The 125,780-nt window shown below is 39.6% G+C and overlaps 5 protein-coding genes and 1 long non-coding RNA gene across 10 annotated transcripts; 3 read left to right on the top strand and 3 right to left on the bottom strand.

Moving 5' to 3' along the window:
* The first annotated feature begins 49,260 nt into the window (after positions 1–49,260).
* Positions 49,261–58,654, top strand: rgmb (repulsive guidance molecule BMP co-receptor b). The gene is made up of 3 exons (XM_023297892.3): positions 49,261–49,755; positions 53,781–54,328; positions 56,237–58,654. The coding sequence occupies exons 1-3, from the start codon at positions 49,638–49,640 to the stop codon at positions 56,987–56,989; spliced, it is 1,419 nt and encodes a 472-aa protein (XP_023153660.2). The 5' UTR covers positions 49,261–49,637; the 3' UTR covers positions 56,990–58,654.
* LOC118469508 (uncharacterized) lies at positions 58,605–60,816 on the bottom strand. 3 transcript variants are annotated; one of them, XM_035942758.2, is made up of 5 exons: positions 60,651–60,811; positions 59,711–60,123; positions 59,592–59,633; positions 59,403–59,508; positions 58,605–59,237 (listed from the first exon to the last, which is right to left on the bottom strand). In XM_035942758.2, coding segments are annotated over exons 1-5 (570 nt in total). In that variant the 5' UTR covers positions 60,659–60,811; the 3' UTR covers positions 58,605–59,236. The 3 variants fall into 3 exon arrangements, with proteins under 3 accessions (XP_035798651.1, XP_035798649.1, XP_035798650.1); XM_035942756.2 differs by having other exon boundaries at positions 59,711–60,022; positions 60,651–60,809; XM_035942757.2 differs by lacking the exon at positions 59,592–59,633 and having other exon boundaries at positions 59,711–60,022; positions 60,651–60,816.
* Positions 60,817–60,935: 119 nt separating this feature from the next.
* On the top strand, positions 60,936–69,212 carry erap2 (endoplasmic reticulum aminopeptidase 2). 3 transcript variants are annotated; one of them, XM_023297890.3, is made up of 22 exons: positions 60,937–61,087; positions 61,419–61,514; positions 62,230–62,584; positions 62,698–62,884; positions 62,958–63,127; positions 63,237–63,375; positions 63,460–63,594; positions 63,704–63,824; positions 63,927–64,081; positions 64,173–64,286; positions 64,372–64,503; positions 64,755–64,886; positions 65,802–65,870; positions 65,981–66,156; positions 66,355–66,434; positions 66,531–66,714; positions 66,867–67,023; positions 67,121–67,305; positions 67,444–67,605; positions 67,767–67,907; positions 68,224–68,305; positions 68,768–69,212. In XM_023297890.3, the coding sequence occupies exons 3-22, from the start codon at positions 62,415–62,417 to the stop codon at positions 68,912–68,914; spliced, it is 2,838 nt and encodes a 945-aa protein (XP_023153658.2). In that variant the 5' UTR covers positions 60,937–61,087; positions 61,419–61,514; positions 62,230–62,414; the 3' UTR covers positions 68,915–69,212. The 3 variants fall into 3 exon arrangements, with proteins under 3 accessions (XP_023153654.2, XP_023153658.2, XP_054867146.1); XM_023297886.3 differs by having other exon boundaries at positions 60,936–61,087; positions 63,704–64,081; XM_055011171.1 differs by having other exon boundaries at positions 60,980–61,087; positions 61,435–61,514; positions 63,704–64,081.
* Positions 69,213–69,754: 542 nt separating this feature from the next.
* On the top strand, positions 69,755–85,409 carry lnpep (leucyl/cystinyl aminopeptidase). The gene is made up of 22 exons (XM_023297891.3): positions 69,755–70,204; positions 72,522–72,616; positions 73,190–73,392; positions 74,297–74,408; positions 74,592–74,849; positions 74,951–75,141; positions 75,345–75,483; positions 76,259–76,393; positions 76,553–76,673; positions 76,799–76,950; positions 77,037–77,150; positions 77,257–77,388; positions 77,565–77,699; positions 79,270–79,430; positions 79,513–79,601; positions 79,696–79,879; positions 80,009–80,165; positions 80,570–80,754; positions 81,424–81,585; positions 82,442–82,582; positions 82,701–82,782; positions 82,935–85,409. The coding sequence occupies exons 1-22, from the start codon at positions 70,177–70,179 to the stop codon at positions 83,064–83,066; spliced, it is 3,108 nt and encodes a 1,035-aa protein (XP_023153659.2). The 5' UTR covers positions 69,755–70,176; the 3' UTR covers positions 83,067–85,409.
* Positions 85,410–106,099: 20,690 nt separating this feature from the next.
* Positions 106,100–109,678, bottom strand: LOC129349176 (uncharacterized). The gene is made up of 3 exons (XR_008602075.1): positions 109,562–109,678; positions 108,563–108,663; positions 106,100–106,815 (listed from the first exon to the last, which is right to left on the bottom strand). It is a non-coding gene; the product is annotated as an uncharacterized LOC129349176 (long non-coding RNA).
* A 3,035-nt stretch (positions 109,679–112,713) lies between these two features.
* On the bottom strand, positions 112,714–117,496 carry slc14a2 (solute carrier family 14 member 2). The gene is made up of 10 exons (XM_023295903.3): positions 117,377–117,496; positions 116,180–116,251; positions 115,899–116,082; positions 115,187–115,376; positions 114,857–114,985; positions 114,385–114,577; positions 114,025–114,172; positions 113,628–113,762; positions 113,475–113,524; positions 112,714–113,382 (listed from the first exon to the last, which is right to left on the bottom strand). Exons 1-10 carry the CDS (start codon positions 117,398–117,400, stop codon positions 112,960–112,962), a joined length of 1,548 nt encoding a protein of 515 aa, XP_023151671.2. The 5' UTR covers positions 117,401–117,496; the 3' UTR covers positions 112,714–112,959.
* Between the last annotated feature and the right edge of the window lie 8,284 nt (positions 117,497–125,780).

Genomic DNA, 125,780 nt, shown 5'->3' with positions numbered 1-125,780 from the left:
AGGACTCTGTAAATATTCATGACAGTCAACCTCTCTCTGATTAGATGGCGAGGTGAAAGAAGATGCCAGTGTGGTGAGACATCGAGCACATAGATTAAAGGGTGGTTTACAAACCAGAAACCTGGAAATCATTCTAAACTAACCCTGAAAGAAACTCTGACTGTATCCATTGTTTTATTTTAGGGTGTTTTATATGGATCAGTGTAACGTATATTATCTCAACCTGAGATTACATCTATAAAGTAAAGGGTTGGCTCAGCCAATTCAAAAAACAGACAAACAAAAACAAAAAGTCTAAGAAACATATTTTCAGTTTGCATCTTGAAGCGTCAGTCCTTGTATTTCACTTTTATTGACCATGTTGCAGAGTCTCATCTTTGTCTGTTTCCCATTACAGTGGAGGAGACTATCATTATCATCTAGTAACCTGTAATCATCTCTAAAACTATGTTTTTAAGTAGTTTTGCTTAAAACTGACTGTGAGATATTCAGAGTACCTGTTTTTTAAAAAAATAATATATATATATTTTTTCAAAGTTGGGAGCATGTGCACCACAAAAAAGAGGGAAAATAATGCCTCTAATGTTCAGATACCAGTAAGTAAGAAAATATAGGTGAAGTGGTCTATATTAGCTTGATTCATCAAGTCTAAGCTCTTGTTTGCATTTTTTGAAATACAAATTGAATGGGCAGATGTCTCATCACCTCTTTCTTTGCTCTCTTTGTGAATAGTTGCCAAGGAGACATATGTACAGAGGCTTTTTGGAAGAGATCCTGACAGCTAAATAGACAACTGAAGCCTCCTGCATCCATCATTGTCAATTACATTTGGATGTTATGAGGTGTTCTGGTAAAATTGCCAGACACATGTTGAGAATGCTACTCCCCTCATATCATAAATAAACTGTAGGGACTTTTCTTCCAGGTATTTAGGGTATACGCTTCTCTCCTCTTCAGTCTAGCTTCTGAGTCTTTCATTGTAGAGACAGAGAGATTTCTGTGTTTGTGGTTTCTATTTAATATTAATTAACTGCAGAAACACTATCAAAATATTTTATATGATGATAGAAAAACAATAAATAAATGTTCAGGCAACATGAATGATAGAGTCTTTGTCTTGTTTTTGTTGTGTACCAGCGAACACAGAGGGAGACAAAAGGGGAGACAGAGCTGCTGATGACAGGGTCGGGAAATGTGGAGACAAAGATGACATGATGACAACAATGATGTCAGTTTAAATTATAATAACACAGACACTGACAGTAGCGCTAACTGATGATAATGACAAACAGCAACTGCAATGAAGGATAATGACTCTGAAGTCAGTATTTATGTTTTCAGAGTAGAAACCATCAGTAAGAAAGGATCAGCGTGATCAGTAATTCTCATCACTATCTGACTCTCTGTCACTTCAAGGCCATAGAGTAAAATAATCTGGATGTTTCAGAGAAGCTCTTCATCAGCGAACCTTTGCTCCCACGATGTTTCTCATGATAATGTTGTCTGTGTTTCTTGCTCTTGTTTCACATGCAGCAAATACACTCGTTTGTGTATTTGTGTATATATATATATATATATATATATATATATATATATATATATATATATATATATATATGTGTGTGTGTGTGTGTGTGTGTGTGTGTGTGTGTGTGTGTGTTATTACTTCTGAAATGCTCTTGTTTGATTGTATGTGCTGGTGACACATTATTAGATGTCAACAACATGGAATGTGGAGATGATGTTTTAATATTTCTCAAAATATATTTCACTGCATTCATGATCAAGGTTCCACCTGCAATCTGGAATAATATGCAGAATATTTTAAATATTTTATCCTTAGATCAACACAGGCTTTTAATTACGCCGCCAAGGAGGCAGTTACACACAACCTGAGACAACTGGAGCAGTCTGCTCATGAGGAGTGGACCAGAATATCTGCTGAGAGGTGCAGAAGTCTCACTGACAGTTACAGAAATGGTTTGATTGCAGTGATTTCCTCAAAAGGTTGTGCAACGAATTATTAAGTTAAGGGTACCATCATTTTTGTCCAGGCCTGTTTCATGAGTTTATTTTTTAAAATAATTCTGCTGAACCACGGTTCAAAAGCAATGTCTGATTTTCATTGGTTAATTTTCCTAGAATTTATATTTATTATTACGTTTGTCAGATTCAAATTATTTCTGGGACCATTGTGGGTTTTTCTTTCATTAAGCGAGGGGTACCAACAATTTTGTCTATGTGTGTATGTGACAATCACCGTTGGTCTGTCTGTCTGTCTGTCTGTCTGTCTGTCTGTCTGTCCGTCTGTCTGTCTGTCTGTTAGCAACATTATCCAAACACAGATGAACAGATTTGGATGAAATTTTCAGGGGAGGTCAGAAATGACACAAGGATCAATTGATTAGATTTTGGCAGTGATGCGGCTTATAGTCGGGATCCACAATTTTTTAAAAGATTTTAGCTGCCAGAAATGATGCAAGAAATGAGCAGCCTTGGCAGAGTACTGCCCTCTCTGAGTGCATTCCCAGTTTCATTTTATTTTGCTTCTATCTGCTGTTATATTAATTGATTTGTCTATTTTTAAAATATAAAACCTATAATTAATCTTTTAATTATTCTACTAACCTTTCTTTTCAATCTTTAGTTGACACTTATGTTGTTGAATATATTTATGCTGTTGTTCAACATTCTTATTTGTGCAAATACATCTTTTTTGTTTGTTGCTCTGCTACATTGTAAATGAGGCTTCCATGCCTCAAGGTATTCTGAGTTTAAATAACAGTTGAATTAATTCTATTTTCCATCCTGCTCTCCAGAAGTTAAACAGTTTTACAGAGAAAGCTACATGGCATGGAGATTAATATCAATAAAGTCAATTGGATTAAAATCTGACTTTATTCAGAAGTTAATCTAACTCACAAGTATTAACAATCTATTTTATTTTATCCTTTTCTATCCAACAACACAAATCACTTTATTGTATTGTTCCTGTATTCAACAAAAACATCATTAAAACTTTCACAGTGTTGGCTGGAAAACTGTGTGAACCTCTGGGCGAGTGACAGCAACAAAATCTAACTGGATCCAGGAGTTAACAAGTCTGGACTCAGGAGTCTAATCAATGCGACAAGATTGGAGGTGCAGCTTAGAGCCACTTTAACCTATAAGAAAACATTTTGAGTTTGCTATTAAAAAGAAGCATCTGCTGTTGTGAACCATACTTTTCAAAAAATCTATTGCAGAAAGCTGGAGAAGGTTACAAAGTAATTTCTCAGACTTTAGATATTGATCAGTCTGCTGCAAGACGAACTCTGTATCTGTGGGCAGCTAGAATCACCCCAAAAGCACTACACTGAGCGCTCAGAGAGGTAAACAGAAGAAGTCCTGAGTAACACTTAAGGCCTTAAAGGAATCACTGGTGCTGGTGAACATCTGTGCTCGTCAGTCTACCATTGAGAAGTGTTGAACGTATATGGCAGGACACCACAGAGGGAAACATAAACAACACTGTGCACTGGAAGTTGGCCACAGAGAGCCTGGACACTCTACAACACTGCTGAGAAACTAAAATTTATCTAAAATTAAAGATCAATAATTGTACTGCTTAAAAACAAAACATGCTTGAGATGCAATAATTGCAGAAAAGCAGCAATTCTCCATATTTATGCTAGATGGCACTGTGACACAAGTAGACTACTGAAGAAGCTCTCTTTTGTTTAATACACTATAGTTGTTTCTGGTGTGTTTTTGAGACATGAATAAACATATAGTGCTTGTAATGGTTTCAGCCTTTTAAATAAAGGAGATTAAGAGTCATTCTCCTATTGACCCTCATACATGATGGTGAAATAAATATCTTTAAAATAAATAAATGAGCAATTCAGTGAACCATCCCTGGACCCTATGCTGTTAAAAATATAGCAATATATGGTAAGATGAACAGTTATGAAATATCTGCACACTTTATTGTGCAGATTCTTAACAGTCATAAAATGTATTCTTTGTTTTGACTTCAATTTCTGTATCGGTTTCACCCATACACTTCTTTACCTATTCATCTTATCTTTATCGTTCTTCCATTTTCTCTCTCATTTCATGTTACAATCAAATAGGAACACGTGATCACCCTCTGATTTGACTGAATACCAGCACAGTCCATCAGAGATGATTTATAATATGCTAGATTATGATACCATCCCCATAACTCAGTTTCTGATTGGAATTCTCTTAATACTCCGCTGCTACTATAGATCGAGATAGAAATTTGATTAATTGATCTGACAGGCAGAATATGTTTTTTACTGATAAAACTTGCGATCTGGTCCTCTGCCTCTCAGCAAGTCTTGAGGCAGAGCGTCTTGTTAAGCAGCGTATGACAGACAGACACAGTCGTTTGGTTCGCTGAGTCTGGCCAGTTAACACAGAAGCTCAGACCAGAGCGGTTAGTGGAGCTAGACTGGGTGTATAGAGGGAGACTGTGACCCCGCCTGTGTGTGGAATTATCTGGAACGTGGCGAAGCAGCCAACTCCTGCAAGCGTGTGCACAAACACACACACTCAAACAGTGAGATAGTGTCTTCGTTCCAGATGTGTCGGGGGAACTTTCTACCATACTTCAACACAAAGCTGCTCTCTTTTCAATCTTCTCCCATCGTTTTCTCCCTCATCTCCTTTTTTCCCCCCTTCATCCTGCCCTTAGTTGTATAGAATTTAATACATCTCAGTGAGAAGTGGCCAAAATCATCCTGAGACAGATTCACCTCCACCCCATGTGAGCGCTCATATGTGCCTGCTGGTCTTCAGATGTATTGTTTAAAATGTGATGACCCAATCCATGTTCTGTGTTTAGAGGGCTGAATATAGTCTATGGACCTGCGGTGCATTAGGATCCTTTGATTAGAAATTAATGAACCCCTCGTTAGCGTAGGATGAAAGCCAGAGCTGGATAGGTCAAAGTGATGAAAGGGCCACTGCAGAACTCACTGAAGTGAAGGGATCTCTACATTCAGCCCTTCCCCCATGATGAAGTAAGAAATTACTTCCGATGTTTTAATAATGCATGAGAGCTTAAAGGTGTTAGCATATCTGGCATCTCACATATATGATCTATATATTTTATAGATTTAAGGATAATCATGTACAGGCAGGCAACAAAGAAAGCTCAGCTAATTTCTGAGCATTATTGCAAAGGTAATGTGATCAAATAGTTTACTTTTGCATGTATTTGAACATGTGGATGCATCTTTGCGGAAAGACGGAGCAGTATTTTCACAAGTCCTGTGTATTTAAAGGGTTGTTTGTGTTTGTGCTGTCTGCAGGTGTTTGAATTTCCCTTGCCGTGTTTCTACAGAGTAAACAGCGAATCATGGAGGACTTGCTCCCGTCAGCCCACGGAGGGTGTCTGCTCCACAAACAGACATGAACAGATTTGAGGGTAACACACACACACACACACACACACACACCACACACACACACACACACACACACACACACACACACACACACTCCTAAGCACACACTCATGCAGTATGAGGCTGTTAAATTGCTTTCCTGTTGTTTTCTAGTTCGGAGCTGTAGGGAGAGAATGCTAAATTGAGGCAGGAATTGGAGAAGCTTAGGTAAGTCTCCAGCAACAAGCGTGGGCTTTGTTCCTGGGTTATCATCGCTGTGCCTTTAGCCAGCTGCAGTGTGTTTGGAAACATCAAATTTGATTAGATTAGGAGAGAGGAGAGGAGATCTTTTTTCTCGGCCTGCTCTCCTGCCAGTCTCCTAAACAATAATCTGCTCTCAGGTGCCGGCACAAGCAGCTAGTAAATGAGGGGCCTAAGGAGAAATATGAGGAGGGGAAGGGTAACCTGCTCCTAGACAGTGATATACACAAGCATAGACACACATGAGAAAGGACATTTGCCTCTGGACCTTTATAGGGTCTATTTCTAAACCTTGAGCTCTGTAAACATTTTACAGTTGGGCTGTGCAGAAAACCTTCATTACCTCCATACACAGTCAAACGATGAATGGAATTCATTTTAAATCTTACACATTTGAACTTTCATTCTTAAAATAAGCATTTTGTGTATTGTTAGTTCTTCACAAGCAGTATCTGACATAAAACACAGCCTTTGTGTGACAGAGTGAACCCTTAAACACTTATCATGCTTTATTTATTGAGTGTATTTGCAGGTTTTGGGAATGTGTTTGTCTGTGTGTATATATACAGTGACATTCTTTCAACTGTTTCTCAGTGTGAGCTGGCTTGACTGGTTAAATTGTGCTCCACTCTCAGGTAGTAAAGTTTCCTCTGCACACGAATAATGAGGTAGTGGGAGGACAGGTTTGCATAGAGATAAAGGCCAGGTGTCAGTACATTCTTTACACAGTGCAGCCGCACCCAGAGTTATTCATTAAGGCTTCTGTTTTTATTGACACAGTTTCTGATTGTGAATGTAATTAATTGCTGTCTAATCACATCAATCCCTATAATATAAGGTCTGTGAGGATCTCTGTTTGCTTTGCCAACAAGCCAGACATCCCTTTTAAGCTACAGTAACACATGCTGGCGAGTGTACATTTGTTTACATTTTCAGCAAAATATCTAACATGTTGGACTCCATCCAGGTTTGCCCCCCTTGTCTCTGCATTTTTTATTTTGTTATTCATGGACAGAATTTCAAGGCAAGGGTGATGAGGATGTTTGATTTGGGAACCTCAGAGTCGCACCCTTACTTTTTGCAGATGACATAGCTCTGTTGGCTTCATAAATTTGTATCGTTTAAGGTGGCATCAGAGCAGTTTGCAGTCGAGTGTGCACCTCCAAGTCTGAGGCTATAGTTTGCTGCCGGAAACTCTTGGATTGCTCTCTCTGGCTTCTGGGAGTGAGTTTTGCTCCAAGTGAAGAAGTGCCTTGGGATCTTGTTCAGGAGTGATGGGAAAATGGAGCGTGAGATGGGCAGATGGGTTGGTGCAGCATCAGTAGCAATGTTTCCATTGCAGCAGGCCGTCATGGGGAAAAGGGAGCTGAACTGGAAGGTGAAGCTCTTGATTTATCAGTCAATCTTCGTTTTGTCTATGGTCATGAGCTCTGGATGGTGACTGAAAGAATGAGATTGTGGATACAATTTGCCAGAATAACTTTTCTCAGTAGGGTGGCTGGGCTTAGAGATACCCAAGGAGAGACATCTGAGCAGCTCAAAGTAGAGTTGCTGCTCCATCACATCAAGAGAAGCTAGCTAAAGTGATTTGACCATCGTTCAACTGGGAGAAGACCCCACGAAAGACCCAGAACATGGTGGCTGGATTACATATCTCATCTGGCCTGGGAACACTTTGGGATCTCCCAGGAGGAACTAGAAAGTGATGCTAGGGGGAGGGACATCTGCTTAGCCGGCTGCTACCACGAAATGATGAAGGAAGTGGAAAAAATAGATGGATGACACATGCTCATTCCCGCCAAAAACTGTTAATCATAGTTTTTATTTCACTGATTTTACAATGTCATCAAATATAATTCAGAGTGAGTTTTATTGGGAGTTACATGCTATGACATATCTTGGCCAAGGCTCCCGGGCAACCAGCGGAAACTCTAAAAAGTAATTGGACTCAACCAAGAAATAGTCACAGTATATAACTCCCTTTATAACCACAAACTGACTATGTGAATGAAATATAAAGTGTTAATCAGTACAATTATTTTTAACCTCTTGACAGAGCTAGCTTAGTCTTCTTTGCAGGTTTGGTGCTAAGCTAAGCTAACTATCTCCTAGAAAATGGGGAGATATGTGAGGGGTTTCAATCATCTCATCTAACTCTTGACAAGAAAGTGTCAACAATTTCTATAAGGTTGTCCATGTGGTGATAAAGATTAAAAATGGATGCGGTGAACAGTGTGCCTCAACAAAAATCAAGACAAATCCGTGTCTCTTTGTGTGTCTACATGACTGTGGATGTGTGTGTTTCTGAGCGTACCGGCACATGTATGTGTGTATGTGTAAGTATGAGTGATGCAACATAAGCCCTTGCCAGATAATAACATGCCACAGTGATAGAGAATGCTGCTAACTAACAGCACTTTTGAGATGATCTTCTCCATCACAAACACACACACACCTCCTTTGCTTGTCAGACTCTTGTAATGGGATCACTGAGGGATTGTTCCAGCATCAGTCACAGTGTAGGTGCAACTATACACTCACACACAAAGGTGCAGCCATATCACATCGAGGCTGAACACGGCTGTGTATCACTTGAACAGGAGAGAGCTGCTATTTATGTCAGAGGTTGCCGTTGTTCAGGCCATCAGATAGCAGCTGCATCTTGTCGGTGTGCACACGTGTGTCTGTGTGTGTTGGAAGGTGTGCGCATCTGACTGTATCTGTGTCGTGTTTAATAGCATTAGCTCCCGCAAGCGTGAAATGAGACCGTCTCCCACTATCTGTCTTTAAGAGCAGGCCTGAGAGAGCTGCGGCTGAAGTGAACTGATGGATCGTGCAGGCAGATGAGTCTGTTAGCTTTAATTGAGGCTGTGCTAGTCGAGAGTCATTTCACAGTGAACCACAAAATATCACTACATTTTGTACCTTCTATATTCATTCTGCTTGCACATTATTTTTCAAGAGAAAGTGTGGGATAACAAATTTTTGATAGTTTGCTACTTCTCCCAGCTCATTTCAAAATCTCTAGGCCCCTGGTTTAGTTTTTGGGAAGTCAGCTAATCAATTGCATGTCGGCTTAGTTCGTTGTATTTTTTTCTATCGCAGCAAGCATAGATCAATATGTATACAAGTTCAGATTTGCTGGCAAGGAAAGAATTTTGTTTGAAATTGTTTTGCGCTGGTAAGACATGTAAACCCAAGCTTGTTATGCTCACACAAATCCACAGAAAAGCTGAGAGAATCTTCTGGATATCCTGACAGCAGTCTTGGCTCCCGATCAATGCGATTACAACATAAAACCCTGAACATGTTGTCTAAGCCTCGCCTGCAGGTCAGCGGGCACAATAACCATAATAGCTGCCAGCGAGAGCAGAAATCAAACTCATCACTAAAAACAATCCCCAAAAGAGACTCTTTTTGTTTTCTTGCCTACTTGTTTTAAATCTCACTTGTTGCGTACAAATCTGTCTTTCAGTTCTGCATGAGCTGCTGCCCTGAGACAAGTGAAATAACACACACACACACACACACACGCACACAAGCAGATACTGAGCATCACAGTAATCATGGCGCAAGGGATGCTGGGTAATTTGGTTAAAGATGTCAGGAACGTAAATCACCTCCAATCAGTCCTGCTCTCTCATTGGTCAATCCTCCCACCTCCAGAAGAACACTACTGGCCACTCTTCTGTCTTCGTAGGTCTCAACTGTTCAGCTGTTGCTCACAGTGAGACTGACTTTCTCCAGGCTGCTGAACGAAAATCCAGACAGAAATAACTTGATTTGATTGAGATGTTTCATGTGAGAAGAGACTGATTAAGATGCAGCCAAGCTGCAGGGACAAAGTTTGCTTTTCTAGAAGGAAGAATTTAACACTTTGAGAAATATTCAAGTTCTTTCTGATGCTGATATAAATAATTGATACCACTCTCTCACGTAGCATTTAGCTTAGCATACTGTGAAGACACATGGGGAAATATCTAATGTGTTTTTGTGTAAAGGCGACAACATCAGCCAACTAGCAACTCAGCAATTAAGTGATTTGTTTCTGTTTTTTCCATCCAAAACTAACAACATGAAGTGGCCCTTGTCATCACTATGACGCTGATGATCAACTCGCAGGCACAAGCATGTCTTGGCAAAACACAGCAACTTCCAACCTGACATGTTTAAACTTCTGCTAATCGGTCCTGGGAAGGTGAGAAACTGTGGTTATGCCTCATTTATATATCAAGTTTGACGGTTTGTTCCTGGCCTTGGAATCAGTGATCTCATCTCAAGATAATTTTAGTCACTTGTCTTAGAGTTTACAGCAGGAGATTTATCCGGTCAGTTATAATACAACAACACAGACTTAAAGACTTTCTCTGGTCAAAATGTCCATATGGTGTGTTTTTATATGCCAAAAGAAACATTGTGAGTAAAATAAGCCATCGTCACCATGGCTAAACATTTCCACCTTAAAACTATACTAACATTAATCCAATGTTGGAACTTGCCATTGTGTAGTGCAGAAAACTTTTACAGTGTTTAAGGTAAGCTGGTGTGCTCAAGCTGCAGCAAGTGGTGGAGGGGATGGTAGAGAGAGAGTCAGCGACTTCACATAAGCACAGTCTCAAGGAGGCAAAAGTGTTGAGTTATATCTTAGCCAATCTGGGGCAGAAATGTTAAACTATTTTGTATAGTTGTCCTCTTCTTACAAAGTGGCTGACTCCTTGTCTGCCGAGCAGTTTAGATGAAACAGTTGACAGCAAAGCATAGATGAGCAGTCAAGTGTACAGATCACAATAAATCCTGCTTAAGTGTTTCAACATCACCGTGCATGTTAGCTGTGTCTTCGTGAGTGTTTGCTCTCCTTAAATAGCCACTGAGGTACTTCTGTTGTAAGAACAATTCCAACAGAGCTTTGAGTTTACTTACTGTGATCTGCATCTTCTAAAACTGTACATGAAACAGGACAATATTCCACAAAAATCAAAGCAAAACAAAGCTTGCAAAACAAAAACTGGGACCTGCTGAGGAACATAGTAAAATGTAAAATTGCCTCAGGAGCTGATCGACCTTGACTTCCTTAAATCCTTCTGTTATGTGAACAAGGACGCTGCACCTGGTGATCAGAGGAGTAAACAACACACATTTATACAGGTAACAAAGAATAGCTCCTAAACTGTGGTTTAATTGTGTCACTTTTGCTCCTGCAAGATGTCAGTTTGTGCTAAATTTCAAATACATTTCCACACTCACATTCTGAACAACAGTATTTCATCTGCAAAGCAGCTTTACTTAGAATGCAAAGATTGTGTGAAATATTGAAAATAATTCTACTCTATGCCCGATGCTTTTGAAAAAAAATGCAAGTGCTGGAAAAGTTTCAGCCCCTTGACTGCGGTTGTACTGGAATGTGTGGTTCTGTCTCGGCTCTGGTGGGAGAAGTCACCTACACACACACACATGGAGACACTTCAGATGTTTGGGGCTTTGATTTTCTGCAGTCTGCACTACAGGGTAGACAGCTAGGGATCTTCAAACAATGCCTGGATAACACTCTGACACCCTCACTGCATATCTAGTGCTAATGATTACTTGTTGGGCACAACACACACACACTCACACGCACACAAAGAGACACACACAGGAATGAGCTCAGACTTAATGATTCTGTGAACGTTGCATATCTCAGAGCCTTTTTCCATTTGGTCTTTCTCCCCTCAGGCAAGGACCTTCATCACACCACCAACCATTGATTGGGACGATACACAGCATTAATAAATGAAATGAGTGCGTGTAGCTGATAGACAGAGAGAAAAAAGACACACTCGCACAGGTAGAAATATATTGGACGTTCCTGAGTCTGTCGAAAATTATGATGTGAACGTCAAACTGTGACAGTGAGTGTTTGCTTTCCTGGACGGGGCCAGTGGAGGTGATGGACAGTGAAAGGAGCATACAAATGAACAGCCACCCACGGGGAAAATCATCCCACCTTGGATGTTTACTGCACAGGGACCGCACTGTGTGAGACTGCGGTTCTCAGTAAATATTCCTGGTATGTGTGTATGCAGTGGCTCCTGGGCAGGGGATGCTATGTGCAAAGCTAGAAATGCAGTGAAAGAAGAGGGGCTGTGTGTGTGTGTGTGTGTGTGTGTGTGTGTGTGTGTGTGTGTGTGTGTGTGCGCCCTGTCCAGGTGGATGTATTCTAGGTCAGGCTGTTTGTCAGAGCTGAGACCAGATCGATGTGGCCCTAATCTAAGGACGTATGATGTGATTGATCACCTCATATTCGGAGGGCCTGCACACAGACCTCCATGGTGTGATGGACACAAACACACACATGTATGCGCACACAGACCCACATCACTATGGTCAGTTCATCCAAGCAAAAGAATTGATTGGGATGAAATGAAATAAGAGTAGATTGGTTTTGCCGGCACAAGGCTGGACAGTCTATCCAAGAGACTCAGAAAGATGATGGGAGCAGAAAATGTTCATTGATACCATCTTTCTTGCGTGCGATGTCAATGTGTGTGTGTGTGTATTTTTTCGGAAATTGGTTTTCCCTCGCAGCATTAGCTGTGCTATTTTTTTTGGTCTGTGTTGCCCTCCCCAACGTCTGCGTGTGTGCTAATGTAAATGTGAGAGTGCATGATGTTGACAAGATGTTTGTTTTTGCGGAATATTGACAGATGAGAAAATGGTTCCGTCTGAGCGGCTGGAGGAGTGTGTTAAATGAGCACAGCTACTTGCCCCCACAGCGTGGCAGGATCTTTGCATAATTTTCCATGCTTGAAATGTCAATGTCACCTGTAGGCTATGTTATAGTGAATCTGCTGGTAAGTAAATAAAATGAGATAGTGATGCATGCCTCTAATTGTGGGTATTTTTGTGACTTACCAGATTTTCAGAGTGAGGATGTCTGTGTGCTTGTTCATTTACTCTGTCAGGTTGTGCTTTTACTCACTTGGGCTTCAGCTTCTCCTCATTGACATGCACAGTGTCAGGAACCTCATTTGAACTGCTGGTAATGGGCTCTGCTGTGTATTTACCTGCTGGGCTGCACTGCCCTGACTCTTCTGAGAATTAAAGTATTGTTTGAAAATTCACCATACCTTCTGCTATTCTCATTTTCACTGTGGACTTGAAGTAAATACAAACTTTAATTGTCAACATGTTGACTGTCTACTTTTAAATAAAACAAGCTGTAGTTTTATGGAGATTTTGCTCACTGAGGTGATTCTGCAACAGTTCTACAACCTGGAGTCTGCTGCTTGCATGATTTCAGAATAAGCACTTCAAGCATAGTTTGACATTTTGAGAAGTATGTTTTAATGTGTTCTTGCTATGAGTTTGATAAAATTCCTTTTTTTTAAAAAACTGTAAATATGAAGCCATAGCCAGTAACGGATTAGCTTAGCTTAGCATAGAGATTGGAAACAAGGGGAAACAACTCGTCTAACTCTGTCCATTAGTATTAAAAAATGCCTTCAGCTGTGGTGGAAGGTCCTTTACTTTAGTTAAAAGGACCAAATACACTGATTTTAAAGTACTTGAATACAAGTAAATGTCCTGCAAGTAAAATACATCATATGTATTTTTACTTTGGTAGGACCAAAGTAAAGTACATATGATTTATTATTATATGACATCTTCAGATTATTAATACTGAAATATGAGTGTCAGCAGTATGTTACTGTTGCAGCTGCTGCAGATGAAGTTTGAACTGCTTCATATATCTACACTACTATATATATATAGATATATAGATATATATAGATATATATATAGATAGATAGATAGATAGACAGACAGACAGACAGACAGACAGACAGACAGACAGACAGACAGACAGACAGACAGACAGACAGACAGATAGATAGATAGACAGACAGACAGATAGTCTTCTTGTATGTCAGAACTGAAAAGTTCAATATGTTCTAAGTTTTTTCTCTAACCTTTGAATCTTTGATCATTTGAACAAATATGGAAATGAAACCATGTTCTTGGCTTACAGAGAAAAATCATTGTTTGATGGAACAACTAATAGATTTCTGAAATTTGAAATTTGACCACTTTTTGTAAGGTGTCCGAAGCCAGAAAAGTTGGACCACACTGGTATTTTAGAGCTTGTTATATTATATTTTGTGTAAAATCTTAACATTTAAATTAAAAATAGTGACTAATTAAATGTGACATAAACTGTGAAATAAATGTAATGGAGTGGAAAGTACAATATTTTCCTCGAACATATAGTGAAGTGGAAAGTATAAAGTAGCACAAAACAGAGATATTCATACAAAGTACCTCAAAATTGTACTTTCGTATTTGAGTGAATGTATTTTTCACCACTCCCTGCGAGCTCCTCTGAACTTTGTTAATTAATGCAGTATATCTTGTTTGGTTAATAAATAAACAACAGAACTGTTGCTACAATAATGCTATGTGCTGAACTCTTCCCATCACTGTGAGGTTGCTAGACAACCAGCAGTGACTCAAATAAATAGTTGTGGATTTAACAAACAAGATATAACGTGTCGCTGTGTGAACTTTAGAGCTGCTGGTAAGCAGATTTAAGCCAGGTTAATGGTTTCCCTTTGTTACCATTATGTCTGCTAAGCTAAACTAACTTGCTAATGAATTTAGCCTCATATTGGAGAGACACATGGAAATCTTTGCACCTGACTCTTGGCAAGAGAGTGAAAAAGCACATTTCCTAAAAAGTCCAACTACTCCTTTCTGTTAATTAGCTTTAAAAGAGCTCAGCTTTGTTTTATGTGTGATGTTTTAAGGTGAAAATAGAGTAAAGCTTCACCTTGCCCAGGGTATTATCTCTACAAAACAGCTACACACTTGGATGTGTGTTTGGGCCGGATGGAGAGCATCACCACCTCCAGCATGTTGTGGGTCCAACTCCAAAGTCTGGCAAATGGGATTTTTTAAAAAATTCTTTTCAAAAGGGATTTTTTTTCATTCCAAGGCTAAAATCAATGCCTGACACATTTCAGCTAGTCTTTTCTGTGACTATTATTTAAATATATGCCGGACCTCAGACTCAGCATCACGACAACCTGAACCCAGCTCAGCTTCAGGTCCAGCCTCTGAAGTGGACGTGAGTGAGTGTCTCTTGGCCTGCATCCTGCCTGCCCTGTAGCTTTACAGATCAGCCTCACAGGACGACACTCACCACAGGCAAGCATACAACTGAACACAGATAAGGCCAGTTTGCTGGATTTATCACAGCCAGTTTCACTTGCCAAATGTATGAACCACTCCCTGTCTGTCCCCCTTTGTCTCTGTCCATCTCTTCCCTCTTCTCTCCCTTTGGACCTGCCTCCATGGCCACATATTGTCCTTTTATCTGACTCCCATTTCTCCTCATCCCATCAGTCACTCTGCCTCTATTGCACCATGGGAGCAGGAGGATGTCCCTTCATGTTGTGCCCAGGTTTGCCTCTCTGAAGTGTGTGTGTCTGAGCGCTTGTATGAGGGCATGAAAGAGACAGAGGGAGCAAAACATCATTACAGACCAGGTGTCCTTCCATCTGTGCTGATCACAGTTAACTTTTTCCTCACTTTCTCTTTTTGCCACATACATTCTGTCCTCACACATTTACAGAAAAGACATTTCCTACAGGGCAGCGTGACATTACCAACCGAAAATGAGAAAATGCAAAAAAATAAGTGGAAGGGACAGAGTGGGGAGCAGAGCGATAAGGGACAAAAGAAAGAGCAAGGCAAATAGAATGATGTGGTGAGAAAATAGCCAGTATTTATAGGGAGTGAGAAGAGAGGTTTCATGTGGCAGAAACAAGTTTTTTTATATTAATAAATGTGGAGTAAGGGAAAGGTGGAGAATAAAAATGAGGCAGAGACATTGGTGAGGTCACCACTGCTGATCTATATGCAATTTTATGCACTGATGTGTGTGTGTGTGTACATCTCTGGAGAACCAGGGGAGCCCAAAGTTCAGGCTCACCATTAAAACATGTCTTAAGGATGCAGGAGGCAGCTGAGCCTCTCCCAGGGGAGATCAACTCACTGCCTGGATGAATGGACTGATTCTATGCATGTTTACATGGATGCATGCATGGACAACTAGTCAGATGGTCAGAAGGATGCTCAGGTGGACAGACAGGTGTGAAGGTAGAGAAATACCTGTATGTGGATAAAAACAGGCACTTTGAATGATTTTATGCCTCAGAAATATACCAGAAATGTAAGAATTATTATTAGCTGTCAGAATGGCTGTCATTCACAATGCTCTGGTTTTCGTGTCAGTGATTATTATAGTAGTAGTAAAAGCGCAGTTGTATGTAAATGCATAAATAATAATAATATACTCGCAGGTTACCCATTATTTATTTAATAAAAAACACAGTCAAAGAAAAATTGGTGCTTCTGCTGACAGAATCGCTCGTCGTATCTTCTATTTCAACAACCTGTCTAAGGGCAGCAGCTCCAAACAGCATGATGCTCAGCTTGACTCCAGTGTAAATTTGGTGCACGATCAGTCTCCTGCTGCTGCTTGAATGTAGGAAGTAAAAGAAAACAAGACTGTAGCGAACAAAGGAGTATCAACTGGATGTTTTAGAAAAAATACATTCTGTAGCGATTTTGTAAACTATATCAGCTATTTACACTTGTAAGTTGGGAAAAGTGTTTTGGCAACCTTTTTGTACTGTGCAACTGAAGAAAAATAAAGGGGAGATCGCATACCATAATCCTATGGTGAAATAACACATACATACATGTAAAAGGGATTTACTTGTGCCATGTCTTTCACTTCATTCTATTACTTGAAGTAAAGAGAACTTGGGAAATTATTTCTTCCCATAGAGCATCCTGCTGCCACTTCTTCCCCAGATAAATGACACACACACTCAGCTGTCCAAATGATGTAGAAGAAAACATGATTCATCGGACCACACCACCTTCTTCTACTGCTGCACTGTAGGTGTTTTTGATGGTGGACAGGGATCTGCACAGCCCCAAACACAGCAAACTGTGATGTATTGTGTGTTTTGAAGCTTTTTAACATGGCCAGAATGCTGCACTAGTTCTTATAACGTGGAAATGGTTCAAGTTCACTGGTTGTCCTTCCTTGGAGCACTTTTGGTCAAAACTAACTACTGCATACCAGGAAGACTCATAAAACCTTTTGGATGCTCTTGTCCAGTCATCATAATTTCACCCTTTTTAGAGTCACAAAGCTCCTCATACTGCCCATTTTTCCTGCTTGAAACACATCATCTTCAACAACTAACTGCTCATTTTGTGCCTAATATACCCCACCACTTGATAGATGCCAGTGTTATGAGATAATCAATGTTGTTCTCCCATCTGCTTGTGGTTTTATTGTTGTGGCTCACCGGCGCAAACATATTCTACAATTTGTTCCTTCTTCCAGTATGTTCATCCAGCACTGCAGGAACACTCTCGGTAAAGTAGAAAACAAACCTGCCTTTCTCAGCTCTGTTATGTTACCATGGACTTTACCCCACAGGTATTCAATATTTACAAAAAAAATTGTATTATAATTTGTTCTCTCTAAAATGCCCAGTTACTCCCTCGTTCCCTAAAGCCCAATTCTCGCAGCTAAATTGCGCTGTAAATTATGGACCTAAAATTAACATTTAGAACATTTATAGATCCTAAGAATGAGAGTTTCATTCCCCCAGGGCTGGGAATGAGGTTTAAATATTGCATCTCAACCATCCTTTATTGCTTATGTATATTGGATCAGTTACATCATTACATCTAGTCTCTCTGTTTTCCTGCAGGACTGAACTAGTTACATACATATGAAGGTTCTTCTTGGTTGCTCGAACAGACAGTCGCATGAGCAAGACCATCACTCTCACACTCCCACACACATCACAGCGCTCTTCTTCAGCTGTTGCCATAATGATGTCATTTGTAATGAGATATTGACATTATTCGCTGCCCTCCTCTTATTTGACTACCATTCAAAAGTGTGGGGTCACTTAGAAATGTCCTTATTTTTGAAAGAAAAGCAGCTTTTTTCAATGAAGATAACATTCAATTAAATGAATCAGAAATACAGTCTAGATATTGTTAATGTGGTAAATGACTATTCTAGCTGGAAACGTCTGATTTTTAATGGAACATCTACATAGGGGTACAGAGGAACATTTCCAGCAACCATCACTCCTGTGCCCTAATGGTACTTTGCGTTAGCTGATGGTGTTGAAAGGCTAATTGATGATTAGAAAACCCTTGTGCAATTATGTTGGCACAGAGATAAAAGTGCCAGTTTTCATAGAAAACATAAAATTGTCTGGGTGAACCCAAACTTTTAACGGTACTATGTGCATATGTGTATTGTCAGATATTCCTCTGATTTACTGCTGTTGTCTGCTGAGGAGCTTGAATGCTTCGTGTCAGTGATCAAAATCAACCAGTCAGAGACACTGTTGAGGCCACAGCTACATCTCAAGTGTAAAAACAAAAGATGAAATTCACAACTTGACGTTTTGTGTAGCAGTTTGTTGAAGATGTCTGATAAATGGTTCTATCAGTGGTATGCGTGTTTTAAATGCAGGTGTGGTTATACTTGGCTGCTGTGAGCACGACTTCCAACTGACAATGGAACAGAAGGGCAGCATTTCAGAGCCGCTAAGGGACATTTAGTTGGTGTAAAAAACAGCGCTAATCCACTCAGAAGCACTATGATGACATAAAGGCTGCACATACACATGTGTCATCCACACAACCATGTTCAGAATGACACACTTTCCTCCAACAATGGCCCAGGCTCTTGACCCACTTTTTTTTTTTTGCCTGTAAGTGCACCAGTACAAATGCTGTTCCTGTAACTGTAGAGCATCATGGTGTTCCACGTGCAGCTTTCCTCAGAATCACATCAAGACTCACAGCAACTCCAGGTCATCCAGAGGCCAGCCAGTCAGGGGGGGCCTGCAGAAAAGTCCTCACCAGACGCCCCTGGCAGAACCAAGCAACATAACAGTGTATCATCTTAATCAGATGGACATCTGCAATGAGAGAATCACATGCATCTGTACTACGTCTGTGGTTTTATGAATGGTGTAAATATCTGTTATGTTGGCCCTAATTACTAACACGGCACCTTATTTGGTCTGAATTATCACACTCAGGGGAGCAATAGGGGAAATAAAAATAAAATCTCGCTGTCTCTCTGTCTTTCTCCGTCGCAGGTGATTTGAGGAAATAAGCAGCACTCAGAGGCCATGAGCTCTGGAGTCAGGCGTCTTGATGTATCCACTCATCCATGCATGTGTGTGTGGCTGTGTGTGTATGACTGAATGCGTAATTCTGTGTGATGTACTGTAGCAGGCACCTGCTGGTGCACTTTTATGGGATTGACCTCGCAGACACACTCTCACTGTGCTTCAGACTACAGGTTTAATGCGCTCGGTTAGTTGGTGGTAGTGAGATGGAAAATAGTCCTTGCAGCCTGGAGCGGAGCAGTTTGTTTCATTTGTACAATTGCACAAACAGGTTTCTAGCTCATTGTTACAGACGCCAGTTGTTCTATTTCAGTGATGTAAAAGGCAATTTGCTTAAACTGCGTTTTATTATTAGGGTTTCTTGAAAGGACACTGCTCAGATTCAGCTGTGTTCTATAATATTATCAGACTCATGATTGACAGGAAAGGAAAAGGTATCAGAACTAATGCAGCAGAACCTGAGGTATTGACTTTTTTATTCAATGCATTTATCTTTCTTGTCAAGGCCTGTTGTCTGTGTTACCCACAAAGTAATCTGACCTCTGATAGTTCGGTTTTGGATTCATCTGTGTTGTTCTAAAGGCTAATGTGCTGTACACTGGCATCAAGCAGAGATGAAGACGGGCTGCAAAGATCCGTTATTCTGTAAACGTCTTTCTAACTTTAGATGCCCCAAATTTTGTCACCTGTGTATCTTGTCAACTCAAATGCAATAACTTTGTTTATAGCTCCCCTATTAGTCTGTATGTCCTGTTCTCATTCGACCTGAGCAACAACCCTTCTGGCAATATTGCCCTAATCTTATTGCTATCGGTCCTTTGGTTTTGGAATTAGACCACTGAAATGACAACCAAAACGCTAAGCCTCAGGCTATTTTTTTAAAGCTAGAATACGAAATGTGTTCTTGGGGCATTTTTTTTGTTATATTTGCTAAAAGTCTCTTTACATTCCAACAACAATCGATGAATTAAGTGCTCTGATAATACATTTAAAAAATAATTTAAATCTGCAAGTGTAATCTGACAGGAATTATGTTTCCCTCAAAATGTAACTGAAAATGCGGTTTTGTTGTGTTGGAATACGAATTTTTTTGAGACAGGTTTGACTAAAACATGCTATGTGATCACACCCATTTGTAAATGTGTTTGTTCCAGGTTGTTTTTTGTACTCTTTCAAAATTTTGTTTAGTTTGGGTGTTTCTATAATCTTGCATGCTCTATCTTTAAATTTCCACCCGAAAAAACGTCCCCAAATATGCAGCCTCTTCACTCAATGTGTCACAGTCGGCAATTGTGAGAGGCAACGCTACAAAGCAAGAGGACTCACAGGTGTATTCAAAAGAAGGGTTTTTATTTCACCCAAAAAATGACAAAGTTACAAAAACCAACAAGATAAGATAAGATCATCCTTTATTTCTCCCCACGCCAGGGGAAATTCACAACTACAAGAAATATCTAAAAAGGACTGAAAGTTGTCAGGAGCTGCTGTCACTGGCTGCCACACTTACGGCCCCATTTTGAAAAAATAAATAAATACTGAATTCAGGCTCATAAAAGAGGTCAAGGGTTAGGGTTATACCTTGTTGAAAGTATGACACAAAGAATTAAGGCAGTTCTGAAGGCAAAATGGGGTCCAACCTTTTACTAGCAAGGTGCACCAAATAAAGTGGCCAGTGAGTGTATTTACTGGCTGATCAAACCAGTTACACACAATAGGGGGACCATAAATAATTTACATATAAACTAACAACAAAAAGCACAAAACAGTACAACTGGTGCACTTATTCAAAATAATAAAAATCGACAAACCCAAAATATATATTTAACCAACACAAATCAAATCGATAAAGTGCTATTTATATCAAATAAACCTGGTTCACCCCTTGAAGTTGTAGGCACTTGGTATGGTCTGATTGTGGCTCTAGTATAAAAGTCTGGTGCTCCCTTGATGCCATGTTTTGCCTGAATCCAGCCAGGTGACCACAGTGGAGGAAGACCACATATCCCAGCACCGGTATTTCAACAAAGGCTAGTTAAATTGTTTAAGATGATAAATTTTGTGTTGCTATGTATGTGTTTTTGTGTGTGTAATATGAGTGTAAAAGTGCAAAAAAAGTGTGTGTTTTTATAGTAGATACAACCTAGTCTTGGTACAACAAGGTTAAGACAGCTACACACCAGGGTGCTCTTCCTCAAAGAATTTCAGGGACTTTCAGGGAATTCATTTTCACTTCAGACAGTTCATGCAGCCCTTTCTGAAGCCAGAAAAACTTTATACAACTTCTTTCTTTCACAAATGCAGTAGTGTGCCACAAGGCCTAAAAATACTTTGAAAATCCCCTTAATGAAAATTGCATTAGGATATTATTTGGCCTTATCAGTGTTTGGCAGTGATTGTGCATTTGATTTTATTCATCAGTGCTTTCAAAAATGTGGAAAACCTTTAATAAGAACATTCATCATGAACATATACCCTGCAGCAATCACTTGGGACCAATCACTGCAATTAAAAATTCCATTATGGGGGAGAAAAAATTAGTTGCTGGGACCTAATGGGAATTTAATTAATTGAACATTTTTACTACAGCAGCTCTAAACTCCACCCCCTGAAAAAAAACAAGATAAACTTTAAAATAAGCCTGATTTTTCTCGGCAACCCAATAGCCAAGTACTTACTGTTGATGCCATATGGGTGCAAATACCCAGAGCAGTGAGTTCCTGCTTTGAATCCTGGCTGGAGAACATTTGCTGCATGTCACTGTCAAGAGAATGAGGCTATTTTCCCAAATTAACTGAGATGATGAAATAAAGACATAAAATTGCCCCCAAAAAGAACATTTTTTCACATCATTCCTTGATGTTCCCTGAAAAATAAGGACAGTAGTTTTCTAATTAAAGCCCAGGTGCCTTTGTATCAGGGCTTGGGGCGATTTGTGCCTCGCTATAGGATTTGTCTTGTTTGCAAGTACTTTTGGTTGCATTTGCATGTTAACATTTGTACAAGATAATTGTTTATCCCCATTTGTAAGACTTTCCAAAAGGCAAATAGAACCAATCTGTCATCTGTTTAAATGACATTTAAATAGAAACAGACAGATAACAGTGACATATCTCTGCTTTCATTCTGAGATGTGACACTGTGGATATTACTTTGCCCTCGTTTAGCCCATCCGCCTCCCTGTACCCCCTCCTGATCCTCATGCCTTCACCCCCATTTTACCTCCTTTCCTTTCCTTTCCTTTCCTTTCCTTTCCTTTCCTTTCCTTTCCTTTCCTTTCCTTTCTTTGCCTCTCCTGAAATTCTTCCCCTGTCTGCCTTCCTTTCTTCCCTTGCCCTTCTCTTCTTGACTGGGACTCTTTCAGTCCCTTTCATTACCGTCTTGTGTCTGACAGCCTCAGAATGGAAACAAAAGATAGAGCAGAAGATGGAGGGAGAAAGATAAAACAGCAAAAAGCTAAGTGAAATCGTACTTTCAGCCTTGTCACTTCCCCCTCCTGCTCTTCCTTACTTCGCGTTCCTCTCTTTTGCTTAATGTTTGAAAGAGCTTTTATTCCACAAATTCTCTTTGCGCTCATGAATAACACATGAGCATCAACGGCAAACTCTTATCCCCACCCTAATCTGCTCTCTCTCACTTGCTAAAACACACACACACACACACACACACACACACACACACACACACACACACACACACACACACACACCCTTCACTCACAGATGGCCTGGCCCAGGTCATTTCCTCTGTGGATGGAGGATAACTGGATTTACCAGTCTGTTGTGGTCTGTTGTTCTGACAGATCTGTTTATGGGCAGAAAAAGGCAAAAACACGAGCAGCTAATAAACTGTATTTTGTGTGTGTTGGCATGTGTGTGTGTGTGTGTGTGTGTGTGTGCAAATCCTCGAGGACTTTAACTTCTGCAGCAGCAAAACCACCACTGATGAACACACTGCCCCTACAGTTCAGTAATAGTGGTAGTATTTAATAGCATATCAACCACCTTGTGACAGTATAATGTTTAGTTAATGTGTTTAGCAGATTATTCCATTATGGGCCTCTATGTTTTGCTGAGAAGGCATAATGGTGTTATTTCTCATTTCTGTCACTGTGTGTGGTTACCTTTTTTTTTTGCTGCTGTGCGTGCACACAGTCGTCCATGCACATTGTATTACTCTGCTGAAAAAGCTATTTCCCCATCAAACTTGATAGAGTTCCCAATGAAACTGCTAGCACAGTTTAAAACTCAGATATGTCATTTTGCAGAAAATGATTCACCTTCTAAATGTAATGTGCAACATGCCTTTCGAACTGAGCGAATAGCATTCCCCCAGGAGATTCTTGTATCCATAAAACAGTTTTTGAAGCTACAAGGGAACTATTTGACTGTGCTATTTGCCACTTTCTGTAGACAGACAGGCTAGAATGTACACGAGAGCGTTTCTCATCCGTACAGTATCCACAGCCTCGTGGAAGCTGCCATTAAAGTTTGGAAGAAGAAAGTAACATCTGGCACGAGCAGACTTCATGTTTAGATTTAGACTTTAGCAGGTGTGTGTTTCTATAAGGGTGTGTGGTAGATCCAGGTCTGCCTGTGGAAGTAAGTGTTGCACGGAAATAACCAAGTTGGCCAATTAATTGTGCGTGAAGTCATCAGCCCACACAGGCCCGGTGCAATTTTAATCCCTCCACACTTCAAAATAAACACACACAGGCACACACACACTCACAAGCATACACGCCTCCAAACTAAACAAACCATTAAAGTTAACTAACCTTCCCCAGCGTGTCGTCGGTCGGGAGGTGCTGAAACATAACATATTTCATGTTTTTGACTTCAGCTGTCAGTCAGCTGCCAGCTTTACTGTAAGCCGCACTGTTCCAGTCTGAGATCATGGATCAACAGACATCCAGGGAGACACATGGGCCTGCACTGCTGGAGATTTTCTCTTTATAATTCAGACAGACAAGGTGGCATGCTGTGAGAAGCTAATGTAGACATCAATAATATCACTTCAACTGTAATTAGATGGGTGGACACCGCGTTATCACGGCTTCGTTTTCCTTTGTTATTCGTATGACATGGCTCAATGGATGCTCAAAAAAATAACCCGTCCAATTCGGGGACGGCGTTTGTGTGACGGCGGATCTGCTGTGCGCCAGGTGGAGACTGGACTAGTTGAAGTCAGATTGATTACTATTTGTCCTCTGAGCACCTGCTTAAGCACCCACACACACTCACATGTAGCGGTGGGTGAATTCCCAGTCCTGTATTTGAGCTGCATTACAAATGCATACGTAGTGTTTAGAATGGCACCGAGCTCTTTTCATATGGAGATGTATCTGACGAGTTCAGGCTTCGACCTGCCACTGCCTATCTGGTACAGCATTACATCCACAGCTGCCCCCTCTGTCTTTAACATATCTCCTCTCCTCCTCCGTTAGACCTTTCCTTCCTCTGTGTTTGTGCTCCATATATAATAATCACCCTTAACAATATGCACGGCAGAGGAAGTTCTATTAATAGAGATGACAGTGATGCTGTCCCAATTGTTTGCCTTTGCTGGTAACCTAGATACTAAATTAACGGTTCTAAATTCAGGAAATGTGTGTAAAAGAACTGAAATGTAAATGCATAGCACAGAGAAGAAAAGAGGTCCAGATAACAGGGCCGACTGCCTTTTTTCTAGTTTGCCAGGAGATAAATATGATGGAGATGAATGTCAGTGGGGCTCATTGTTTGGCTGCCATGGGAGGTGTATGCAGCTCATCGTGTGTGCGGGTATGTATGTGTGTGTGTGTGTGTGCGTGCGTGCGTGCGTGCGTGCGTGCGTGCGTGCGTGCGTGCGTGCATGCGTGTGTGTGCGTGCGTGCGTGTGTGTGCGTGTGTGCGTGCGCTAATTATATGCATGTTCTAAGCTCCAGTCTGATTGTCAGTCTGACATGTGCTCACCTTTGTCTGAGGGAGGAGGGAAGAGGAGGAGCGCAGGAGGAGAGCAGCGGGAGCGTGAGAGAGATGAAGATTTGGAAGAAGTTTAAGAGGAAGCAGGAGGCTCTGATCAAGCTTTTGTCAGAGCCGCTGTGTGTGTGTGTGTCTGTGTGTGTCGGAGACAAAGCGAGGGGGACGAAGCTTTGCCATGACAATATATCCGTTGCTTAGCAGGTGCAGTCTGACCTGCCACAGTCTCCCGCTCTTCAGCATCTCTCTGGTTTTTCTATTCCATCTCTCCCCCCTTCCAAACAAAGGCGAGGAAGTCTGTTTCTACTGATGTCAGGAAGAACAAAGACACAGGATGAAACACTCCCTCGTAGCCTCATCGTCTTTTATGTGCACACTACTTCAAAGCACGTTTCCTTTTTTACTTCCCTGGCACTACAATCTCAGCTATCATTTAACTTCCATATACATTTTTATTTCTTATGTAGGACACAAGTTCTGACTGCATGTGCATCCTTTTGTAAACAACTGAACTTAATATAGTTTGAGCAACATATTGAATGTATATATATATATATATATATATATATATATATATATATATATATATATATATATATATATATATATATATATATATATATATATATATCTCATATATTTGTCTTCTTTTACTTTCACTGCTCCCTCCACACAGGAGAACACACACAAACTCGCTCAAAGATCAGTCATTGATCTTCTCCTTCTCCCCTGCCTGGGCAATTATCTCCCTAATTATTCAGAATCCATCTTTGGCTCAGTGTAGGCCATCAAACAGGGAACTAGTGGAGTTTGTGTGTGTCTGTGTGAGTGAGTGTGTGTATGTCTGTGTGTAGATGTGTGAGGATGTGTCAAAGGATGGGACAGAAACTGTTTCCCTAATTGCTTAAAAAAGACAGGGAGCCTGCTCCGGCTGACATTTGCTTGCACCCTGCAAACAGCAGCCTGCCGTGTAAATCAGGTAACAGTGTATGCACAGGCCTCTGTGATCCCGGGACCAGCACATGGACAATATGTCACGCCTGTCATATTTAGAGAGCCATTAAGGAAGAGTCAGCACCCTCGACTCTTATTAATGATGTCACTGTGGACAGTGTGTCGTATTAATGATGTCACAGCAAGGAGCGAGTTACAGCGGCGGGCATTCATCAACCTGGGTGTGTGTTGTTGCCTATATGTGGGTGGAAAAAGATAGGAAAGGGGTGGAGCGGTGTTTCATTTGTAACACGGTCCGACCTTGATGCCCGGGAATGAACGATGGGGGAGGGGAGGAGCGCTGAAGGGGGAGGAGGAGGAGGGACCGAGAGGTGTAACATCTCTTTGTCATCACTCCTTTCCGGTGGTTTTCCACACGGCCCTGACGTTCCGCTCCGCGTGCTTATAGTAGCACGGCCTCACTTTGTGTTCATGTGTCTGTGTGTGTAAAAACAAGCTCAGACACCAGAACAACACGGGAGCATTCCTCTGGCCCGGCCGGGATTACGCCACGCAGCCATGCAGAGAGAGAGAATAAAGGAAAAGTGAGAAGGGAGGCATTAAACAATGGGTGTGATCATAGGGGCATCTAATTAGCATCTGCAGCATTGTGATGCTGCAAGTGCATCAGTTCAGAAACAGCTGAAGCAGAACAGCAAGACATGACTGTTACTCTGTAAAATGTTTGTAACCAGACAAAAATGTTGCTTATTAAATATTTGGAGCTGTAAAAAGCTGATGTCAGCTCAGAGCAGTTTAGAGAAGAGAGAGGTCAGATTACTCTGTGTGTGTGTGTGTGTGTGTGTGTGTGTGTGTGTGTGTGTGTGTGTGTGTGTGTGTGTGTGTGTGTGTGTGTGTGTGTGTGTGTGTGTGTGTGTGTGTGTGTGTGTGTGTGTGTGTGTGTGTGTGTGTGTGTGTGTGTGTGTGTGTGCTGGTATTACTCATGTTGTGAGGACATAACTCTATACATTGTCAGGAAGAGCTTCTCTTTTAGGAGCAAAAAGCGCGCGTATTGTTAAATTTTTTTTCGTGAAGACTTGGTTTAAGGTTAGACTTAAGTTAACTTTAGATTAAGTGAGGAATGATTCTGTTTAGGGTTGGGTTATGCCTCTGTTAAATGAATGTAAGTGAATGTAAAGTCCTCTAAAGTAATGGAAGCACAACTGTGTGTCTTTGAGAGGTCATGCTGACTGCTGACTGCACCGTTCCACACCACACCAAGGTTATATTAGTGCGAGCAAACACAATTTTCAGTGATTTATGTCATGATTCATGAAGAAAGGGTTACAGAGATGGCTTTGTGTTTTTGTGGCTTTGAGCAAGCTGAACAAAAAATGTGTACACCATTTTTTCCTCTTTGTTTTTCTCCTCACTTGTTCACCTTGTCTTTTCTGTCACTTTCATAAAATGTATGTATCTTCCTTTTGGGGATAAAATGCTTCTGTGTGTTTATGTGTGTGTCAGACAGGAGTGATGCTCTTCCTACTGCGCTCTCACTGATTGCCAGTCTCTACTGGGCCCAGAACCCCTGCTGGCAATAGTATTAGCATCTGGAAAATGGTGTGTGTTCGATGTGTGCGAGTGTCCTGCAGTGTCAGACTAATGATGCTTTTGACCTGCTCTTTGTCTTGAAACAAAGAGGTGCTTGTGGCCACGAGGAGTGTGGCCACACACATAATACACTTTAATAGGACAGCTCTGGGTGCGAGAATGTGTAATTTGTTGACAGCTGCGTCCACGTTGAGGACTCTTCATTGAGATGCATTGAAATTATTTGGGATGCATGTGTCTGGAGCAGCTCTTCAAACAGCCCCCAACCCTTGTCAAATCACCTCTGCTTGAGTGTGTGTGTGTGTGTGTGTGTGTGTGTGTGTGTGTGTGTGTGTGTGTGTGTGTGTGTGCGCGCGCGTGCGCGTGCGCGTAAAAGAGATGTATGTGTATTATTGCATGAAACTTGTCTGAGGATGTAATCTCCATAAGTGATGATTCGAGAGTGCAGACACATTTTGTGGTAATTATATCTATTGGTCAATGTTGCCTGTCGACACACAAACACACACACATACACACACACACACACACACACAGACCTCAGTGGGGGTGGGTATGTGTGCTTCAATTATCGCCCTTGTCACAGTGTGCAGTGCTCACACAAACCAGTGCTGGAAATATCACAGCAAGCAGCTGTGGACAAACAGAGATGTGGACACATTTCCAGTCTCATTCACACATTTAGTGAGTAAACAGCCACAAGCACAAGCCTCATTACACATGCATTTGCATACTTATGTGCACACACACACACACACGCACACACACACACCATCTGACATTAAAATAAACACACCTATATGAAACATGCAGAGATACAAATTTCTTATCAGACATCAGATAGTTGAGAAACTCTCCACTCCATGGTGAAATGATATGAAGATAATTTTTTTCTATGAGTTGTTAGGTTGAATGCAGGTGATGCACTTTACTGTGTAGTAAAAACCAACATTAACGAGTTTGGTGAAATTTTAAAAAAAATCTCCATTTTTAAAAATTTTTTTTTTTACTGCTTTGTGAACTTGTTAAAAAACTTCTAAAAACACTTTACATTCCTGTCTGTCAAATCAGTCCCTCAAATTTCCAGCTATGCAGTCACTGTAATGTACACTTATCAAAAATATAAACATAGCATCTAATATTTCATTAAATTTTCTGTCTATTCTTTATATCATAGTGGAATTAGTATTTGTTGTTCCAGCACATAGCATCTCTACAGCAGAATGGACATCATGAAACAACCAAGTATGTATTATATTTGAAATGTGACATGCAGATCAAGAGTGTTGTCAAAGACCACAAGTCCGTCATGAGTTTGTCCATCTTTAGCATTGCGTAGCACCACACGTCTGTGGCACATAGTTAATGAAGTTCTTCATGCAAGTTTGTGAACTGTTGTTTCATTCTTTCTAAAAGGATTTTGGAAGTAGGTAGACATTTTGGTGTACCGTATCGCATTGGAGTACATGTTCATCCACAGCTGTCTGAAACTCTTAGAGGACAAATGGTGGAGTTGTGGACATTTAAGTGCCTGGTTGAAGCCCTGACTTTCATACCAGCATCCAGCATCAATCTGTTCTCATCTCTCTCTTGTCATCTGTGGCTTTCAATCTTTGAATACAGTTGCATTTTAAGATTGCCTTTCATAGTCACTAGTAAAAGAAGTGTTTGTGTTCTGGTCATACTATCTGATCATTGTCCTTTAAAGCAACACCTTACTAGAATGTCAATTAACTCAGTGGCTGAGAATGTATCAACAACTGAACAGCTAATTTTTAACCATGTAGAAATAAGATATTTGCTTCTTCTGTAAGTCAGAAAACAAGACCATTTGTGTGATGCATTTGGATTTCTCTTCAGTGTATTTGAAATCTTGCAATTTGAGTTAAAAGTTGCTTGCAATAGCCCATTAACAATCACGGTAATGAACGCTTACCAGTTTCACCCATCATTGCCTTAATGAATCTAATAATACCAGAGCCAAAGTTAGATATAACTCATCCCTTTATTTTCACATTCAAACCTGCAACCTTTTTTTTAACTGTGATGAGAGGGCAATAATTCTCTCTAAGGTAGGAGTTGCAGCTCAGTTTCAATTCAAAGGGCCATTTGTAAAGTTACTACAATGCAGTCATCTATAGTTGAGTACTGAACCTAACCATTTAGATTACAGAGCTAACTGGAAGCACAGTATATCATTTAGAAAGCACTGACTTGAGATAATTATGGGTTTACATGCTGTGTGACATGCAATATTATATAGTAATGACATATTGTCAATTTATTACTGATAAAATAGCCACATATAGAAGTATGTGTTTATTTCCTGCAGTGGGAGACTTTCAGTGTTGCTACATGCAATTTCTTTTCAATCAACTCTGAAGCAGGAAAAATCATCTCTTGTTGGCCTCATAGGTTGGACACTTCTCATATCCTGGTCAGGCAGGTCTGGACGGTTTTGTTGCATGTTCAAGGCAATTCAGTCAATTTGTAACACACTGAAATTATCAATTTGGAAACTGGAGGGACCATGATGTTGTTACTCTTTTCCTGTTGGATTCAGCTGTTAGAACTAAAGAGAGAGTCAAAGGATTTGACCAATAGTTGAAAAAAAAGACTGGGACATTCATCATTATTTTTTTGCAATATTTTGGTTATACCATAACCTTTTCTAATGATAAACAGCAGAATCAGTTGCTACCTGAACCTAATGAGGCACATATTTCATAGTTTGAGCAGCCCACACAACTTGTCTCCCTTCTTGTCTGGATTAATAGGCTACAAAGACGCTTGGTTATTGAGCAGTATGTGGCTCATGTATCATTTGCTGGACAAATTTCACTGTTCAAGCCTGCCAAACTTAGGTGCACACAATTTAAAAAGATGAATAAAGTCATTTATGCAAGCGGGCCGATCTCTAGAACTGTTACACAGCTGAAATGAGGTGAAGTAGACTGTTTGAAGTCCTGCTGTCTCTCAGTTCTGTAATTTTGTGCCACATTATTCTTGAAATGGAGATCTCTACAAGTTTCTTTTACCTTCATTATACAATGAATTTATGTAATTTGTTGGGTGCACATTTTCCTGTACAGAACGTCGTTTCTTAAAGGTCCAGCGGTGAATTGCCCATCTGGGACTGAAGATAACCCATGTTACCCTGGTATGCAGCAGTGTGTATAGTGTGAGAGTGTGTGTGAATGTATGTTTAGCTAAGTCTTTCTTTCTCTCTCTCTATTTTCTCTGTCTGTCTGTCTGTCTGTCTGGGGTTGACAGAGGACAAAGTGTGTTGCTGAGCACTGGACTTCAGCATCTGTGCAGAAATCTGTGTGTGTCTATATGTGCAGTTAGGAATAGCTATGGGAAAGGATTAGGCCAGCTTTAGACAGGCTTTGTTTAATAAGCAGCACAACGGCTGGTCCGGATGGGAAAGCACCTACCTCCAAGCGCACACATACACACACACACACGCACACGCACACGCACACACATAAGAAAGTACCACCAGCACATAGGAAAGATATAGATAGGCTAAAAAAAGCCTGGACACTGTGTTTTGTAATGGTGGAAGCTGGGCTGTGGTTAATGCACTGTATTTTATTTGTGTGTGTGTTGGTGTGTGTCTATGTGGGTGTGTTCAGGTTCTGTTCTAGGGATTGGGGTCCCTGGCTGTGGTAATTGGGACCGATGGAGCTGAAAGCGAGGGATGAACCAGGGGATAAAGGATGGATAAAGGAAAGGATGGAACTGTGCACATTGCCCAAGGAGCTCTTCACTGATTGGCTCAGAGTGACCGCATGTGCATGTGCGAGTGTGCGAGCGTGCATTTTTGGGTGCATGTATCCCTGCAGATGTGAGGAGCTTAGCGATTTTCTCAGTGGACCAATTAGATGAAGGGAGTTTGGTCCCCAGGTGTGACAGCCTCCTCCTGGTAATAGGGGTTTGATTAGTGGGTGTATTAACTGTGTTTTAGTTAAAGTGAATATGTGTGTATGTGTGTGTGCATGTGTGTGCGTGTACACACTTGCACGCACCCACATTTTTGCGTTTAAGAAAAAGATTATCATTGGCTTTCAGCAACTTATGCTCACTTGTGTGGCTATATCTGTATGTCTGAGTCTCGTCAGTGAAGTGATGCTAATTCAGCTAAAGTAGCCCCAAAGAGGAGGCACTGAAACCCATCCTTTGACTTAATGCATGCAAATTAATTCCTACTGTGTTCATCATAACAGAGATTTTACCATCATAACACTGTTCGTCAACTAGGTCAGCAGGATCAGAGGTAGATAACGACATGGAGCTAAACATGCAGAATGACTTACAGTAGTGTATCCCTGCAACAGCGTCATCTTAGAACCAACAGCTCCGGCAAAGGAGAGAGATGATGAAAGTGTGATGGGAGGCGGGTGAGAGAGAGGTAAGGAGGAGAAGTGAATGATGGAAACAGAAAGGGTGAGAGGAGAGAGGTGAGGCCTGCTTTTGAGCACCACTCCTGGGAGCCTAAATGCTTCTTCATCAGTAAACAGTGAATAATTCATCTAGTTACCATAGAGAGCACACTTATACACATCTCCATGCACACACACACACACACACACACACACACACACACACGTACGTACATACACAGCAAAAATCACATTCGTGTCACAGACAGGCCATTTTTACAGCAGACAGACAGCCCAGTCCAGTGTGTAGCTTTTATTATTCACTAGCTTATGAACTCTGCAGGACCCTTCACTCTTTGACTGTCTGCACATGTGCTCATGTGTGTTTTGGGGATGCGTGTGTACCATTTGTGTGTATTTGTGGCATGTATGAGTTTCATTTTTCTGCATCTGTGGGGGTGAAAAGGAGGACAGGGAAGAGCGGCACGCAACATTCCCTGATTCGCAACCCTGAGGCGTGTTCATGCACACACACACACACACACACACACACACACACACACACACACACACACACGCACACACACACACACACACACAAACACACACACACACACACACACACACACACGCACACATAGAGAAAAGGCCGCTCTGGTTTTATCCCACAAACAAATATACAGCTCCATTTCTCAGGACCTCTTGTGTATATTACAACTATCGAAATATTGATCCAGGGTTACACAACTCACACAAACACACATTTCTCAAGCATACATATGCATAGACAAACCCACTTTGTGCACACACACACACACACTGTTATTCACACACAAACAGCAAAGAGTCGGTGTCATAGGTGTGATTTCTTGGACACTCACACTCAGATCTTCATTCCAGCTCAAACTCAGCTGTTTAATTTGTATTTGTCATGTATAATAACTCCATGTCTTAGTGGAGTTCTGCTGCGTGAAGCAGAATAAAAGAACAATATTTTATTTCATTTCCATGACTGCAGCCTGTGAATTATTATTATGCTAATGTTGTCAGGGAGCCACTGCCACAGTGCACTGAGGTGCCAGCCCAGCTCCTTTTATAAACTGAAAGGAAAACACAGTGAAACACAATAAGCGCTGGAATAATCAATGATAAACTGTTTACAAAAGCGGCTTGTGTTGCAGTTTGCGCTCATTATTTGATCACAGCATCATTCCACATTTTAACCAAACCAAATATGAAGCGGGGGGCTGTGACATGGTAATGAGGTACGAGAGGAGGAAATGGGTTTTGTCTCTGGGTAATTTCAGCCTTGCCTGTGTGTATGTGTGTGTTGTGTGAGATGACTGATGTGTCTGACCATAACCTTTGCCCCAGAATGCTATGGACACCTGTCTTCCCACGCAAGTTCCTCCAGGACCCTCCTGTTCAATGCAGGCCTGATTTATTAGACCCCGAGGGCTTCCTCTCTCCTGCTTTCTGTCTGTCTCTCTGACACACACTCACACATACAGACACACAGACAAGCATCATCCTGAAGGGCCATAGAGAGAAAAAGAGAGAAATGGCTCCTGTCATTTTTCCTCTTTTAACTGGGGCTCTGCAGTGGTCTCTGTCACAGAGCCCCTGAGGGGAGGACATCTAACAAAGGAAGAACCTTTCACACTTTATTGTCTTTTACCACAGAGAGCTCATATCTCTTTTCTCACTCTCTCACTGTCTTCGCTATTTCTTTTAACACTTTTCTCATATTCCTTCCATTCATCTTCTTCCCCCTTTCCTCGGCCTCTGTACATCTCTTTCTATATCTATATTTTATAAAGTTTGATGGTTTGACAATGCCCTTTGAGTGTGCCAGCTTGTCAGAAATACGGAGAGGGCAACGAGGGAGAAAAAGGGGCCAAGTAGAGCGAGAAACTGCTGAGCAATAGACAGACATTCAGAGTTGGAGAAGGGAGAGATGGATGGTTGTCTTAAAGCCAAACAGCAGTCTGTCAGATTGGAGAGATGTTTGAAGAGTTGAGGTGGAAGAGGAAGCAGCACCTGAACTGAAAAACCACTGAACTTTCACATGTTGAAAATGTGTAAATTGTGCTTCAAGGATCACACAGCAACGAAACACAAGACAAATCAGATTTACTGATGACGTTGCTAATGTTAGTTTGTCATGTTGATGTCACCTTTTGTATTTCTTTTGTGCACTACATTGCTTTCAGGTGCTTCAACAAATCACATGATAAATGGGCTTCCACATTGCTGCGTAGGCTCATCGAGTACACACACATTTTTGCAAGGCCATAGGTGACGACTTGTGATTTACTGTACATGCTCTCTGCTGAAACTTATGTGTTTATGTGTATTTTCTCTGCGGCTGAAAGTGATTCACAGGAGTGTTAGTTTTAGAGGAGTTCTTGCTGTCTTGTAGGATATTAGACATATTTGGTTTATGGTTTTTGCAAGTTTGTCTATTTACAGGCTTATTTAAAGGTCCCATCTGGTGAAAATCGGTTTTATTGTCTTTTGTGGCTGTTATCAACATGAGGGTGTAAAACAAAAGCTGTTAACATATTAAAATGTTCACGTCTGCTCTTCCATTTTTACAAGCCAGTGACGATAAGCCCGATTTTCCATGTAACACCGAACTATCCAATAGTCACCCAGCTACAAATGATGCAGACTGTTTTCTTCCTGAAGGGGCGGAAACAGTAGCAGCTCACTGGTTTTTAGAGCCACCAGTTATACAGTCATGGTGAAATTAAACATCTTTGCACTATTTTAAGCTGAAAACCTAAAAGACACACTTCAAGACATGTGAGACTTTGGTTTATTTCAAGAAAATAATTAGTTCATAGGCAGGGATATTGAGGAAAGCAAAATGTGGTGCTAGAAGTTACAAGAAAGACGATAAAACATATTCTGAAATAAATGTTTGGGGAAGTTACTGCAAAGAATGTATTCATCATTTCATTACATATTACCTATTGAAAATGCAGTTATGAAAAGTGAGTGTATTATTTTACTAATTACTCATGAGCAAATCTGACACATGAAATGTTACAATACTTTCATTAGTCAGCTCAGTCCCTTCAAATGTGCCTTTATCCAGCCGACCAGTCATCGCAGTCAGTAAATACTTCGCAATAGTCTTTATTTGTCTGCCAGAGAGGAAGCTGTTCTTTAAAGTGGAACTTAAACAAAAAATCTATTAATTTTCAACTGTTGAATTACACATGAAGTATTTTTATCAGTCAATTGAATATACTGGGATTGTGGACAAAACAAGACATTTCAGGACATCATCTTTAGATTTGGGCAAAACTAATCAATGTTTCATTCTGTAGACCAACCATCTAAGCAGTCGATTGACCAAATAATTGATAGATTAACTGGTGATGGAAATGATCCTTATTTTCAGCCCTATTTTAAAGTAATCAGGTGAATCTTTGTTATTTCAGATAACAGTGTTGCTCTACAATGTTAGTTTTGTTCACAGATTACTTAGCTGTTTTATTTGGAACTAAAAAATAAGTACTGTAAAGTATTTTGGCTAAAAACACTAGAGCCTTGGCTCGACATATTTTCCTCTGCTGGAGCCGTTCAATCATTTGGATCCGCTGGAAACAAATTACTCAGTGTCCTCACCAGATTTCATGACTGTGGGAGGAACCCTTAAAATGGCTTCCCAGGAATGACAGATTTTTGAGAGTGAAAATGCGAAAATTAAAAAGAAAATCTCAAAATTCAGCCAAAATATTTGATAGAACTTAGTTTTGGGTCCCAAATAACTGCCAAGTAAACTGGTAACAAAATGTGGCGACGGTGGAGCAGCTTATTTCCTGGATTCTGTCAGAAGTGACACAGACTAACCCAAATAATAATTTTTGTTTTGAAAGTGAATAAGGCTGGAATTCAGCCGTCACGACTGACTTTGTAGCACAATCTTTTTCATTTGAGAGTCTTTTCAGTTTGTCCGTATTTTAGCTGTGGTGTCATAATTAAAGAGAACTAAAGGTTCCGGATGATTGTTGCTTAAAACACAGACAGGGCAGTGGTAGGAAAAACAATTCAAATATAGCTCATAGAGTTCATTAAATGTTCACTAAGCTGAGTAAAGATTAATAAGCCTGGTATGATGGCATTATTGTTCTGAGTCTTCAAAAACTGATTCATGTTTTTTTTTTTTTAATCAATAATGTAAAATAGCTGTATAAAACACAGTGAAACTATAAAATGAATAGAATTCCCTTTATGTTCCTCTCAGTTATGTATCCAAGTGAACACAAAACCCACTTACTGTTCACACTCACATACCAGCCATGTGATTATACACACCATATAGCACACACACATAAAACACACCCGCATTCATTTAGTGGGACCAGGGCAGGGGTTAAAAAACATGGCTTGGAGCGACCTTCATCTGAGGTAACTGTTTCCCTGTGGACTTCTTGCCCTTTTGCAGCCAGCAGAATTTCTCTAAGAGAAGAAGCTCGCAGCGTCATTATTTTCATCTTCCATGCAGGAGACGGAGCGCTTCAGGAAGTAAATGGCTTGACACAGCTGGTATCTTCTGGTCTGAGTTGGGGGTCGGCTAATCAATACCTCTGAGGGGGATCAATCCTGCTGTTTGTCTCTCAGTGGTTTTCACACTGTGTGTATCTATGTGTGTGTTTGTGTCATTTCCCAAGTGGTCAGCAGCAGTTATAAGACCTAATGGGACGACAGATCTCAGGAGCTACATGCTGCTCAAACACTGAGTCTGACGCTCACGGTCTGATTGGCTGCTGGAGACTGAGCTCACGTACTTTGTGTGTGTGTGAGAGAGTCTACATTTGTGTGTTTTTGTTCTTGTGCATTTGTATGTGTGGGGGAATGTGTATGTGTGTGTTTGAATGTGTAAGAGTTGTACCCAGGTGCACTGCCTGAAGGTTGGTGGGGTGAGCGGAGTGTGTGTGTGTGTGTGTGTGTGTGTGTGTGTGTGTGTGTGTGTGTGTGTGTGTGTGTGTGTGTGTGTGTGTGTGTGTGTGTGTGTGTGTGTGTGTGTGTGTGTGTGTGTGTGTGTGTGTGTGTGTGTGTGTGTGTGTGTGTGAGTGAAGGGATGACAGGGTGTGTCAGGAGGATTATTTTCCCAAAACCTCCGAACGAGAAATAAGGTCAAATTCAAAATATCGTGTCAGAAGAAAGAGGAAGACAGAAAGAAAGAGAGCTGGAGGGTATTTTTATGTAAATTGCAATGGTCCACTGAATTAGAAAAGTACAAGTGAAACTGGAAATTTCAAATAAATTTTGGAGCAAGAATATTGTGAACTGCAGATTGTGGAAAAATATCATATCTTATTTGTATTATATTTGTATTAGTTTTTTGCAGATTACCTAGTCATAAACCTGTATAACTTAGTCCAGCTGGCCGTAAAAGTAAAAATTAAACTGCATATTCTTCACTGTGAGTCACTCATATCATTTTGTTACATTCCTAGTGGGCCAACTAATCCTGCATAACCACTGTTTAGATGAGTATTTTCCTATTATTTTCTAGACATGACTGCTTTTACTGTCCCACATTTCATTTCTGATTCTAAAAAACAGTGTGCAACTCATGTTGAACAACAGAATGAAAGCATGGCTGAAGAGAGAGGAGAACAGGATAATGAGATCCCTGTGAATTAGACAAATTGGGGATAAAGAGACAGAGTAGGGAGACACCTGCGAGGTCCTTCACCTAACCTGCGCCGTTATACCGTTTAGCCCTCTGGTGATTGGGCGTGTGCGGTTGTGAATATGAGCTTGTAAAATAACAAGAACATGCATGCACACACACACACACACACACACACACACGCACGCACACGCAGCCACAGACATGCACACACAAGCTCCAAAACACACACGCAAACACGTGCAGACACAATGGTGTCTGAATATTTCTCAACACTCAGGCCTTGAGGAAAGCAGGATAAATCATGTGTGCAAATATTTGGTTCACAGCCCAAGGTTCCATCTGAATAAGCCATCAGTGGGAACTGTGGGTGATGTGTAAACACGTACATGTCTGCTTTTGCTTTGTGGTTTGTAATATTTGCGTAGATGTATGTATCGCAGACTTAAGCTTAAGTTTTTCAGGAAAGAAAGACGCCCCGGTCTTTGCTTTTGGTGTCAGTTTGTATCATTTCTGATGGAATCAACTAGTGAGGGGAAGAACATTAAAAATTCATGCTTTATAAAAATACATAGATTAAACTGTAGCCTTCTTACAAAATGTGCTGTTAAATTTTCACTTTGTCCTCGTTCTTCTCTTGATAAAACATGCATAACTAATCTGTCTCAATTAAATAGATCTCATTTTGGACCCATGCTTCATCCTGATAAATGGTCAGTCATCAGTGCTAATTTCTGAGGGATTTTTTTAAATGGAGTTAAATGATAAAATCAGACATGAAAATTATCCCTGATGGATGGTGTCTGTTGTGCTTTGATCATGGAGCCATACAATGCTTTGAGCTTTCATCTGTCTTGAATTAAACACCAAAACAAATAGTTCAGTGCTGTGGTTGAAAAACAAAACCTTGAAGTCCCACGCTGTGCCCTGTATTTTTAGATCACACCCCTGCCTTTCAGTATTCTTCAAATCTTAAATATTTTGTGTATTTTAAATATCAAGAGTCATCACCGCCCTAAATGCAAGTTCTCTCATTTTCGTGGTAGTTTAAGGAGCCGTTTCGCTCTAACAGCAGCGCTGTTGTTCAGGGGGTTTGGGCACTGCTCCCCTCCTGTCACCCAGCCTGGGTGGGCCTGTCCACGGGGTGCCAAGTGTGGTGTCTGTGGCCAGTGATGTGAATTGACATGCTGTTTAAAAATGGATCTATCTAAATTATTCAGTCTGTTATTTTAGCGTCAGCATTCGGTGATGATGTCTGGTTGTCACGGAAACATAGTCCCATGATCCAGAGCCCACAGCTGAGTCCCCTCTGTAAGAGAAAGAGATCCCCTGTACCGGTCTGAGCATTTCAACAGAGAACGAGATGAAAGTAAATACTGTCAAATGGGGGGGAAAAGAGAGAGGCTAAGTCCCTGTGCCCACTGGCAGCGAGGGATTATACAGACTCACAAAAATGATATGAAGTGTTTTGTGGTGTATACTGCTCACTGGCTGTAGGGGAAAGACAATATTGCCTGAAACTGATGAATAGGTGCAGGCTGTTCCTGCCTCTGGCTTTCTCTCCCTTTCTGTCTGTCTCATTCAGAGCACACACACACACACACACACACACACACACACACACACAAACACACACTCAGGATGGATCCCAGGCTGTGATGGTCAAGCTTTATGGCTCTCCAGCGAGACATGAACACATGGAACAGTCATCTAGCTTCCAGCTGCTGGTGTGGAGCTTCTCTCCAACTCCTCTGAGATCCTCTCCGTGAGGAGAGAGGCTGCATCTGGGGGCTGCCACTTCACTCACTGGACACTTGTGTTGCAAAGAAAAACTCCTATCCACTGCCAGCGAGCTCTCCATGCGCACGTGTCTTCATGCCTGCAAGTGTGCGTGTGTGTCTTTGTGTGTGTGTACAGTAAACATTTCTTTGTGAGCAATCAGGCTGTCGAGGCAGAGAAACGGCTGTGAGAACAGCTGGCGAGTCAGACGGTGATTTTGTCTTCCACCTAAACGCTGGGATTTACTCGCTGCCCAGAGCCCAGACACAGCACTCTTGTGCCAAGATGAACATGCATATGCATGCAATCATATGCACACGTTCACACAAAGGACTCTTCCACTTGCACAGCTTGCATCATACATTTCAGGTAATTTCATCATCTGTTAGTCATTTTTCATCCTTAGCTTTCACCTTAAACAAACAACCATAATATGCTCATTGATTTATTCAGAGAGAGAAAGAGAGAGGAAGAGAGTCTCTTGTGTACAAACTGGTTTCAGTTCAAGCAGCTGACTTGATACAACATGTTAACCACTGTTTCAGCTCTTTGCACACTCACTCAGCAGCATTTTAAGCCTTAGTTAACCAGACAAATTGACAAACTCCACTGGATTTCTTCATTCCACAAGCCACAGCAAACTCATGCAGAGTGTGCAGTTAAACTCAAACATTCCCAGTTAACCCAGTATACAGTTTTAATGGATACTGAGAAGAGTATTAAAGCACAACGAGGTGATGTGACACTTAAACATCCTTAAATGACACAGATGCTTTATTTCTAAAATGTAACCCATGCTGTTCTGGAAGCTGGAAATATGTATTTACAGTCCCTAAAACTCTGATATTCAGTCACATTTACTCAAAATAGTATTTCCCTCATCACTTGAGATGCAGTGTTCCACGAAGCGTACGACTTAATGCCAGTCGGAATATGTTAATTCCCTCCACAGCCATTTGGAGACACACAGCCTGCTGTCTTCACAGTGTGACTCCAAATCCCGCCGTCCCTATCGCACTTTCATCCCTACCTGTCAGCAGATGAGAGCTCCATACACCTGCGGCAACCCATGTTGGTGTGTGTGTTTGTTGTGCATATTTGTGTGTGCCCGTCGAGGAGCTTGCTGTGCAAGCACATTCACAGCCAGCATTTCTGACAAGCCTAATGAATCTCCAGAGAACCACTACCTGCTAGCTCTCCCTTGTTCTGTCTTGTCTTCATTGTTCTCTCACTCTTCTTGTTTGCTCCCTCCGCTTGCTGTTTGTCTGCCTAAACTGATGCTGCCTCTCCCTCTGCAGTGGATTTTGCCTCCTTCAGCTAACTTCATCTGTTGTGGATATGCTGTATTAGTCATGCCTCAGCTCAGCTTGTCTATCCAAAATCCATTACCTATGCCTGAGGAGGCCTTGTTAGTTCACAATTGATTTGCTAATTACACAACATTATGATACATTGGCCTCATCTTGGTGTAATCACAGTGATTAGGGAAATAATGTCTACATGAAGTCTACATGAGCAGGGAGGCAGAAGAACCACGGCTGTGCAGAACAAAGGCGTCAGATCCAGTCGGTCTAGCGTGCACCTTAAATGTCCTTCAAAATACACACATGAATGCGCGCGCACACACACACACACACACACACACACACACACACACACACACACACACACACACACACACTGACTTGTCAGTTAGAAAGTTGTGACTGCATCACTGATCTGTTGCCTCACATGAACTGAGGGGGGCATGCACACACAGAGCATGAGTAATGAAACGCTTCACACTCATTTGGCTTTTGCACTTCAAATGAGATTGGCATGGCGCAGCGTCTAAAACACAACCATTAGATCTATAATGACTCCGCTGCCTACTCCCCACGGACCAACTACACACACACACACACACACACACACACACACACACACACACACACACACACACACACACACACTGAAGCCTCCCAGCCCCCCAAATAGTCTATGTATTATGCATTCCACCCATCTGCCATTCTGTGAGCACTCTATCCCAAGGGGAAGCGAGGGGAGGAGAGGGGGAGGAGAAGAGAGGGAGGCACTCACAGCTGGATATGGCAAAAAGAGAGGGGAGGTGAGCTTTCTCCCTCTTTCTCTCTCTCTCCCCCATCTGTATATCTGTCAGGCTGTGAGCTGCTGGAATGTGAGGGGCTCACCTGTGTTTGGGCTTCTTCCTCACAGACAGGTATGAGCATATGGCTCTGGAGTATGAGTGATTTATAGATGCCCATACCTTTTCTGTGCTGTGTGTGTGTGTACGCGTGCATGCATGTGTGTGTGTATGGAGATTTGTGTTTACCACTGGAGGATGTGGATGGCCCAGCAGGAGATGTAAGCTGACCATCTGTAACCAAAAGACTCAAAATATCTGTGAAGCTTCAGTGTGCAGACACGTGTATGCATGTGTGGAAAGTAGCGCATCAACACCTGCATATGTGTGTATGTGTGAGGGAGAAAGGCAAGCGAGAAGGTTGTGTGTGTAACGTGATCAAAGACGATGCATAAAAAGCAGGAACAAAGTAGGACAAAAATTATCACTGTGACCAGACACGCGGGCTTGAAAATTTCCCAGTTTTTTTTGGAAGTACAGAGCTGGTGTACATGCACAAAAGGACGTCTCTTATCCGAAAATGTTAGGGGGAATCACAAGGTTTCTGCTTGTTTAACTCGATGTTCGCTGGCAGAATGACTGACAAAACAAGTGTGACTGCAGAGTGAGCTGGAGGCGAGAGGGGAGCAGTTTTAATAGCGCGTCTTTGTCTCACAGCTGCCAAACATTCACCCTGACCCAAACCAAACTGCAACCCCATGATCCTCATCTGCCCTATTACATCCTTCAGCTGTTTCCTTCTTACTGCTCTGTGTGAGCACATGTGAGTGTGTTTGTCCAGAGAATACAGAGGCTTCATTGTCACTGCGCTGTCTCATGCAACTGTGCACGCTTCAGATGTTTTTACACAAAGGATGAAATGATAGACGACAAAAACGAAGAGGAATAGTGTAAACAACAGAGATGATAAAAACACAGTAGAAAAGAAAGACTTAGGAATATGTCAAAAGTGTCTTATTTGTTTCTCTCAGATCTGTCCACAATATAGTTTTTGTACTATTTATGGTAAATAATTAATTTTATCATAGCGGTATGTTTTCTTTAAAGGAAGAATAACTTGTCAACCTAAAAAAGTGGAAAATGTCCCTGTGGACCAGTGACTCCTGAGATGTGAGATGGCAGGTGTGTTGTTTTCCGCAAGAATATATATATATATATATATATATATATATATATATATATATATATATATATATATATATATATACACATACCGACCAGACTTTTAATTGATCCACATTTGATTTTAACTTAAAAAACACACATCTTGGCTTAAAAAAATACACACTGAACAAAAATGTACTGTATACACAGCAGTAGAAGATTCAGTTGTCTAAATAGTACTACCACAATGTTAAAATGCTTTAGGCCTCACTTCCATGAAGGGGTTGCAAAAATCTAATTGGGGTATTGAAAGTAGAACTATTTATTGGGGTCCTTATCATTTTTTTGGTGATATTTATTGTCTTTATTTTGTTATTGGATAACTGTTACTGATGAATTAACATGTAAGCATGTCAGTTGAATTTGTAGCTGGTTGGTGTGAAATCACTTCACCTCCTTTGCATATTTTTCATGGGTTAGTCAATACCAGGCATCATATATTAATCTCACCACAGGTTTTGTGTGTTAAGTCTTCATGTAAAGTCCCAATGGTTACAGCTATAAATGTCAGGGGTGGGACAAAATATCAATACAATACAGTATATCCTATCACTTCTTCCTGTCACACATTATCAATACACTTGAGCCAAGTATTGATATTTTAGTTAAAATATCCAGGCACAGACTCTAAAAGGATTTTCACAACCAATTTGACTAACCACAGTTGTACTTTATGACTAGTAATGGTGGCATAAAATGAATGAACTGAAAGTGGGGGAAATGGTTGCAGCGAATTAGACCTAATTAACTGAACAGACATAATGTTAAACTGAATAATAATGATAAAACACTCACACACATGCACACACACTGACACCACAATATAGTGATCAGACACATATTTCCCACTTTTTACAGCTTTTTAAAATTCTTCCCTTACACAGATATCACGATGTATCATAGATGATTGTCTTGCAATGCATTGAGTATCACAGAATCGCTGTATCATGATACTATTGTTGTTGTAACAGTATTGTATCGTGAGTTACCTTGAATAATCATAGTGCAATAAAAACATCCCAAAATACCTGAAATGTAATAAAAGTATAAAACAGAAAAACTTAAGTAAACTACAAGTTACTTAAAACTAAAACTGTGGTCTTGTACCAGTCAGTCAGTGCACGTTGGCGAACCGGAAAACACTCTGGGGTTGAAAGTGTAAGGAGAGAAGGATCAATGTGATAACCTCCCTCTCTGGCCTGCATTAAAGGAATCCTCTCCCACTGATCGGACTTCTCTGATGACGCCACATTTCTCTCCAGCATTTTTAAAGATAAACCCACCCCATGATAAGCCCTCTTGCTTTTCCCACTCTGACACTTTCTGTATTGAGTCACCTGAAACCAGCCCTCAGTGTCTGTCGTCTCTTCGTAACAGTGGAGTGAATGTGCAGCCACAGGACGCTCTGATAAGGCCAAGTCAGGTAAAACACAACATGAGTTTGGCCTGGGAGGGAAACAGCTATCAAACAGGCTATTAAAAGTTTTGGTTTCAACTCACATTACAAGAGGCTTTGATACCTGGATTTTTATCTGTTATGTTATCGTCTCACATCAGGAATACAAACACACAAACACACACACCTGCAGTCCCCCCCTTTACCTTTACCACACAACTGTGAGACAGGACTCAGGTGTGTGGGATTTGTGTGTGTGTGTGTGTGTGTGTGTGTGTGTTGTGTTTTTTGGCACTGAGAATGAAAAGAAGATAACTGAATATAATACCCTGTGCAGAGGGAAGTGGTGGAATGTAACCAAATGCAATTTCAAGTACTTGTCCTTCATGTTCCACGTCATGCTTTTGTAATCTTCTACCAAATGTATCCACTTCAGAGCAAAATATCAGACTTTTTTACTTCTTGGCATGCATTTAAGGCATTTAGTTACTTATTTTGCAACTGAATATAACAATGCAAAGGCTGCCTTTTTGAAAAAAAAAATGCTGCATTTGTTCCACCTCCTCATCAAGTATTTTCGGTTTATAATTGATTCCAAACCCTCGTAATTTCTCAAAATATCCAAAAATTCTAATGCTTTCCATGCTAATCAATGTATTTCAAGGATTTCCAGAACATACCGTCCATACATTCCAGACAGTCGCGTTTTTAGGACCCAGTTACCTCATAAGAATGCACCACAACCAGCTGCCATAGTAAACCCAAGAATGCATTAGTAATAATAATATTTTGGCTGAAAACATTTCTTTACTTTTACATCAGTGAGCTTTTACATAAAACAGTTTTTTTCCTAATCTATTTCTTTTTTCATGATACTTCGCCTTTTTCTGAACACAACCTTCGACATGTTTGCAACAATGCAAACCCTCAACGCTCGCGCACTCTGCCGCACACACGCACACACACACACAGGTGCATTATGGAGCTGTGAGGGCTGTTGAATGACGGTCTGTTTGGAGTTGGGGTGAGGTGATGGGGGGGTAGGTGGAGAGAGCTAGAAGTGGAGAAGGGAGGCAGAGGTGTGGAGGTGAAGACAAGCTGGACGTTCACAAACAGACCGTCTTTGTGCCTGAGGCCAGTGTGTGAATGCAACGAGGAAACGCAGCTTTTTAGGGGAGGTGTGTGTGTGTGTGTGTGTGTGTGGAGGGGTAAGTTGGTTCCTCCTGCTGCCTGGTCTCAGCTGTGGTGCAATTGATGAAATTAATTAGTATGAAATATAGAATTAATCTGCATGAACAGGGTCATGTGCTATCTCGATGTTTGCGTGTGTCCGTGGAAGCAGATGTGTGATTAGAACGAAATATGAAATTAGCCCTGATGAATAGCAGCATACGCGCACGTGTAATTGAATTAACCACTCGGTGTCGGGTGTGTTGGCATAAATGAAACGTTGGAGTGGTGTTCACTCTGCTGAGAGGTGCGCAGCAGGTTGACAAGCTGGTCAGAGAGGCCGTGCAACAATCGAAAAGCTGCTTGTTCAATTCCCATCCCAATATTTGGTATCCAGGATGTACACCTGGGTGGCAAATTAAAGTTAAACAGCATTAAGTCCATCAGTGGAGTGTTTCACCACTAGGAGACTCTAACAGCGTCAACTGAGGCCCACTGGCTGGAAAAACACAATCCATCCAAAAGATACAACCTCGTTTACAGTCACCATGGAATATGTTTATTATTTGATCCCAGTGATTTTCATATATATTCAACAGTGGTGGAAAAAATAAAGCTTGTTATAAGAGGATTTATTTGATACTGAACAGTAAAGAAAAAAATGCAGAGGAAAACCAATGATTTACAACAAATGAACTTAGATATAAACGATATAGTACGTATTCAGTTTTTTTCTTTACCATTTTTTTATACTAATAGGCAGTTAAAGCTAAAACAATACATCACAGAGCATTCCTGGCCCTGTGAGGGTGCTGTGGGCTAATTTCACATTTCAAATACATGCATTGTGACTAATTGGTGATTTTAAATTGTTCTGCCGAAGTTAGATGCAACAGACTCCTGCCCCCAGTGATGCAGCGGATATAGCTAATGGATACATACAACATATATTATGAACGGATGAAAAGTTCAACCTGAAAAGTTACTGATAGCTGCAGCTGTCAAATAAATCTGGAAAAGTTGTTTAGAATCAACCAAATTATTACATCAACAAAAGATGCTTCTCTGCAACATTAGAGGTATCAAACCAAAACTCAAAACAGTCTTCACTGCTGCCAGACCCAAAACCATTAATATTTATTGGAAAAAATATCTTTTTGCTGTCAGAGATCCAAGTCAGAGACGAATCCTGATACAATACAGACTCAGTGACCACAGTCGAATCACAAAGAGGACGCCACAAGATGCTGTTGCCAACAGAAGAAAGAGTCTGTGGTCGATGCAGAAAGATGAGAGACAGAAAGAGATCCATGTTCTCTTAAACTGTGACAAATTTAAACAGGAATACTTTTTAAAGTTTGACTTGCTAATTTCAAACTTTACAGAACACGGCAACAATGAAAACAAACAGATTCATGTTGTGCACAACATGTGACTGTCACAAGCTGAAGGACACATAATTAAAATAATTAAAACACTAATGAATATGATATTTTCTCAAAGCAGCCCATTATGCTTACGGCACACACAACACCCAATAACCCAGTATTCATGCCAATATCACATACTGAATTGACTGAATTAAAAAGTGTAATCCTTGCTTGTAAAATGGAATAGCATTGAAGTATATCAATTGTTTCAGAAAGTGTTTATAGTCTTTGTAGGCTCTGCATACAACACAACTGGAAGTGCTACTCCTTTTTGTGCACAGATAAAATAGCTCCAAATGTAATGTTTGAGTCAGAAAAAACTATCTTACACTCCTTAAATGTGCTCAGTTACGTTCACCCACTGCTTGTTAACTCATTCAGGAGCCCTTCGTGCTCCATGCAGAAGTTTCTCTGCTCATTTTCATGTTTTTTCTTCAATTTTCCCCCCATCTGTTTCCGTATTCCAGGCCAGCTCTAAAGGCACAAACTACATACGCACATTACACAAATGTATACACTACAGTAACACTTGGGACAAGATTTCCTCACTCATAGACACACACATGCAGACTTCCTCACTGGTGAGATCAGAGGCTTCTGGCACAAACAGGAAGCTAGCACTGCATAATCTAATATCAGGGCCTGTTTGAGTTGCACACATCATGTCCTTTGGCTACACTTACTGACAAATCTTCATGAGCTTTATAGTGACTCTTACTGTTTATTTTACTGACACAATCAGTATGGAACGAGTGGCCATGACCAAACTTATGGAAAGCGGTGATGTGAGTTTACATACTGAAGGTGAGTCATGTTAGAGTGAAACTACCCGAGCTTTGACACACGGCACATAAAATATCAGGCCACAGTGAAGCCTTATTTGCTGCAGTGCAGTCACAGTTGTGGAGACGCATACTTAAAGAAATGCACACACACACTTACATGCATTCACAATTATGCACATACACATAAGCTAGTTAAGCCAGAGTGCACAGTTTGGTGGTAGATAACGAAGTGTTACAGCACAGATGGACACAGAACACAGTGTAGATTTGCACACTAAGTAAAAAATTATCTTCACCTGTAGCCGCTTCGGTGCTTGCTTTGAAACCTGTCCAACTTTATAACCTTTCTTTGAAAATGTGAGTTTGGCTCAGGTTCAACTTCTTTGCAATAAAAATGCATTTCAGTTACCTTCATAAAGTTGGTGTGAAGTTATTCATTCATGAATTATGGCTCTGGTTGGAGGGAACAATGGCAATAACCAGGTACAAGCTGTTTTGCATGCATTCAGTGTCTGTCATCACCACTGGAGGGTGTTTACATTGTCTGCTCACTTTGTTCTATCCGCAGTTTTGTCCTTTTGGCTCTAAAGATTTACGACTCTTTCTATGTGAAACTGTTCAGTTTATTTCTGTGTTGTCACATCTGGGCTGCTTTGTGTCATACTGTGTTCTAATTTCTGTTAATTACATTCAGTTTTTTGGCAAATCCACTGCAGGGTGAATTCCTGGAAGAGTTAATCAGCAAACATTAAACAACAACTCTGATATGGACTTAACCTCTTGATAGTGGAAATCCATCCATTAGTAACATTTCTTCCACAAAATAACTGGCTTATTTGGCCACTGGCTCAAGTACATCAAAGGCAGATTAATATCACAGAAAAACAGGGAACTGAAAGTTTGAAGAAATGCAATCAACATAAAATACTCAAATTATGGAATCATTTCTGATTTTGAGCATGTTTACATTTTGTTTTTGTGTGATCATTTCAAGATCAAAATGAGACCACTGAAAAAACCAACAGCCAAAGATAAAATTAATGAAAAATAGCCTGTTAGTTAAGACTTATGAAACATCTCTATGGGTTCTTTAGCTTTCTTTGTGTTGAAAACACCATAAATTCACAATTTTATATGCATTGAGTTTGACTGCACTACTTACTATCAGAAAAAACAAACTTTACTTTTGCACAATCAAACATCCACTCTGGTCATAAAATATAATTTTATTGCTGTTATGTCTTTGATGATGTTGGTATTCTTTTCATTTATTTCTACATTATGTTACTCCACCAACACAGTTTATTTATCTTGGAATAAAAGCCATTAGAACAACTATTACTGCTTTTAAAACCTAAGAGCTTCAGTCAGGAAATTAAACTTTTTTTTCTCCAGTTGTCTCGTTCTGAAGCTCTATGGTTTCCATGAGCTGGATGACTGAGAATCTACAGGGACATTTGTAAAACCAATTTACATAATCACTACTGGGCTTACTGGCTGGAACAACCTCTTCTGACATTTAAATATGTTTAGTTTTGCTCTTCAGGTGGAAGGATTATTCTTATTATTATCGTTGCACTGCTTGAAAGAAGCCAAAAGAAAAACAAAATATATGGAGATTTAATATTGTTTTTTGTGTTTCAAGCACAACAAGAAAAATAATATCAATCTTAACGCTAAAAACAAGCTCCGATTTGTCTGTATCAGTTTCCAGTCTATCAAATGCATCAGAAACACACTATCCTCTTCTGCACACACTGATTTGCTGGCATCTCACCCACGTTTTCTAACTTCTATCTCAGACTTCTTCACTAATGTTATGGACTCTCTGTGTGTCTGTAGTAGGCGGGTTTTCCGCCAGCAGGGTTTGGTTGATTCTCTATTGATTTGTTGGAGAGGCAGAGGAGGAGGTGGAGAAAGTGAAAGGGGAGGAGTGGAGGAGAAGAGAGAGAGAGAGAGAGAGAGAGAGAGAGAGAGGGAGAGAGATGTGATTGTGCGTGTTTGGGACGAGAGAGGAGAGTGATCACAATCAAGGCAAAAGTCCGACCGCCGAGGGAGCGCACTTAAATCACGTGGGGTTGTGGATTTGTACGGAGAAAAAGTAAAAGTGTCGCCGAAGTGACTTGTGGCTGTACTTTGCTCTGCTCCGCTGTTCGCCTGTGCACCCCCTCCGCCCTGCATTCCGCGGAGCAGCTGTGTTTTAATGCCCCTGCGCACCCGAGGAGCAGAGGCAGGAGAGAAGAGTGAGGAAGAAGAAGAGGCAGAAGAAGAAGCGAGAAGGCCTGGATAACACCCCTCCTCGCCCACTGGAAGTCTGTCCACTCTCCCCTCCTGGCCCTGCATGGACGGGGATGGGGAGAGCCGGATGCTGTTGCCGCGGGGCTGAGCGCCTCGCCTCCCCGTCTATGGTGCGCCGCTTCCGGCCACTGCTGCTGCTGATCATCGTGGTGTGCTGCGGTGCTCGCATAGGTAACCAACTCCACTCAAACACTGCCTCAACTACTGTCACAGTCATAGTCTCAGCAAACTAAAGTGATTTGCATTTTTTTACGCACTTTGTCATTGAGTTGAATTGCTGTGCGCTGCGCCGTTACCACAGTGACAACACTTCTGTCTGGTGCACTTGATAGTGATCGGAGCTACTTTATTAGTTATTAGGCGTTTGTTTTCACAGTGTGGCCGATCCCTGCGTTGGGCCCAGTGCTGCCTGACAATGGCTCTCTCTACAGCGGCAGTGCAGTAGTCTGAGCACGGATCGAGTTTCTCCTCCTCTCTCCTGGGCCGTCATTCTCCCGTCTGCCCCTTAATGGCTCATGGAGGAGGGGAAGAGAGGGCGACTAGCTCTCCTCATGTCCATATATAACAGATTTATTCAGTGCAACATGAGGAAAAACTGAATCTGTCTCAGGGATGCTTGTGAAAAAAGTTGCAGTGTAAGATGTAAATGTGATTGAACCTATTGTGGAGCACAATTTATGTCCAGTTGGTGCAGATTTGAACAGATAGATAGATAGATAGATTATTTGTCCACTTTGGGAAATTCAGGGTATCCGGTAGCTCACACGTTACACACAGATGTATAAGAAACAATGTACAAAAAAAGCATGCAATAGTTGTGTAAATTGTGCTCGTTGAAGAAACAGCAGTAGTGTGCCTAAATATTAGTGTAACAATATAGTATAATGAATAATAGCTTCTGGTAGTTATATTTAAGAAGCTCTTTTGCAATTTTCTTTTTGTATTAGTGGATGTTCATCTTTTGCATGTTAATTGAAGACACACGCTGCAAAAACCTGTCTTTTAACAGAAAGCCAAAAGTTAAAAAGAAGGATTATTGATGCCAAACTACAGCGTTTCTGTCTCTTCTACGCTGCTTATACAGAGATTTTCATTTGCCCACCTCCTATTTCCCACATTCTTGGTTAGTTTGTGTTTGGTAAAGACACAGATGCATTTTGCATTTGGTGCAATAAGCAGGACATGTCCTCTTTCCAGAAGCCAGCGTTTTTTTGTGTGTGTGTTTTTTCTTCTTTTTTTTTGGCCGGGTTTGTGTGTTTCTGTGTGTGCAGGGGGTCTGCGTTAGTGGCGGCTGTCTGTTGAGCAGTCACACCTCCAGTAATTAGTTTAACACGGCTCAGGCAGCAGGACAAAACCGCCTCTGCACACAGCCTGGTGGGAAAAAGAGGGACCAACTCCACATTAAAGACCCTCTTGGCACCTACTGCCACACATGCGTCACCTGGAAAGAATGTGTATTATTTAGTCTGTTGTGTCAAACAGAATGTTTTATTTGTTAAAACTTGTACACGTTCGGGCTGTTTGGTCACATCGTTGCTCCATGCAGCATGTGTCCGTTTAGAGGCAGGGGCGTCCGAATTGTTGACTATTGTTTGCGGTGTCTAGCTGAGAGCAGGAGAGAGAGAGGCAGTGCATAGCTCCTCTGCAGCTTTGTATCTCTAAGCTTGGGAGGCTGTTTGTGTGATTTGAGCTCAGCATGCGAGAGAGTGCACACAACAAGGTGATCAATAAGCACTTCACAAGCCATTCCTTCGGTCAAGAGATGATCCCAGTAGATCCCTTTTCTGATCTGCCGAGATGAGAGAAGTTGGAGGCGGCCGGATTGGGAGACAAAGGATCGCTAAACCGAGCCTGGGAGATTCAGCTGGTGGATCTTTTGACCTTCGTCTGATGTTGGAGAAGGTGCCTCAGGATGTGGGAAGAGAAGAGGCGAGATGACCAGGGAGAGAGGAGAGTAGCTGTATAGGGAATCAGGCTGAAAACAGAATAGTGTTGGTGGAGGCAAGTGATTTAAGCTATGAAAAAAAAACTAGGCTTTGAAAGAAATGTGATAAAGTCAGATGTGAGGGGAGGATGGGGCGAAACAGAAAGGTTAATATAGGACATGGAAGCATCGGTGTGAGCATTGCTGACCCTGTTATTGTGTCTCCATTGGAATTACTCCAGGGGATGATAGAAACCGAGCTTGAACACATAAGTTCCTCACACGAGCAGTTCTTCATTCTCTTCTTCACAATATTTTCAAGTCAATTCAGTATTCATTGCCTCGGCCCGACTTATCAGAAATTGCTTATTTATATGCATAGATTGGATTTTCTTTTGAAAGTACAGCTATGAATACTTAGAAAACCCGCTTAAGAAGACTATTTCACAAAAGAGAGATCATGGGAAGCCTTGAAGAACAAAAATAAGAAAATTCCGCTTTAATATAGAGCATAATATAATTCAGAACTTAATCATCGCATGGAATTCCTCGTTTTGCTTGATATAATTCACAGGAATGCTGGCGTGCACGGTCAGCCACAGAGCCAGACAGCGGGAACTGGTGTAAACTTCAGCAGATGCTTGACGTCAGCAAAGTTTTAACCTTTATAAGTCAGAGATGCGAACCTGAGTCCTTCAGTTACAGGGTCAGCTCCCGTCTCGCTGGGAAAATGTCACTGAATGTGCTTTTGTGTGTTTTTTAGAGCAGCTTGTGATCCTGATACCTTCTGGAAGAGAATAAACCCCCTTCTGATTAGATTGGGAGCAGTATTTAGGTACTGCAGGCTAGATAGGAGGGAAAGCAGGAGGCTGTTGGTGCGCCAGTCAAAGACACAATGTGTCCTCAGTACTCAGACCGTCTGTGCAGTGGTGGTTGGCATGGCAGGCAGCCTGTGTATGTGTGTGTGTGTATCTGTGGGTGGGTGTCAGTATTTAACAGGCAGGGGAGAGATTCTGAAGCCTGGTGCGAGTGGGGGTCCATACCTGCACCCTGATCTCTAAAGCTCAGAGCAGTACTGCCCCCAAATGGCGGCACCCAACTCTGTCATGCCCCAACATCAAATAAATCTACAAAGAAGAGCTGGAATGCGCTGTTGGCTCATGCGTGTTTATGTGCTGGTGGTAACTTATGGTTGTAAAGCGATGGTGTGACATTGAGGGAATTTGTTGATTTCAGTAAAAACTCACGGACTTTCTGCCTTTTGCTTGGCCATTAGGAGATCATACCACCATCTGAAGATTACTTACTGTGTGTGTTTAACGGAAGTGCGACCAGCATTCTTGTGTGTGTGTGTGTGTGTGTGTGTGTGTGTGTGTGTGTAAGCAGCTGCCCATACACTGCAGAGCCTCTCTCTCTGGTCTAATCTAATAGGAGCACGCTGTGACTGATGCATTAGGTCTGGTCTCTAATCTCTCTCTCTTACTCTAACTCCCTCTCTCTCTGATGATCTATGATATAAAAGGCTGGTTTGACCCTTGTTACATTCAGAAATGAAGAAACAGATAACACATCAGGGGCATGTTCCTGATGGGTGTATGAGGACGGAATAATCAATCTTTTGGTTTAAAAAAACAACTGAAAAAGCTAATTTAATGTCAGATTTCATATTAGTTAGCTTTTCGGTGTGCATTTCTTTTGTAAAAGCTACACAGCGTCACAAGACAATGCCTCAAAACCTTATCAGCATCTTTTTGATACAGTTTCAACACAGATTGAACACTACAGAGCGTCGCTAAGCCATGGTAATGCACAGCACACCTGCATTGTCTTGCTTCCTCTGTCTGTTAGGTGCTCCTTTGCCATGCAGACACTATTATCTCACTCCTTGTGGGAAAATGTACTTTGTCTTTCTCTCTCGGGCTGCTCTTTGGTTTATTACACTTCAGGTTTATTACACTCACACAGCGGCTCTGCTGACTGATCAGGACTTTCAATCAGCAGCTGGTTCTTTTTCTAGTTTTATTAGGTTGGACTGTAACAGGCTGGTACCATTGTGTGTGTAAGATCAAAGGCTTCTTCACACTATAACTGTAGCCGTCTTATGTGCAAACTTTCCTTTTCTAGCAAGATCCAGCTCTCAGTCTAGTTAAAATGTAAATTGTCATACATGCATGTTTTTCTCTAGTCATTTTCATCCGGTTACATACCTTTGTTTTTATATTCATATGGTTTCCTGCCAGTGTTTCTGACTGTATCTGTGTGTCCCCTCCAGGTCAGTGCCAGGTGGCCACCCCTCAATGTCGTATCCAGAAGTGCACCACCGACTTTGTCTCCCTGACCTCCCACCTGACTCCGGCCGTGGATGGTTTCCACACCGAATTCTGCAAGGCTTTGCGGTCATACTCAGTCTGCACCCAGAGAACGGCCAAGTCCTGCCGGGGGAACCTGGTCTTCCACTCGGCTGTGCTCGGCATCTCAGACCTCATGAGCCAGAGGAATTGCTCCAGAGACGGGCCCACGTCCTCTACGCACCCTGAGATCCATATAGAGCCCTGCAACTACCACAGTCGCACCCAGCACGCCCACATACATTCCCACGTGCACACACATGCACACTCCCACGGGCACAGCCACAGCCACAGTCGGCCTGGGTACCTGTTCTGTGGGCTGTTCGGGGACCCGCATCTGAGGACGTTTAAGGACAGCTTCCAGACTTGCAAGGTGGAGGGCGCTTGGCCTCTCATTGATAATGATTATCTGTCGGTGCAGGTCACTAATGTGCCTGTGGTTCCCGGCTCCAGTGCCACAGCAACCAATAAGGTAAGAACTGTGAAATGGGCTTTTTGGAGTCTAATTTGTTGTTATTAAGGATGGAAGAGCTTCGTAAGTGGGAGCAGCTGGTGTGATCTGGTTTATTTCTGTATGTGTGTTTCCACAATGAACTCTAAGTTTCTTTTCTGTGCCTCAAGGTAAGAAGTCTTATCAGTGTGAGACTGGAAAACACCCTCACTCTCTCTGCTCTGCTTTCTCTTTATCGAAGTCTGTCACAGACTCACAGGTGTGAGACAAACAGCCTCGATCTTGTGACTGTCTCTTGTGACTGAGGCAGTGTTGGAAACCTAACTTGGTTAATGGCTGCATATAGCCTGACCTCTAATAACATGGAATGAGACGTGTGAAAGGACCCACTGTTTACTAATGTGTGTTTGCAAGCGTTTGTGTGCGTGTGTGTGTGTCCCATGAGTTCATAAGTGTCACTCCTTGCACTCAGCTTAAAGCACTATGTGTGTTAAAGGTGCCCAAACAACAGAAAAGACACTCACACACACACACACACACACACACACACACACACACACACACACACACACACACACACACACACACACATATATACAACACCAAATGGATGATGAGCCACACAAGGTGATCTTTGTGGTGTTAAAGAAGCAATGTTGATGTTTCCCCCGATGATCAGCCCTCTCTAGCTTAGTCGATAGTTTTAATTATTAAAGCACATACACACCCCTGCATACACTTAGTCAAGCCCACACTGACAGAAACACACACACATTAAGCAAATAGTAGGTTTGCTACATTGGTGGAGCTGAAGGTTTGACCTTGTGTCAGAGGTGGGGCAAGTTATTAGTCACGATTATTAGGGACACACACCACACTCCTACACACATGCGTACACACACATTAACAGCCCTGCAGGCTTAATGGCCTGCCAGCCCTCATTCCTCACGGCTGTCATGTGAACAAAGCAGCCATTCACCGGAACTATGATGCTAGTGCTAACTGTAATGCTCACACCACACCCTGCATCCAGCACTGCTTCCACTCACCACCAGAGCCCTGCATGTATGTGTGGGTGCACATGTGTCAGCATGTTTGCATAGCTGTGTCAAATTACAACTTGTTAAAAAGTCATTAAGTCATTTCTCAAATGTAGTGTGATGAGAGTCAATAACCTGTGTAATGGGTGAATGTTAATATTTGTGTGTGTGTGTGTGTGTGAGAGTCCCTTTACTTCACCTCTCCTACCTGTCCTTTGTTCTTTCAATAATTCAGTGATTAATGGTTTAGTCTATAAACAGTCGGAGTTCAGTTTTTAATTTTCTGACCATGACATACTCAATTTACAACATCGCAAACAGAGAAAGTCACAAATCATCAGTAGAGAATGTCTGTCATGCTCGAAAAATTATTTCAAGCAATAATCAGAAGTTATTAATTTCTATTAGTTCAGGGCTGCAACTCGTGTTTTTTTCATTATCAGCTAGTTTTTCAATTATTTTCTTGATTGGCTGCTCAATCATTTATTCTATAAAATGTAAAAATATTTTTTAAATGTCTCACACATTTCCAGCACCCAAAATGAAACCTTTACAATGCTTGTTTTATTCAACCTGCTGTGGAAATCCTAAAGAAATTTCTCATATATGAGGAAAAGAAAAGTGGTCAATCCTCACACCTGAGAAGCTGAAACCAAAAAATTAGGGATTAATAACTGATTATCAGATTAGTTGCCGGTTAATGAACTGACTTCAGATTCAGCTATATCCATGATGTCAATAAAAGTTGTGTTTGTCCAATAACTAATGAACTGACTGTAATAGTGAACTGTATATTAATTGTTGCATTTTAACATTGTCATTCACTGGACTTTAAATTCTAAATGTCTCTGTAACATAACTGATGCACTCTCTTGTTCTTGCTCTATAGATCACCATCATCTTCAAGCCCTATGAGGGTTGCATGGACCAGAGGGTCTACCAGGCTGTCACAGACAACCTCCCAGCTGCCTTTGACGACGGCACCGTGAGCAGTGGAGACCCCATCCACGCTTCAGCCGGTGCAGACGGTGTATCTGGGAAGGTCCGGGCTCTGTGGATCTCTGAGCGCAGCCCGGGGCGCCACGTGGAGCTGCACGCTGGCTACATCGGTGTGACTGTAATTGTGCGCCAGCTGGGGCGCTACTTAACCCTGGCTGTGCGGATCCCTGAGGAGCTGGCCCAGGCCTATGATGCCACCCAGGACCTGCAGCTCTGTCTGAACGGCTGCCCCAGCGGCGAACGCATCGACCAGGCGGGGCACCTTCCCCTGCCCCTCTCCCCTCCAGCGCTCGGCCTGCAGCAGCTGCGTCGGCCGAGTTACTCCTCACTGACACAAGCGTCCCCCTATGGTGCCTCGCAGGTTTTTGGTGTGGAGGGGGCGAAGGAGCGCTGCAGGGAACAGCTGGAGGTGCAGGACATTTACTTCCACTCCTGTGTGTTTGATCTCCTGACCACTGGGGATGTTAACTTCACCGTGGCAGCGTACAGCGCCCAGAAGGACATGGAGAGTCTGCATCCACACAGGGATAGATGGAGGATCTACCCCCGCGGCTCTGCCATCTCCACCTTACACTCTGGTTCTCACCTTATCAAACAGTTTGCTCTGCTCCTGGTGTGTGCTCTGAGCGCTGCTTTGATGTAGAAGTGGGAGTCTTTGAGTATGCCTGCATGCATGTGGGCTTTGTTAATGTGTGTGCACTAGAAAATGAGTTGTGGGAGTTTTTTTTTCGCTGAGCACTGATACTGAAAACTGTTTCCTCTCTCGTGTAGAGAGTAAACAGCAGACTGGACAGTTACTGGGAACTGGAAGTTTTATAGAAGAGGTGACAGACCTCCCAGTGGACACAGGAGATACTGGCAACACTAACTGCGTCTTACTTTGCCGAATCAGCTCTCTGAAGGTAGAAAAACAAAGAAGACGTGATGACAGCTTCTACAATCTGTCTTTATCTTTGGATAGAACGCAATTGACAATGACACAAATGTTTCTGTGTGGGTGTATTGACTGTAAATAGTTCATTTTGTCTTCAGTGCACAGTGTAATGGTGTAGTTTGTTTTTTGTGCCATTTGATGTGATTTTTTTGTAATACCTCAAACAGAGGATGTTTGTTTTAACAAAAGCACTTTAATTTTTTTCACGAATCCACATCAGTGTTCTTTCACTCGCTGTTTTCCACCAACATCTTCAATGGCTCAAGTTTTGGAGATCTGTAGGTTTTTTGACCCTTTCAGAGTAAAAGACAGTTGAATACTAGGAGCTGCCATTTTTGTTAAAATGCGCGATTCTTTCATTAGCTGATTTCACTCAGAATCTCATTTTAAGTCAGTCGATGTGAGCTGTTCTGTTGAATGTATTATGAATATTGTCACAGCAAATGCCATCACTACTATTTTGTTGCTATGTGAACTTGTTGCTTTTTCTCATTCCTGATTTCAACTCTGTGTTTGTGTGTGTGTGTGTGTGTGTGTGTGTGTGTGTGCGCGCGTGTGCGTGCGCTCTTTGTTGCTTTTGTTGGTGACATGTTTGAATGTGTTTTTATTTCATCTGATTCACATTAGAGGTACTTCTACCTTTTTGCCAAGATGCTGTGACTAAACCAGCTCATGTTTTTTACTCAGTGATTTTTGTTGTTGTTATAATTTGAGCCAAAGACAGATAACGTATATTTTTTATGTACAAAGGAAGTCATAACTCACCACCAAAACCAGCATCTGTCTCCCTCTCAGAGTCTCCTTCTCACAAGTTTTTAAATTTGCTACTGTAGACTGCTTTTTCTCCTTTTGCCAGAATTGACAAGCTGCTCCTTATTAGGATCCAAGTAAGATACTGGAGAGAAAACGCTGCGAATTACTGAGGAAGCTGAGGGGTTTGAGCTCCAGCATTGTGTTGTTGGAATCTGATACCTAGTAGAAATGTCAGCTGATGAGACTATGAGCCTTTTAAACATGTAACATTCTGTATAATTCTGCCCAATTAGTTTGATCATTTCAGCTTAATCTCAGTTCCTGGCTTTGTGATCTCTTACATCATGTGTGAGTGTCAGTTTGGTGAAGAGTGACTGGTCAGTGTTGAAATACTTAACTTATTTATGAACGTAGTGTCCTGTAGAGGATGTTAAGCTCCATATTCTTGCTGTTGGATAATAATTTAAAAAATGTCAGATGTGATTGTACTACCACCTAGTGGTGCTCTGTTGCTATGTCAGTGTGTTACTCAAGGCGCTCAAAAAATGAAAAAAAAAATCGAGGAAACAAACTGTTTGCCAGTGTTTTATTTAAAAAACAATAAAGTCGAAACACTCCAAACTTACTTTGTGTTTATTGAATTTACATTGAAGAATATAAAAAGCAAAATGAGGCTATTTCAAAAATGAAATTATGTGGAAACTTCCAAACACTCACAATTTTCTTTCTGGTAAATTAAGAAATTCAGTATTATGGTTACAACTAGACACGCATATCGTCTCACAAAAGCACATACACATATGCAACAGCAGGAGCATTAAACCGTCTGTCTGAGGTTAGGCTTCAATCAGATACCAGGTTTGGCCTCACAAACTCGTTCTGTTTTCAACTGCCATAGTCAGCAACACCTGTGAAGTCGGTGTGAGACGGCTGAAAAAGGCGCGACCAAGGATTTGTCGCATTACAAAACCTACTCCTGTGATCCTGAGAGTGAAACAATTCCCATTTGATTCAGGAAACTTTCCAAAAATCTCACAGTAAAACCGTCTTCATGAAATAAACCATGAGACTGGAACACACTTATCATCTTCGACTGTAGCGGTCCTCACTGTGGAGACTTCAGACAAGAAAAAGTTCCCCTCTGTGGGGTTAGTTTTCTTTTCATGGTCACTTGGTGCATCAGAAACCTTTCAGTACCAACGATCTGAAAAGTCAAAGTCAAATGCATTGTCAAGAAATAATCAAATTCAATTTACTACAAAATCTATAATATATGTAAAAGAAAAAACAACACCCTTGTTACCTACACACAAAGGTACACATTCTATATATTTCTGTTGTTAATTCTATACTGAACATAGACTCTTACCACTTAATAACAACATAAATGGTCACCAGAGCATCAAAGACGAGGATCTTCATGAGAATAAGCCTCAGGGCCAGTACAACCGCCGCGTTTGTCCTCACAGCAATATCTGCAGATCAAACCACGCAGACCAACGTAAAGCATCTTAAATTGGGAATTTATTTGACATGTTTGCAAACAACTAAATTTTACCTTTTATGTCTTCATCCTCATAGCAAATCTTGTTATGATCAGCTAGAATTATAGAATGTGTTAAAAAGCTGAAATTACAGCTTCAGACTCTGATGTGCTCACGTGTGATCAAACTTTACCTGATGAAGTGGTGAGGTGTGTCCTCGTGACTTTTGAACGATGTCTGTGACTCACAGAGCAACTGTATGACGGCCAGTCACTGGTCGCTACTGTTATAACTGCCACAGCGTTGTGGCCGCGATGCCTCCTGGTTACAGCGATACTGTATGGTCCGGTTGACATGTGGTCCTCTGATGCTGATCTCCACCTGACCTCCAGACGTCCTCTTCTGAAGTCACTCACCATACAGACCAGCAGTGTCCAGCCAAGCCTTTCCCCTGACAGGTGGACCGGAGGGGCCAGAGATGCCAGAACATCGGCCTCCACCCCTCCTGATCCAGGGTAATTAGGCAAATAGGAAATTTGTTTAGGGTGCAAAGAGATCTTGTTCTGTAGTTGTCCAACAACAGGATGTGTGCAAAGCTTTGTATTGCTGCACAGAGGCACAGAAAATGCAGAGCAGTAGATATGAGGCATTATCTTCAAAAATTACGTATTTGTTGTTTAGCTTGTTAGATTACACATAAGTTGCAAAAATTAACATTTAATACTTCATGTTTTATTATTATTACTAGATACAACTCTAGATATATCAACTAGTTCCCGAGCTTCAATCTTTCAAACACTGGACTGCATGAATAACCTCATAGAAGGAGTCAATAGTGATGTAGGCTGCTACCATAGATAATATAAAACTCAATTGATGGAGGAAACAGTGTGCTGGTCTTTGAACAAACTTTCTATTTCTGATCATAAATGATACTGATTTGACTTAAATTGACTTTTAACTATCAGTGACTAATCTAATCTGAAAAATTGCAACTATGCTTTAGACTAAAACCAAATCGTACCTCTGAAAACTTGATATTTTAGACATCTGAGATATTCAACTGTGAATTTTCTTTGCTATAGATTCACAGCATGGGCCAGAATATAGTGTTAAAAATGAAAAGCTCTCACCTGTCCATAGATAGATGATAGGAAGGTAAAAGAGACCTCTGGAAGGTTCAGTCATGTCCGCTTTAACTAGTGTGGCTTTTATAATTGCTGATCGACGCCTGCTCTCTTTGTGAGCGTGTTTGTGTGCCTTGTGTGTGAGTGTGTTAAACGGGGGCATTCCATTTGGCTTTGCCAGGAGCATTGCATTATGGGGGACCGACATGTCTCATTGTTGTGACCTTATACTAACAATGGAACCCCCTTACCCCCACCCCACCCAAACACTGGCACAGGCACAGGGAATAGAGAGAGAGAGGAAGAGGGGAGGACGGTGTGAGCTCTCACTCAGCTCCACTGTGTCTGTGTTCAGAAAGAAAGAACAAAACTGAGGACAGGACTTTAGCGAAGAATAGATTCAACAACTGGGGACACACCTGCCTGTGGCTGTTAGATCTGAGGTGAGAGGCTGATTATATCAACACACCCTGAACATTAGACAACACTCTTGTAGGTTACACCTGCACACACACATATACGTTTTTCAGTTTGTACAGTATTTGTTCTATCAACCACCTCAGCAGTGTGTAACATGTATTTCTGGTTAAAGTGCACTAACATGTGTCCAAACATGTGAAGCTTAAGTGTGTTATCTCTCTGACACACAAACAAACAAACACACACACACACACACACACACACACACACACACACACACACACACACACACACACACACACACACACACACACACACACACACACACACACACACACACACACACACACTCAGACACTTTTTTTCTCAGCAGTGGGAGGGAGCTTAAAGAGAAAGTGAAACTTAACAACAGGGAAATGAAGAGAGCATGGTGAAGCTGAAATGATCGAGGTAAGGCATTTCTACATTTCTCTAAAACATGACCTCTGAAGCAAGCACAAGTCAAGTATGAGTTTACAAACTGTCATGTTTTAACTCTCCTCCACAGTCTGTTGTGTCCCTGTTGAACTCAGAGAGGTTCGAACTACGAGCTTTATCTTTTCAGTATGGTACAACGTAACTCGTGCCTATGCAACCTGATTTGAACTGCAGCTATGCTCCTGCAGCTGTTGTCACCTTACAGTTATAGCTGTGTCCTCATCTTGTTTTGTCCACATGGAAAATCATGTGATGTTTTTGTTTGAGTCTTTCTCAGGATGAGATGTGTTGTGGCCTAGTGATCAACAAAGCTCAGTTTGTCAGAAGGAACATGTGTTTTAGCACAGTCCAGTTACTGAAGACATAATCCCCCCCACCCCCCCACCATCCCCTATGCTGTATGAGAAAAAAGACAATACAGGAAGAATTGGAGTAATGAGTGAAGAGTCTTTATAGCTGTTGCTGTGTGGAAAGCTGTTTGTTTCAGGAGCATAAGCAAGCCGTAACCTTTCAATTCATTCATTAGTGTTTGTCCTGGTTTTATAGTGAATGCTGCGACCTTTGACTTGACTGGAGTAAACAAAGCGTTATCACATGTCTGCTAGATTACAGAAAGAATAATGGATTTGTCTGAATAAATCCTCTTCAGTGATACATATGTTATTTATCCTCTAATTGTGTCTTTCAGGTTTCAGAAAAGAAGTCCTGATTTGCAGACGTTGACATTTTTCTTCAGCCTTATCATCATCCAACATTCACATCAGGTGGTTCCCTGTATTTGGGCTATGATTGTTTGATATCAGTACTAGCTGTCAGCCTGTCACTCGGGTTGGCATTTTTTTTGATCAGTGTTTGAAGGACATTCCCTCTGCAATGGTCTCTGTGAGGCTGCTGGTGTTGTTTCTACTCAGTGTGTCTCTGCTTGGGTCTCAGCCCACCCAGAGTTCACAACAGGTGTCAAGTCCTGCTCATCCTGCAGGAGAACAATCTCCTTTGGATCCTAGTAGTCTGTCCTTCCCTTGGAGCCGCCTTCGCTTGCCAAGGTATGCTTCACACTCGTTTTTTAGTGGCCACATTCAGAAATGAGCAAGAAAATTGCCAGACATCTGTTTTTTGAGTCATTTATTCAAAAGGCAACATGTGTTTTTTATTTCAGGTACATCATTCCTCTTCACTACCACCTCTTCCTGCACCCCAACCTCACAAGTCTCAGTTTCACTGGCTCAGTGCAGATCCAGATTGATGTCCAGAACAATACAAATTGGGTTGTGTTGCACAGCAAGGGTCTACACATCTCCAAGGCCACTATTTTAGACCAGAACCTTGCCCATCTTTCTGACCAGGTAGTTGTAAATGCAGATCAGCTGATTTGTCTGCATTATGTACAATGAACCCAACAATCTCCTTCTCTTCTAGGTTCTTCCAGTTCTTCACAACCCTTCCCATGAGCAGATAGGTATTTTCTCTCCTAGAGTGCTCAGCAGTGGGCAGAAATATTTCCTGTATATTGAGTTTGAGGCAGAGCTTGCAGAAGGTTTCTATGGCTTCTATAAGAGCACCTACCGGACCAGTCAAGGAGAGACCAGGTGAGACCAGGTTCACTGCTTTGCTTCATGCATAATAAATTATCTTCCGCATACAGGTGTGTTGCAGCCTTACTACACTATGATAGTATCTGCTCATGTCTCTAAACAGAACCTTAGCTTCAACTCACTTCGAGCCCACAAGTGCTCGGATGGCGTTCCCTTGTTTCGATGAGCCAAACTTCAAAGCCAATTTCTCCGTTCGGATCAGGAGGAGTCAGGAGTACATTTCTCTGTCCAATATGCCTGTTGTGAGTGTTGAATGGTTGTTAGTTGTCACACATTTTCAAATGTGTGCGAAATACAGGCTTCAGTTTATCGTCTGTGTATTTCAGGTCAAGACAGTTGAAGTAAATGGCGGCTTGCTTGAAGATCAGTTTGCTGAAAGTGTAAAGATGAGCACGTACCTCGTAGCGTTTGTCATTTGTGACTTTAAGTCTGTCACTGGAACAACATCCTCTGGGGTGCAGGTGTGGTCTCTATGATGATATGTTGTACAATATTTTTTTACATTTATTGCTTAAAGTATTACTTTCTAAGTCATAAATGCTGCTGTGTTTGTGTTTTTATGGACTGTAGGTTTCCATCTATGCTGCCCCTGAGAAGTGGCAACAAACCCACTATGCCCTGGAGGTTGCTGTCAAAATGCTGGACTTCTATGAGGACTATTTCAACATCCGCTATCCTTTACCCAAACAAGGTGAACCATTGCTCAATCAATTTTTTTCCTGCAACCAAATTGCAAAGCTTTTTCCCTCTTTACTTCATCACTTTCTGCTTCCTCACTGGTTTTCTCTATCAGATTTAATTGCCATCCCAGACTTCCAGTCAGGTGCAATGGAGAACTGGGGTCTGACCACCTACAGAGAGACCAGCCTTCTTTTCGATCCTCTCACATCCTCTGTTTCTGATAAACTTTGGGTTACCATGGTGATTGGCCATGAACTCGCCCATCAGGTGAGAGTATGGCAGTGTACCTGCACACTAATGACATTTTGTCCCATGATAAGTCAATGCAGACTATCAAAATTCTAATTGGTGCATGCAGTGGTTTGGAAACCTGGTGACCATGGAGTGGTGGAACGATATCTGGCTGAATGAAGGATTTGCCAGATACATGGAGTACATTTCAGTGGAAGCCACCTACCCTGACCTCAAAGTGGTATGTGCCTCAATCATTAATTGATCCATTAATATTAAGCATAAGAAAGAGGATTGATATTCATGTTCTGTGCCCAATCCTGCAGGAGGAATATCTACTGCACACTTGTTTTGCAGCAGTTGGTCTTGATTCATTGAACTCCTCTCGGCCAATATCCAGTCCAGCAGAAAACCCCACTCAGATCAAAGAGATGTTTGATACAGTCTCCTATGACAAGGTGGGTTTTCATTCTTTTGGTCCAAAGAGCACCACACAGGCAATGAAATTTTTATCTGCAAATCACTGATTAAATAGCACAATCTTGGTCAGTTTTAAAAATGAAATTACTGGCACGTGAGTGATTTATATGTTTGTGCTGAATAGAAAATTACATTTGAGGTAAACAAAACTTCTGCACTCACTCAGTCCTTCATTCGTAGCCTGTCATGGTTAACTGCTATAATAATATTTTTCTGTGACTCCTTCCAGGGAGCATGTGTCCTGCACATGCTGCGACACTTTCTGACAGACGAAGTGTTTCAGAGTGGGATAGTTCGATACCTCCGCAAGTACAGCTACAAAAATGCACACAATCAGGACCTGTGGGACAGTCTAGCCAATGTAAGGATCAAAATTATATTAATGGTGTAATACTCTGTGTAATTTTTTATCATCTCTTTGTGAAACAACAGGGACAAAATGATTAACAGCCGGATTACTTTGCTATATGTGGCACAAACTACATCAATGGATAATGAAGTTGGAGAGAATAGAGGACTGTTTAACTTGACCTACAAAGAAAGTAGTAAAGAGGTTAGACTTGTCCCGTTTGATAGTTTAATCACTTACCTTTTTGTGACCGCGGCATTATCATCAGGTAGTAAACAGAGAGTGATCCATTTGCAGACGTCCTACATTTTATTTCCTTATTCTTCTTCATTTCCTTTTTGTTATTTAAGCCCTTATACATATTACAAAACAGTTACTAGCTGCATTTTTTCTTTTAGATTTTTGATTTGTTTCCCTTCCTTCCAGAAGAATATTGTTTTTGACTCATTTCATTATGATGCAAAAATCAATTTGCTTAGATTTGAAAGCTGCTTGAAGTAGGGAATCAAGCAAAGTGAGCATGATATCTGGTTTCATTGCAAGCTAAGTTCTGGTATTTGTGCCTGGTTAAACAGTTGTCAAGTACAGGTTGATTTAAAAAGAACACACTATCCCTCCTGGCAAAAGTAACAGAATTTCACTCAAAACAAAAGCAGGTGTGGCTTTCATTGAAATGGATTACCAATATCAAGCACATTCAAAGTCTCTCAAAGCTAATTTTCCAACTGTACTTAACTGAACTGGAGCCAACAGCTGTCATGAAGGAAGGAAAATCACATCTAAAAATCTGAAAAAACTGTTGTGTATTATTATGAGTAATGTAAGGTACATCTGATTTGTAACAAACTGACATGTGAAAATGTTCGGTGTTTTAATTGAACTTGCAGTCGCAAAGGAAAATGAAATGCTAAATTAGATTTTTTTCAGACATGCTCAGAGGAGGACTTCATCTCAGGAAAACACTGTTACGACAGTGGCCAGGCCGCCAAGAATGCCGTGAGTAAACATTTAAGCATCAAATCACTCACCTCTCTTCGCAGATTCCTTCATGTACATGTCACATACTGCAATTTAGGTACTGATCTTCAGTCTGCTGTCTCCTTCAGTACCTGTTTGCAGGAGAACATCTGGACCTGACAGCCATGATGAATACATGGACTCTGCAGAAAGGTATTCCTCTGGTGACTGTAACTAGGAAGGGGCCTCGTCTGCTGCTCAGACAGGACAGGTTCCTGAGGACTGTGATGCCTTCTGATCCTCTATGGTCCTCATTGCAAAAGGGGTAGGTGGACATGTACACTTCTACATTAGTTTTACTCTTTAGCTTAATATTATTTTCACACTGTATGTTGCTTTTCTGGTCTGCATTTTTACTCTTGGAGCTCCCCATACACTGTTACTAAGACTCATTTTAAGTAAAGATTAGGTTTAAACTTCAGCATCTACATTTTTCAGTGGATGCTCCTTTCTATTTTTATAGTTTCCTTTGGCAGATCCCCCTGACATACAAGACTGATGTCTCTGGCACCATCCACAGACACCTGATGACATCACCCACAGGTAAGATAAAATGCTACATATAAATCTTGCATCCCAAACTTTTTTTCCCATTATAAAGCTTTCTGTTCTATGTTTTTATGCTTATATTTCATTTAGACAGCATACACATAGGAGAAGAAGCCAGCTGGGTGAAGGTAAACACTGACATGACAGGTTTTTATGTGGTTCATTACGAGGAAAGTGGTTGGGATGTGATGACCAAACTACTGAGGGAAAACTACACTGCGCTGAGCTACAAAGACAGGACTCAGCTGATACACAACGCCTTTCAATTGGTAACGTAAGTATTTGTTTGTGTCCACATGTTTCTCCATCTCTGTGGGACAACAGGACACCCTTTTGTACTTTTCTGCGTCTCTGTAAGAAAACATCTTTGGTGATCCAACATGAAATAGCATGCATTCTTTCAAGTCTTTTTGTTTCTCTCTAAAGAGCAGGCCATCTGCCGCTCAATAAAGCCTTGGACCTGATTGGTTACCTGAAGAGGGAGACACACACAGTGCCTCTTCTCAAAGGACTCGGCTATCTGGAAGCCTTCTACCATATAATTGAGAAGAGGGATGAGCTTGATTTAACACAAAACCTGGGGGTAAGAAGACAAGAGTCAAGTGTTTGCAGGATGTTTACTGCACATCACTATGAAACTGAGTTAATGTGAGTTAATCTTTCTGCGTGTTCTTGGACAGATGTACATCCTGCAGTTTTTCCGTGCTGTCATTGACCAGCAGACATGGAGTGACAGCGGCTCTGTGTCAGAGCGACGGCTGAGGTCAGAGGTCCTGTCGCTGGCTTGTCACCTGGATTACCCTCCTTGTCTGGAGCGAGCACGTCAGCGCTTCAAAGACTGGCTTCAGTCCAACGGAACTCTCAAGTCTGTAAATTGTATTTTAACACACACTGTTATCAGTCAGCAACCACAGACGATTCACAAAACCAACAGAACTCTTCTGTTCCAGGATGGATTGTATAATTTGATATGTCATCTTCTTCCTGCTTGTGTTTACTCTAGCCCGCCCACTGATGTTGCAGAGACAGTGTTTTCAGTTGGAGCTCAGGATGACCATGGCTGGGCCTCACTCTTAAACACATATAAGACTTCCCTCTCTGCAGCACAAAAACACAAGATCCTGTTTGCCCTAACCAGCAGCAGAGACAGTAACAAACTGCAAAGGTATATCTTAATGCTGCCATCTTGTGGCAAGCAGTATTATACTACAGCACTGCGGCCAAAACGTACAAAAATGTAATCTCATGTAAATCTGACACAAGTGACACATGCAAGTCTTATGTATGCTGCAGATTTTAGTCTCTTTGTGTGTGATTGTGTTGCAGACTGCTGGATCTGGGTCTGGAGGGGAAGGTGATTCGATCGCAGGACCTGTCCAGTCTCATCTTGATGGTGGCCAGGAACTCACGAGGATGTAACCTGGCATGGAACTTTGTCAAAAAGAACTGGGACACACTGGTTCAAAAGTTAGTAGGACATGATGGAGACACTAAATGATCTAAACTATGAGTAAAAACACATGATGTCATAACGATGCAGTTTTCCATGGCTTTTTAAAATATTCTACTAATAAGATTTTATCAAGTATATATATACTCTTGAACCTCCTCAAGCTGATCTTGTGAATTGGATTCAAACATTGTCGGTCTTAGCTTTTTAGTGACATCAGTGTATTTCATTAAGAATGAGAGGAGCAGATTTTTGATTTATAAGGTCTTTATTTTACCACAAACATTACTTTGGTCTGAGACTGTCCTCTCTGTTGTCTCTCTGACTTTGCAGGTTCCAGCTGGGCTCATTTTGTATTAGAAACATCATCATTGGCACCACAGGCCAGTTTTCATCTCAGGAGGAACTCAATGAAGTAAATATGGTCTTAAATCCAGAAATATTTTATATTGAACAAGGAAATTTAAACATCCACCCATACTGACATGCTATTTAGACTATCTGGCATTGGTGTTGGTAGAATCAGAAACATTGCCATTATTTTCCAAAACTTGAACTGGTATGTTTTATTCTGTATTTCTACTTAACTTAATATAACTTAAATTAGTGATAAAATCTACTGTGGTCTAAAAAGAATTGTTAAAATTTTGCACCTGAATTTGGGCTCAAAATTTAGAAAAACAAGAAATTCTAGTAATTGTTAAAACAAAAAAAAATATATATAAGGCTACTTTTCAAAAAGACATTACCATAGGAAACCCTATTTATTGTGTGCTAACCTTGTTGCTACTATAATGCTGTGTGGAAGCATCTGTGAATGTTCCTTCAGTTTCGTCCTTGTTTGTGTTTTTTAAATGCATGTGTGTTTGACCCTCAGATGCAGCTGTTCTTTGAGTCCATCAAAGAGCAGGCTTCCCAGCTGAGAGCCACTCAGGTGGCCCTGGACAATGTGCAGAAAAATGTTCGCTGGGTTCAGAGGAACCTCGAGACTCTGAGAAGCTGGCTGAATGAGCAGATGCAGTGAAGACAGCAAAAAGAGAGGTGGTGGCTGCCAGCATAGCACAGAAGGGAAGGTTTTTTTTTAATGTGTATGTGTGCTTCAATTTAGTGTTTGACAACAGTGAAGAATTAATAGTTTTATATATAAATTGTAAATTTTTGAGAGGGTTATGTGTTACAGCTGTGCTTGTACCAGGGATATTGTGTTGTCTTGTGTGTGAGAGAGAGAGAGAGAGAGACATAGAGATCCATTCCAAAGTGACACAAATGCTGTGTAAATGGACTCTTCACCAAATGGACAATAAAAGGGTTCATTCATTGTACCTCCTGCCACATCTGTGTGTGTTATATCAACTGAAACACATCCTTGTATTATGTTCATATTAAGTAGAGCCACCGTGTCTGCGCTTTTGTGTCTCTGTGTATACACTTGGCATTCATCACATTGGTTATTGTTAAACTATTAGTAGTGTTGCATAACCAGACTATTCTGCAGCACGGTAATAATAAGCTATTGATACGAACCACTTCTAAGTTACAGTCAAGGCATGGGCTGGCCTCCAGGAACTGAATGGAAAACAGTATAATGTTCTTATAAGATCAGGAATAATATGGTTGATATTCATGATGTTAACTGTTTTCTGGTTCACACTTGGTTTCAGGATTAAGGTAAGAACTGCTTGATCAAATTTTGGGTGATGTTAACCATATAGGGGTTATGGTTGACCTCCATGGATGACTGCAAAGAACTAAAATGTCCTTACAAGTACAGCAAAACAATGAGCAAATGTGCGTGTTGTACAGGCCCCGCCCCTCGGCATGGACAGCCAATCAGGTGACGGCACTGTAATTTGATGGGACGTTGTCAACAACTGGTCAGGGAGGAAGAAAAGTGTCATTTGCTTGTGTGTTAGTTTAGACTGGCTTCAGGGGGACATTTGTTCTCGTACTTTTAGCTTAAGGTTTGATATTTTGAGACAACCACGTCGTATTCACTTAATGTTCTAATAAGCAGCTATGGGCGATAAAGTTATGGAAAGCGGCTAACGTTAGCTCACTGAATGTATTTCAGTCAGTTGCAGTTGTCAGAAGTTGGCTAGGCACAAGCTAGCTGCTACGTACTTAGCTAACGTTAGTACAGTGGGGGTTGGTTGCTATTTATTGTGAGCGTCTGATAGCCTGCGGTGGGTTGTGGCCGGCTATAAAAACATCACGTCTGTCGAGCGTCTGTAAACCTGCAGAGGGTCCCCGGTTCTGGACGTAAGGAGGTCTTTGAGATAACCTACAATGGATCTGTTTGACAGTCACAGCACAGGTAAGGAAGGAGTACAGTAGCTACTGTAACAGAAAGCTAACAGCAGCAGGCCAGCTAATAACTATCGGGACACTGGCTGCAAGCTCACAGGGAGTGACATTCACCCGAGGACACATGTTGAGAAAGGGGGAATCGGCTTTTGACAAACCAAATGACAGCAACTTTATGTTTTCTGAGTAACTGGTTTCTTTTTTACAGGTGTGGAATCACCCGAAGCTAACTTAATCTCAGTATCTGTTGATTGTCCTGCAGTAACATGATAACATTTCCATACGACTGCCTCTTCCCCATGAACAAAAAGCAGAATGGGCTGTAAGAAAATCGTGTGGTTTATTCAGGCAACGTTTTGATTTTATTTGAACTAATGACCTGATTAATACTAGCAATACATTTCTTAACGGACATTTTTAAACTCTTGACAGAAAAATAGTGTCCTCCTCTGTCAGGACTGAAGTTGTCTGTTAAAACACAGCAGCACTGTTTTCCCTGTTTAAGCCTAGTGGCTTGCTAGTAGCTGTGTTTTGTCTTTTGTGTGGAGCTCTGATAAGTCATGTTCAGCTCCGGCTACCAGCAGTCAGCTGCTTTATTGCCTCTGCTGTGCTCCCAAGGCGTCCAGGGCTTTATTTAAACAAGCAAAAAGGCAAGTGCACACACTATAATACCTCTCAGGAAAGCTAAGTATTCTTGAACTGAAGGGAGCTACAACCAAATCACAGCAATTAGACTTCCTGTTTCTTGTGTGTGTGCTCTAGGTTGTGACTTTGGGATTTTCAGTTCAAGACCAAACTTGTATTTCACAATCACGTTTTGATCGAAGGCTTTGCAGATTCTTCCTTCCTGTATTGTTATAGTGACTAACTAACCAATAACAGTATTGTGGTTCACCACTCTGCGGCTGTGTCGGTTGTGTGTTCTGACTTGGCCTGAATTATTTGACACACCTGTCAAACTCAGTCATAGCTATTATTTAACTTTAGTTCTGAGATGCTAAGGTACGATTGATAAATGCTTTGAGTCAACAGGAAGAACACAGTCAGCGGTTAACATGTTTTACTGCTGGATTTGCGTATAATCTTGTTGCTTGCCTGGCTGATGATAATGACCTCTGTTATCTGTCATCTTGCTTATATGAAATATCTTCCATCATAATAACACAACAGTATCCCCACAGCTATAAGTAGATGATATGACAACTATTAATGCTTGATGTGTTTCATATGTGCCTTCATTTTTTTAATCCTAAACTTTTCTGGACATTACACAGTACCTACTACTTAGCTTCTAGCCTATTAATAGACATTCATACCACAGCAATGAGGTCCAGACAGAGACACTGTGACAACTCATGCTGTCATATCAGAAACACTGTACTGGATTGACAAGAAACCAAATAATTTACTTCTTACATTTCTGGGGTGTTGACTTCCTTTTGGGGAGTTAGGGCTCATCTTTGTTAGTTGTACTAGTCTTTGAGTGAATGGCATGTATTCACTGCATATTTGTCGTCTCCTCTGTGCTTTCCACTCAAATTCATCAACAGCTCAGACTGAACATCCATTGTCCTTAGCCTGTAAAAGCATGAATGGATTGCAAGGCAGAATGGGAGTTTTACATCGCACAGCATTTCACTAGTTTAGATATTGAATTAAGAACTTGAACATGCCTCTGATTGTTTCAGGAATTACTGCTCGGAGACTCTGGCTGTGAAAAAATTACAGGAATTTTGTAAGACAAGGCTTAATTCTTATCATGATGCTGAAGGCGCAGGTTAGTTTCAGGAGATGCAAGCTTTTGTACACTGCAGTAGCATGTGACATGATGGTCAGATGATGAATATTCATTGTCTTTGCCCTTTCTTACCAAATATTTTCTCAGTTAATTTCATTACATCTTAGCAAATTAACTGTGAAGGAGAGAGAGTGATTTTGCACTTTACAGGATTGGTAATGCCAGTAATTAACAGCGTATAACCAACCAGATGAACCAGTTTTATTTAGGTCAAAGTACCAGGAAATACTGTTTGAGGTGAAGTAACAGGAAATTGCAAGAAACTCAGTCAGTGCTTGTTAAATGGGGTTTCATGTTTCCTACACTTTCAATGACAACAACAACAAAACTTTGTGTTGATCGGTGTCTTGTTGGCACTACTTTTTGTGAAAACTTTAAAATTCCCAAAACACTGCGCATACGCTTACGTGTACGCATATGTGTACTGTTATGCGTGACAATCATTTGTAATCTGGTACGTCTCTCTTGTCACGCTCTCTTCCCTTTTTGAGAATCTTCTGTCTGATTTCTCTTCCTCTATGTGTTGCAGAGCACGCCAACCTGCCGAGGAACATGATTGAGAACAGTATGTTTGAAGAGGAGCCTGATGTGGTAGATTTGGCCAAAGACTCCACTGCCTTTCCGGTATGACAGTTTCACGTACTAATAGTGTAAAGAGACCAGGGTTCTATAAATGAGGATCAGTTAATTCATGAAGAGCTGACACTTGTGGGTAACTGAAAATGCCAGCTCAGTACATCTTTCACTTCCCTTTAAGTTATTTTGTCACTATCAGCTGCATCTATCTATCTATCATCAAAATTGAATCAATTAATTTGAGCAAAATGGAGCTTCATTTTAGTATGATGACAATGCTGTAACTACATTGTGCTTATAGTAGTCTCTTCAGGGCTGCAATTTATTAAACCTCTGTCACCATAGATATACTGTATCATAAAACCACATAAACAAAACCTTATAAACACTAAATGCATTCTCACACTCTCTTCTATCATTGAAATTTGCCTGTCATCTGTAGCTTGTTCTTTATTGAGTCTTCTCTGTTGTGATTATTTTCAACTGTACCTCATTAATTATACATATGATATCCTACTATTTAATTTACTAGTGGAGACTTTCCAGTTATTGGTATTACATGATAAACACTGCAGAGTTTACCCAGAAAATAACAGGGTGTGCTGCACATGTTCTCTCTAGACGTTTCCCGCTCTTGACCCAGATGAGGTGGCGTATGAGCCTCGTAGCTCACGGTTACTTGTGCGAGGCCTGGGAGAAAATGACATGGACGAGGATGAGGAGGACTGTGAGTCTTCAGCTCGTCTCCTGGGCATGTCCTTCATGAATCGTAGCTCTGCTCACAGATCCAGTTCTTCCCCTTATACCAGACAGGCTCCGCCGAGGTAATACACTGAAAAGGCCATTATTTAATATGCTGTACAGTATGTTTGCATAAAAAGTCTTTTTTCTACTGTGATATGCCTTGTAACATTTCAGATCAGTGCTCCATAAATAATTATGCAGTGACTTTTGTGATTAGTGTGTGGAACTTGGCGATATACAACTGTTCAAATTGGGTGAATTTACTGTTATTGTCCAACCAATGCAACAGTTTCTCAAACATCTGTGAAGCAAATACTAAAGAGCTTTTTTATTTTTAGGAAAAACATTTAAAAATGGTTAAACCTTAATAAGGTATTAACCATAGATGGAAGTCAAACATAATGGGGAGTCTCTGTGTGCTCTGTAAACATCTATTTCACTACTATGACCTTAGCACTTACAAAGATATATGTAAAATTGTAAATTACATCTGTGTACAAATGTTTACCAAAACTGCTGCTAAATTCAAAGTCCTGAAACTTTATCGGAGGAGTCGCTCAAGGTTTAGTAAATGTTTTCTCAGAATGGTCCTCTCCACAGAAGAGACTGACTTTGTTCCCAGTTTGAATGGGTGCTCTGAAGAGATCAGGCTGTTTTTGCTTTTACTGTTGAAATGGCAGGTGTTAAAACTTGACTGCAGCCAAATCAGTTTACTTTTTTGAATAATTTACTGCCTACTCAAATCTTACACAGAAGTTCTATTTCACACAACCTAAAAGTTAGCTCAGGGTGCGGATAATATATAGAGCATAACATACGTACAGATTAAAGTGTACACTCAGGAATTGTTGGAGGTCCATTTTCACAACCTCTGTACCCTGCAGCACCACCCTTGACAGCTATTTTAAAAACACTGCTGCTCCCTGTTTCTTCAAAACTGTAAATTGGTTAATGTAATTAATGTGAAACTCTTTTTGGTTTCAGGTCATGTTCACGACCCTCAGCCCGTACCATGGTTGTATGTGTGTTATTTCTGGTGATAGTGGCCTCTATGACCATGGTACTGTACTTCTTACCTGGTTGCACTTTTACCAAGGTAAGAAAATGTTTAGCTACCTCTGTTTAGGTCGGGCTTGTAATAATCTATAGAAAAACAACATTCACTCTTATTACGCTTTAAGCTAATCTGTCTGTCAAACACTTTCCCTTTTTATATATGCTTCATGCTCAGTCAGTTTCTTATTTTCCTGGTTTACTGCAATCCTCCATCCTTCTGCAGGCGGGTTGTCGAAAGCCGAACAAAACCACTCCAGTTGAGCCAATTTACCCCATCTCTACAAATGGTGAACTGTTTCCATGGGCACAGCTCCGACTACCTTACAGCATACATCCTATCAGCTACGACCTCACTCTGAACCCCAACCTCGATGACATGACCTTCACTGGCCAAACTGTTATCAACATGACTGTGCTTCACAACACAAAGCGCATTGTCCTGCACGGTGCCAATCTTAACATTACCAAAGCTACCTTCAAGGTAGGACTGAAAGAGGTTTTTGTGCAGATGAACCAAGCATTTGACTTATTGCTTTTGTTACATTGTCTGCTACTTTTTGACTGATAATTTCTCTCTTGTAGCTGGGTGATGGCGAGGTCAAGGATGTGACAGTACTGGAGTACAAACCCAGACAGCAGCTAGCCGTTAAGTTCTCTGAGGAGTTGAAGGCAGGCCAATACTGTGTTCTAACTCTGGATTACTCTGCAACCCTCTCACACACCTATGATGGTTTCTACAATAGTTCATACACTGATAAAGATGGAAACAGAAGGTACACTTGACTAATTGATGTTGGAAGTGCAGGTTGAAGATGTGCTGCAGAATATGGACTCGACTCAACTTAAGATCAAGCACTAACGAACAATGTTGTATTAATATCAACTGAAAAATGAAATTGGACTTTGATGTTTTTTGTGGATTTTACAGCGTTTATCTACTTCAGCATGTGCATTTTTATCTCTCCCTTGTCCTCAGGGTCCTAGCAGCAACACAGTTTGAGCCACTGTATGCCAGGAAGGCCTTCCCTTGTTTTGATGAGCCATCTTTCAAGGCCACTTTCCTGATTAAAATCAGCAGAAAGCAAGACTACATGACTCTTTCCAACATGCCTAAGGTATAGTAAAGTTTTTAATGATCTGTTGATTTTTTTTAGTATGATGCTAAGGGTTGAAACATCCTAATTCTGTGGTAAGTTACTCTCTTTGATTGGTGTAATTTTTTTCCACTTTAGCCTTTACAGTGCAATTGTAAGGGCGAGTAGTGTCTGATTTGAGAATTCAGACTAAAACAGTAACATACAACAGACACAGTTTTTAGTTACATTTGGTTTCAATAGTGTGACACAGTTTCCTACTTGTGGCATCTTTGTGGACATACAAAATATGATCACACTTTCTGTGTTATAAGGAAGAACCAGAGTTTGTCAGTGTTTGTACTCAGCATCACTAGGTTAGCCCGGATGTCATTATGTGATGCCAGCTGTTGGCTAGTAACCCCTGACACATACAAAATGAAGTAGTATTTCATGTCAATAACTTAACATGTCTGGTTTATGAACTTGATCGGTGTGCACATTCTCATTCTCTGCCCTAACATGTTGTCAATTACACCAACAGTCTCGTGTCGTGTCAGAATTTACTGAACGACATTATGATAAAAATTCTGTATTATGTCACTTCCACTCTTGAGGATCTTGTGAGTCATTTGTGTTCCCACTGTGAATTCTCAGCTCTTAGCGTGGGCACAGTTAAGCTAACAGACAGTGTATTGGCATTTGCTTTCAGTGCTGTATTCTACACTCGTTTGACAGCGGGCCAATTTTGATTTAGGCTAGAGCATACTACCCACAATAACTGATAGTTTTCTCATTCTTATTCTGTGTGTTTCAGGCTAAATCAACACTACTTCCCAATGGCCTTGTGCAAGATGAGTTTGAAAGGACCAGCGTCAAAATGAGCACCTATCTAGTTGCCTTCATCGTTTCTAACTTCACCCCCATTAGCAAAAATGTTTCGAACACCTTGGTATGTATTGACAGGGATATAACTCCATTTTACTTTCAGTTTAATCTGTACATGTTTAAGTCAGTATGTTGTTTTCTGCCTTTAGAAATCGGCAATGTTGTGCTGTGGCTGATAAACTAAGTGTATGTGCATATGTACTGTATTGTCTGCTTGTTTTAGGTGTCTGTCTACTCTGTGCCAGAGAAAAAGGAGCACACTGACTATGCTCTGGATACAGCTTCCAAACTGCTGGAGTTTTACAATAGCTTCTTCGAAATTGAATACCCCCTCAAAAAACTAGGTAAGTACACACACACCTCTGCATTTCACACAGTGTTTGCACTTTTCTTTTTTAATCCTTTGTTATTGATCTTATTTCTATCCTCCGTTTCTCCTACCCTATATACTCCCTTTCTCTTTTGTCAGACTTAGTAGCCATCCCAGACTTCTTGGCAGGAGCCATGGAGAACTGGGGTCTCATCACTTTTCGGGAGACAACCCTGCTGGTGGGCAAAGAGTCCTCTCCACTGGAAAAACAAGTAGTTGCCTCTGTCATAGCACATGAGCTCGCTCACCAGGTAGTTATGTTCATATTTGTGTCTGTGAAAGGAACAGAGATGGTGAATATGTTCAGCGTCATATTATATCTGATGTTGTGTTTCAGTGGTTTGGAAACCTGGTAACTATGAGCTGGTGGAATGACCTGTGGCTCAATGAGGGCTTTGCCACTTACATGCAGTATATGTCACTGCAGACAGTGTTGCCACAGCTGGACACTGTAAGTCCACACATCTGTCTCATAAATTTCCCCTTGCATATTTTCAAAACGGTTAAAGATGGGTGCCTCTCTGTGTGCTCCTGCAGTAATTCATGCTTGTTTGCAGGGTAATTTATTCCTATCAGTGCGGTTTAGAGCCATGGACAAAGATGCACTTAACTCGTCCCACTCTGTGTCGACAGAGGTTAATACTCCGGAACAAGTGGAAGAGATGTTTGATTCTGTGTCCTACGAAAAGGTACACTTTTATAGACAGAAGTACATACATAGGTGCTTTGCTCATAAATTTACTAAACTTCAGTATCCAGTTTTTTATCTCAGGAAGAAATTTCAACATTGGCTCTCACAGTTATTATTGTAGTAATGATGTGTTTTGGGACTGATCACAGATGCTTAGTACTTTTTGTCTTCCAGGGTGCATCTATTCTTCTGATGCTGAACACTTCCCTACCAGGAGATCAGCAGTTCAGAAAGGGCATCATTGAATACCTAAAGGAGTTCAGTGGGGCGAATACAGACACTGATGACCTCTGGAACAGCCTCACAAAGGTGTGGTGTGTTAGTGTGTTCATTTATCTGTATGCTTTTCTGTTAATACATGTTATTTTCATTTCCTAGTCATGCTTTACAACAATAGTTTATCCCTTAACTCCCCTCTGCAGTTTTACAGCTAGCCATTTAACAAAAATATATTCTTCCTGGTATTGTCAGAATTTAGCTTGTTTTTCTGTCATCACATTATGGGTGATCACAGAGAAGTGCCGCAGGAGCAGGGATAGGTTTTGTTAAAATTTGAACAGTGTTACCTCTATCACTTGTTGATCTTTTATATATATATATATATATATATATATATATATATATATATATATATATATATATATATATATATATATATATATATATATATATATATATATATATATATATATATACACACACACTTTGAATTTCTGAACAGCAGTTTAAATGATGCTCTGGCCATTTCAGATTACTTTTTGTGAAGCCATAGCTTGACAATTGGCCGGTAAATGGTTACTATTTATTATTAACCCGTGTCTGTATAATTTACTTAACTTAATGTCAGGGCTCTGGGCTGCCAACATACATAACATCATCGATAACGAGATGGACTGTGTATGTGACACACTTTCATTGGATGCTTGCACAGATTGACTTTGTTTCTGCTCTTACATGTAAAATACTTCTTACACCTGTGGTGTTGAGCATTATCAGCATCAACTCTTGTGTGATCACACTTCTGAACATTTAGTTTTCTCTGGCATTGTCACTCAGAGCAGAGTCTGTGTGTATGTGCTGCAGCATGTAAGAGAGCTACCCCTCACACACAGGCTCAGAGAGAGACAACTCGAAGAAAATGCGTATCAAATATGCTGAATACGATTTCTGTAGCAGTAATAGCTAGGAAATGTTATTTCTTAATTTCTACAGTTCTCAAAACAGAACTGATAATGTTCCTTGGTCTATGATAATTTATCTGCGGGGCCCATTTATTAACAATTTTCAGTACCCATCCCTACGCTGGAGCTGCATTATACACTTAAAAGCCAAAAAATCACTAAAGTAGTTGATAATGTAATCATTTATTGATCCCTTGTTCACTTTTGGGGTTACTCCCTTTACACATTGACTACACATAGTAGCTCAAGACATATACATACAGATTGTACAATTCTTAACAAGAAGGTTTGAAATGAGTGCAGTGTACCAAGTTATGACTCTCGTCCTGCTGTCTGTGTTGCCCCGGCTGATGTTTAACTTCCACCTGCTTAGTCTCACACAGATAATCTGGATGTTCACCACAATTCTGAATGTCATGTCCTAAAAATCTGGAATGTAGAGAATGTTCAGAGTTTGTGTTTGGCTCGTTAATCCAAAGACATTGTTGTTGATGGATTTGGTGTTGTGCACACCATGTGTGTTGGGTTTTCCCTCTTTTTTTTATTTGTTCATACACCCTTTGGGTTTGGATTAGAGAATTAAAAAAAAAAATAACTACATAATTTCACATAATTCCCACAGTTTTATGTTTTGTGGAAAACAAATGAACATGACACCGGACTGCACAGACAGACTGGATTCCTCTTCCTGTCCACAGGTCGAGGTTTCCACACATCACCAGAATGTTTCAGAGATGATGAACTCATGGACATCACAGAAAGGTTTCCCACTGGTCACTGTGAGCCGCAACGGAGATGAAGTGAACCTCACGCAAGAGCACTTCCTGCTCACATCTGAGAATGCCACGCATGCTTCCAGGTGGGTTGCATTATCACACACACAGACAAACACAGATCGTACAACACACCACAACTCTAACTGTGCTGTGCTCTCTGCTTAGCTTGTGGAATATTCCAGTGACATACGTAAACGACAGCTGTAGTTTGGCTCCTGAGTGCAGACAGGTATTCAATTTGAAGACCAAGTCAGGTAAAACACTAAGCAGTAACCTTCTACACTGAGTCTCCGAATCTCAAACACTGTGTCTAATAGTACATTTTTGTGTGTGTGTGTTCCTTTTTAGGCACGCTTAAGGTTCCAAAAAGTGTAAAGTGGCTCAAGTTGAACTACAGAAACACAGGCTTCTACATTGTCCACTATGGAAATGAGGGCTGGGCAGCTCTTATAGATGCCTTGTCCAAAAATGTCAGTGTTCTTACACATGAGGACCGTGCATCGCTTATACATAACATCTTTGCACTCTCCAGGTATAAAAGACAACTTACACTGTCTTTTTCATTTTCAGTCAGTGATAAATGAAGAGGAGTTTTTTTCTTTTCCAGCTGTTGTACTTCATTAGTATATTCCACCTTTTCTCTGTCCTGTGTTATCAATAGATTTGGACGTGTATCCTTCCAACAAGTCCTCAACGTGTTGGAGTATATGCCCAGTGAAACTGAGTCTGCTCCTGTGACAGAGGCCCTATTACAGCTCAACAGGATTTACAGGCTGCTCGACAAAAGACAGGAGTCTGGTCTTGTGGCCCGCATGAGGGTACTTTACTCAGTTTTAAGAAATTAGATGTGCAGTGAGCCACAACATTAACATATGCTACAGAAATTAATAAATGCCGTCTGAAGTGATTTAATTATAGTGCTTAAGTTTGTAATACTGACTTAGATAAGGAATAACTTTGATAAGTAAGTCAAATAAAAGCAGGTTTAAACAGTTGATACTACCACGGCTTCACTAACTGTTACTAACTCAAAAGTGATTTCTTTCCCATTACTGACTAATAATGTATACCTTAGTTACATTTATATTATTTTAATTAAACTACACTCACCAATAGCTAAAATTTTATCCAAGAAGATAATGTTTGATGTTGTGTTACAACTTGTGGGCTGTAGTATTTCACTCTGCTAACACATCCATGTTGTTTGTCTTGAATATAACAGAGCTATATTTTGATGCATTTTGGCTCTCTGATGAAGAGTCAAACATGGGGAGAGGAGAAGAGTGTCTCCAAACAGGAGCTGCGCTCATCCCTACTGGGGATGGCCTGCAGTATGAAAGAAGAAAATTGCACACAGCAAGCAAAATCCCTCTTCAAACAGTATGTTGACTCCAATGAGACCTTTAGGTACGTAAAGAACACGAAAAACATTTTATTTTCTTACTCTGGCAGGGTCATGGTGGCAGCGGGGTGAGCAGCGTAGACCAGAAATCTATGAAGAAATAGAAGTGACCTGTTAGGTTCATGTAACACAAATCATAAGGTTTTTTTGTTGTTTTTTTTGCTGGAAAGCGCTTTGGTGGCACGGCTATTATTACTCCGCCAAGGAACACAGCAGAGCTATGTGGTGATTGACGTACGTTTGTTTGTTTGTGCACCACATTACTCAAAAACAGAATAACACATTTGGATGAAATTTTCAGGGAAAGTCAGAAATGACACAAGGACCAAATGATTAGATTTCCGTATCATTGTAAGATAGCGGCTCGGCGTCACTGCTGATGATCACATGATTGCAATCCCGCTACAAATCCACCACTACGGACTTATCGGGACTTATTTGTTGGAAATTATACAACAACCGAGCAGCCTTGGCGGAGTACTGCGCTCTCTGAGTGCTTTTCTTGTTTAAAATGTATTAAAAAAAAATAAAAAATTATGGCATGACTTGACTTAGCATGTGTGGGAGGGGACATAATTTAATGGGTATCTAGCAATTGAGTTATAGAAAGAAGTGGACAAATTGCAATCTAAAGTCTCTCTGTGTATTTATTCTTTGTATATCTATTTCTGTAGGATTCCAGGTGATCTGCAGCATGTTGTCTTCTCAGTGGCAGCTCAGTCAGATAAAGACTGGACGACTTTGCACAGCATGTATGAACGTGTCGCCTATGATGCAGAGAAACGAAAAATTCTGCAGGCCCTAGCATCCACTGAGGACACAAGACGTTTAGTGTGGTAAGTGTTTATGTTTGCATTAGTTAGGCCAGTTTCAAGTCAGTTTCATTTGGACTAAGTTCACTCCCCTCAACCCCTGCAGGATGGCATTAAGTTCACCACTTCACAAAATACTACATCTTCGTTAGAGACAAAGATCTACAAAAACATCTTACAATTATTTCATTTTGAAAATTACATTTTAAAATGACCAAACTTGATTCCACATCGACCAGGGTTTGATACACATAAGGACTTAGACTTTAGCGTTACCTGCATCATTATATTACTATAGTTTAGATGTAGGATGTGTTCATTACTCTGCTTAGTATTGTGACTTGACTGGCAAATAGTAACTTTTCTAAACATTGATCTGATATTTATGCCTCCATGCTGGCAACAGACTTGTGTGTAGTCTCTGTCTTAGCTGAGGACAAACCATTTTTATAGATGCCTCTGTTTTTATACAACCTCAAATTTAGTTTAGCATTTCTTTATTGCAATTTTGACATGTACACTGAAAAAACTACATCTGCAAGAAGAGAAATTGGTAAATATATTGGCAAGGCCGTTTCATGCTACATACATTTGGTGACATTTTATCCAGACGGATGTTTGGTAAGTATAAAGAACATCATTTACTAAATCTCAGATATTTAACAAGTAATAAAAAAAGTTTTCTTTTAAGTATAAATTGAGTTTTAATGTCTTTTTATTTATTATTTGCATTATGTTTTTGTTTGGAAGGCCCGTAGTAGTATATCGGTGTGTAGCAGTGGCTTGACAAGTAATTCATTCATGTTATGTGGTAGTCATGGTAGGGACTGTAGTGTCAGTGCACTGGACAGCATTTGAACACTTATTATGGTCTGTGTAGGGTTCTGAAGGCAGGTCTGGAGGGGGATATCATCCAGACGCAGGACTTGCCTCTCATCATCAGCACTGTGTGTAATGGATTTGCTGGCTATTTGTTTGCCTGGGATTTTATACAAGAGAACTGGGACCGCCTCATAGAGAAGTAAGTTGTCCCTGTCAGCTTCGTACAATTTGTCACAGAATGCATTTTATGATTATTGTAAATTTTCTAAAATTTAGAAGGCAAAATACCATCAGAGTTTGTGTGTTTTTCATTGTAGGTTTCCTGTGGGCTCCTTTGCTATCCAGACAATCATCAAATCTGCTACCTCCCAGTTCTCCACACAGGCACACCTTAATCAAGTATGCGTTCTTTTTTTTCTAATGGAAAACATTTATGCCTTATTGCATTTGAAGGTCTATGCACTTGTTTGTGGGGAGATGTTAACGGAATACTTGAAGTGTGTTATGTCTGATTTGCCATTTCATTTTGTGTGTTTTTCTGCGTTGTACAGGTGCAGGCTTTCTTCTCCAGTCTGAAGGAGCGTGGCTCTCAGATGAGGAGTGTGCAGGAAGCTTTGGAAACCATCAGACTGAACCAGCGCTGGATGGACGAGAACCTGCCCACACTTCGAAAAAGGCTGTAACGTAGGCGCTACATCCAGTCTACACGCAAAGGGGGTGTGTCTTTAAGACAACAGCAGTGTTTGCACTATTGTAGGACTGTGTCTCATAACTCCCTTTATCCAGGCCAGAGTATTAATCAACAACAGAGGTTGTGCTCTGGGTGGGTGGACAGGGTGTTTGATGTTTTGAGATTGGTCCTGTCAGTTGTACTTGATCCCTCAGGGTGGCTTTGATTGTGTGTCTGACAGGGTGTTGTCAGATGCAACACACACTCATGTTTTATGCTGTTGACCAAACCTCCTCTGCAGTTCTCATCTGAACCTCATGCCTGAGCAGACAATCATGCTTCACCTGCAGTCCTTTAGTCCAGCTGGATCTCAGACACCTAACTGTATGAGCTGTGTAATGGCCACTTCAAAAATCAAAATTATGATGAATGTAAACATTACTGTGTATGTGAGTACTGTCAGTCGTATGCGAAGATGCAGCTCTAAGGGAATCCTCAGTAAGGATAAATTGAAAATAATGCTACTTGAGGGAAGGAATTGGTGTTACCTAACCATTTATCTCTGTGCTATGAAAATCAGTGTAGAAATAATATAATTGTAGTCTGTACTAGTTTTTATGCAACCTGAAGCATTTGCTATATTAGTCATGGTTGGACTAGAAGATTGGTTGATTGATCGATAGCTTCAAATACCAAACTTGTGTTGGCATCAATTGAATGTACTGAAAAACCTTCCCACTGTGTACTGTAGACAATGTACAGAAGAAAACAGTGCAGGTTTAAATCAACAACCAATGTGTCTTAGGTGAGAGCAGACAGTGCACACTGGAGCCAAATGTTAATTCTTTTCTTCCTCTACCAGCCATAAACACAGTTTTACTCCAATCAACAAGGTTTATTTTGGTTGCTTTTGCCTGCTGTGCAGTAACTGTAAAGCGTCACTCTTTAACTCTATGCGCGCTTGTAAAGTTGTAATTATAATGTAAATATGCCCAACCCCTTAGCCTTTTCCCCTGCGATTTTGGATGTACTATTTTAAACATCTTGACTTTAAACATTTTAGGATTTGCTTTCTGTTGTGTATATAGAGTGTAAAGAGGAAATGTATACATAGAATTGATCAAGAGCCTTGGTCAAAACTTTTTACTGTATTTACTGATTTAGACAACCATGAAGAGATCCCTTTGCTAATGAATGTTGTGTTTTAAGGGCTATTGTGCATATTGAAGATATAAAGTATATAGAAGAATGTCTATGTTGATAATCTGTCCAGTAAGCTGTTGCTTAGCAGCCAAAAAATGCAGTTTTAAGTTACTCCAGTGTTAGAGACTGCAATGATGAATGAAGAGTAGGCTAGCTGTTTGTTGTCTGATGTCCCCTACTTATGCTCCAAGGTGTTATTTAAATGCAGCTGTGCACCGATTTAGCTTTATTTTAAAGTAAACGTGGTACTTATTTAATCCATTACTTGTCATGATCCTGATGTCAATAGATCTGAAAATTGTTTGGTTTTTGGACATCCTGGTTACCTTCATCAGACTTGGATTTCTTTGGTCAGTCTTATTGTTGAAGCCTTTGTGTCTCATTTGTGTATAAATCACATTGATACAAGGAGAAGTGATGACTGTTACAAATGAAACGGAGGAGATCTGTGTGTGTACAGGTTTGGGTGGCTTGGTTTTGTGTTTAGAGAGCGCACAAAGATGGGAGCACTGGTGAGGGATCATGTGCTTAATTTTGCAGTAGTGACTCCCAGTGGTTGGTCAGGGCAGCTACATGTATCTGGGATGATTAAATGAACCTTGTTGGATGTTAGCAAGGCTGAAGAAAACACAAAGTGACACTCTGGGTACTGGAGGCGGCACCAGCTGATCGACCCTCTTCCTAGGTTAACAGTGTTGGATCAGTTTGAAGAGTCACAGTACAGAGAACTGCACTGGGGATAGGTGTTGTAATAATCAGAATTATCTTTACTTAAGGAATCTTGTTTTTTATATATCTCTCCACAGATTATGAACAATATTGCCCCTTGCCATGTTCCATTCTGGCCATCTTAATTTCACAGACTATGTGATTATGTGCTTGACTGGTATTTACTTTTATACCAGCTAACTGTAGACTCTATTGTTTGTGTTGTTTTGGGAAGTATTCCTTAATCAGCCCATGGAGTTTTATTTGGATGTCATATTTCAGTCAACTTCTACCAGTGATGTGATGTGATAAGAGGACTGTAGAGTACCACATGTGCAGTAAGCCCGGTCAGATTGTTTTTGTTTTTGCACTGGGATGAAAGGCTGTAGATGCTGTAGATGCTCTCCATGTGAATGAAATATAAAGAATTCTTGTTTTCTGAAAATGTCGCCATGGTCTTCTGTCACTGATGGTCTCGAAAGAAAAACTTTAGAAATACTTTCCATATTTTAAAATGGTTGACATGTCTTTGAGATATTTTTTCCGAGTCCAGCCATAATTAATTTGTTGAAGTGATTTATTATAAAAATACTAAATTTACACAAGGATCCACATTTGAAAGTAAACCACTTAGGGGTCCATTTTATGCTCTTTGGGTTTTCCATTTTCCTTTAGTGTGTTATAGTTATTTTGTGCATGTAAAAAATTTGCAAAAATACAAAAAACATATCAAAGAGTGTTATTCTCTCCCACAGAAATCATTGATCCTTAGCTGCTTAAAATGTTTCGTCTGAAGTTGAGGCTTTTCTTCTGTTACTTATTTATGTCATCATGTACCAAATTTACAAAACGCTGGCCTAGCAGCTGGTTTTGCGAGCCCTCAATGATTGAGCAGTTTCATCGCAGTTTGCCATTATTTTCTTGCTCAGTCTGCTTCTACTGGGGTCCATCCTTAGAATCACAGAACTGAGGTTACAATCATAATCAGCAAAGCGTTACTTCGGTTGAACCATCTATACAATTCATGCAGATTATTCTTTTCAGGAGGCCTTGAAGAGACAGGAACTAAAACAGAACATTTCAGATAGAGGGTCGTAAGAGCTGCTGCACCAATGTAGAGTATGAAAAAAATAATGACTTTCGAACAATGAAGAATGTAAATATATGCTAGTAGACCCTAAAAATAAAATTGTGAATCTGTAAAAGTACATAATATGGGCTGTTAACTTTGGTCAAACAAAATCTTCACAAGAAGTAGAAAGAATTATTTATTAGGAAAAATGAAAAATCCATTAATGGATGAGAGTCTACACAGACAGATGATTCATGTCAATTAAATAAGACCAGAACATTGGGGTAGTTCACTGAAGGACAGTGGTCCACATAAATGTCTAGCTGAGTGCAAGAGAACATCAATAACAAAAAACAAGCAAAGAAAAAAGCAGGTACAGGAGTAAAAAGGCGTTTTCTCTCTTATCTGATATGATGCATCTGTAGGCAAAAAAAAAATCTAGATTGTTGCCCATGATTTTAAAAAAAAATTTTATACAGCAAGACCAAAATCATATAACGAAGGATGCTGTGTAAATGGAGCACAGATGCAGTACAAAATTCCTCCATGATGCTTCTTAGCTGCACCACCAGAGGTCATTCTAGCTCTTCTGGAAACGTCTTTGCTCTTGTTCATGTTGAATTTGTAGAATATACTTGATTTAATTAATTGTAGTGCGTAAATGATGTCAATCCTTTTTCATGATTCACTTACACACAGTGATTTAAAAGGACTTGAAGTTGTGGTTGGAGCCATTACTTTATGTTGAGTGTGTAAAACAAACAAAATGCATTTGTTGTAACAGTTGTGCAGGAATTTGCACATTCTGATCCAGTTCACCAAACTGTTTCCTTCTTTGTGTATGCATGCCAACATTATATAGGATAAATTAATTTATTTGTGTTCCATCTGATACATTGCGACAAAATCTTCTGTTCACATTTTAAACTTGGCTTGGTTTCTGTACTGTTCTTCACAAGATGGTGAACTGTATGGTAACTTGCCACAGGCACAGTTGTCATGACAGCTCATCGCCCGGTGTTGCACTAATTTATCCCAGCTGGTACGTTCAGGCAGTATGTAGCAAAACACAACTCAAGGCCTGAAGGTCTAAGTCATCAATTATAGATGATGTCTTTCCAACCTCACACAGGTTTACATCATTGCAACTTATGAGAGGGACCATCATAAATAATTCCTGTGTGGCATCCTGAGCTCAGTTGTCGTGACATTCTTCGGAGAATTCTCGAAGGTGACTCATAAATCCAAGCGACAAAAACTCAGTGTGTGAATGAAGGGGCTTCAGCCTCTGCTTACTTTGCCAAACAATCAGAAATAACTAATATAATTTCCAGAGCAACTAGAATCATTCAGGAAAAGGTTCACCCTGAGCACGCATGTGCACATGTAAAAAAAAAACAACAGCATGTAAACTAAAGATAGATACTTTATTCATCTTTATTGTGGAAACTCAAGGTATCCAGTAGCTCACACATGTTGCACTGAAGAAAGGTAAGAAAAGAGAACAAAAACATGTAATTAATGTGCAAAATAGAAATAAGGTGCCAAAAATGCTGGTGTTTACAAAAAAGTGTAAAGATTGTTGGTATCTACACTAAAATAGAGTATTAGCAAAATACAAATGGTACAATGTGAGAATAGGACTAATAATAATCATATAGGAGGGTTTGGTGATGAGTTCTGATGGGTCAGGATTATTGGTTTTATTGCACAGTTAAGAATTAACACAACTTGGATTTTTTTATGTGCAGACACGTTTGGAAATTGGTGATAGAGCAGCAGGTACATGGACATGGATATTGGTTTGTCATTTGCTGCTGGTAACACATTTGGAACAGACGTATATGTTAGACAATAAATGAATTTCCTAGGTGACATTTCTTCATTCTGGTTTAAGATCGAATGCCTAAAAGACCAATGACATTCCTACCAATCTTAGCCGTAGCAAGGTAAGATGACGAGGAGGGAAAACATTACACATGCAAAACATCTGCATGTTAGTTGTTGTGACTGTGAGTTTGTTAGTATGCCAGTATTTGCTGCAAGGGACGGAACAAGAACTGCTTGCTTGGCTGTATAGTCAAACTGAGGCAATTTAAAGCAAGAAGAGCATTTACATCAACAAATACATAAGTTAAGGTACATAAATAATTTCAGTTCCATGTCCGTGATGTATGGAGTATGCGTTGTCAGGCAGAATGAACGTTTCTTTAGATGACCTGATAAAAATACAGGAAGCAAAGTAAACAGTATGCTTTGTGGCTCATGAATGCTGTACTACAGAGATGCTGATGTGTTCACAATGATGAGTACGGACAGATAATTACGATATGTTGACGGCACGTGCAAGGAGATGGCAGCTATAGGCTTTCATCATTCCACAACACACTGTATGGAATTTTCCAGAAGCTTCTGTGTACCATAGATGTGCTGAAGATATTAATCATGTCACATGACTGAAAAATCTACATACCATGACTTATATGTTCAGTGCATACGCATGTTTCCAGTATGTTCTCTGTACAGGAGTACTGGTGGCTGCTGCTACCAGAGATGCTACTTAAGTCTTTTACTTTACTTAAGTGAAATGATCAAAACTGCAATGGAACAACACTTCATTAAAAGTAAGTGATGAACTAAAAATTATTCTTAAGTACGAAGTGTGCTGTTAAAGGTAAAATGTTATGTTTTTGCACTATTGCATTAAATCATGCCTACATAGTATGTGTTCCCTTTCTTAGAGTTCAGTTTGTCTGACGGGGACAGTGTTTATTGGTCAAAGGGAAAAATATAAGTCAGCATTAACTTAGAAGGCCAGTTTTATTAGGTTATCCCTGGTTAGACATTAAAAAACCATCCTGAATGAAAAAAATAGTAAATTTGTCTCTTAAATTAACATAAAGTGCCAAAAAATATCCTTCCATTTATATTTCCCCTTTTTAAACACGTTAATAAAACCAAAACTCAAGACACATAAAATGTAAAATATGCAATCTGATGTGGAGTAGAAGTTTTACGTCTCATCAAAAAATATGCTTACTTTCGAATGCTTTAGATTAATATCAGACAGTTGTTTTAAACTGAAGGGGAGTGCAGTAGTTAAATACAGGCTCCTACTATACAAAAGCTTATACTCAGCCTTCAAATATCTTTTCAGTGCTGAAAGGCGGCAGCAGATTTATATCTTCTTTGTTAGATAATACCACCATCATTAAGCAAAATGCTGATCAGACCAGTCGGTCACAGGGTCATCTGTAAACTCTGACTGTCTGCATGACGCAGTCAGCTATGGGGGTGTGCGTCGATCAGTCCAAGTAAGAATACATGCTTCTGTAAGAGAAATAGTGAAGTGGCAGATAAGATCACTGGATCAAGTCACATCACAGACATGTAGCTAAACTTGTGGACACATGCGCACACGCCGATTATGGAGATAATCAGCTAACGTGAATGTATACATTTTAAAGAGTAAATATGCTAGACGGTCATGGGTCAGCACTGCTAAAGATGCTAAATGCACGTTGGCCGTGCATCAGTCAGTAAATCACTGTTGACCCCATTCAGTCAGAACCTCTATTGAAAGCGCAGTCATTTAAACTATGCAGCTCATCTAAACAAGCAGGTGGACACTATCGCCACCATCACTGTCACCTGTCTCAGCAGTTTCACAACATCACATTGAACTGTGTGATGAGGTACTGTATAAATCCTGATCGGTGACGTGCAGAAAATACACATGAAGAAATATATTACGGGTTTGACCAACTGATTAGTCAGTTCCCACAGGACTTTAAGGACGCATTCAAAAATTAATTATTTGTGTTGGTTCCAGGAACCTAATGTCACTGGTACATGATTTGGGTACACAGTAAAACACGGCTATATTCCTCAGTTCTTCAGTCACCTTTTCTTCCTTTCCTCCTCGTCTATTGTTTTTAAAAGATGGCTATTATCCAGCAATGTGAATGAATATGTGGCTGCTCTACATTCCAAATTTAGTTAGAACTAAGCTGCCATTGGCGCTCTGAAGTGTGACTGCAGAGTTTTGCATTTTAAGACGCCAGCTAGTAGAGTTTGTTGAAATGTTTTGACGAGACGTTGTAGACTCGTTGAAGCCTTTTGAGAGTGTTGTATCTTCTTGTGTAGCGATGATGTGAAGATGGTGAAGAAATTCTCCTTGTTTATATATAAAAAGCTTATTAAAACAAAGACGGCATCACAGACACCATGGCATGCCTGTGAGAGGATTCAGGGCCCGATAGAATCACTCTGCAGAACAACTGTTTCTCCTAGCTTATATAGGTGGGTTCTTCACATGAAACCAAGCAGGTGATGGGATGTATGGTTACCGATGACTCGTTGTCTGGACAAGCAATAGCAATAAAGCAATAAAACAATAAAACAATAAACTCATTTTTAAGAGATCTGATGGTTAACTTGGGAATTTATAAACCTCTGACCTAAGACCTTTTCACCTTTGTTCTGAGGCTTTTAACATCCCCATCCCCTAACTTAGAAGGCCACATGGAACAACAGGCACCACAAGAGTGTACAATATGAGGTAGGCATGATCTGGAGCTGCAGGTGATACTGGACCTTATTCAGTGACACTCTGGAAGTGCAACCTTGAGACTTAAAGAGCCCATACAAGACTTTTTGTGATTTTTCTTTTCCTTCTGTGTGTAATATCCTTTTTGTGCAAGCAAAAGGTCTGCTGACTTACAATGTCCAAAGTTCCCATCAAGGAGAGTTATTCTTTCCAACAGAGCAGAGAATTCTGTTCATTACCTGCCCGAAACACCTTCATTAATATCCAGGCTTTTCTTTGCTTACTTATCTATGTCATCATGTAGCATTTTTCACACAACACCTAGTTTGATGCAACCTTAAACCAAGAATGAGCAGCTTCCTCACAGTCTACCATAATTTTCTCATGCTTCTGCCAGGGCCGCATCCATATACCCAGAGATCCCAGGTTGCTGTACATAACCAACATTGCCTCGGTTTCGTGAACCTAGCTGACCAATCAGAGCAGACTGACATTTTCGGGAAGGGGTCCTTAAAGAGATAGGAGCATAAACAGCATTTCTGAGCGTGAGAAGAGGTTCTGCAGCAGTATGAGAAAAATAATAAATTTTGAACATGAAGGCATGTAAACCTATTTCAGTAGACACCAAAAATAATACTATAAATCTCTAAGTGTGCATAGTATGGGCTCTTTAAAGTAAACCACAATGATCCAATCTGCCTGCTGTTTTTGGTGCCATCGTCATGACTTCTGTTATGTAACATGCTGTTTAATGTACAACAGATCTTGATGGAGATATTTAGATGTGATGCTTTATGATGGAATGATTTTTAAAGACCTGAACTTTCATTTCATTGTGAAGTTGTGACTTACTGTGGATCATTACACTTTACACTATCTTCATGAAATTTCTAATCCACGTTGGCTGATGTAGACTATGCAATGTAGCTATGATCTCTCTGACTGTTGCATTGTAGACAAAGAAAATAGATCATGCACAATGTTTTGTTCTGATGACCTCAATGTTATAAAGATGTTACGATGGAAACATGACACACATTGCAAACTGTTCAGGCAGAACACTGCATAGCTGCTGTGCTGTGTTGCACAGCTAGAGATAACCTTAACTATCCTAAATATACTTTATGTACAGCACAGCAGCTGCTGGAGTCCTGGACTCTCAAGAATAACTGAAACTTTTCATTTCAGGCTGTTTAAATGTTCAAAACATGACATTTATTTACACAGACAAATGCTAATTGAAATGGAAGCATTCATAACTTCAGCAATTTGAAAAGCAGTCATTTGAGGTCATGCAGCATGTGTAGTAAAAGGAGGATTTTCTCATAAAGCTGTTAAAGACAGCCTGAGTGATCTGTTGGAAGACGCCCCGCATTATTATGAAATTATGAGAGCTGGTGGGCATAATTGTCTCAGCTCAAAGCAAGAGGACTAGCTGTCATCTTTTTGTTTTACAGACTCAAATGTGCCCTACTATAACAACTGAATTCAATCATTATCTGTTAATGCAAACTGCGCCTTCTTCTTAGACTAAATCCCAAAGAAACAAAAAACAAAAAAAAGTTTAAAATTGTGATTGCATTTATTTATGCTGTAATAGATCTCACTTGATGTTCAGCTGAGGGCACTGAAGGCAATGTCTGGATTTTGTAAGGCTGCATGCAAAAAACAAAAAAACAAAACAAATGTCACTATGATAAAAGTCATGATTAAAGCATGACTTGAAAGACAGGGTTATTCAAAATGAATGAGCCAATTTCATCACGCAATATTTTGGTAAGAAAAAGCAGTAGAAAACTCCTGACAAGTCACAAGTATTCTACTCATAATCAACTTTTATTTCCTGTGTTACAAGTGTTCAATGTGGCCACCACCTGCAGCATGGGCAACATCAATGCGATAAGAGAATTCCTCCCAGACATATCAGCATATCACAATCCACTGAGTTGATTGTTGTTGTTATTCGATGTCATTCGATGACCTTCAACATCAAATAAAAGTTGACTGTGAGTAGAATACTTGTGACTTGGCTGGAGTTTTCTATTGCTTTTACTTATTAAAATAATGCGTAATGAAATTGTTTCATTCTTTTTGAATAACCCTGTGCTATGCAGTCATCAGAAAACTGTAGGTTCATCCTGTACTAGTTTTCCTTTGCTGGAAACCTGTGATAAGACATGCCTACAATTATCTTATCTTTGCTAAAACCCTATCTTCATACTCATCTCCTATATGATTGAGAAAATAAAAAAAATAAAAACTTCCAGAAAGGTCTGAGTTACATAACAACCATCATCACTGCAGAAAACCTTTTACCTCTAAACTATTCATTCTTCCTAAAATATGGAAGCAGCCTCGCTTCTCGCTTGACCACCATGTGCTTTTCAGTTCATTGAAAGTAATATAGAATAAATGTCTTCGAAGAAATGAGGTAGAACCTAATGATGAAGCCATTTAATGAGCCCAAATCATTCACTTGTAACACCTTTTCTTTTTCTCTAGGCAGGAGTTAAATAGTAACATCTGTTGCTAAATTATTTGTACCATTAACAATATGGATATTTAGTCAGCATTAGAGCAGGAAAATGACAGTTTTACGGTCCGTGTACGGATCTGGTAATTGGATTTTCCGTTCTGAAACGGGTATTGAAAAACAAAAAACGAGTGGTTATTTGATTTTCGTTTTAAAATACAAAAATTAAAATTGAAATACAAGGCGCTTTCCCCATTCATGATCAAAAATGGATATACGATTTTTATTTTAAAAATGCTTTGATTTTCGTTTTATATTTAGAATAACAAGAAAGTAAAATCAGTAAGAGACAGAAACGAAAAAAGGTCAGTTTTTTCATTTTCTGAGACCGGAAGTGGTCATCAGCAAATGTGGAGCCAGACAGAGTGCGGTGCATAGACTGTACATAAATTTTTTTTCGTGAGTTTTCATGGTCAAAATGAGAGATCAGGTGGCCGATCTTAAAATAAATCAATATTGATTTTTTTATAGAGCGTTAAAGTTTTGCGAAGCCAGGGGGCGGGACTACTTGATTGACAGTCCGGTCCGGAATGATTGACAGGTCCTAAGGAGGAGGCAACAGAGACTCTGCTCTCCTCGTTTGGATTAATTCTGATATAAGAACTGTTGGTTTATTTATCGGTGGAGTAGCACAACGTTTTCCACAGACAGTTTTCCTGCCCGTTGGCTTGTTTTAACCAGTTTTCTACCTTCGGCTGATTCTACCAGCAGACACTGAAAGGACTCTGATAGTTCGGTAAGTAAATGTTTATTTTCGTATCAGTGCCGCTTTTAATGCACTTTATATGCAGCTTTAGTGTCAGATATAATGTGTGCCATGCACTCCAGATGTTGGTGGAGTTTGTTTCAGTGTGTGTTGACCAGAGAAGAAAGATAGCATAGTAAATATTAGCTTTAATGTTAGCGATGCTAACCGAGCTAGCTGCTAAAAACGTCATAGTATAGCATGTCACGCAAAAAACATCATAGTATAGCATGTCACTCTAAAAACGTCATAGTATAGCCTTTGGTCTAAGAAGGTCATAGTATAGCCTGTCGTCCAAAAAACATCATCGTATAGCATGTTGCTCTTGAAACGTCACAGTATAGCATGTCGCTCTAAAAACATCAGAGTATAGCATGTCGCTCTAAAAATGTCATAGTATAGCATGTCGCTCTAAAAACGTCATAGTATAGCATGTCGCTCTAAAAACGTCATAGTATAGCATGTTGCTCTAAAAACGTCATAGTATAACACGTTGCTCTAAAAACGTCATAGTATAGCATGTTGCTCTAAAAACATCATAGTTTAGCATGTCGCCCAAAAAATGTCATGGTATAGCATGTGGCTCAAAAAACGTCATAGTTTAGCATGTCGTCCAAAGAACATCATAGTATAGCATGTCGCTCTTAAAACATCATAGTATAGCATGTCGCTTTAAAAACGTCATAGTATAGCTTTTGGTCCAACAAATGTCATATAGCATGTCGTTCAACAAAATATCATAGTTTAGCCGTTGGTCTAAAAACATCATAGTATAGCCATTGGTCTAAAAAGGTCATAGTACAGCATGTCGCTCAAAAAGCGTCATTGTATAGCATGTTGCTCAAAAAATGTCATTGTATACCATGTCACTCTAAAAATGTCATTGTATAGCCTTTGGTCCAAAAAACGTCACAGCATAGCATGTCGTCCAAAAAAAACATCATAGTATAGCATGTCGTCCAAACAACGTCATAGTATAGCCTTTGGTCCAAAAAAATGTCATAGTATAGCATGTCGCCCAAAAAACGTTGTAGTGTAGCATGTCGCTCAGCAAACGTCATTGTATAGCCTGTCGTCCAAAAAACATCATCGTATAGCATGTCGCTCTAAAAACGTCATCGTATAGCATGTTGCTCTTGAAACGTCACAGTATAGCATGTCGCTCTAAAAATGTCATAGTATAGCATGTCGCTCTAAAAACGTCATAGTATAGCATGTCGCTCTAAAAACGTCATAGTATAGCATTTCGCTCTAAAAACGTCATAGTATAACATGTTGCTCTAAAAACGTCATAGTATAGCATGTTGCTCTAAAAACATCATAGTTTAGCATGTCGCCCAAAAAAACGTATGGTATAGCATGTGGCTCAAAAAACGTCATAGTTTAGCATGTCGTCCAAAGAACATCATAGTACAGCATGTCGCTCTAAAAACGTCATAGTACAGCACGTCGCCCAAAAAACGTCATAGTATAGCATGTCGCCCAAAAAATGTCATAGTTTAGCATGTCGCCCAAAAAAACGTATGGTATAGCATGTGGCTCAAAAAACGTCACAGTTTAGCATGTCGTCCAAAGAACATCATAGTACAGCATGTCGCTCTTAAAACATCATAGTATAGCATGTCGCTCAAAAAACATCAGAGTATAGCATGTCGTCCAAAAAACGTCATACTATAGCATGTCGCTCTAAAAACGTCATAGGATAGCATGTTGCTCTAAAAACATCATAGGTTTGGTCCACTTTGGTCCACAAAACGTTGTTTTGTCCCGGCTGTCTGAAGTAGGTGAGGAGCAACCCCAAAATAGTCCAAACGCTGGTTTCCAGAGGGTTAGACAAGTATTTATTTGAAAGAGGAAGTTTACAACAACACAACATGTGAGGGGGTTAAAAACAAATGGGTGTTAGTAAAATAAAAATAAATAAACAGAACTAAAAGTGAACTTCATGTTGACATTGATGGGCATTCCAACCAGGAACAAAGTAAAAGATAATCAATACAAAAAAAACTCTTCCTGTTCACCTCTTAAAATCCAAAAACACACCGCAGTAGCACCCTAAACTAAAACTACCAATGGGTTTCCTGTTTTCCTTCCTGAACAAGTCAAAGGTCCCTCTCTATCTCCCCACACATCCACCAAGCACTGGAACACATCTCCAAAGTTCTGCCGGGCCAGCTCAGCTTCCCCTCAGAAGAAGTGCTGCCACCTGCCAGATGAAGGAGCTTTTTGAGAGGCAGCTGGCATCGTGATTGGACTGTACTTTGGTCTGTTCCAATCCAGCTTCAGTTCCAGAGACGGCAGGCGGGACGAGTCAACGGAGGCCGGGTGGACGAAGGCATGCAGCTGAGTACAATCCAGAAAACAACAGAGGAGGAGTGCAGTGGCCCAGGGCCAGAACAAACAGAGTAGCATCGTATGTCTCTTAGAAAACATCATAGTATAGCCTTTGGTATGAAAAAACGCCATCATATACATCGTATATTGTACAAATAACAAGTCAAAGGAAAGAGACATACATTGTAGAATTGTAGTAATTGTGGGCTGACTGATTTACTGATTATCAGTATTTTATTTTTTACTGATTTACGGTAATAAATACATTTTAAAATGGTGCTACTTTGGCTCTGAACCTTTATCTACCTGTGGTCGCTCTGTCTTCTGGAGTGATTTGATTGGTTATACATCACGGATAAAACTCCTTTAACTTAACATCTCTAAACAAAACAAAAACGTATCAACAAAGTTTTCTGTTAAAGTTTGTGTTCCTGTAAGTTTACCTCCAAGATTTTAAATACTTTCATTTACTGCAAATGAATATCTACTCCAAATGTCTCACTAATAATCATTATCAGCCTTAAAAACCCACAAAACACCCCTCGATACTCGGCCACACTTAGTACAGTCCGGTTCCCCCTTCTATAAATCTGCTTGGAATCTTCCACTTCCTGTTTGTCAAAGTGGCCTTCTACCTGGACAGGTTTTGTTGGAGCTCATGCAACAAACATTTTGGGTAACTGCACTTTAATATGGATGGATGACACTGAATTAGAGTCTGTTTTCATGAGACTGAGTTAAGATGTGTAGCTCTGTCATTAAATAGGAAATTATTTCTCAGAATTCACAGAGGAAAGCCTGAAATGTTTGCTAGGTTAGCGTCCCACATGTTCTTTGGCTCAGCTAAAGCTAACTCTCCAACTTCTGGATCTCTTGAGTTGCTTGTTTTTAAAATATCTTGCTGTAGGTGCTGAAGCTCAGAAAGTCTGAGATGTTAGTTCAAAATAAGCTCATTCTGAAGTCTTATCTGAACTGTCCTCTTTTGTTTTAACTTTCCCTAAACTTAGGAGTTAATGACAGAGCAGCACATCCAGACTCAGTCTCATTTATGTAGAGATTAAACTTCAATGTCATTCATTTTCTTTAAAGTGCAGTTTTTCAAATATTTGTTGCACATGCTCCCGACCAAACCAGTCCAGGTGGAAGACGATGTGAAGAGAAAGCTCCAGAGGATGAATATCACATTTACATTGGAAATTAATGTCCTTTAATTAGACATTGTCATGCAAAAGTTGGATTTCCCTTCAATGATGTTCAAATCTTTGTTGAGTGCTTTGTTGATGTTGGTTTCTAAATGTTTTTTGACACTCGGCCCCAAAGATTAAAACCTTTTACGGCTCACAAGCTGCAACAATTCACACATTATCAACTATCTTTCTGACTAAACTAAGATAAAAAGTGAAAAACTGCCTCATTCCTGCATCATGAATGTAAATCTTTTTGGTTTTTATGGCAGTAAACTGAATATATTTGGGTTCGACATTTTATAAACCAAAACAAGAAATGAATTACTGGAGAAAACAATCAACAGATTAATGGTCAAAGAAAATGTGTTTTTCAACATATATGGCTGAATTACTCCAACATTACAAGATACATACAATTTTAATTTTATTTATATAACGCCAATTACAGGTCAAATTGTCTCAAGACACTTTATTTTTCCATTTTTGTCATATTTAAAATATGACAAAGTAAGAAATTTAAACCTCTTGACTAATCCAATTTATTATTTGGTTTTTAAGAGACTAATCGACAACTAAAATAACTTTCTCCACTAAAGCTAATAAACATGAGGTCAAATAGAAGGAACAGTTTTAAATACTGCAGTCCCACGATGACAAGAATAAAGTTTCTCAACAAAAAGTAAATCTGCTGGTGGATTCCATGAAAGTCCTAATAAATGATAATAAAGTGTGATGCTAAAGGTTTGTGGCGCTAAAAATGTCCAAGTAAAGATATCAAGTTGAACATCTGGATGGAGGTTGATAAAAGTTGACCTTCCTTCATTTCTCTGGAGCGACTCCATGGATTTTATGGATGGTGGTTAAAGACCTGCTCTTCTAGTCGTCTTCCTTCTAGTCGCTGTAAAAAGTCAGTCCATCCTGGCCAACCTCAACACCTCTTCATGACAACTTGTTCTGCCTCGGACCTGGTGGAAACTCCAGAAACTCGGGAAAACCCATGGAGACTCGAAGAACTCGTGGAGACTCGAAGAACTCGTCAGGCGGGGGAAGGTGTGGTGGGTGGTGGGGGGAGGTGGGGGAGTAGAGGGGGGAGGCCGCCACCCACCTTCCCGCCTACACTCCGCCCTGACTCCACCCAGACTCCGCCTCAGCTCCACCCATGTGGTCACTTGAGGAACTACGATGCCAAAGGGACGACGAATTTCTTTCTTTTTATCTGATCTGTAGCTCAGTGAGTTAAGGATTTGCCTGTGGAGCTGCAGGTCGCTGGTTCAAGACCAGACCCTTCTTAAGTTTTATCAAAATCCTGACAAAGACAAAGAAAGAAAAATGCCGGTGGTGGGTCTTGAACCTGCGACCCTCCGCTTGGTAGTCTGTCTTCTTATCCCCTGAGCTATTTGCTCAGATACTAATTCTTCTTTTTTTTGCGCATTTATCATCTATTTTTTGTCGTTTTCGAGTTTTTTTTTTAACTTGAGTCTCGACTCGACCGTTTTTCTCAGGAGGTTGGACTTCAGCCTTTGTGCTGGAGGGTTGAACCCTCAGTTCCAAGACTTTTCAAAGCCTCCAGACCTCCCGAGTCCTCAGGACCTGAGCTTTCACACAGTCTGAGGGCTGAAATTTTCTCAGTCCCACAGTAGTTCTCTGTTAGATTGAACCTTCAGACAGTCCAAGAACTGATATCTTCTAAGTTCCTGAGTACTTCTCTGTTAGTCTGAACCTTCAGACAGTCTGAGGACTGAAGTTTCTAAGTTCCTGAGTACTTCTCTGTTAGTTTGAACCTTTCGACAGTCTGAGGACTGAAGTTTTAAAAGTTCCTCAGTACTTCTCTGTTAGTTTGAACCTTTAGACAGTCTGAGGACTGAAATCTTAAAACTTCTTGAGTAGTTCTCTGTTAGTTTGAACCTTCAGACAGTCTGAGGACTGAAATTTTAAAAGTTTCTCAGTACTTCTCTGTTAGTTTGAACCTGCAGACAGTCTGAGGACTGAAGTTTTAAAAGTTTCTCAGTACTTCTCTGTTAGTTTGAACTTTGTGGTTAACAGAAGCCTTAAAACTTGTGACCATGAGTCTTGATTTCACATTTAGACCATCCATCTGAGTTCTTCTCAGACCTTCACCTCTGGGTTTTTCAGAAATCCTCAACAAACTTTGATTCTCTTCACTGAACAGTAAAGTTTGTGGCGATCAGAAGGTAGCATTAGTTTGATAAATGCCTTCAACTACTAGTAGACTTTATCCGGAAAGCAGTTTGCTCTTTTTGATCGTTTTATTGTCTCTTCTGTTTAATTTGATCTTCTAAAGTCTAACTGGTGTCTTTTCAAATGTTTTGTCTTTAGTTTGATTCTTCTTAAATGTTTAGTTTTGCTTTTTTCTCACCTTTTATTCTTTTCTAATGTCTGATTTGATTTCGAAATGTTTTGTCTTTTTAATTTTTAATTGTTTTTTCAAATGTTTTATTGGCTTGTTTGAATTTTTTTTCTTTCCCAATATTTAGCTTTTTGATTAAATCTTTAAGGTTTTTCTTTTTAAATGTTTTACCACCTTTTAATGTTTAATTTTCTTTTTAAATGCTTCATTGTATTTTCTGTTTAATTCCTATTTTAAGTTTTATTGTCTTTAAGATGTAATTTTCTAATTAAACATTTATCTTTTTAATTAAATGTTTTGTCTTTTTAAAGGTTTAATAATCTAATTAAATGTTTTGTATTTTTTTAAATGTTTAATATTCTTCTTGTTTAATTGTAATTTTGAATGTTTAATTATCGAAAATATTTTATCTGTAATTTTTAATATTTGTATTTGAAAAATTCAGTTTAATTTCATAGTTACATGTATTGTATCTTGTTTAATTATCTAATTCAATATTTTGTCTGTTTAATATAGTTAAACATTAAATACAATTAAATTCTATTAAACAGACAAAATATTGAATTAGATAATTAAACAAGATACAATACATGTAACTATGAAATTAAACAGAATTTTTTAAATACAAATATTAAAAATTACAGATAAAATATTTTCGATAATTAAACATTCAAAAATACTTTTTAATAATAAACCTTTTTAAAAGTTTTTCCCTTTGATTTAATTGCTTTTTGTTATGTAGTTTATTTCTTTAATCTTCTTTTTCTGTCAAGATTTTAACCCCAACCTTAAAAATGAAATGAACCCTTAAATCACAGTGAAAATACTTCTGTTGTCATAATCATGAGTTAGTCAATTATTCAGTTTATCAATTTAACTTTATTTGTTTTGCACCTTTTACACAGATGACAAAACTAAACAAGCAAAGAGAAAAAAAACTATGCTAAAACTATAATTAAAACTCAAAAACATATTTTAAAAAAAGATTTAACATGGTAATAAAATATGTTGTGTCCAGGGGATGGAGGGAGTTTACTGAAGTCTTCTTGGGCTCACATGGGAAATCATTTAAAATATAAACTTGATATTCAGTCTAAGGAAACTGCAGAGCGACAGAAGAACCAACAATATCTCCTGTTTTCTCCTTTAATGAGTCGACTCTTCTTGTGCTTTCAGACCAAAGAACTACAGACTCTTCACAACCTGCTCAAACTCTTGGTACAGGACCTCACCACACGGGTCAAGAAGGTTTCTGTCTCATTTCTACTCTGAAGCTCACCTTCTCCTGCTCAAACTGCTGACAAATGTTTCTGCTGCTCTAAAGTCTGCTCTCCAGAACTTCCTAAAAACTCTCAAAGTCTCTTCTGCTGCAGGTTGCTTTGTAGAACTGTTGCAGAAAACCTCACTAAACCACATGGAGGGGCCTCAAGATAGTCGTCCAAATGAAACCGTACAAAAAACAAACTAGCACAACCCAAACGCTAAAGTCTCCTGCAGCCTACCAGAGAACCTCTGAGAACAGAGAATCAGGACAGGAACTCTTACCTTCTGGACAACCAACATTGCTTCACAAACAAGAATACAGAATGTGTCTGACCAAAAACCTCTAAAGACTCACTACAGCCAAGATAAAGACACAACTCAGCTGTACCAAATCCACTAATCACTGCACACATTAGCACCATGTGCTAACTGTGGCTAAAGAACCACATTTACCAAGACAACTATCCAGTACAAAGCCCTAAAACACACCAAGAAACACATTAAAGACGATTTTACTGCTGGAAGCTGCAAGCCAACGCCTAAAGAACAAATTAAAGCAACGGAGCCAAACACAGCTCAGTGGTGAAGGAAGCAGAGGAAATGTTTGCAGCCGAATAAAGCAGGAAGACACTGAGCTGCTCAGGTGTTCCTGATAACACCTAGCAGCCACCTGGACAGCCAATAGGAACACAGCTTACTGGAAGTCCAGAGGGCTGGGTTAGTGAAGGAAATTTAGTTTAAAGTTGAGGCAGAAAGTTAATAAAGAAAGTTGAAAACCACCTTCTGATACCTGAAATCTCTGAGTTTTCACACAAAGAACACCTGAACATGTCAAACTGGTTCCATAGTAGAACCATCATTGTAAAAACGTCATAGTATGGTGTGTTGCTCAAAAAACATTAGGACCCGGCTGTCTAGGGTCGCCGAGGAGCAACACAAAAACAGAACAAATGCTGGTTTCCGGGGTGTTAGGAGGATATTTATTTGAAAGAGTAAGTTTACAACAACACATCAGAAAAATCACAAAGTCTGTCTTTAGTTCAGCTGAAAATATTAGTTTTTGTCTTTTTTATTGACCAAACTTTTCAGCAAGTAGATGAAGAATAATGAAGGCTCTCATGTAGAAGTCCAACTTATTTTGGATCATTGTGGAAAGTTTAATCTTAGAGTTTGTAAAGCTGTTGAGTTTTTAGAGTCACATGGATTGTTTTGACATTTAATAACCGAGTCCTGAAATAAAATTACTGTTGTGGATTTCTGTCATTTAGTCTGGACTAAACAAATAACAGCAGCACAAATCTCAAACGTCATTATGAGGAGTCTGGATTGAGGTTTCTCACTTGATAATGATCAAAACATGAAATTCAGGTTGGTTTAAAGGAATATTTCACCTTAAATCTTTGAATGTTGACCTAAAAGGTTGGTTTCAGGAAGTATTCCATCTACAAGGTCCTCACACATCCACCTTAAAGGAACATTCCACCAAAAATCCTTAGAAATGCACCTAAAATGTTGGTTTAACCAAGTATTGCATCCAAAATCCTCAAAGAGACCTGAGGGGCTGGTTAAAAGGGATATTCCACCTAAAACCTCAAATATAGACCCAAAAGGGTGGTTTAGAAAAAATCCTTCAATGTAGACCAAAAAAGTTAGCATGGAGGAATATTCCACCTATGGCGTTTTTTTTTCGCCAAATTTCGCCAAAATTCATGATGATTTTATTTCAAAGAAAACCTTTCTGGTGTGTTTTTCACAGCCTGCTTTACATTATTTCATCATATGGCATGTTTTCGCATGTTGAAAAATGACATTTTTCGACATAGTATACTATGGCGTTTTTTTTTTGCGCCAAAATTCATGATTTTGTTTTTCAAAAAAAACTTTCTGGAGTGTTTTTCACAGCCTGCTTTACATCATTTCATCATATGGCACGTTTTTACAACATGTTGAAAAATGACATTTTTCGACAGTATACTATGGTGTTTTTTTGCACCAAAATTCATGATGATTTTTTTTTTTTTTTCAAAGAAAACCTTTCTGGAGTGTTTTTCACGGCCTACTTTACATTATTTCATCATATGGCACGTTTTTACAACATGTTGAAAAATTGCATTTTTTTCCCCGACATAGTATACTATGGGGTTTTTTTGCACCAAAATTCATGATGATTTTTTTTCAAAGAAAACCTTACCATAGTGTTTTTCACGACCTCTTTTACATTATTTCATCATATGGCATGTATTTACAACATGTCCAACACACGTCCAAAACGTGAAAAAAATGTCATAGTTAGGATGTCGTCCAAAATACGGAAAAAAACATCATAGTTTAGTATGTCGTCCAAAATGTCACAAAAACGTCATAGTTTAGTATGTCCTCCAAAATATGGAAAAAAATGTCATAGTTTAGTATGTCGTCCAAAATGTGTAAAAAAAATGTCATAGTTTAGTATGTCGTCCAAAATATGGAAAAAAAAAGTCATAGTTTAGTATGTCATCCAAAATGTCACAAAAACGTCATAGTATGTCGTCCAAAATGTGAAAAAAATGTCATTATTTCGTATGTCATCCAAAATGTGAAAAAAATGTCATAGTTTAGTATGACGTCCAAAATGTGGAAAAAATGTCATAGTTTAGTATGTCGTCCAAAACATATAAAAAAATGTCATAGTTTAGTATGTCGTCCAAAATGTGAAAAAAATGTCATAGTTTAGTATGACGTCCAAAATGTGGAAAAAATTTCATAGTTTAGTATGTCGTCCAAAATGTGACAAAAATGTCATAGTTTAGTATGTCGTCCAAAACATATAAAAAAATGTCATAGTTTAGTATGTCGTCCAAAATATGGAAAAAAAACGTCATAGTTTAGTATGTCGTCCAAAATGTGGAAAAAAATGTCATAGTTTAGTATGTCGTCCAAAATGTGAAAAAAATGTCATTATTTCGTATGACGTCCAAAATGTGAAAAAAATGTCATAGTTTAGTATGACGTCCAAAATGTGGAAAAAATGTCATAGTTTAGTATGTCGTCCAAAATGTGGAAAAAATGTCATAGTTTAGTATGTCGTCCAAAACATATAAAAAAATGTCATAGTTTAGTATGTCGTCCAAAATGTCACAAAAAAGTCATAGTATGGTATGTCGCTCTAAAAACGTCATAGAAAAGGCTTTCGTCCACAAAACGTTACGTCCCGGCTGTCTGAAGTAGGTGAGCAGCAACACAAAAACAGTCCAAACGCTGGTTTCCAGAGGGTTAGATGAGTATTTATTTGAAAGAGTAAGTTGAGGGGCTTAAAAGCAGGGTGTTAGTAAAATAAAAATAAGTGAACAGAACTAAAAGTGAACTTCACGTTGACATTGATGGACATTCCAACCAGGAACCAAGTAAAAGATAATCAATACGAAAAAATGTTTTCGTTAACTCTTTGTTAAATGTTTTACCACCTTTTAATGTTTAATTTTCTTTTTAAATGATTCATTGTATTTTCTGTTTAATTCCTATTTGAAGTTTTATTGTCTTTAAAATATAATTTTCTAATTAAACATTTTATTTTTCAATTAAATGTTTTGTCTTTTTAAAGGTTTAATAATCTAATTAAATGTTGTATTTTTTTAAATGTTTAATATTATTCTTGTTTAAAAAGTATTTTTTTAAAATGTTTAATATTATTCTTGTTTAAAAAGTGTTTTTTAATGTTTAATATTATTCTTGTTTAAAAATTATTTTTTTAAATGTTTATTATTCTTGTTTAAAAAGTGTTTTTTTATGTTTAATATTATTCTTGTTTAAAAGGTATTTTTTTTAAATGTTTAATATTATTCTTGTTTAAAAAGTATTTTTTAAATGTTTAATATTATTCTTGTTTAAAAAGTTTTTTTTAAATGTTTAGTATTATTCTTGTTTAAACAGTATTTTTTAAAAAATGTTTAATATTCTTTTTTAAAAAGTATTTTTTAAAATCTTTAATATTATTCTTGTTTAAAAAGTGTTTTTTTAAATGTTTAATACTATTCTTGTTTAAAAAGTGTTTTTTAAATGTGTAATTATCTGAAATATTTTCTCTGTAATTTTTAATAATGTTATTTTAAAAATTTTGTTTACTTTCATACTTGCATGTTTTGTATCGTCTTTAATTTTCTAATTCAATATTTTGTCTGTTTAATATCATTTAATTGTATTTAATGTTTCATTTTATTAAACAGACAAAATATTGAAAAATTTTTAAAATAAAATTATTAAAAATTACAGAGAAAATATTTCAGATAATTACACATTTAAAAAAACACTTTTTAAACAAGAAGAGTATTAAACATTTAAAAAAAACACTTTTTAAACAAGAATAATATTAAACATTTAAAAAAATACTTTTTAAACAAGAATAATATTAAACTTTAAAAAAAAAAACTTTTTAAACAAGAATAATACTAAACATTTGAAAAAAACTTTTTAAACAAGAATGACATTTAAAAAAATATTTTTTAAACAAGAATAATATTAAACATTTTAAAAAATACTTTTTAAACAAGAATAATATTAAACATTTAAAAAAATACTTTTTAAACAATAATATTAAACATTTAAAAAAATACTTTTTAAACAAGAATAACATTAAACGTTTTAAAAAATATACTTTTTAGACAAGAATAATACTAAACATTTTAAAAAATACTTTTTAAACGAGAATAATACTAAACATTTCAAAAAATATGTTTCAAACAAGAATAACATTAAACATTTTTTAAAAATGCTTAAATTTTATTTTTTAAAGTTATTTTGTAATAATTTTTTCCCCCTTTGATTTAATTGCTTTTTGTTTTGTAGTTTATTTCTGTAGTCTTTTTTTCTGGCAAGATTTTAACCCCAACCTTAAAAATGAAATAAACCCTTAAATCACAACAAAATACTTTTGTTGTCACAATCATGAGTTAGTCACTTATTCAGTTTATCAATTCAACTTTATTTGTTTAGCACTTTTCACACAGATGACAAAACTTAACAAGAGAAAAAAACTATGCTAAAACTATAATTAAAACTCAAAAACATATTTTTAAAAAAAGATTTAACATGGTAATAAAATATGTTGTGTCCAGGGGATGGAGGGAGTTTATTGAAGTCTTCTTTGGCTCACATGGGAAATCACATAAAATATAAACTTGATATTCAGTCTAAGGAAACTGCAGAGGGACAGAAGAACCAACAATATCTCCTGTTTTCTCCTTTAATGAGGAGGTTGGTGAATAAACAGTGTAAAAAGTGCAAAGCAGCTCCATTAAATCAGGAGATGTGAGACTTCCACAGCATGGATCACCATCTGCTGTGTTGATTCATAGCTGAATGTCAGAATGAACTGAGCTAGAAAAGCTGCTTTGAGCTGCAATATTACGGTCTGACAATCCAACACCATCACAGTTTTCATCTGGTTGTTTTGCTCCAACATGCTGTGAAGTTCAGTTTTTACCTGAATCAATACAGAGATTCTATTTCCAACTAAGACTGGAATAAAAATTAGAATGTTATGAGGTTATTAATGCAACTAAATCCTTTCAGATGGAAGGATTTACTTCTAAGTTCTAATTCAAGTTTCAGTTGTAGCACATTGCATTCACAAAGAAAAACAGCGAAACCTTCATAGCAACATTTAATAAACCTAAAGCTTCCCTGTTGGCACATTGGTGGAGTTTGTTACTGAGCATCTGAACCTTAAATCCAGTGAGACGACCATCTTCAGTCGAGGCCAGTCAGAGAACTTCAAGACCTTCCATCAGCTGGACCAGATGTGGCATCATCTCCCTCTGAACATCTGGATGACAGGAGAAAAGACAGAAATCAAACACAGAAATACAGTTTATTCACTTTCATCGTTTTATAAAAGTAGCATGAACTTTATTAAAACTTGACAATATCAGTAATGAAAATAAATGTTTTTATCTCGTGTTGAAGCTAAATTTAAAGTCAATTTTAATGACAGTTTCTCCTGAGAGGAGTGAGAATGGAGCTTTTCTTTCCTTTTTAGAATATTCCCTCAAAATATTCTGTTTATTATTGGCTTAAGAAGCATTTTTCTTTCCTTATTTATTTTTAGATACCTCAGACTGATACACTTTGCTGGTTTGCAGACAATTTCATGTACAATGACAATAAAGATCTTCTATTATAACATATTTTGCTAAAACAAGAACTGCAAACCTTCTCAACCATCTCTCAGGCTACAAAATTCCAACTGCGACCAAGAATTATCTGATGTAGTTATTATTATATTCTTTACTGAACCAGCCCTGGAATTAATAAAAATCTGTACATGGATATGAGTTTCTCTGATGGGACCACTATGGAAGCCGTAGTAACAATTAACTATCCTTTGAAGGGACAGATTAGGTCTTCTTCAGGTGGATAAAAAAAATGCTCTCCCTTAAAAAAAAAATAAAAAAAAAAAGTATACAATAAAGTAAATCTCTTCTGTACTGCACACATACTACACTTTTGTATAACTCTGGATGTCAGAGTAAAGGCAGACAGATCCACCAATCAGCCACAACATTCTGACCACTGACAGCTGAAGAGAACAACATCCATCATCTTGTTCTAATGCAACGTTCTGCTGGGAAACCTTGACATCCATGTGGATGTTTGACATGTACCACCACCTAAACACTGCAGGACAAACAACCCCCTAGTCTCCATGGCAACAGCAGTCCTTGATGCCAGCTGCCACCCTCAGCAGGGCAAACTGAAACTGCTCAGGAGTGGTCTGAGGAACACGACAGAGGTAAGCTGTTCACCTGGGTTCCACACTCCCCACATCCAGATCTGATTGAGCATCTGTGGGATGGTCCAGGATCAGCCTGATCTAGGTAGGACCCACCCTGCAACCCACAGGATCCACAGAATCCACAGGACATCCCCAGAGGTTCTGATGAACCACTGGGTCAGAGGAGTTTTAGCAGCATAAAGGGACCAACACAGTATTAGTCAGGTGGTCAGAATGTTATACTGTTATATTGTCATGCTGATTATATGATCAGTAAATGTTACCATCAATTATAACGTCCACATTGATCAAGAAAAACAACTATCAGTTCATTCAGAAACTGTGGGGTTAAACCTAAAAACACAGACCTCAAAAGCAGTTTGTTTCAAAGCAGAACACCAGCTGGTTTTCACTAAAGAAGCTTCCAGAGCAACAATTAAATGACAGTTTTGTTCTCATTAAGTTCAGAGTCAGCCAAAATAGTGTAACTCTGTGTCCTGCTGTAGGATGTTTTCCCAACAGATGGCATTACCCTCATGAATGGAGCATCAACAAGTGACGTCTACAACACAACAGAAATGTCTGGAAGCCAGTGGCCACCACTTTGAGCACCTCTTGTAATTGTAGAGGCCGAAGATAACTTCTATTAATCTTGTGATGTCTGAATAAATTTGGTATTAAAATATTTATGCAAGTTTTTCTTTTCCTGATGTGTGTAAACATTATTTTGGCTGACTCTGTATAATGGGTTTCTGACAGGTCACCAGACAACAGCTATTTGTAATAATGACAAACATACCTGCATTCTACAGGAGTGATTTTCCTCATGTGCAGGTAAAGATGTGTGAGGAGCTTAGAGATGACAGGAGCAGGAGTCATCCTCACTAATTCAGCTTCCACCTAGAAACAGAAAGACCACAAACAAACACACTGATATGCTCTCAAACGTTCAACCTCACAGCCTCAAATTATCTGTTTAGGAAGTGTTGTGTTTCTAAATTCTGCTGAAAGCATTGACAGACATTCTCTTACAAGGTTGTGTAAAAAGCAGCCTGTCCTCTGAGCTACTGAGAAATCTTCCTGAACAAAGTTTCTACGTGTAAATCGGCTCAACAAAAACTAAAGTCTCAGTCAGAGATAACAGGTATTGCAAATTATAAACAACTTTCTTTGTTAACTCAAACTTTCTGCTTCAACCTCACATAAAAAGGGGAGTTTAACTCGTCAGGTGACTGAAAATGAACGGCTTGTGCAGTTCTAGATCCAAAAGTAGGATGTTTCAACTCATGTTTTACTACAAATACATGCAGTAATAAATAAATACAATGGCTGGTTGTTAGTTTATTCACTATTAATGTCATCTTATATACTGGATTGAACTTGAGCAGTGGAAGAGAGAAGGAATTTAATGAAATTACGGCGATTCAGAGAGGTAGTGTTGCGCAATGTCAAGGGCGGTTTAATTCAAACCAGCTGAATGTTAAACTTCAGTGCAGCTCAACGGGTTTCAGTTAACCTTAAAGTAAAATAACTTTTTTAAAAGCTAAAATACACAGCAGAGAAACACAGGTTGAGAAGTTCACTCTGATAATGACGGACAGCTGCAGCAGCAACTAACGCAGGTGTTCAGCGGTAAGTTAGCCACCTGTGCTAATTAGCCCGCTAGCTAACTTAGCCGCTTAGCTAGCTAACGCGTCCGGACCAACTGCTCAAACACGACAAAACACAACTCTTCACAAGTCGCTGACTTAACGTACAACAAAACAACGCTACTGGTTAGAAGTATTTATCTTCTTACCGTGTTTTACTCCAAAAACAAGATCAACAGCAGCCAGAGATGCTACCAGACGTGCCGACCATAGATATACATAGACTAGACACGCTAGCGCGCTGTCTTCTATACTATCTATGGTCTGACCAATCGCTGCTCTCTGGCTCCGCCCTCTGAGAATCTTGTTGTCCTTTGGCTCCACACTTGCTGATGACCACTTCCGGTCTGAGAAAATGAAAAAACGGACATTTTTTCGTTTCTGTCTCTTACTGATTTTACTTTATTGTTATTCTAAATATAAAACAAAAATCAAAGCATTTAAAAAAAAAATGGTATATCCTTTTTTGATCAGCATTTCTTAGTGGTGACAGGTAATAAATTGTATATGTTTATTCTTTGTTACTTAACCTTGCCCAACCAGCAGATCTAGATATGTCAGTGTGGCTTTATCAGATTCCCTTCATGACATCTTTATGGTCACCTGTCAATTATAGCTGCAGTGTGCTCAACATGCTGGGCCCTCAGATCACAACCGTCCAAAGCACATGCTTCATTAAGCTCTGGAATGTTTCACCCACGCTGTGCAACACTAACATCATACCCACACCAGAGAGACTAATAAATGCACCAAGCTTGAGTGCACATTTTGAAGGTGACATTCATGAACGTATTTTTCTGAACCAAGTGGAAAAATGAACTTGAGTGAAAGTCAATACAAAGTCTTTTGTTACCTTGAGAGGGTGAAGAACACATCAAATTTTTTGAACAGTGCTGTCATTGTTATTCTAAATGTAACTGTTCATGTTGCACCAGCATTAACTGCTCATCCTCTGCGCACTGTTGCAACTCAAGAATGAAAGTCAAAAAATTCTTTCACATCAGAGATCAGGTCTATCAGTTCCATCAACCATAACTTTGGGTTGGTTGGGTCATTACAAATTCACATGACAAAACCCCTATTAAACCTGGGATAAATAGTTCCTAAACATTTAACAAGTTCATGCAACTCAGTCAGTGCTTGAAGTCCCAAATGTGCAACCCGTACGTGAAAGTCGAGGTAAAAATATATCAGAATATTTAGACATTTTGAGAAGAGAAATATAATCAAGTGTAAAACCATTTAGGCCTTTTGAATTATACATTTATATATGCTATGTAAGATGCATGTAGGATTAAATGCATATTTATATAAGCAAATGTAATGATGGTAAATAATCAGAAGTTTGAAAATCATAATATATGAGGGAGGTTAATGTGTTTCAACAAATACACTGTTTTAGACAGTTTTGATGAGACTGTTTTGTAAGCCCCACTGCAGGCCACAATGTTCAGGACAAAAGGTAGACTAAACAGAGATTGCACGAGTTTTTGATGTAAACATGACATGCAGTTCCGGACATTAGCAGAGAACCAGGCAAATATGATACATCTGTGAGCCAATGACGTACATCAGGGAGGGTAAAGCATTTGATATAAAGGTCCTATATTGTGCCCTTTTTAGCAAATCAATCAAAGTCCCGCCCCATTCAGGAAGAACACTCTGTTTGAACTAGATGTCTCTTCATTAGTCTCAGCACATCAGTCAAATTCTTACCCACTGTAAAGCTGGGAGTCTTTATATCACACCTCCAAGTTTATAGCAATCCCAAAACACAATAAAGATGGATTTTCACCATATGGGACACTGAAGTTAATGCACTCTTTGTAGTCCAGAAAATACTCCCTGATGACATTAAATGCACTAAGTTACCTTAGCTTAGCATAAAGACTGATAACAGGTTGACAGCTGGCCTGGCTGCTGGAGTTTCCAGTATAATTTACATTAAGTTACCTTAAATTCTTACTCCCAGCCTAGAAATGCTGTGGCCCATACACCAATCAACAGTAGAGGATTTGCTTTAATGCACTTTTTTGTGTATAAATGTAACTGATACGATGCAACTTATTTTGTTATTTGCAGATCAGGTAAGGTTTTGTTGCCTTTGGACAGAACCAGGTTGCTTCAGCCTGTTTCCAGTCTTCCTGAGCTGTTGGCTCAAAGAATTTAAAGTGGTGATACTCTTTTCATGTAACTCTTGAGTAGAAATAAATGTGTTCCCAAAATAGTTTAAACTGCTCCTTGCTTTTTGATAATAATAATTTTTAGTGTATATATTTTAACTAGTTTTGGTTTTAGAACCCTGGTTTTGATCACTTGCTTTTTTTGTTTAACAATTTTTTATTTTTTTACACATGACAAAAATAGTTCATGCTGGCTCCTGAATTAGAGCAAATCGTAAATGTTGTTGTCATACAGATATGCATAGTCTTGTGACACACTTACGCTACAGCTTGGCATCCATCATACATCTGATGGTGCCAGTGAAAACAGTCCAATACTGCCAAATGTGTTATATAATCTTCTCTGGTCTTTAATTATACTTTCACTACATATAAATAACAAACCTGTGATGAGATACTATTGCCGTGACTGCTTCACCTCTTTCAGAATTTATGTATCACTCTTTTCATCTAAATTACGAAATGATAAACAGGTTTCTCAAACTGCTAAGCTTGACACCCCTCATCTTTATGCCAAATATTATTTTCTGAGAAGATATCCAACCATCCATTATCTATACACTAGTCGGTGGCGGGGGGGGGGGGGGGGGGGGGGGGTATTCCGGCTGACTTAGGGTGAAGGCAGGAGACACCCTGGACAGGTGACACCCAGTCTATCACAGGGCTATACATAGAGACAAACAATTACACTCATATTCACACCTATGGACAATTTAGAATCACGGATTAAGCTCAGCATGTTTTTGAACTGTGGGAGGAAGCTGGAGTATCCAGAGAAAACCCACGCATGCACAGGGAGAACCTGCAAACTCCATGCAGAAAGATCTGAGGCTCAGGCCCGGACGAGAACCAGGGGTCCTGCACATCACTATAAGAAAAGCACTATATAAAATAGTTTCATGAATAACATTTACAGAATTTATGATGATTTTGAGTATTTTTTTGCTCTGTCTGTTTTCAAAACAGCTATGCCTCACAGCTAATTGTTATGTAGCACGATTTTCTAAGACAAGATAAACATACACAAGGACAATTTCACAGATTATTTGTGATTATTTCATATTTGACTAAAAGCAAGTAAACACTACTGAATAAACAAACATGGATCACACTGATTATTTAAAAAAATATTTATTTAAAAAAATATAAAGACCTACAAAAGATAGTGCAATATACCAGCAAACCATCCTGAAAAGCATCAAATGCATTCACAGCGGAGTCTCAGCCTAAGTATTTATAATATATAGTTGCTCTGAAATAAGATTTACAGTTGCTCTTATCTTAGATTCTTCATACATTCGAGTTACATTAGCGCATCTTCTCAGCTCTCATCAGCTCTCATCATCCTTCTCAGATATGAAATATTAAACACAGTCAACAATAGTGACCTCGGTTAAATCATTACGCCTGTTTTTTTCTTCATCAGACACCTGCTCATCTACTTCAGGCCTAAGATTGTTGGTCTGTGTCTTGTCGTTTTTGCCTTCTGATGCTCCATTTTCTATTTTCCCTTCCTCCATTCTTTCAAGCTCTAGCCTAAGTTGCTCTTTCTCATTGAGCATCACTTCCTCTTCGATGGCTCTCTGCTGCTCCTCCTTCTCTTTCCTCTCCTTCTCGGCCTTCTCCTTTTTCTCCTGCTTCTTCATCTTCCAGAAGAAAACCAGGTTTTTCTCTGGGTAGGTGACTTTGGCCAGTGGCAGCTTGAAGATCCTGTTGGTCCCCGTGGTTAAGAGGAGGAAAGTGAGGGCGGAGAGGCAGAAAGGCCAGGTGCAGGCAGGCAGACCAAACTATAGATGAAAAAATACATCGCAGTTAGAAATTTGTCACACTATGTATTTCATCACAGGCTCAAAAAGATTCGAGACATGTGCAGACTTACATTGGACATGATGCCGGCAATGGCTGAGCCGAGGTATGCACAGAAAAAAGCTGCAAAGGAGAGGAAGTGTTTCGTGACTTGACCCTCATGCTGATCATAGATTACAAATACTTGGTCTCTCTGGTCTTGTTATCTGTGTAGGAGAGTACTCACCACATGTGATTGCAAGCAGGTGCACCTGCCAGGTGAGAGCATAAAACATTCCTCCGATGGCAATGCAGGCTAACACACAGTTGTATCCCCAGAGGCCAAAGTAAATGTCTCCAAAAGGAGCTGCCAGAGCCAGGCCTGCAGGGAAACACACACAAATGTTAAGTAACAGCTCTCAGAGGATCAGCACATTCAATTTAACTTGAGGTTATCTTAATAAATAATAATCCTAGTGGCTATTTTCTGCCTTTACAGATATTTTTGAGGTAATCGTGGAGTTTGCATCAATTTGATTGTAGTTTTAATTCATTATGTAAGCATGTATTGAAGCAATAATGAAACCTGTTGTTTATTGTGGTGAGATAGAGTAACTTTTTTATTAGATGTGTAGTCCTCTCACCTGAAACCATGCCCACGGCAGATCCCAGGACAGCATGAGCACAGGTGATGGGGGATGAGATGAAGAGTGAGATGATGAAGATTCCTCCAGTCCAGGGATTGTCACAGCCATAGACCTGCCCTATTCCCACAGGCACCGACATGAACAACTGAAAATGTGCAGAAAGAAACATTAAGCATGACTGTAAATGATGATGTACATTCATAATAAAATGTATTTTTATTATATTAACTTACTGGGCCTCTTTTTTTGGGTTGTGCAGGTGTGTATAGCTTGCAATAATTTTAAGTTTATTGTACATAAGAACATAGCTCCTGTGTTAACAGAGGTAGCATGGAAAGAACGTGGCCCGTCACTGACCTTAGCTACATCGATGTCAGCCCAGGTGATGTTGGGGAACTCTGTTCGTGGCTGAATGAGGACCTGGGGGAAGTGGTGGTTATAGTGGCCAGTGGCGACCATGTGGAGACACACCAGGATGTTGAAGGGCAGAGTGAACACAGGAAGATCCCAGCGACTGTTAATAGATGCCAGGGCACTGGACACAATCGGGCTGAAAGGCAATGGCACAAGATAATTTGTGTTACATTTGCTCCATATTTAGCTCACAAGTTATGTTTATTAAAATGTCATTTTATATCTCCATCACAGTCGGAGTTGTTTCACCAGATTTCCTAGTCTTATTATTGGTATTAAATTCAAATGGTTCACTGAGGCCTGTTGGCCCGCAAATTCTGAACATTTATGTGTTATGGTTCAGCCACTTTCTTTCATCATGATATAAACCCATATGATCTGTAATGTTTTACTGTTACTCAATCTATCTTCTTACCACATCATGGACATGAAGATGTTTGGTAGCAGAAGCCACCAGTACCAGTCTCCTGCATTGGAGAACACGGCCATCAGCAGACCCACCAGGATGCCGTTGTAACCGTACAGTCCTGCAGCTATTGCACCCCTGTGAGGGAAATTGATCTGGATGTATCAATTCACTTTTTTTTTTTTTTTTTGCTGTACAACAAGGCGTATGTAGCTCATCCTAAGTAATCATCATCATATGATCTTCAAGAACATTTCTATTATGTATTATTTGAATAAGACACTAAATTATTACTATCTACATAATCAATTTGGTGAAGAAATAATTGCATGTTCACACCTGTTCTGTTGCAGAATGAGAGCAGAAATGGTTGCAAAGAGGGTTCCCACAAAGCCATTGAGGGCCCACCAGTAGTTCTGCAGGATGAGACCAGCAAATATGACGAGGCCACTCAGAGGGTTGTTAACAAACATCACCTGGGCTGCTCCACGCAAAACCCAGTCCAGCAGCTGCAGCAAGATGAACTGTCCTGGAAGACAGAGTAGAGAGAGTTATTTGGCTGAGCAGAAGTTGTTCATGTGTAAAGTCTCTAAAGACTGAGGACATACTCAGTAACAGAGGGGCCACGTGACGGACTGTGACTGATCAAGGTGACACTTCCACTGAAACCACGTTCCATATGTCCAAAGTAAAAAATGTTGCACATTGTTTCGGCTCTATTAACATCTCACTAACCTGGCTTGCCTTAAGGGCACACTTTCAAGTTTCTGTCATGAAATTGTCAATGGTAAACTTGTCCCTATATTACCACTGTAATGTTATTTAAAATTGCTCTTGTTTCACTCTCCAAATACCGACATAATTGATTTGAGTGTGGCGTAACTGATGTACAGAATGTGCTGTTTTTCAAGAACGGTGCATCGAGCATCATCGTCAAGTTATGCGTTATGTTCTGCATGTTTAGAATAATGACGTTTCCAGTGTGTCTGTGCTGTATTGTCTCTATGGGTCAGGAGATTGTTTGCAATGTGGACAGTTAATTTTGACTTACTTTCCATCCATTTTCCAAACACCTCCATGTCTCCGGAGAAGTACGACACTCCTTTGAGGAATCGAGCCTTTGCCTTCTGCAGCCTGGTCGGTCCTGCAGGCTGCACTTGCTCCTTTGACTTGTCCTCCTGTGTGTGTTCATTCTCATGCGGCAGGTCGGGGTGAGCCATCAGGGGCTGGAGCTCCTGGAGCCACCATCGTGGTCAGAAATGAACCTCAGCATTACAAGAACTTGACTGAATCATATTAAAATACACATCAGAAGAGTGAGCAGTGACTTACAGTCAAGCTGGTGACAGGAGAGCGGGTGGGCTGAGCAGCAGGAGTGGAGCAGTTGATATTCTTCTGAATATCCTAAGAAGAGACAAGTGTTGTTTGTTTTTTTCAGATGGAAGACAAGCAACTTCTCTTAATTAAAGTTGTTTATTTGGCAATGTAAAATTAGCTTGATATCAAGTACCATTACTGTTCAGAGGACTACTGTCAACAAAATGCTAATCTGTAGGCGTCTTCCCAGGAATGGATGAAGTTCAACGTGTACAGGGTCTTTTTATGGAGTGGACTACAATCTCATTGGCTAAAACTGTTGGAGAAAAGCCATGTCCTCAGCCTTTTGGCACACGATTTCTCCATTCACATGCCTCTATCTGTATTGTTCTTTTCACCAGTAAATAACTGCTGACTTCCGCCTCTGTCATATTTTATTATCACAGCTTCTAATTGAGTATTTTATCAGTTCTTAAACACAACAGCTTTTGTTCTCTTCCCTGGGATAGATGCTTAAGTCACGTTTATTTATTCACAGATCAACACAACTCTTTTATTTAGCACATAAAAGCAATGTGTAAATAAGTATTAAGCCAGCAGTATGTTTAAGAAAGATAATTGAAATAATAAAATCTAACACAAGCAAAGGTGTCACTCAGGAGCAGCATAAGTGTTTCTTAGAAATGATTTTAAGTCATAAAACTATATCTATTTGTGTGACATCTTTCAAAATTACAAAATGCTTAATATCCATTCACTGCATTCAGTTATTTTTTGACTGTATCTGTTACTGTACCTTCATTTTACCAACCTGTGTGAAAAAAATAAAATATAATCTCACACCCTAAGGTTTTTTTAAATCTAAATTTATGATTTAAAATTAATAATTTACTTGTGGCTCTAATACAGTGCAGTGAACCAAATCAGCACCAGCCAGTTAACTCGGAATCATGCAGACAAAGATTAAATTAAATCACAACATTTTATTATGGTTTGTTTTTTAATTTATCATACATAAAAATCAATACTTACAGATAAAGGGATAATAATATGACACAAGATAACATTCTACCTGTAATCTTCTTCAAACATTAGTTTATTTGAACAAATAAAAAGGTGCAGATTAAAGGAGCACATTATCTAAAGATTAACCAGGTTTTACTGTCCTGCTGGACTTCAGGGACTTTGACAAACAGCAACAAGTGCCCCTACCTTGGTGCAGTGTGATCCAGTCATAAGTCCCAGAATAGGCACAGGTTGGATGGGCTGCCAGCTTCTCAGGAGCTGTATTACGGAGACTCCCACTCAGGGCTTTTATAGCAGCCGACAACGAACACAACCCCACCTCTTCTCTTCTCTTCTCTTCTCTTCTCCTGTCCCTGTCATCCACCTCTTTGTTTACTGGGCTCATCCTCTGCAGGAATCCCTGGCACTCAGAAGTGATAAACTTTGCCACGTACAGACACACTTTTTTTGTACTTTCCCCTTCACTGACAATCACAAACGAGGCGAGGATGAGTTCAGGTGAAGTCAAGCTTTTCTCGATGTGTTGTGTTGTGTAATACTTCACAAAGCAGCAGCTATCTGGGCTAAACTAAGGACTGATTTGTTTGGTAAAGAAGAAGAATGTGCGCGACGCAAAAGGAAGTCACTCTTGTTTCGCAAACAACAAATTGTGATCCGCTTTCAAAACTTGTCTAAATTCTTGTGTCTATTTACTTCTTGAGATGGAAATTGCAAACATGCTCCTCTTTGCACGTTTTTTTTTTTTTTTTAAAATGTCATTCTCTGGTTTGTATCAGTGTTTACTGTTTACTTTCTGGCTGTTAATTGGCAAAACAAGCAGTTACTCGATTACTGACAATTTTTACAGTAGTTTTTCTTTTATTTTATGAACAATGAATCCATTACATGAAAGCATCTATAAACTAATACATGATGTAAATAATCATTAGTTGGGAGTATATTGTAGACAGAGGACTCTGTCATGAGGTGAATGACCCTAAGGTTTAATTGCTTGGAATTCCCAAACAGTCAGCAGAACAGACAAAGTCCTCATAGCTAATAGATTTGAACTCATTAAGAACAAAAAATACATGAAGATTTGAAAAAGGACTTAAAATTGTAGATTTAGCATGTGTAGCAAGCCACAATAAACCAAAGATGGAAGCACAACAGTTGCATCCAGTAGAAAACTATCTTAAATAAAATACAAAAAGTCACCTCAAGATGAAGTTCACAAATCCCGACTCTGCAGAAGGACCATGAACTAGTCCTTAATTCCTCAACTACAACACAGTGAGGAAGCTTCACTTGCTTAATGAAGCCACTGGTAGGAGTATTAGTTACATTTGTGTTTGTATCTGCTAAAATTATAAAATAACTTCTTGTCTGCTCTGTTGTCAACAATCAACAAATGCAACAATTTTAAAAAAAAAAAAAAGACACTGACATCATGCTCGGTACTTCATTCGGGGTCATAACAGCAAACACACATACAATATTCTGCCATCTGTGATATTTGCACAACTTTGCACAAATAATTTGAGACTGTGTAGCATACAACAGTATTTAGGTCCTTTCAGTAAAAGTAATAACATTATACTGGCAGAATGTGAGTATGAGTGTTGCATTTTAAATTTTACTCTAATAAAAATGATAACTAATCAGGAAAAATACTCCATACTGGCCCTGGTTGCTGAAAATGAATTATCATACACACTTTTATGTAGTTTGCTTCTACTGATTTCCTACCAAGAGTTCAGACCCTCCTCAAAAGATTACAAGGTAAGTCTAAGGGGCCATGAGATGATTGATTTTATTTATTTATTACCCTTTTATTTTTTTGCTTTATTTGCAAAAGAGGAACATAAATTTTACCACAATGAGACTCGTGCAGTTATTTAAATGAAACCATCAGAGATGTTTAGCTGGGACATGAACTCTTTCTCCTGAAATAAGACAAGGGGTTTAAACTAGGCTCTGCACTTTTATAAGAGGTGGAGGTCAGGAAACCACAGATTTGATCTTTGTCAATGCATTGTATATTTTAAATTTCTTATAGTTCTTTGGGAAAAATTTATTGGAGTAAAAAGCACATTTGAAGGAGCAGAACTATTGAATAACACAAAAATACCTTAAAATTACACCGAGGAACAGCCCTTATGTCACTATACCCAATAAATAAATACTGTTGTTGTTCTGTTGTCTTAAATTATCATCATCACACTATATCCAAGAAGCATTATCATTAACAGCAGACACACACTGAAAGATGGATAATGCGAGCGTAAATTGGTGAGTTTGTTCCTTTAGCATTTATGTAGTCATTAAACACAATTACAGTATAATTACAGAGCTGATTAGCAGCACTGATTGCTGCTGCAGACTTCTAGTCATCGCTGGCAAAGAAAGAGGAGCATCCTGACAACAAGGGTCAGTAGCAGAAAGAGATTTTCTGCACATTTTTTTAGTCTCATCAATGAAGGAATGAAGAAAAACTAGATTTGGTGAAATATTTATGTTCACAGAGATCAGCCTTGGTCCTTCTAAAAATGGGATTGTTAGAGAGGTGTTCCTGGTGAGCAGCAGGTCATTTGGTGGTGATATGACACTTGAATCTGATGCCAAAGAGCAATAAAACTAGATGCTAATATTCAAATTTCCAAACTGAATGAAGACTGAAGAAGAACAGGAAGTGTTGTTTCAGCAGAGACGCTGCAGTGAAGTTAAATCTTTACAGTAACATGTTAGGTAACAAGTCATCCATCATGCTCTCCAACCTGCCAGTCTAGTTAGCTTCCAGACGCGAGGTGTCCTGATATGCAATCACTGCATGAATCAACTTTCTGTGACGTGTCACGTAAGCGTGGAAGTGGTTTGAAATAGCACTTTTATAAGTAATTCATGTACCTGCCATTAAACTGAGAATCATAGCTTTAAAAGTATTCCTTTCCTGAAAAGGTGTTGCTACATATACTTAGACCATCCATCCATTATCGATACACCGCTTAATCCTCATTAGAGTCGTGGGGGGGCTGGAGTCTATCCTAGCTGACTTAGGGTGAAGACAGGGGACACCCTAGACAGGTCACATATACTAAGTGTTACACATTAATGTCTGCTTTGGATGCAATAGAGACAGAAAGAATTTCTTCAGATCAGGTTCCTGATGCAGGATGAGTGGAAGAAAAGCAGACAGATGCTGACATCTAGTGGACAGACAGAAATGGAACTTTACATCATTGTGTTCGTTAATCTGCCACCTCCCTCCAGGTGATCATTTGACCTGCAGGCCTCACATTCAGTCCAACCACCACATTCCTCTGAGCCCATTCAGCTGTAAAAATCCTGCTAACTGAGAACTGTGTAGGTAGTTTTTGTTACAGATAACGCACAAAAATGCCACAAAATAAAAACCTGCCAGTACAAACTGCATTCAGGATCAGACACTTCTGCAATGACTTCTCTAAAATCAGTCCTGAAAAGTTTTGAGGAGGCAGCGGTTGAAGTTTTTTAATGCAGTGAGCCGACCCACCATCATGCACACACACAGAACGGACAGACCGCAGAGTATGCCCCTATGTGTTTGTTTCTGTGTGTGTGTGTGTGTGTGTGTGTGTGTGTGTGTGTGTGGTGAGGTAGTGAGGGGGCTCCAGCTTCTGCCAGAGTCTGTGGAACCTGATACTTGATGACTCCTCATCACAAGAATGTGAGTTTCCTTCTCTTGGAGCATCTGGCCCAAAGCCCGGCCACATCTCCATCTGTGTGTGTGTGTGTGTGTGTGTGTGTGTGTGTGTGTGTGTGTGTGTGTGTGTGTGTGTGTGTGTGTGTGTGTGTTTGTGTGTGCATGAGAGTGTTACTTGTTACTATTTGCCCCTTTTTCATGAGTGGCCTCTTTCAGCACAGTGAGACATTCTTCGTATGATGGTTGTCCGATTTGTTTTCTTAGTTTTTTGCTAACACGCTGTCACTTTCATTTCCAACTTTCTGCCTGGAAAAGGGGGCATTTCTAAATACAGGGTTGAAGAACAAACAAAAAAACGCCTCTCAATGCTTGTTTCCAGTACATTTTCAGATTATATAAGCATTTCCAAGTGCTAAAAAGTTGTCCAAGTGTAATTTAATTGTCAGAGGTATTACATTTTTCCTCCCTGTTTAACACTTTTCATTGTCACTTCACAGAGGACTGACACACTGACAGCCACATTTACACTTATGTAAATCATACTTCTGTTCACCTCCAGTGGTTTCTCACCTTATTTCAGTGATGCAGAATAGTTCACCAAGTCAACACTGTGACACTGCAGCTGGTCATAGGTGTAGCAGTGCACAATTCTGACCACACCAAGCTGTTATGATTCTGATACTGAGACTCACGTGCAGGAAACAAAGACATGGCTTAAACACAGGAGCTTAAACACAAAGGTCTATTTACAGAATACACTGATACAGAAACTGCAGACTGAGAAGCAGAACCGCCAGGAAACTGGAGAGACCTCAAAAGGGTTAGTGGGGCACAGCAGGATATCAGGCTATGAACTAGTACAACGAAGCTAGAATACTAACCTGTACTGAGTACTACAAAGCCAAGAAAGTAACAGAGTAACACTACGGGCTACAGAGAAACTGAACACCAAAACAGCACAACTTGAATAACCAGGATAACACTAAGAAATAGTTACCCAGCCACTGCAGGATGTGATCAAATCAGACAATTAACAGACTTAAAGGAGGTCTATTATGATAATTTTCAACTCTATATTTTAACTCTGTGTATTTATTTGTGTAAGAGCAGCTTTGCATGATCTCATACTGTCTGTTACACAACCCCTCAGTTGAGCCTCTTCTTGTAACAGGCAGTATTAACTTCTCTGTCTTTAAGGCCTCCCTTTCCTAGACTTCCACATTTTTCTGAATGGCCAGTTTTGGGAAGCCTGGTCCACACAGTTTATGAGCACCGCTTGATCTTTTTGCCAAAGTGGAGAGTTCAAAAGAAAACTGTAAACCTTCTAAACATAGTTTCTTGTGCTTGATGTAAAATGGCAACTTCTCACATCCCTCAGTACATGATAGAGCCTGAATCAGATCCAGAAAATAAGAGTGGACAACAAGAACTTTAACAACACCAGTAACAAAGATGACAGCAGGATGTCTTTCTTTGGTGAATATTACTCAGATTACAAGCTTGTTGTGTGACATAATAGTGAATTTAACCTTACAATCACAAGCGTATGTAGAAGTTTTTTATATATACACTGCTACTAGTAGTTGTTAATGTGGAAAGTGTGCTAAAATGCCACCTAAAGTTGAAAACTGTTTCCACCAACAAGTGCTTAGCACCTCTCTGAACCTTCGCTTATCTATGTGCTGCAGTACATTAAATGCCTTGAATACTATTTAAGGAGACAGTTTTGCAAGAATGTGTACATAGATTTATCAAGAGAACCATAGTTTGACGTCTTGTTGCAAAAGTTAAAAACAACATTGCAAACCTAGTATTCAGAGCAGTCTGGACCTTAAGCTTTTGGCTCACAGGGGTTACTTTAACACATGTTTACCTCATTATTTCAAAGTGTGGTTACATTTAATGTGAAAGTCCAACACTGTAACATGCAGAAGATCAGGAATAGTGTAATGTCCCCTTCAAGACCAGAGAAAACAGTGAAACACTGCTTTTCAGATTGTTAAATTACTCTTTAATTTGATGTCCTGGGATTGTCTGACAAAACCCACACAAATGCAGAATAAAACCATGGTAGTGCAGGGATATTGCTGAATGCTTTCAGGTCATGAAATCAACAGTAACATGCTTGTGTGAAAGAAAAAGACTGAAGATATAAATATATTATACATAAAAGCTAAAAATATTGCAATAATTGGTTAGCTACTTAATGTTATATCACAGTGACAAATAGAAGTTAAAGGTTTTTACAGAGTTTCCAAAGTAAACAATCTAAATGTGTGTGCATGTGTGTGTGTGTGGCATTACTCATGCTGTAGAGACATAAATATGTGTACACAGTCACATTGTGTAGACACTTTTGGGAAACTGAAAGCAAACCCTTGCATCATAAATTACAAAACTTGGTTTTAAGTTAAGGTAATGGTTAGGATTAGGCAAGTAATAGTTCTAGTTAGAGTCAATATTATATCCTGTAAAACACAACTGTGTGTGTGTGTTTGTGTGTGTGTGTGTGTGTGTGTGTGTGTGTGTGTGTGTGTGTGTGTGTGTGTGTGTGTGTGTGTGTGTGTGTGTGTGTGTGTGTGTGTGTGTGTGTGTGTGTGTGTGTGAGACAGCCTTTGCTCTGCGTTCTCTGCATTTTTTCACTTTGTTAAATAGACATAAATGGACAAAAATGGTCAAATATCTGAGCTCCTTCGCTTGCTCAGGAGTTTTAGCAAAAAAAAAATCTGTCATGCAGCCAATGTTTAAAAACACACTGACATCCTGTGGAGAGGGCAGATGTCTGGCACATTTTGTTACACCTTTTTCTGTTGGCTTTATAATTCAATATTCTTTGGTGCCACAGGTTTTATGTAGCTTTATTACACCTATATTTTCAAAATATGTTTTACTCAAGTTTGTCTTATCAAGCCTGGAAAGGAAGCATATACAATCAGTGCACATAAACCAGTAAGTAAATCCTCATTAAAAGTAGGAAAAAAGGTAGTTAAACTCATTTCACAAGTCCATAAACCCATTATTTATCCAACATATATTATAGTTTTTTATGTCACAACTTTTTTCCCTTTCTTAGGATTAAGTCATCTGTTGACATTGTCATATTGAACAGATCAGTGACTCTTAACCCTTAAATGCAAACACTAATATATGCCTTTATTCTCTAACTATAGGTACCACAAGCCATGTTTTAAAAGTAAATCCTTGTAAGCTTTTCAATGTGTAGTATATACTTTAACAGCTATGCTAAAAATGCAAAATCTGTGAAAATGTCAAATAAAATTTACAGACACCGGAGAAATATAAAGTATTTATTGTTTATCCTGTTTTGTCTTACAAACAGCAGTAACTTCTCATAGCAAGATACCCTCCAAACCCAAATGAATTAACATAGTGTCCATTAATCACAGTCAGGTGTTTGTGGTAATTGCAATGTGATTATTTCACAAAGTGTGCAGCACGCCACAATTCTGCAGTCCGGTGCAGATGGACAGAAGAGACATCTCCAGCATTTTTGTGGGAGTTTTTCCAACTGAAGAGGTTCTGATTCTTGACAAGCTAAAGCTTCTTAATAGAATCAGTGGGCTTTTAGAAGTCATGGCCGCAGCAGCTCAAGGCCAACGTTTTCCAGGAGAATGTGTGCTGGTGAAATGTTCTGGCTTTCTGAGTAGAAAATTTGGTTGGGAAAATTACTTGTGCAAGGAACATGGCTGAGGCAGCCGAAGTAACTATTTGAGGTTTCTCACAAGTACCTAACCTTTCTTAGACATATTTTGGCCATCGTGCCATACAGAAGGCATAACGATGTGTCATTTTAAATGCTCTGGCCATGCTTTTAAACGAGCTATTCATGAGTGGCATAAAAGTAATTCCTCACCGTCAGTGTGCCTTCATTTGCAGAGAGATTATCATTCAAATCTTCCAATATTCAAAGAAAATGCTGCTCTATATTAAACCTGTGCCCCATCTGCAGCTCCTTTATGTGACAATAAGCCAGTCAGCATGTCTGTATCATTGTACTAAAGTTTAGGTTTTAAACAGTGACACAACAATGTCAACATGAGGCTAAATTGAAAGTTACATTACCCTATAACATTTCCATCCAGTATATATTTATTTAAAAAAACTCATGTTATGACAAACTTTTCATGGCTTCTTACTTTTAACATCCTGTGGTGTGCTTTTGTGGATTAACCTGGGGGTCAAGGCACCCCAAGGAGCTCATAGAATGGATGTTAAAATAGGTTATTTTGAAAGAAAAACACAATATTTTTCACTGACTGCATGAACTACTTGTATAATGCTTATTGATGAAAACTGACTTTTCAAACTTGAACTGTGTTTACCAGTAAAGCTGAGACATGGAGCAATTTCTAATTGTTGTGACTATGAAATTCTAAGATTCTCACACTAAAAAGTAACCAGCAGAGAAAGAATAACAATGAATAAAAGCTACAAGCTGGAAATATGGTGAAAAGTACTTGGTGTACGGCTTCACTCAGGCCATGGATGGTCAGGATCCACAACCACACTGTGTGATTTGTGGCAGCGAGTTGACAAAGGACAGCCTTAAGTCTTCCAAGATGTTGAGAAACTCGCAAACACGACGCACATGACCACCAAAAAAGCCATTTGAGTTTTTCAAATAAACACTATGTGGTCACAAATCAATCCTGCAGAAAGCTGTTAGGGCAAATGTGAAAGAGCTGTTCATTATCTTTCATTAAATTTCTAAAACTGGGAAGTACACATGGCTTAGGTCAGACTTTTTTCCTATCGTGCACTAAAGAGACAGCTTCAGTTATGTGAGGAAAGTGCATTAGATCAATTACCATTATTACCAGTGTCAAACCATACCAGAGGAATGGCAACAGATTTCTCTTCGACGTGATAAGAACACTAATATTGCCTGAGAAGCACGAGTATTGCTTT

The sequence above is a fragment of the Amphiprion ocellaris genome, chromosome 6, assembly GCF_022539595.1.
Source record: "Amphiprion ocellaris isolate individual 3 ecotype Okinawa chromosome 6, ASM2253959v1, whole genome shotgun sequence".
In the NCBI taxonomy this organism is placed as follows: Eukaryota; Metazoa; Chordata; class Actinopteri; family Pomacentridae; genus Amphiprion; species Amphiprion ocellaris.
Note: the sequence above shows the minus strand (reverse complement) of the source record. Positions and strands in the feature narration are given on the sequence as shown.

Bases quoted from the DNA above. Each gene is read 5' to 3' on its own strand.
- rgmb (XM_023297892.3), top strand. From the start codon at position 49,638: ATGGGGAGAGCCGGATGCTGTTGCCGCGGGGCTGAGCGCCTCGCCTCC. The intron at 49,756-53,780 runs GTAACCAACTCC...TGTCCCCTCCAG, and splicing joins GTGCTGCGGTGCTCGCATAG to GTCAGTGCCAGGTGGCCACC. The intron at 54,329-56,236 runs GTAAGAACTGTG...CTTGCTCTATAG, and splicing joins GTGCCACAGCAACCAATAAG to ATCACCATCATCTTCAAGCC.
- LOC118469508 (XM_035942756.2), bottom strand. From the start codon at position 60,807: ATGCCCCCGTTTAACACACTCACACACAAGGCACACAAACACGCTCAC. The intron at 60,023-60,650 runs GTGAGAGCTTTT...ACCCTGGATCAG, and splicing joins TATCATCTATCTATGGACAG to GAGGGGTGGAGGCCGATGTT. The intron at 59,634-59,710 runs GTAAAGTTTGAT...CTATAATTCTAG, and splicing joins ACACCTCACCACTTCATCAG to CTGATCATAACAAGATTTGC.
- erap2 (XM_023297886.3), top strand. From the start codon at position 62,415: ATGGTCTCTGTGAGGCTGCTGGTGTTGTTTCTACTCAGTGTGTCTCTG. The intron at 62,885-62,957 runs GTAGTTGTAAAT...CTTCTCTTCTAG, and splicing joins TTGCCCATCTTTCTGACCAG to GTTCTTCCAGTTCTTCACAA. The intron at 63,376-63,459 runs GTGAGTGTTGAA...TGTGTATTTCAG, and splicing joins CTCTGTCCAATATGCCTGTT to GTCAAGACAGTTGAAGTAAA.
- lnpep (XM_023297891.3), top strand. From the start codon at position 70,177: ATGGATCTGTTTGACAGTCACAGCACAG. The intron at 74,850-74,950 runs GTAGGACTGAAA...TCTCTCTTGTAG, and splicing joins TTACCAAAGCTACCTTCAAG to CTGGGTGATGGCGAGGTCAA. The intron at 80,755-81,423 runs GTACGTAAAGAA...CTATTTCTGTAG, and splicing joins GACTCCAATGAGACCTTTAG to GATTCCAGGTGATCTGCAGC.
- slc14a2 (XM_023295903.3), bottom strand. From the start codon at position 117,400: ATGACTGGATCACACTGCACCAAG. The intron at 115,377-115,898 runs GTAAGTCAAAAT...TCTGTCTTCCAG, and splicing joins GTTTGGAAAATGGATGGAAA to GACAGTTCATCTTGCTGCAG. The intron at 113,383-113,474 runs GTAAGTCTGCAC...TTTCATCTATAG, and splicing joins TTGCCGGCATCATGTCCAAT to TTTGGTCTGCCTGCCTGCAC.